The sequence below is a fragment of the Pipistrellus kuhlii genome, unplaced genomic scaffold (genome assembly GCF_014108245.1).
Source record: "Pipistrellus kuhlii isolate mPipKuh1 unplaced genomic scaffold, mPipKuh1.p scaffold_m20_p_15, whole genome shotgun sequence".
In the NCBI taxonomy this organism is placed as follows: domain Eukaryota; kingdom Metazoa; phylum Chordata; class Mammalia; order Chiroptera; family Vespertilionidae; genus Pipistrellus; species Pipistrellus kuhlii.
This window is the reverse complement of record NW_023425460.1, coordinates 30,126,210-30,270,388: the sequence shown is the minus strand read 5'-3', so window position 1 is coordinate 30,270,388 and position 144,179 is coordinate 30,126,210. Positions and strand designations below refer to the sequence as shown.

At 45.5% G+C, this 144,179-nt stretch overlaps 2 protein-coding genes across 6 annotated transcripts; one reads left to right on the top strand and one right to left on the bottom strand.

Moving 5' to 3' along the window:
* The first annotated feature begins 54,484 nt into the window (after positions 1-54,484).
* LOXL4 (lysyl oxidase like 4) lies at positions 54,485-74,897 on the top strand. 3 transcript variants are annotated; one of them, XM_045581972.1, is made up of 16 exons: positions 54,526-54,622; positions 56,969-57,035; positions 59,097-59,410; positions 59,961-60,139; positions 61,211-61,416; positions 62,701-62,739; positions 62,901-63,120; positions 63,869-64,055; positions 64,234-64,388; positions 65,084-65,251; positions 66,254-66,416; positions 68,853-69,096; positions 70,170-70,285; positions 70,965-71,101; positions 71,464-71,575; positions 73,619-74,897. In XM_045581972.1, exons 3-16 carry the CDS (start codon positions 59,128-59,130, stop codon positions 73,687-73,689), a joined length of 2,280 nt encoding a protein of 759 aa, XP_045437928.1. In that variant the 5' UTR covers positions 54,526-54,622; positions 56,969-57,035; positions 59,097-59,127; the 3' UTR covers positions 73,690-74,897. The 3 variants fall into 3 exon arrangements, with proteins under 3 accessions (XP_045437930.1, XP_045437928.1, XP_045437929.1); XM_045581973.1 differs by having other exon boundaries at positions 54,528-54,622; positions 63,872-64,055; XM_045581974.1 differs by lacking the exon at positions 56,969-57,035 and having other exon boundaries at positions 54,485-54,622.
* Positions 74,898-77,744: 2,847 nt separating this feature from the next.
* R3HCC1L (R3H domain and coiled-coil containing 1 like) lies at positions 77,745-142,972 on the bottom strand. 3 transcript variants are annotated; one of them, XM_045581971.1, is made up of 7 exons: positions 142,492-142,972; positions 98,697-100,501; positions 91,192-91,367; positions 86,183-86,253; positions 85,422-85,517; positions 84,778-84,918; positions 77,745-78,527 (listed from the first exon to the last, which is right to left on the bottom strand). In XM_045581971.1, exons 2-7 carry the CDS (start codon positions 100,485-100,487, stop codon positions 78,460-78,462), a joined length of 2,343 nt encoding a protein of 780 aa, XP_045437927.1. In that variant the 5' UTR covers positions 100,488-100,501; positions 142,492-142,972; the 3' UTR covers positions 77,745-78,459. The 3 variants fall into 3 exon arrangements, with proteins under 3 accessions (XP_045437927.1, XP_036294678.1, XP_036294679.1); XM_036438785.2 differs by lacking the exon at positions 142,492-142,972 and adding an exon at positions 128,538-130,965; XM_036438786.1 differs by lacking the exon at positions 142,492-142,972 and adding an exon at positions 129,679-129,795.
* Between the last annotated feature and the right edge of the window lie 1,207 nt (positions 142,973-144,179).

Genomic DNA, 144,179 nt, shown 5'->3' with positions numbered 1-144,179 from the left:
CAGCAATTGCGAGACTCTTGATAAACACCTGTTGCCCTGTGCTCAGTGAATCTTGGGAAACGTCCAAGGCCCTCCAGGGTCCGGGCCTGACTGTAAGAACCATCTCAACGGACCATGAGGCACTTGGCCAGCACGCCTGCAGCCTGTGACTTCTTGCCTTCACCTGAGTGACATTTTTTTCTGCCTGTCTTTATTTCAGCCAGACATCCCTTCAGCTCACAGCACCAAGTCCAGGCAACAGTCAGACACAGACAAATGTATTCCTTTCCCTTGAAGACATTCCCCTTCACCAGCATGGCTTGCCTATGTAAGAGGGAGAACATTCATCCGTCTTAGCCTGACGGCCAAGAGAAGCCACTCGTTGAGAAACTGGACTGAGATGGATTTCGAAGAGCGGAACTCAATAGCAAAAAGCCAGATAAACCTCAAGGTGTGTGTCCACAAGACCCGAGGGAACTGCTTTGGGTCCTTGTCTCTTAGAAGCTGGTTCATGCTGGGAAGCACGTGGCATCTTTTAAAAGCCAGTGTGGTGTCAGGGTCAGAATCCTGAGCTTGTTCTCGCCCACTGTGTTTCATGTCTATACTTTTTTTTTTTTTTTTTGGTCAAATCAGCAAAAAATATATTTTTTAGTTTGCTCAGAATTTTAATAATTAGTTTATGTGTGCGATGAGATGCAAAAGATTGAAAATACAGACCTAGAGGGTATTATACTAAGTGAAATAAGTCAGACAGAAAAACAAATATCATATGATTTCACTTATATGTGGAATCTAAAGAACAAAATAAACAAGCAAAACAGAAATAGATGCCTAAAGGGGCAGGGGGGTGTTTGAGGTGGGGGGGGGGGAGATAGGGGGCTGAGTGAGCATGGTGAAAGGATTATGTTCAAATAATCATGGGAATTGAAAGTACAGCTTAGGGAATATAGTCAATAATATTGTTTGGTACTGGGTGGGTACTAGGACTATCCGGGGGTCACTTCATAAATTATATGAATGTCTAACCACTTTGCTGTACACCTGAAACTAATATAAAAGAATATCGGATGTCAACTCTAATTGACAAAATAATAATAATAATAATAATAATAATAATAATAATTAATGTAAAAAAGAAAGGTAATAAAACAGAAGGGAAAAAAATCAGGATTTACAAAAGAAACCTTATTCATTCTTTCTTTTGTCCCTTTATAAAAGCTAGACAAGCTCAATCTGGAAGATTTGAAAATGAAAGAAAATTATCAAGGAAAGAATGCTCCAAATTCCCACAGCGCCAAGGTCAGCACGATGAACACTTCAGCGGATTTCCGTGAAGTCTGTGCCATGACTAACACATCCCGTGTTGTAGTCTGATTGCTGTGGTTTGTTCTCTGCCCAGGGGGTTTCCTAGCCTTCGCACTCAGGGTACTGCCTTGTTATCTCTCACTCGGGGGCAGGGGGTGTTGCTAGGGGTGCTTCCTCCGCCTGGCCTCCATCCCTCCCCAGCCTTTGACCTCTGGCTCCAGCCCTGGCCTGCTAACCACTCCTCACTGGACCTGCCTCGGCCACAATCTATAAGCCATTAGCTGGGGCAATGTTAAATCTAGAAGGGTTCATCCCTAAGACCTCGGCTTTTATCCGGGGTCAATATAATAAACGGCCATCGGAAGAACGTTCCTGCATCTTCCACGGGAGCCTCTGAAGTAAAGCGTCTGCTGTGTGTGCGCCTCCCTGTCCTCAGCTGAGATTCTCGTGATAAATTTGTGCTCACAATGAGTGTCACAGAAAAGTTTGCCTCCCCTGACAAATGGCTGTACTTCCTTTTATCCGATAACTCATCACATTTCCCCTTTCGCTTTAGCTCAATTTAATGTGCAATTGCGGTAACTATCTTCTGCTAGGGTTCTGGTTTAATCTTTTCCTCCCTTCATCCGTGTGACTTTGGATATTTCATCTTTAATCTCACTGGCCGGGGCCCCTATTTTTAATTGTCAGTCGCCTCAAAATTTGTTTGGAAGGCCAGTAGGAACACAAATCACAAGTAAATAAACAATAACGGGACCCCTAGGCCATCGTTTTAAAGTCCTATCTGCCTTTCGGCGGTAATTAATAATTCCCTTCGTCAATCCCAAACCCCTTTCTGGTATTTCCAGGCAACTGCGCCCATAGAGCTAGCATAAGAAGCAGATTGGGTACCTTATGCCTGGCTGGGAATAATGGGATTTTTTGGAAATGGAGTGTTACATATTGGTGCCACTCAGTCATTTTCCTATATAACAAAGCCCTGGTAAGCCTCTTTGATCCAATACAGCCTCTTACGAATGGAACAGCAGGCTATTTCCCTGCAAGGAGGACAGCTACTCCATTCTCATGCCAGCTCCCTTGGTGATCCACAAAGCAAAAACGGAGAGGGGCTCTGGGTGCCTGGACCCATGTGAGGGCACACTGTCATTTCTGCCTGGACCAATTCTGACACTTAACATTTCCCCCCTTAAGCCCCACCATGGTAAGGTGACCAGATGTCCCGCTTTTGACGGGACAGTCCCAATTTTTAACAATTTGTCCCGAGTCCCGCAGCATTTTAAAAAAGTCCCTATTTTTGGAATCTTTTTAAAAATGTCTACGGAGGCCTGGCGAGCTTCCACGTACTCCCTGTGCTCCTGTGATGGCCACAAGATCAGCTTCCGGCAGCCCGGAGCCTGTACAGAGCAGTTTCTCCAGATGAGCAAAATGAGTGCTCCCTGTGGCCTGCCACTGAAAGGCTGTGGCTGTTTGTTACACAGCAAAAACTGACAGGTACACTTTTGAATAGATCCTTCTGGGAAGATCTTGTTCTTGATCTTTTTTTTATTGGTCTTGATTCTTCAGACTATACCATTGATTCTCACGTTCCCTGGAAATTAGACTTCACTCCTGTGTGTATTCATTCTCACCTTGTTCCAAGCATCTCATATTGGTCAGGGTCCTGGGGCTTCGGCTTATCCCCAAGGGCTAGACTCTATAGGGCGGCCTAATAATGAGTAGGCATAGAATGTGCACCTTCATCCCTGGAATGTGGGTTCTAAAAATAGCTAATGCTTTCTGAGCATGTGCTAACAAGGTGCCAGGCCCAGCACTAAGGGCTGGCAGGCACTGGTATTATTTCAGACATCCCTCAGCATTACAGGGCAGGTATTATTGTTACTACTATCTTTGCTAAATTCAAAGCAAAACGACTTGTCCAAGCCTCAGAGCCATGTGGAGAGAATGCAAACTCATCCACGCCAAACTCCAGAGCCTGCATCACGCTGCCACCCTTGCACTCACCTAAATTGTGTCAATTCCTCTGTGCCCCCACCAGCTAGGTTGGCACACAAACAATCTGTGTCATAGTCAGGGCCAGAAGGCCAGAGGAGGGGCAGGCCCTGGGTTTGGGCCTGCCATCCTTATCATCACTCTCTTCCCCAACTCCAACCCCAACTGCAGGTGGTCCCCTCGCCGGGGAGCGTGGCAGAGGCCGGTGCCGGTCCCGGATAGGACCCTGTGCTGTCCTGCTGAGTGGCAGCGAGGCCTCGGGGAGCCATTCTGTAGCCAGGGAGGCTGGCAAACTCAGAGGCAAGAGAACAAGAGTAGTGGGGCGGGGGGGGGGGGGGGGGGGGGGGGAGAGAGCTTTCCAGAAGCTTCAGGGAGGAGCTCCACGGGGATTGTGGGAAATGTGGATCACACTTGCTCTCCTAGGGCCATGCCTGAACCCCCGCTACTGCTGACAGTCACCACAGCCAGGCAGGCAGAGCTGGATGCAGCCCTAGAAAACGTTGGTTCCAGATGGGGAAACTGAGGCCCGTTTCTCTGCAAGGCAGCCTCTCACTCACTCCTCACGTCCCAGCAGCACCAGGAAGAATTCCGCTGCGGAGGCAGCACACCGGTCCCCTCATTAAGACTTACAAGTCCTGGTGTTTAACGTGAGACTGCATCCCTCACTCCCGCTTCTGCCTCTTGTGCCTTCATTACTATCCGTGTGTGGTTCATTCACCTGGGGCTTGGATCTGCCAGGCTACCATCGAGCAGACCCCTCTGGCCTGCGTGATATCTGGGGGGTGTATTTACATCATGGAACCTGCCCTCTCCCCACCCCACAGGCTCTGGGGCAGGAATTTGCTCCTCCCGGGGGTCTCTCAGGAGGAGATGTATTGCTGAGCAGACATGTGCCAGTGCCAACCGGAAGGCAAGGGGCTCTTCCCCCATGTGCTTGTTTTCCGCGTCCTCACGAGTCTGCTTCCCACCTCACAAGGAGGTGTCTCCCCTGAGTGACGCCGCTCGCTTCCTAAGAGGCTTACTCCTTGGAACGGAGACCAAAGGTGGGCTCTGTGTCTGCCTGGGGACACTTCATCGATCTCTAATCGATTTCCTGGGAGCGAGGAAAAGAGAGGCTCACTTCATTCACACCTTTACCTCTTGCACCTGACATCCCTCCCTCCATGGCGGCGGACCGTTAATGCACCCCGGTCCCCGAAGCCCCCGCTCAGCTGTCCCCCCGCAGGACGGCGTGTCCTCACTGCCCTTCCACAGGTCTGCCTGAGTGACAGCCCGCAGCTCTCCGGCTGTGGCTTTCAGAGCCTCCCCCTGCCTCCCTCACCCCTCCTTTGACGGGTGTAAATTGGTTCACAAATCCTGCAATTCGTTTAGCTCATGCTCGGCTGGGTTTCCTCCGCGATTTTCTGGTTTATTGCCTGTTGCCTGGTTGCGAAGCTGCCTTGTAAATTGCGCTGCCCTCTGCTCTGCTCTGCCATTTGTCCCGGCTCAGCGTGGAAGCTGTTGTCCCGGCATTTGCCATGTGCTGGTCGTGAATCGCTCTGAGGAAACAGCTCTGCGGCAGGCAGGCGTGCCACCTGAATGGCAAGGAGGCGGCAAGGTGAGGCGAAACCACAAGGGCACAGAGCTAATTTATGCCACCAGCAGAACTCATCTTTCTCGCCTGTCTCGTTCCAGGGGAGGAATCAATATATTGAGATGGTGGGATCACTCAGAGCTCTTGAAATGTTTCTATGCGCCATCCCATCACACCCCAGGGACTGCAGACGATTGAAAGACAGACAGCCGGCCTTCCACGAGCACTGCCAACACAGACAACAAGATGTGACTGGGAAGAGGCTAAACGTATGAGCTGCAGTCAGATGATCTCCGTTTACGTGCAGGCTCGGTCACTTCCTGGCTGTGTGACCCTGGATAAGTTACTTAAGTTCTCTGTGCTTTCATTGCTCTCCTATAAAATAAAGAAAATGAGAGCACCACCACACTGGATTGTTGTGAGGTTTAAATGAGATCAAGCTTCTAAAGCACATTTAGAGCGAGGGCTCCATAAATGTGAACTATGATTACTATCATCAACCACATCGCTGTCCTGGAACAGCAAGCTCGAAGTCAGTGAACACTGCACCTTCGCACCCTTCACTCAGCTGGTTTGTCCGTATGCTGCAGCTCTGTTATTCTTTTTTGTCTTTTTAAAAAATTTTTAAATTATGGTTGACATATATTATCATGTGAGTTTCAGGTGTACGAAATAGTGGCTGGACAATTACATACCTTACACAGTGATCACCCCAGTAAGACTAGTACCCACCTGACCCTATGCAGAGTTATTACAATATTATTGAATCTATTCCCTATGCTGTACTTTATGTTCCATGATTATTATCATCATCTACCCCTAACCCCTTTCCATCTGGCAACCATCAATTTGTTCTCTATCTCTATGAGTTTGTTTCTGTTTTGTTTGGTTGATTATTATGTTTTTTAGATTCCAAATATAAGTGAAATCATACGGTATCTGTTTTTCTCTGTTTGACTTATTTCACTTAGCAGAATACCCTCTAGGTCCATTTATTTGTTGCTTGTGGCAAGATTTCATTCTTTTTTAAGGCCAACTAATATTCCATTGTATGTATGCATCACATATTCTTTATCTATTTGTCCATTGAAGGACACCTAGACTGCTTCCCTATCTTGGCTATTGTAAGTAATGCTGCAATTAATGGATTAAAGACTTAAATGTAAGACTTGAAGCCATAAAACTCCTAGAAAAGTGCTGAGGCAGCAAACTCTTTGATATCACTCTTAGCAACATAATTTTGGGGGTGTCTACTCAGGCAGGGAAACAAAAGACAAAAATTAACAAATGGGAGTGCATCAAACTGAAAAGTTTTACACAGTAAAGAAAATCATCAAAAAAATGAAAAGACAACCTACTGAATTGGAGAAGAAAATTGCCAATGGTACATTTGATAAGGGTTTAATGTCCAAAATATATAAGGAACTCATACAACTAAAAAAAAAATCCCAATCTGTTTAAAAAATGGGCAGAGCACCTGAATAGACACTTCTCCAAAGAGGACCTACAGATGGCCAACAAACATGAAAAGATGCTCAACATCATTAATCATCAGAGAAATGCACATTAAAACCACAAGGAGGTATCACCTTATACCTATCAGAATGGCTACTATCAATAAATCAACAAATAACAAGTGCTGGTGAGGATGTGGAGAAAACCTTCATGCATTGTTGGTGGGATTGTAAATTGGTGCAGCCACTGTGGAAAACAGTGTGGAGGATCCTCAAAAAATTAAAAATAGAACTACCATATGACCTAGCAACTCCATTTCTGGGTATTTATCTTAAGAAATCCAAAGCACTAGTTAAAAAAATATATATTCACCCCTATGTCCACTGCAGCCTTCTTATTCTGACCACTCCTTTGACTTGGTATTTCTTGTGAATTCCCTCCCATCTCTGCCCTCCTCTCCAGTTCCCTCTGGTTAGCACAGTGGCTTTATTTTTATTTTTTTCTTGCACCCTTTAATTGGGCGAGATGAGCCAGTCATCAGAGCAGAATTATAGTTTATACCTCACATTTTTATAGATGCCATACAGTTATATAAATTACTAGAGGCCTGGTGCACGAAATTCATGCACTGGGGAGGGTGTCCCTCAGCCCAGCCTACACCCTCTCCAATCTGGGACCCCTTGGGAGATGTCTGACTTCAGGTTTAGGCCCAATCCCACAGGGGTTGGGCCTAAACCTGAAGTCGGACATCCCTCTCACAATCTGGGACCACTGGCTTCTAACCACTCACCTGCCTGCCTGATTGCCCCCTAACTGCTCCTCTGTCGGCCTGATCGCCCCCATCTAGTCTCCCCTGCTGGCCTGATCACCCCCAAGGCTTTTATTAGCATAGATAGGCAATGTTTTCATAACATGTACATATGGACCTTTATGTAGATAAAATATTAATGTAGGTTCCCATAGAAAGGCTAATGTACATACATGCTCCTGGCATACTGTTTCTCAAATGTTCCTGGCAGTCACCAGAGTCCAGCGTGCTGAAGAAGCATTGTTCCATATTGACCTTCCTCTTAACGGTCTTTATACAAAGAGCATTGCTGAACCCTGGGCACGTTGAAGCCACTTTGTGGAGGCCTTCACAGGAACGCAGAGGTGGAAGGAACCGTAGAAGTCATTGAACCCAAACTCATACCACGCCCAGAAACCCCTTTTCCAGCAACCATCGGTCAAGCAATCCGCAGATCTCCACAGAGGAAGGGCTGGCCCTTTAATGGGCAGGCAGCTCAAAATGTTAGACAATGGTTTCTTCAGCGGAGCTGAGATCTGCCCCTTTACAATTCCTCATCTGTCACCCCCTTGAATAACATGGAAAAAGACCAGCCTTGACTGGGCTCTGTACTCAGGCCCCCTTCCTGGTTGGAGTCTCTTGAAATAAGTCTGGTTTGGGCTCTGGACAGCGGTTCATTGTGCAGCAAAGCAGACCTCTGCATTGACTTGCAAGATTTTGCATTTATTCAGGCAAAAACTGGTCAAAACAGTGACTGCATTATTTGTTCCCAGAGATTTGAAACATTCAGTGGAACTTAAAAGTTTGATTGCATGATCAAACATTGCAAAAGTTTGTTTTTAAAAGTTATTGTTTGAGAATTTTTTTTTTTAATACCAGGAAATAGTTATCTGGAATGATGTTGAAAACTTCCCCTCCCCTTTACCTTTTTTTTTTTCCCCCAAATCAATGCATGTTAAAGTAACAAACCCTAAAAGAAGGCTTATTCTTCTAGGACAGTGGTCGGCAAACTGCGGCTCACGAGCCACATGCTGCTCTTTGGCCCCTTGAGTGTTCTATCGCCACTTCTTCCAAATAGACTCGCCCGGGCCGAAAACCGACTTCTGTGCGTGAACCACGAAGTTTCAATCACATGTACATGCGTGCCTGCACATGGTATTTGTGGAAGAGCCACACTCAAGGGGTTTGCCGACCACTGTTCTAGCAGGAAAAGAGAGATGGAGGGAGGGAAGGAGCTGTCACAGTAGCTGGAAGGAAGGAAAGAAGGAAGAAGGGAGGGAGGGAAAGAGGGAGGAAGGGAGGGAGGGAGGGAAGGAGGGAGGGAAAATAAAATAAAACAGCTTTTTTAAGCACAAAATCTGCCCTCCATCTTTTCTTAGCTTTGTCTTCTTCCAGGCGAAATAGCCCAAATTCCCTCAGACATTCCAGTCCCATTTTCCAGACTCTTCATCCCAGTCATTTCCCTCTGCCCACAGCCTGGTCTACTCAGAAGCTGCTTATAGACCAGGGTGTGGCCAGAGGGAAATGCTTTCTCCTAGATGTGGCCTGAGCCACCCGTGGCTCTCGCGTCCTAGACCCTGATACCACAATGACCTGAGAGTTGTCCTGTAATGTAAAATCTGAATTGGCTTCTCAGTTGTAGTTTTGGCGACTAAAACCCCTTCAGATCCTCTTCACTGGGACTGATGGTAAGCCATGGCTCCCCTAACCTGCTCCTGCATAATTGGTGTTTTTTGTTTGTTTTTCATGTAAAAGTAGAACTTTACATTTGTTCCTTGCTGTCTTTGGTTCAGCGTCTCCATTCCCCTACAAGCAGAGGCATGTGAAAAGGGGAAAGGTGTGAGGGGGAGGGGCTCAACCATTTCAGGACTTAGAGAAGCCTGAACCTTTACTGTGACCAGCATCATGTATTTCTCTTTTACTTGCATCTATCCTGATGCAGAGTATGCAGTAGGCACTAACTACTAGTCGAACCTGCATCCAACCTGTTGTGTCACCCTGCAAACTGTAAACACAAATATGGGGCACAGGAGAAAGCTCTTTGAATATTGTCAGGTACTGTGCGGGCATCAGCTGTTGTGAGCGTTGCTGTTATTATGGTGGCTGAAAGCTCACGGGAGCAGGAGCCACAAGTTGCTTTTCCGCTGTTAGCAACATTTACACCCTCCAGCCATGAAATGAAGTGCCTTACACAGCCGGTGCTCCATCAAAGTTGTTGGCTGGATGGAATCGAAGGCGCTTGCCCGGCATCTCAGACACAGGCTGAGAAGAAGAATGCACCAATGTGGTAGGTTCCGCCTAGGGGGTGACGGGAGGGGAGGGCACAGCATAAAAAGGGAAAGGAAGGTGAGGACTTGGGGCTGTGTTGGCCCGAAAGACATCATTCCCCCAGGTCTCTCCACCAGATCTGCTATCACTGCGTGACTAGCCTCTCCATGGCTAAGCCACTTAAAGGCAACAAGCATTTATTTCTCTCTCATGAGACTATGGGTCAGCCAGGCAGATCTAAACCAGTCATGGCTGACCTTGAATGGGGACTCAGTCTTGCTTCTGTGATCAGCTGGAGGCCCCTCACACACACACACACATCCTGGAAGCTGACTGGCCATAGGCTGGGTGACAGGGTGACTGGCCCATGTGTCACTCGTCACCTAGCAAGCAGCTCACGTTTCTTCGCTTGGCAGCTCAACAGAATTCCCAGAGAAAAAGCAGACGTGCACAGACGCCTGAGGCCGTGACTAGCAACTGGCACACTGTCACATGAGCTGCAGTCCACTGGCCAGGGCATGTCACACTGCCAGCCCAGGTCTGAGCGGTGAGGAGGGAAAAACCCCCACCTCTTTATGTGAAGACTTGAAAAGCCACGTTGCAAAGGTGCGGCTATAGGAAGGTATAAAGAACTGGGAACATTTTCATAATCGGTTTACCCATCCTTCCTCCTTCACTCCCTCCTTTTCTTCCTTCCCTCCTGTCTTTACTTTCTCCCTTCTTTTCCTCCATCCTTCCATTCACCCATCCCTCTCTCCCTCCCTCCATCCAAAACATACAGCTGGACACGTACAATAGGACAGGATCATGCCAGGTGTCGGAGGCATGGCTGGAGGGTGCATATGTTGCTATCGTGAGTCTGAGACTTGGGAAGGGGATTCCAACCAGAAAGAAAGTACCACTGAGGCAGAGGAGAAGGGGGCTGCTGGTAGCCACAGCGGTGCTTCCACGGCATGAGCAGCTTCTGTCCTGCGAGATGGTCTCCTGTCCACGCTCATTTGCTTATGTGACCAGATTGGACCCTGATGCCCACGCAGCATTGCTGAATCCTGAGCCCTTTATGAATCCAGTCAGTCACTGAGCACACGCCGCCGCATGTCAATCTGGCCCTGGTCAGGACATAAACAACCTGACGGGCCTCTGGGGGCCGAGAGGGGCCTGGCAGCTCTAATCGGCTGCGGGCCTCTGCCGGGGTGACTCGGGACAAGACAGGGACCACCAGGCCAGGTGCATTCCGGGATAGAGAGCCCAGGCAGAGCTCGTGGCAGAGCACTATTATAGCTCAGCTTTATGAGCTCCTAAATCTTCGCATTTACTAAAATGAGGGAGCCCGGCAGGAAGATTAAGCGTGGCTGGGCCCTTTAAATCATCGGCACCAGCCATCCTGGGACTAGATTTGTTTTAGGCCCTGGCATGATTTCTGTTTCCAAGGCCCCAGGGAAATGAGCAGTGGCTAAGAGCTTGGTTTCATGCCAAGTTACACCACTTAACTAGCTGTGTGACCTTGAGCAGGGGACAGAACTGCTCTGTGCCTCAGTTTCCTCTCCTGTGAATGGGGTTGCAAGCACTTGAAGGAGCAAGCCTTGAGAAATTCAAGGACTTCAAGTGATGGGGGGCTGGTGGTGGCTTTCAGCTCCGGGAGGAACCCCTCCTCTCCACCTCTCTCCACCATGACTGCAGGAAGCCCAGGACTGATGTGTGTGTGTAGAGCTCTCGACTCTTCATCAGCCAGAGCCAGAGAGAGGTGCCTGACCCAGCCTAGAGGGCCCAGACCCTGGAATCCTCAGCCATCATTCAGAGTGACTCTGGGGCCGGAGTAGAGATGAGCCAAAGTTGGGATCATGTGCCTAACGTGCTGAGTAACTCCAGGCAAGCCGCTTAACCTCTCTGAGCCCCTGAGAAGCACCGTAATCCTCCCAGGGAGTCTGGTGGAGCAGGACACCAGATATTTACACAGGTCCATTCATTCCTTCAACATCCACTGAACAGGACGAAGCAAGCTGGGGAGAGATCGATGGGCTCTGGGGAGAGAGAGATGGGCATGCCTCCATCCTCAGCAGGTGCTCCCCACGGTGTGGAGAACAGGAAGTCAGCAGCTCCTCACGGGACAGGGCCCAGCGGGCCCTCAGAGAGTAGCAAGTGTGGCTGTCATGGAGGCTTCCCAGAGGAGGCAAGGTCGGTTACCATGACAACAAAAGGGGTTAGCCAGGCCAGAGAGGCCTGGAGGCGAGTGCTCCAGTGGAGAAAGCCTCCGGGGAAGGAGAAGGAGGACCAGGTGATGGTGTGAGAGTGATGGGCAGCTGCGAGCTGACTGGCCGAGGAGGTCAGGATGGGGAGAAGATAGGGTGAGCTCCGGAAGGACTCATGAGTCACGCTGAGGGGCTGGCTCCTCGCCAGAAGGCCATGGGTGTCAATGAGCAGCAGCAGCATGGGCTCCTGTAGGAGCTCGCGTGCTCACGGGAAGAGCAGCAGGCGAAGAGCCAGCATCTCCTGGGTGCTGGCTTTGTGCCCGGCACCAGGTTGCTATACCATCTCCCAAGCAGTCACCCTAGAGGGAAGGCAGGGCAGTGCTTAACTGCGTTTTGCAGATAAGGTGACCTTGTACCTCATCTGAGGCCACCGGCGAGTCAGAAGCAGAGCTGGCTCCAGGCCCATGCTCCTCGCCATGATGCTTTCCCGCCTCTCCGGGAGCAGGGGTGAAGTGTAGTCTCCCCCACTTTTCCCGGGGCCCCACAAGTCTGTCTCCTTGGGCCCTCAGCACCACCTTGACTCTCTGCACCTGCAGCGATTGCCACTCCATCCCTGCCCATCTCCTTGGCAGGCACCACCTCTGCCAACTGTAACCTCCCCCACCCACCTAGGGAACCTGCCAGTAAACCCCGTCCCAGGAGAGGCCCTTTGAAATCCTCTTCATTAGGCTCCTAATGTGGAAAATTAAAAGTAGGAGCTTGAAGCTTTTCAGGGCAGCACAAAATATTTACGGTAACATCGTTTTAGAAGATCAAATATTTATAATCGGGTAGACTCCACCAGGCTGCCATTGTCTGGGCTTGTGGGGTTGCAGCCGCTGCATTATGAATGGGTCCACTCATTAAAATGCTTTCAAAACCATTTGTGCTCCTTCTAGCTCCTCTCTGGGGGGGGCAAGGTAAGGCCCAGGGTGAGAACTGCCCCCGAGGGCTCAGTCAGGGAGGGCTGCGCCTCGGCCGGTGACCATGGCGGTCTACACCTGCCTCTCTTTTGTTCGGGTGCTGGGTCCTCCATCCGGACCTTCCCATCACACTCCTGAGGTTGTGATTACCACTTTCTTCCTGAATGCCCAGCAAGGAGCTCCTTCCTCACAGGGCAGGCAGTGTCTGTCTGTCTTGGGCCCAGCCATCTCCCCAGGGCCAGCCTGTGCGGGGACTGAATGCATGATCACTGAATGACTGCATGCCCCAAGCTCATGCAAATCCAGCAGAGAGGGATTGTGCTGTCATTTTTTTTTTTTTCTCTAGACTTTTTCTGTCTACACTTTCTTGTCATAGACTCCATTTTACAAAGGAATTTTCTTTGTTTGTTTGAAGACACCCTTTCCAGGTCTAAAATATGCCCCATGCTTGCTTGTGATATTATTATTAGAAGAATGTTAGTATTACTTGTGCAGTCTAATTATTTTTATTTCTCCAACTCCTTATTCCACATCAACACCTTATAGCCTTCTGGAAACCCCTCTGAACACCCTCAAATCAGAGGATTTGGGGGTGTCCAGTGGCCAAGATGGATGCCACACTGCACTGTGGTTCATCTGTCGCTGAGCTCAGAGGCAGAACAATGTTTTCTGGCGGGAGGCCAGCCATCGTCCCGGGGTTGTGTTGGATGGCTCGGTATGTCGTAATTCAGGGCAGGGGGACAATGGCCCTGACCCCAAGATATTCCCTCCTCCAGAGGGTGCTTTCCAAGGCATGGCCTCTGGTGCCTGGGACAGCCTCTGTGATGTGGCTTTAAGCATGCAGCGTGCATTGCCTGGACAGGCTGGGGCTGACAAATCCACGTGTGGCCAGAAGTAATGAGGCTGCTTGGCTCACGCAGTAATGAGGCTGATTTTCTGGTTTGGCTCCGAAGGCCAGAAGAGGTCGTCAGGAGGTCTCCCATCAATTCTACCAGCCGTGGAGTCTAATCAAAGAATTCTGAAAAATTCAAATAACTTACATTTATCAGTTTGCTTGCACCCAGATACAGTTTCCACCTCCCAGAATGCTGCTGGATTTGTGACAAATGGCTTGCTCAAACATCCTGCTTACTTATGTGTTCAATGATTTTTACCCTTTATTATAGATCAGTGGTTCTCAAACTTGTCCGTGTGGCTGAGCACCTGGAAGTTATGGGGCTTTTTTGCGGAACACCATGAAATACTGATACACTTAATCCCATTATATGTGCCAGCAACAATTTTACTGGCAGAAAATATGGCTATATTAATGCGTGCAATATAATATCGCAACCGCAGACACACATGTCCTCAAAGAAGAAGAAAAAAAATAGCTGCCAAGTTGAGATGGGCTGTGTGTGCAATTTCCCTCTCGTCTCCGTGTGCTGCTCGTTCATGCTGTGGTCTCTGGGGCCATCCCACAGCCAGGGAGCGGCAGGTACCAAAGCTTTAAGAAGAAAAAAGTCGAGGATCAGGGGAGTGAAAAGACTGAGTGAGTCTTGAGAGGGAATCTGGCCCAGGAGGGTCAGAAAGCCCCTTCCATGGGCCCAGACACAGGGCTCAGCTGTCAGACGTGGCTGGACCCGGCACAATCCTGAACCCCGAAGCGGCTGAGACCCTGCTTGAAGCGCGGGGCTCCCTTGTGAGTTGCTGCTGCTGAGGTGATGGCCCTGCCACCTCCTGTTCTCCTGCATCCTTGAGTCACCTCTTCCTGTGCCCAGGACAGGCCAGGGGGACATACCTGGGAGAACAGAGAAGCAGGACGCTAAGAGAAGGCGCTACCTGAGCCTCTATGTCACTCAGGAGAGTTTCCCCCGCAGGGAATTGGCCATGATTTCACCTCGAAGATCCTAATTTCAGTCACAGCTACAAAGAAGGTCACATTGGTAGGTTCTGGGGAGGTATCTTTGGGGGAGGAGGGCACCATTCAGCCCACGCCCAGCAAAACGAGATCACCCCTGTGGGAAATCTCCATGGCCAGGCAAGAGGCTAGTTCAGCCAGATGCCCCTCCTCTGTGCTTCCCTTCCCCCAGTCTGCTTCCTCCCATGCTTACCTACAGCCTCGACTCGCCATTATTGAGGGTCTGGGTCGAGCCAGGACCCTGTGGCAGCCACCCCGGGGAGGGATAGTCCTACCACGGCTGCCTGGCAGTGCATTCTGCGTCAGTCCCCTCGCACTGAAGACCAACACACCTGGCCTCCTAGAAGGGGGTAGATTTTCCAGATAGATTGTGCTTTATACCAAATTCACACTTTTTTTCTAATAATTGAATTTTTTTAAAGCTAGATCCTGGAGGTGAATCTTTTGGGTACAAAGTTGACAATAAATAAATAAAACATTAGACTTCTATGTCTCTGGCTTTATTTTTGTTCCAGAGACAGAAGCATCAGATAGACCATCAAACCTCAGAGGAAAGGCGGGGGCGAGGTGGGAGGGTAAGAGATCAATTGAAGGACTTGTATGCATGCGTATGAGCATAACCAATGGGCACAGACAGGAGGTGGGTGAGAGCCTGAGCTGGGGGGTGGGAGCAGGCGGGGAGAGGTCAATAGGGGGAAAGGAGACATATGTAATAGTTTTAACAATAAAGATATTAAATTAAAAAAAAAACTAAAAAAAATCCTTAGACTTGTCTATTGTCCACAGTTAGGATTGGAGAGTATGATGATCGCGGGCCTGATTAAAGCAGAGGATTTTTAGGGGAAATACTGTCCTCAAGGCTGTGAATATAATAGAGCAGGCGATACTTGAAAACAGAGTTTCACCTCTGGGTGATCTTCCAGGAGCAGCAAAACGGAGAAATGAAGTCTCTGCCAGTGTAGACAGCTGCCCGGACCCCACCCACAGAGGAACCCACTAGGCCGGGGAGCCAGGGTCCCAGGCTTCACCCCACTAAACCTCTCCTGCTTCACCGCCTCTGGAACGCTCTCCTCTCTCCTCGCCAGAAGATTATTGTCTGTGTGCTGCTTGTCCTCAGGCCGTGAAACCTGCTCTGATGTATTCCTCGTGGCCATTTGAATTTTCCATCTCATTGTCTTCTGTCTGCAGGCAACACTGTGAAGCTGCTAGCCCATTCCTACCCAGTTTTCCTCTAATTTCAGAAACTGAACAAGGTCCAAGCGGCGAGGTCCCGGGTCCCGGAACCCCTATGCCCCCCAGCTCAGTGTGGAGGGAGTGCTGCAGACACCCCGCTCTGGGGCAAAGCACGGGAGAGGGGCTCTGTGTTTCAGAGAGCAGAGAGAGGGCAGGAGGCAGGAAATTCCGGCACCACCGCTTGGCGCAACTCCGCATCGCTTCCTGGCCCGAGTCTTTAGGAAATAGTCTGTTTCCTTCAATGTCTGAGTCTCAGCAGACTGTGAGCTCCCAAGGACAGACGTGATCACACTCTAATAGCCGCCATCCATTCAGCACGTACTCTGCACCACGTGAGGTTCCAAGTATTTCACACTCAGCCTCATCTAATCCTCCCTCCGGCTGGCTGAGCTGGGCGGGGCGCGCTGCTGTCTTCATTCCGGAGACAGGACGCTGATGCACAGGGAGGATGAGTGGCCGGCCCAGAGACGGGGCTGGGATTTGAAGTCAGTCTCACTAGCTCCAACTACATGGCCTGCCACACAGTAGGCATTTCATAAAATGGGGAAAGGAACCAGCGGGTAAATGAATGCCTTCTCCCTGCGTCTCCCACTTCCCCTAGGCTCAGCCTGTGTGAGCACCCCCTCCATCCATCAGCTCTTCCCAGCAGAGTGGCTGCCGCCCGGCCCGCCCACCCAGGCCTCAGGTCTGTGCCCTGACCGCTGCCTGAGGACCTGGGTGCCTTCGGGGTGGCTGCGAGGACCCAGCCAAAGCAGGGGCTCTGCGGGAGGAGAGCTGGCCGTGCGGACCAGAGGAAGGAGGAACCGAAGCCCTCTGCTGAGACCCGTGGATGCAACCTTCACACGCGGCAGGCAGTTCACCCCATCGACACCTCTCCCTCTGCGCTACCCACTTCTTGCTACCACCTGCCCTTGGCGCCGGCTGCTGGGGAAAGAAGCCTGGAGTAGCTGTGAGGGAGGCCGGGTCCCCGAGGCCCCACGGAGAAGGGTGTTTCCAGGAGCCTGAGCCTCAGAGCGCAGAGGCCCCGCGGGTGACGGCCATGTGCAGGCACGGGTGGGCTGTGCGGCCAGGCAGGCCTGGCCCTGCCGTCCTCACCGGGGGGCCTCGGGCAGGGCCCTAATTTGCACTTCCTCGTCCGGAAGAGCAGGACAGTAAGACCCACCTTCATCGTGAGGATGACTAGAATGTGACCACGTAAAGGGCCCAGCTGGTTCTCCCCAGCCCTGGCCTGGAAGCAGGCCTATGCCACCCTCTTCGGCCCTGCCAGCGAGTCTGAAATACCAGCGCTAGGTAGAATGGCGGTTAAAGGCACAGGCCTAGAGGCAGGTTAGGTTGGTACCTCAGCTCTAAGAGTACTAGCTGTATGACTGCACACCTTTTCTGTGCCTCAGTTTCCTTAGTTGTAAAGGGAGGTATCCAGCTGCCCCTCCATCATAGTTGTGAGGATGAGATGAGGCAGAGGGCCCCAGACATGTTCCTGTGTCCAGCAATGTCACAGCAGCAGTGACAGCAGTGCCTTTATTATGAGCCCACCTCCTCACCAGGAGTCAGGGGGTGCTGTCACCGGCTTCTCCTTCTGCCCCACTCCCCCCGCGAGGAGCACCTGCCATATAAGAGCCCAGGAAAGGATTTGGAACCCTCAGAACCTGTGGGCTCCCTCAGAATGCTTAAATACCCCCCCCCCCCACACACACACACACCAGGAGAACATGCCTGCCCTAGTACAGACTCTGGAACCAAGGTGCAGCTCTGCAGAGACAGACGTGGGTGGGAATCCCAGGTCCTTGTCTTGTAACCTCAACCTCGTTACTTAACCTTTCTGGGCCTCAGTTTCCCCATCTGTAAAACAGGGAGAATCACAGTCTCCTATCTCATAGGGTTGTTGTGAGGTGTGGATGAAGGGATGCATATACCTAATTCAGAACAGACCCTGACAAGTAGTGAAATGTACCCTTTCCATTTGTTCAGCGCTTCTCAGTTTATAAACCATTTTCCTACACATTATCTCCTTTTGGGTAATCCAATCACAATGGCAGGCGCCAAGGGGCCTTCAAATTCTCCCAGCACCAGGCCTTCCGGGGGGTGGGAGGGTGAACAATCGCTTTTGGCAGAAGGATCCACGGCTCAGGGAGGCCCAGGGCCAGCCAAGCCTGTGTAACACTGGCGAGTGAGTATACTTTTCATCACGGGGCCAGGCTGTTTCCCAACCGAGGAAAAAAGCCACCACGCCCAGGCAGGCATTTCGCTTTGTTCGGCCCTGGGGAGCTCAGTCACTACTCCGCACGGGCTCTGCCAGGTAAACAGCTCTGCGCCGTGCCCCTCCCTGCAAAGGCCGCTGGTGTGAGGCCAAGGCCTGGATGTCAACCTGCTGGAGACGGCTGCCCGCCCGCTTTCATCCTGCACATCAACGCCGGGAGCCCGGCCAGGGGCAGGGTGACCTCCTGGTCCCTGGCTTCCGAGAAGGCCCCCTGGGGACCCTGACCCTCAGAGGCAGGAGCCAAGCAGTCAGCCACACAGCTTCAAACCCGGCGGGCAGCCGTGGGCAGGGCACAGACTCCTCACTCTGAAACATGAGCGTAATCACCTCGTAGGTTTACCCTGTGGACCAGGGCCCCCACGCTGCTGGCGGATGCCCCTCCTCTTGTTCTCCAGTGCGGTCTCCCTATTAGCATGCAGGCTGCGTCAGTACCCAGTCGCAAGCTGTGCTCTTGCATCTGTGATGAAAGCTGTGACCTTCCTCACGTTCCCCAAACACTTGTTTGCTGACCCAGGGGACCCCGTTGGCTAAAGGGATCAGAGGCCCCAGTAATCCCCCAATTTCAAAAGACAACCTTTTAAGAGAGCAGCCAACGCTAAACCCAGGCATCAGCAGGCACATCTTCGACTCAGGAGAGCAAGGGGTGAGGAAGGCAGGAAGCCCCAGAGAGCCTCCCGATTGATTCTAAAAGAATGCACGTGTCCCTTCACCTCCCAGCCCTGCCACGAAGCTGCCCCGGGCCACCCTGCCCCCAAAGGTGCTCCATGGAATATTCCAAAGACGTTAATCATTGCCCATCAGGGGCAGGAGGGCATCGTGAGAGGGGAAAGAGCTCCCCACACTTACTTGAAGTAAGTGTGGGGAGCTCTGGACTAAAGGAAGTTAAGCCGTAGTCCTTCCTCCTCAGGTCCCGGGCAATGCGGATGGGATGAACCCAGAGGGTCCGGAACACAAAGCTTCCCAACCATGTGTGAAGACTAGGACAGAGGGCCCTCCATTCTCCAGCCCTGAGGCATGGGGTCGTCTAGTGTGGAGAGGCCAGAAGCGTCCTATCCCCCTCCCATTCCCCTCCGTCCCCCTCCGGACAATTCCAGGACAGCAGGGAGCCGCCTCCATCCTCTTTGCTCTTACCCCACCCCCAGCACCTGGCACAACACCTGGCCTACACGAGGCAGTAATAAAAGTTCGCTGAGTTTAATTGAATTCCAAAGCCCCTGTCACTCTGAGGCGGTTTGTCAGCAGCTTTCCAAGGTCTTTGTCCTTGGAATTCTCCAAGCAGATGTGAATGCTCCCAAGTGTCCCCAATAACCTGGAGCAGTCTCTACGTTTGTCTCGTTAAGTTAAACGCAGCGAATACTGCTGCCCAGGTGGTCCTGGCTTCCCAGAACGCCCCCTGGGACCCCCTCCCCCCCCCCGCTGACCCTCAGAGGGAGGAGCAAAGCAGCCAGCCACACGGATACAAGGCCCTGCTCCTCCCTTCCCTGATGGCCTTGGGCAGGACACAGACTCCGTGCTCCGAAACATGAACTTAATCACCTCCTTCTAGTTTTACCCTGGACACTTTAACGCATGGACGGAAGTGAGGTACCCAGCACATAGTAGGCCCTTCCTCATACTGATTCCTTTCCTTGTCACACCTCCCAAAGCCCGCGTTACAGAGACAAGTTCGGCCTAAAAGGTTGGGAAGGACCCTGTGGAGGGGAAGAAGGCAAACCTTCCACTGACGATTATGGCAAATGCCAAGGAAGCGCTCCGAATGTTGACTCCGCAAACAGTGACGCTATATTAATACATGTCTCCCAACCCAGGAGTGAGTGCCCGCCAGGCCAGCCCTGCTGCCAGAGGCCCTCTTACTTGAGGGAAGGCACTGACACTTAGTCCAAACCGCAGAATGCCTGCTCCTTAGCCTGAGGTTTTAACAAATAATTCTTAACCCCCACCACCAAGCCCAGTTTCCCGTTCATAGCATGTAAGCTTCTGCTGTACAGGCTGCCGCTCCAGCCTGCCCCTGGTCCAGGGTCCCCCCTCAGCCACTGAGGAGCTGAGTGAGGTGGGCACCATAGTGGCTGTGAGCCTCAGTTTTCTCACCTAGAAACTGGGAATGATGCTGCCCACCTCCTACAAAGGTTACTGACAGGATGAAGTGGGCTAGAGCAAAACGAAAGGACTTGATAAACGACGGTGTCTGCCATTCAAAGGGGAGCTGCTCTTTCTTAGAAGAAGCCCAGCGACCTGCCCTGGGCATGTGATGAGTCACATGGACTGCCCAGCGAGAGGAGTCACCGCTCTGGATCCTGCCCCGAAGGTGGTGCCGGAAGTGGGAGCCTCGGGGCGCAGGCATGGTTCGGTTATTACTAACTCTGCCCCTGGGCCTGGGAGCAGCAGCCTACAGGCCGCCTGGGAGGTGAGCTTTGCCGTGCTTGTGGCTACACCCACACCCCCGTCTGTAGTCTCCATCTGCCACGTAGGGCTCAGTAACCTTAAGTGCAGCCCGGTTTTCCTGGTTTACGCCTGCTGTTCCCATGTATGTATACACAAATCTCCCTTTTACTCCCAAAAGTTCAATGCCAGCTCACTTGGTCCCCTGTCTTGGGATGTTTAAGAAAATAGAACGTCCTCTCAACCTCGCTCCTCATGGGAAAATGACAGCGTGTTGGCAAGAGAGATACCAAAGGAGAAGCTGCTCTAGCTATTGGCACTACGATGCTGAGGAAGGAGAACGGGACCCTAAGCCTGCCTTTCACCAGTCTGCTCCCCTGTTAAGTCATCAATAAAGGAGGGTATTGGCCAGACTGGGAAAGCCCCTTGATGTTGTGATTCATTGTGTCCCTTCTGGGGCTGGTCACTGCTCCCCTCTTGTGGGCATGACTTCAGAGCCACCACACAAGATGGGGCCAAGCGTGTCCCTCCCTCCCGAGCAGAGCTGATGGGTATGTCTCTTATGGCCAGCCGTGCCTCCCCAGCAGGACACACAGTGAGGGGCACAGATCCCGTGTCCTCGGTAGACTCAGGTGGACCTTTGCCAGGACGTGACAGGTGGAAGCTGGAACCAGGCAGTTCCCCGGTTACATGTGTGGAATCAAGGTCCTTTCTCTATTCCCTTTACCCCCATCTGGCCATCCTTCCAGGGGCAGCTCACCTGTGACCTCCTCCTTGGAGGCTCCAGCCCGGGTGCACTGCCTTCCCTGAACACGAGTGACCTGTATTGTGAACGTGTGACACTCCAAATGTAGCTACACATCATCCTGTCCTCACACAGCCCAGTGAGTTACAGAATTGTACCTCTGGTTTACAACCAGGAAGAAGAGGACTCTGCGACCACACTGGGGGAGGGGGAGGGGGGGGACAGAGGAAGAGAGGTGACCCGTTTCACCATGAGTGCGGAGGGCGGTCAATGACTGCTTGGTACGCGCAAGGAGATGAAGGTGAGATGGGAAATGGAAGGGGAAGAGAAAAGAAGAGGGTGGAACCATTGACGCTCCCCCATACCTGGCTCTGGGGCACTCCGGCTGCGATGTCACTGGCCTGGGGCGGGAGCTGTGGCGTCTCCATGTATCTGGGAGAAGGAGTGAGACAGAGGAATGAGGGGATGTGCCCAGAGTCACACAGCTCAGTCAGTAAGGTTGGAATTCAAACCCGAGCCCCCTGACTCCAAGCCCAGAGCACTTTTCATCATCATCATCTCTTAGAGGGGGCCTTCTCAGATGGGGTTGTGGGGACATGGGGAGGATAGGAGAAGGAAGACAGCCACCGACTCCACCAAGGCCAGAGAGCAGTCCGTGTGGCTGCTTCGCCTGGTGCTCATTGTAAAATCCCTCCAGGATACCACCCTTTGTGGCCTCCTGAGCCCAGGTTGGGGGGGCGGGGTACTCTTGGCCCTGCCCTGCCAATGAAGACTTCCTTAGAGACCCTCTGTTGATACTGAAACCAACCTGAAGCCCCACGGCTCACACCTGGTGTGCTGAGAAATTCTGACTTCGAACTTCTTATCCTTCAACCGAGACACACATCCCAGGTGCCCCACAGAGCAACCTTCCCCTTCACCTTCACGTCCACAAGAGCTGAGCAAGCACTGGCTGTGCACGGGGCCCCGGGCCAGGGTTGGGGTGACCGGAACCCAGCCCCTGACTCCGAGGAGCCCCGTTCTAAGGGAAGGGACAAGGCAACACACTTCTGGAGGACCGAGATGCCGAGCAGGAGGAGAAAAACACCAAGGAAATCGCTTTAAACAAAGGAAAGTCTACGTGCACGAAATCATTCTTTGAAACGACGCGCTGACCTGGGCACATATTTGTTCATCTGCCTCTGTGATGTTTAAGTGTTTTAAAGTGCTATTTTCTCTTTTCAAATAAAATCCTTCCGGGAGTCTAATGTATTACAACGACAAAAAGAGCAAAAATGGCTGAAACCGGTTTGGCTCAGTGGATAGAGCGTTGGCCTGAGGACTGAAAGGTCCCAGGTTCAATTCCGGTCAAGGGCATGTGCCTTGGTTGCGGGCACATCCTCAGTGGGGGGTGTGCATGAGGCAGCTGATCGATGTTTCTCTCTCATCGATGTTTCTAACTCTCTCTCTCCCTTCCCCTCTGTAAAAAATCAATAAAATATGTTTTTAAAAAAGAACAAAAACAAGGCTGCGGAAAAAGATGACAGCAGCTTTCCTGGGATTGAACCAGCAGTCGGATGTCACATCCCCTGGATAATCCTAAGCCCAGAGTGAGAACGGCCCATCCGTAGGATGGCAAATCAGGCACCCAGTGAGTTACCATTATAAGGATTAGGGAGCCACAGAGGAAATGATGATGACGGAAGACCAAGCACATGACACCAGCTGCACTGTGGCTCCTGCTGAGGAGAAACACATCCAGGTGTGAGCAGTGGGGCTTCAGGTTGGTTTCAGCATCCATTCACTGTGCCTCACACAGAGTCTGGGCGGGAAGTGCGGTGAACGCAGGATTGCTCAGGCGAGACGGGAGATGCTGGGGGCAGGAGCCAGCCTTTGCAAGTAAAGGGATGAACTGAGCAGAGATCTGGGACTGTCACGTCCAGAGGCTTACAGGGAGCACAGAGGGTGAGGAGGGAAGAGGGAGGAAGGGGACAGCGGGAAGAGCTCCCATCCCTGGCTGTTTTCTGAGATTTCCAGGCAGCAGGAAGCTGTTTCTGAGCAGGGGGTTGACACATGGAGCTGGTCCCTGGGGAAGGTGCTCCCCTCTCTGAGGTTGTATTTGAGCCTCCAAGTCAGGGGGGCCCTGAGCATCCTTGCCAGGGTCACAGAGGAGCCCAGGACTCACAGGCCCTGGAGGCTCCTGGGAGCTCTGCAGCCGAGGCTGGTTCAGGGGCGGCCATAAGAGGGCAGGAGAGGGCCGGTTATGGGCTGCATGGCAGTCTCAGAGGTGTGCTGGCCCGGCCTGCAGCAGGAGGCCTGGGAGCCCGTGTTGGCCTGGAGTCCAAGGGCTTGGGTGTGGAAAGGAGAGGGGGAAGGGGTGAGGAGCAAGGCTAACACTGCCCTCTGGGTAAAGGCCATGACAAGTACTGGACTCTGTCGGCCAGGCCTGAGCCCCCTCCTGGCTCTGCGGCCGGATGATAACTGACCTCTCTGTGCCAGGTGCCCTCCTTCGGTAAATGGGAGTTCAATAGCAAAGTTTACAGAAAAGGAGGCAGGGGACAGTCTGTATTAACCATCGTGTACCGGCTGAGGGTGTACCTATGTGCACGGACTGAAGTTGGACGGTGTCAGGGACGGGCTCTCTCGCCTTTCCTGGGACCACCTCCTGGGCCTGCAGCCTTCCCAGGCTGCCCCGTGCAGCCAGTGCATTCCCCTTGCCCTCCTCCTCTCCTTCCGCCCAGATGCCCTCTGTCCAGCTGCATCCCGCTTCCCTGTCTATTTGTCTCCCAGCTCCCCCTGCGGCACTCCCTCCCTGGCATGGGATGTCAGTAAGAGGGGTTTGAAAGCCCCTGCACTGCAGGTTTTCTTACGGTGCCCTGGGAGCCTAGGGAGGCGCCGGGGGGAGCACCCAGCACAGGGAGGGGGCGTACCTGGGCCCCCTCCTCCACTGCAACCAGAGAGGCTCAGCTGTGCGTCTGTCTCCTGCTTTTGTTTGAACCCAGAACCCCATGCTTTTGTTTGGACCAAGGGTTCTTTCTGAGGGTCAGAAAGCCATCCGGCCCCGAAGTGGGATGACACCCTCAGCAGGTTCGGCACCATCCAAGCGTCCAGTGTTAACACCGCCGTACCCAGTGAGCCGGACGCCCTGCTCTCCCTGTTGTCACCTTGCCGGTATTTACAGCGCGGCTTGTGTCCACCAGAGAGCGGAACGGGCCTTTTAGGATAACCCAATTAAACTTTCCCGCCGTAAGTCATGTCTCCCGGATGGCTTCTGCTGCCCTTCTCTGCACTTGTTTCATCTTCATTACCTCAGCCCTTCTCGGCAGCGGAGGGCACGGCCCGGGAGGTTGCGCGTTGGTCACTGGGATGCCTGCCCCTCGCTCCTGGCCCACCTGCTTCCGTCGGCCCCAGCGCACTCCTTCTCTGGCTGAGTGTTGGGCCGCCCCCCTGGGCAATGCCGTGGACCCCTTGTAAAGTGGGAGGTGGAATATCCTCGAGGAGGGGCCGTTGGTCTTTCTCTCCCTGACTTCTTGGCTCCCTCCAATACGACTATCAAGCACCCAAGCCCATGAGAAGCACCTGGGGCTGGCACCTCTGCCACACGCAGAGCTGACTGGCTTCCGTGATGTGCCCCAGGCCCTACCCTCTGGCGGAAGCTGGTGCAAAGCATTCCCAAGGGTTGGGTGTGATCTCGGGGTCTCGTGAAGGTAGGCTTAAAAGCAAAGATACTCTGTTCCCATTTCTTCTCTAAATCAACGATAACCTATTTCCTGTTAAAGGAGAAGGCACCAGGAGAAGGCACCCACCCGGAGTAAGTTGAAAGCAGATAACTCTGCCCATGACTCAGCCTCCAGGCCATTGGCTCATCACGCATATTTAATTCCTTTTACGTTTAGTCATACTCGATTTAATTTACACCCAGTATGGGCCATTGGTTTAAGACAAGAAGCATAAGGAACTCTGAGATGGAAATACAGTATCAAGTTAATGAGGAACGTTAAGAAATAGCAGAATCATTCTCAAAGTTTTCCTAGTTACTCCATAAGCCAGCGCTGAAGAGGGGAGCACACGGTGGCAACTACGGACAATTTGGCTTTCATATTTGCTAAGAATAGAGCTGATCCACTCCTGTCATGTATTTTTGAAAAGTGCTTGCAAATAGCAGTTTCAAACTTCCTCTTTAATCTCCATATCCAGAAAAAGAAAACCTTTTACATGAAAAAAGACTAGTTGACTTTTCAAAACACAAAAATGTTAATGGCTCCAAATAAAAGGACCTGAGAACAGGTTTTACACTACAACTTACAATTACAACCTGCATTTTTAAATATAGCTGGTCCCCAAATGAAACGTATCAAATTAATATTTGTTGTCAAATTATCTTTTGGCATAGTTAGTTTAAAGTAAATTAAGCAGCATTTATCACTTATTCAATAGGGGGTGGGAGGAGAGAGATGTCCACATTTTATCTTCAAACATTATGGAGATAATTATAGAGTGATTAAAATAAACTTCATAATATAATCTTTAATAATACCCTGGTCTAAAATTACATTATTACCTTTAAAAAAAAAAAAAACACACTCCCTTTCATATCACAGAAAATTACACACACAAAAAAAAAAATTTAATTCACTAGTGCTGTTCCCTAAATTTTTTTGGTTTTTCTCTTTCTGAGTCCATTGGATGAGGTTGTGTGCCTACTTTGGCCAATGAGTTGAGAGTGGAAGGTTCTAGACTCTCCAGAATTCCTTGTCTCCTGGCATGGTGACTTGCATTTGAGATGGTGGCTGTCCCTCAGCCTGGCTCCTGAGCAACTAAGGTGAGCACAACACTTCTGTGGACCCATAATGAACATTCTGGCTGAGCAAGGAAGAAAACTGTGTTGGGGGGGGGGGGAGGGAGTACGTAGGGTTGTTATCGTATTTTAATATATTTTATTGATTTTGTACAGAGAGGAAGGGAGAGAGATAGAGAGTTAGAAACATCGATGAGAGAGAGTAATCCATCAGCTGCCTCTTGCACACCCCCTATTGGGGATGTGCCCACAACCAAGGTACATGTCCTTGCCCGGAATCGAACCCGGGACCCTTCAGTGCCCAAGCCGATGCTCTATCCATTGAGCCAAACTGGTCTCGGCTGTTATCGTATTTTAACCAAGCCTTTCCTGACTGGTGCAATTTCTAAGTGGGAGCAGTTGAGATTATCTATCACTAGCACTAATAGAGCAGTGGGTCAAGCTTGAGGCTTGAGGACAAACGCACCTATGTTTGAATCCTGGACTAGACACTTACTAGCTATGTGGCTTGTGAAAATCACTTGATCTCTCTGAAAGTAGTTTCCTAAACTTTAAAAATAGGGTGCACAATACCTACCTTGGTTGGCTATTAAAAAATTTACAAATAGCACACAGAGAAGATCTTGCACCAAGTCTAACATATAGACACTTTAAAGCCATCATAAGATATTTTAGCAAATGTCCTTTAGGCTTATCTGCCCAGCACCCCTTCTCCATGTCCGCCCCCCCCCCTTTTTTTTTTTTTTTTTTTTTTTTGGCAAACTACTCCACCCCGCCTCTAATTGTGTGACTCTTCTAAGGCTGCCAATCATAGTGGCCTGAAAATAATCAGCATGTAGCCAAAGGCTCTTCAATCTCTCTCTCTACTCACAATGACTGGTCAAGAGTCTGAGCATGTGACCCAAGCAGGACCAATCAGGGTGCTTCCATGGGATTTGCTATAAGAACAATAGGAGAGAGGTTTTATCCTCCATGGATCTGACCAAAGATGGGATAAGCCTGGAGCTGACAGTAGTCATATTCCCTACCACATAGAAAAACTCTCCAACAGAAGAGAAGGAGGTCCACACATAGAGAAAAAAGCCAAGCGATGGGAGTGATCAAGATTCAGAAAGGAGGAAATGAAAGCGTTAGGAAAGGAGGGGGAGAGAGAGCTTGAGAGATGATAGAGATAGGGAGAGAAACAGACCATATGGTGTGCTGGTGCTCAAGTTCCAGCCTTGCCCACTTGCCCTGCAGCCCATTTTCTCTGAGATTGGGGCCTCCCTGCTCTCATTCCCTATCCTGTGCACATCCAACTCCCAAGAAAGGATGATTGGACAGGCCCAGGGTTCTAAGTGTGCAGAAGCTTCTGAAGGCTTCAGATTTACCCCTCCTCCCCAGTGTGAGGCTGGGGCCTCCTCTTCCTGGCCTCCCTCCCCAGGACTGACCCTTACTTGCTGGTTCACCTGCTTTGCTCTCCTGCCAAATGTCCAAACGTGGACCACCTGTCCAGGCTTCTCCAGCTCCCAGACTCCAGGGAGCTGAGGCACATCTGCCAGGTCCATGTTCCCAGTCATTTCTTATAGGACATGCTCCCAGTCTGATCATCTATCTGAGCCACCAACACTTGTCTGTCACTGTGTCCCCCTGCCCAGAGTCCTAGTTAGTCAACTTCTCACCACCCCAGTGTGGGAGGGATCTACAAGCCCAGCGGCAGGTCTAGTCCCACATGGCTGAGCACAGGGGCTTTACGGCGGGACAGGCCTGCATTGTTGCAGATCAGCTGTATGACTTCACGCACGTTTCTCAGTCTTTGTGAGCATCCACTTCTTCTCTGTGACATAGAGCTAATAATAACTATCTTACACGTTTGATATGAGGATTAAAAGAAATGATACATTTAACAGTACCCAGTCTATAGCCAACATTCAATAAATGTTAGCGACTATTGCTATTTTTACCATGATAACGGTTATTATTCCTGGCCCAGTGTGAATTGCTTGACAGCCAAGCTCCCATTCTTTTCCATGATGATAGGCCCTTCCCCTGACAAGAGCGGCTTCTCCCTTGCTGTTTCTCCCTGAGTGAGAACACTGGTGCAGAGGGAGATGGCAGGAAGTAATTGTCCCAAGAGCCATTGTCCCCTCCCCGAGGTGGAACACGTGGCCTGTGCTGGATTCTCAGAAAGGAGAGGGTCTGAACCCCCATCCCTTCCTCCCATATCTGCTGCTCTGGCTAAAAGCTATTTTTATCAGCTTTGTACTTCCTTGAGCTGAGCTATTTGGCTGCAGGGAATAGCTCCTCCAGTGGGAAAAAATAAAAAATAAAAAAAAAGACGTAACCTCCTTGCCTCTCTCAGAAATCAGCCGCATGAGTGGTTCCGCTTCTCCGGCACTTTTGTCTGCTCCAGCTGGGGGACCAGCTGTCCGGGAGCTGGGGCCACGGAGCTGGGCCAAGGCCTGCCAGGCACCGAGATGGGAGAGGAATGCGTTTTCTTCCAACCCACTGCGCGGGGGTGGCCAGAGAGCTCCAGGGACGGGGCCAAGATGGACACAAACCCACATGTGAACCCCTTACCTGGCACCTAGGAGATGTGTCAGGAAGAGCTGCCCAGAACCACACCTGTTGGGGTTGGCAAGGACCTCAGAGATCCTCTCTTCCAACCTCTCCATTGAATAGCTGGGAACTGAGGCTCAGCAGGGTGAGGCACTCCAAGTACGAAGTAGGCAAAGCCACAGCCTGGCCTCGCAGTGCCCTCCCTGGGGGACTTGCTGGTTGGGCTGCTCAGCCGGGTCATGTGTTGCCCAGAGTGACAGTTCCACACCTGGCTGGACCAGGGCCCCCTCCAGCCAGCTTGTTGACCACTGGTCCCACTCTGATAACTGCCAGCATTGCCTTCACGTTTGTTTTCCTACAGGAAGAGCCGGAGGGGCCAGGCAGGGCCACCGCCATTGAATGGCCCTTCTGAAGAGCAGACTGTTATTCCAGCAGCTCTGGAATGTCTAGAGGGATGAAATGAAACTGTTGTTTGCAAGGCGGGGAGTGATCTGGCCCTGGCTTCAGCTCTGTGTATATTATAGAGTCAGAGTTTTTAAACTACACCCGTCTAGGGCTCCCACTCTCCCTCCAATAAAGGTCCTCCTTCCACAACCCATATCACTCCCATTTGTTGAAAAAGGTTGTAATATGTTGATTTTGTTAATACAAGATACCAAATAATTCACTACAAATCTGCAATGTATGTGATACGAACAAGGCTCCCCAGTTGTGGGACACATCACCTGAGCAACAGTGTTTAACTGCCTGAGCTGATGGCACTGTTCTGCCTCTTGTCTCAGAAGCTTCCAAAATGAGACCTTTGATTCTCCCCTTCCGCTCTCTGAATAGTTGGCTCTGCCTGGGATGGACAGCCCTTGGTGACCCACAAACATGGAGATCAGATTGATGGGACCCTCTGCTAGGATCTAAGTGTATCCTTCACCCTCTTCAGCACAAGAAATGGCTAGAGACCACAAGGCAGAGATGGAGCCCACATCTGCTCAGAAGGGAAAGGGGTGGGGGAGGAGGCTGGGAGCTGGTGACGGAGGGGTGCAGAATGTAAGCTAGAGTCTATAGGGAGAGCACGAGATAGGGGTGCAAGGCCAAATGCACCCATAAAGCACTGAGACTCTCCCTCCAGGGGCTACTTCTGAGCTAGGAAAGGGAACCCCCTGCTGACTTCTCCAAGGGAGAGCGTGAGATGGGAGGGCTGGGCGCAAAGACTTCTGGGTCTCCTCCTCCCTCACAGGCTGCACACAGAACTAGTAAGCTCCCAGATAGTTCCCAACAAAATTTCTCAAACTGGGAGGAGAAAAGTCAGACCCTGGGGGTTTTGAACTCATTCTCACTTTCCTCTAGGAGCCAGAAAGACAGCTTAGCTCCCACCCTCCTCCCTCTCCCCCCACATCCCTCCATCTGGGCCCTCGCCTGGTCACTGCCCCTGGGCCCATTATCTGCCCACTGATATTCAGAACACTTTCATTAACATCATCGCAAATGCAGTCATGAAGAACTTATTAAGGAAGTTTGCACTGGCCAATGCTTCCCACAAAGAGCCAACTTAAATACCAAACAAAAGATCCATTTACAGTGTCAAAGAAAACCCCAAATGCATATGGGCAAAGAAATATCGTCGCTCTGGTGCTTCCAGAGAAGCGGCAGGAAAAATTATTAATATCTATTTTGGGGAAATGTGGATTAAAAATAAACAGCCACCGTGGAGGGCAGATACATGCCGATGGAGCAAATGTGAAAGGCAAGTGCAAAGATGTTGAGTCACAGATTTCGAGCCTGAATGATCAAGCTTTATTTGTTCCCTGTACGGTTCATAACTCCAACCTTTTATTATGCCAAGCTGCCAGTTTGGTTTTACATGGACGAAGGATGCTTGGCGTGATTAACAGATTGTATTTGCCAGTTGTTTCATCCATGGAAAGGTAGACGGGCTTAAAAGAAATTGTTTATGTTGTTTTCAACTCTTGGGGCATGGAGACAAGAGCACCCCACGTTAGCATTCGCTCCCAAAAGCCAATGCAGAGAAAAGCTGACGGCGGGCTGGGACAGCGCAGAGGATCACCCATGATGCCCCTTAGGCTCGCAGGGAAGAAGCCTTCCCTGTCTGTGCCAGTGAAAGCTTTCAGCATTCAGGGGTTCTAGATAGGGGCTGAGCTACCACTGGAGGAGGGTTTAGTCTTTGTGGCTCCTCGGGAGCTCTCCAGGGTCCTGACAGCTCTGCTTGAAATGCTTTTGTACCAAGTGGACCCTCAAGCCTTGATCTGGGTCTGCCAAGTCCGCCTTTCTGGATTTTGCCCTCCAGATACAACTCTACCTGACATGAACAGCCTGCCAGTATCTTACCCTACAGGAGAAGGCAGCATGGTATAGTTGCAAAAGGCTACATTTTCAGGGAACACAGGTTGAGTTCAAATGTCGGTTCTGACACTCATTGTGTGAGATAGGAAAGTTATCTCTTCTCCTGATCCTCAGCTCCCTTTTCTGTAAGATGAGATAATAACATCTGCCTTTTAGGGTTGAAAAGATCGTTCAAGTTGCTGAATATAACCACAACGTACTTTGTGTCTGGCATATAGTAGGTGTTCAATAACAAATGCCTACTTATCATCCATGTTAGCCTCAGTGCTGGGCTTAGGCTGCTTTATCAATCTGTCAGTCCCTGGCTGGTGACTCCTTTCCCTTTCATGAGTTAGAACTCAGTGGTGGCAAGTAACAGAAGAGGGCATGAGCTTATGCAAAAAAAGGGGAGAGGGTTGCATTGCAAGGACCTGTTGGTGTCTAATGGAAGCCAAAAGCCTGAGTACACTGCACCTCAGTAGGGTTGTAACCTGGGAGCAGTGAGCTCACCAGCACCCTTCACAATCTCCCACCTCCTCTCCTGTCTGGTGTCTCCTTATTCTATCTGGAGAACAGTGGTCTCTGTCCTTACACATACTTGGCAGAATACAGCCTCTGTAGTTTATGAGTGTTCACATTGTAGGTCTAAGATAGATACTGGACCAGACTGGTCCCATTTTCTCAGCCACAATTCCAAATTATTGGAGACAAAATATGGTGTACCCCTGACATAAACAAGCCAGACCAGGGCAGGTCTGGAAGAGCTATCCCCAGGGAAGACAAGGTGAACACACATCCTCTGTGCTTCCAGGACAAACCACTCTCAGATGCCAGTTGATGCATAAAGCTTAAATTATTGTTTCATAGATGATGATGATGATGATGATGATAGATAGATAGATAGATAAATGTGAGAGACAATGATACTTGAGTACATATTCTTAAAATGTATTTTTTTCATCATCAGATTCATGCAAAATAAAAAGCTAATGGTCCTTGTTAAAGTGAGACCTACCAATGCCATTTGACAATACCCACTGTGTGGAGTGCAATGGGAAACACTGCAGACACCCTGTCTTCACAGAAGCCCTCAGAGGTGTGTGGATCACAGAATCATCCTGCGTCCCTGTCAGGGAGATGTCAGAGAGACCGACCTGATGGTTCCCAGTATGTGGAGGTAGTGTGACCCTGAAGGAGTTACTCCTGGCCAAGAACTCACACACAGAGATGAGCCTAGGATCCATCCCCACCCAGGCTGTTCCAGAATAAATGCTCAGCCACAAGGGACTGAACTGCATAACCTCATTCACCGTGCTCTTTGGACCCTTCCCTGCATCCTTCTTCCCACCAATTTGTCCTAACAGCCTTACAGCAGCCTCTGCTGCCTGCCTAGGTGATGCTTTGCAACATGGCTGAACATCAGAGTCATTTAGAGAGTGTTTAAAATATTGAAAATCCTTAGATCGCCAGCCCCCCTTTTAGGGATTATTTTGAAAGCTCGGGGGTGGGAGCACAAAGTTACTTTTTAATAGTTTCTGTTGTGATTTGAATTTACATCAAACTGGAAAGCCTGAAATTAGGGTAAACAGCCTCACAGCACAAATGTAAGTTGAGGCTACTGGGCTGTGCCTGGGAGTACAGACTCCAGATGTGACTTCTAAGAACTGCCTCTGCTTCACTTCTCAAAGGGAAATGATGGCTTTCCCTTTTCCCCAGAACACAATGCTTCCCCAGGGAGCACTCCAGGCTGATCAGCAGAAGGATGTGTCTGCACTCTTAAGGGAGTTTCCCCATCTTCCCAGGAACCCGCAGAAGAATGGTAATCTCAGGCCTGCAATTTGAGGATAGCAGTGTTTTAGTGAAAGAGCTAAATCAATAGCTAAGAGGCAATGGGGCAGGGACATGCCTATGATTATAGGGTTCTACTCTGCATAAGCCACTGTTTATATAAGCCATCAGCCAGGACTAATTGCTAAGGGTTAATTGGTAATGAGAGAGTGAGAGCCCTAAGCCCCCCTAAGAGGGGCAGAGAGACTCTAGGACTTGGAGGTAGAGGGCAAGTTGGATGAGCAGAGAATTAGGGGAGTTGGACCAAAAACAGGGACTAAGAACTTTGTGGGACAGAGAAGCTCAGAGAAAACTCAGGATTAAGTCACAGGAAGCAGAGAATTAGGTATAAAAGGCTAAGGGTACCATGCTGAGTGACCTGCAGAGACTTGTAGGCTGAGTAACTTCAGTGTGGCTCATGGGAAGAGCTCAGAGCTCTCACGACAGAAAACTCAGCCTTAGCCAAGGACTTGCCTCGACAAGCTGGGTGACCTTGGACAAGTTGCCTAAACTCTCTGGGTCTTGGGTTTTCATCAGTAAAATGGTATCTTGGAGCAGTTGATCTCCAGGTTCTCTTCCAACTCCAAGACTGGGGACAACGTTGCCACAGCCTGGGGGAAGCTACACCCTAGCTGCCATGGGAGCTGGAATGTCCTCCTTGTTTCCTGTCTGCACGTTATGCTCAGATCCCCCCCACTGACTGGAGAAGAGAGTTGGACACCAAGGGAGGGTGGCAGATGACGCCATGGGGTGACGCCATGGAAGCTGGGAGCCTTCAGGATTGTCAAAGCCATCTGGGAGCAGAGGGGTCTGCAGGCTTAAGGAACCCCAAGTCCAGCCCCATGTTCCCATGCAGTCTTCTCCCTCAGCGATCTTACAGAATCCTGCAAAGAAGTCCCACTGCTTCTAGAGACAGGAAACCATGACTCTGGTCATGACCAGGTCACTCGGGCTAATCAAGATATCGGGTTTGTTTTGTTTTTTTGCTTGGGCTGGAATGGCCTCACTGCAGTGTGGTAACTGGGTAATCTGGCAGCCACCCTCGCCTTTGATGGATGAAAACCAGATGGTGAATTACAGCTTCCTCGTGCAGTCTGTTTGGCAGCCATGGGGTCTGTATCTGTCAGTGTCTGGTCAGGAAAACAAACCACAGCAGTTATTTCAACAGAGAGAATTTAATCTAGAGAACTGGTTGAAAGGACATTGGATGACTGAAAGGGTAAATGAAAAAAATGGAAGAGGGGGTGGGGAACGCATTGGAAAACCAGAGTGAATAATGCCAAAGCAGCTGGCACTCCGAGGGCAGGAACAAAGGGGAGTGGAGGTTGTTAGAATCCAGGAGCCAGAGGATGGGCTGCAGGTGGAGACGCTGGAACTGGGCTTCTGGGGAGGAGCTCTGCCCAGCAGGTGTCTGAGTGGGCATGGTGCACAGGGAAGCCGCTCCCAGAAGAGCTCAGGAAGAGCTAGAAACCAGAACTGACTTCTGCTGCAGCGACGAAACACCATCCTTGGAGTGAGCTTGACAGAACAAGGAGCAAACCCGGAAGGAGCGAGGCCCAGCTCCCGCCTCCTCCGGCCTTCTTGTCTCCTCCCAGCCTCCCCAAGGCAGAACCGGCGAGGGACCCATTGGCAGAGGAAGCATGTGGTTTGCAGACTCCCAGCCGGTCCCACAAAGCCTCACGGAAGAGTGGGGTCAGACAGGGACCGTACGTGGTAGTCTGTCCAGCAGCCACGAGGCCCATGGCAGGCGGGGGAGAATTAAGCAGGCCTGGGGGTACAGGGTAAAATCTAAGCTCGAGTTTGCTTTGAGGCGATGCGTTGAGACCCAGGGAAACGCAAGGGCTCCAAAACTGGTTTGGTGCCCAGTAATTCGGGGCTGAACAGCCCCACTCTGGTGACAGGAAACCAAGGAAAGGTTGACTTGCAGGCTCATTAGTCTCCGTCTCAGCATTTTCTCTCCTTTTCTTTCCCAGGACAAGGGGGACAAAGTGTGAGGAACTCACTCCTCCATGCAGATGTGGAGGGCAAAGACCTGTCCTCCCCATTCCAGAAAATTCTCCCAGAACCCACCCCCGGAGACACTGCTCCTCTGCCAGACACTGTCCTTGCTGGCGCAGACCCCCTCACTGGGTGGAAGGAGGAGGGCGGGGGCTCTTTCCTCATCCTAGAGATGCCTGGCATGTGTGGGGATTACAGGATGGGGGCGGTGGGTATTTCACCAGCTCCATCATTGCAGGAGTGTCCATTCTGGAGAGCACCTACCTGCCTGCATGGACCAGGAGCTGAAATGGACCCAATGGAGCAGCTGTGAGCCAGGCTTCTGTCCCTCAGCCTTTACCACCTCAGAGCTGGTGGCCCAACCTCCCATGGCCAGTCCCACAGCCTGCTCCGCCCCAGCGCACAAATGATGGACTTGGCAGCCCTCACCGGTGCCTGATGGGGTGTAAGTACCCCAATTCCCTTGCTCCCCGGTGGGCGAAGTCTGAGTTGCCCATGTACACTATTTCCCAGAAGAATTAAACTCCAGGTGCCCACAGGAGTAGCTCATGCGGTAATCCTCTCACCCACTCCCACGGCAGACTTTCGGGGTCAGCCCTGGGTGTCTGTGCCCATGCCTGGGAAACGAAGATACGCAGGGGGAAAGGGAGCGGAACCTCATGTCGAGGCAGAAGCAGGACCTCGTGTCCAGGCAGAAGCTGGCCCGAGAGGAGAACGCAGCCGGGGCCAAGGCGGTGGGCTCGGGCCTCGCCCTCTGCCGGCCTCTCCGGAGGCCCCACAGGAGGCGGCCACAGACAGGCCGCCCTGGAGTCTGGCCCGGCGCTCAGGCAGAGGTTTCTCAGAGCGAGGCTGCAGCTGGGCTTGGTGGGTTTCTCCCCTGCCTCTGTCACGCCCCTGTCTACACGACACCTGGGCCTTTGAGCTCTGAGCACACTTCTGAAAGGGAAAATCTGGGTCAGGCAGTCACCGGCCAAGTGAGGTTTCAAAGGACTTTCCACTCCCCAAAGCCCTTCACTTTGAACTTGGCCAAAACTTTCCTCCCAGGCTGATATTTCTTCCTTGGAATGATAGCCCAAAGGTGAAAAATGCAGGGCAGCTTCACCACAAGTGGGTGGGGTTGTTTTTGAGTCTGATGAGTAAGCGAGGAAAAGTACTGGCAGCTGAGGCCAGCAGCCCCAATCCCGTCTGGGATCGCCCGGCTCGGTGCCCAGGCCCGGCCAGCCACTCATGCCACAAGCTGCCACTCAAGAGAGCCCCCTCTTGGAACCACAACTGGTTAAAACCAACAACCTTTTCCTCCTCCTGCTGCCTCCTGATAGGGCCCGTGGTCCGGAGGTCACCCACGGAGCTCCAGCCTCAAAAATGTGCCCCAACCCAGACAGGGGTGGAGGGCAACTGTTCACCTTGGTGTCACCTTCCTGGAGCTCCTCCCTGTGCCCTTGGGTCACCCAGGTCTGCATGCCCAGGCTCTGGGCTCGGCTGGCCAATCGGGTTAATTCTATTCCATGGGACTTTTCCAGGAGCAGGTGGAATGGCTGGGGGTTGGTCTCTCTGACCTCCCAGTCAACACGGTAAAGGGGAGAGAGGAACTCAATGACCTGAAGTAAAAATGGAAGTCCACGAATGAATGACATGGTGGGCCAGAGTGACTGAGAGCCATCCAGGGCTTTCCCCAAAACACCAGGTGTGTTGGAGACGAAAACACCTCAAGTCGAGGCTTTAAGTGAATGCAGCAAGGGGAGAGAGATGAGTCTGGGCTCAGCAGAACTGTGGCTCAGCCTGGATTTCCCTGTGTGCCTCTGGGCAGGCATCTTGGCTTCTCTGAACCTCCGTTTGTCAGGGTTGGTTCTTGCAGGTTTGATCATGGTGTTTCGGCTGCAAAGGGGTCAGGCTCTGTGTGAGCATCAGGACGACATAGAGGCTCAGGTCCCATGTGTGACCGACCTCCAGGCCATGCTGGGGGAAAGAACTACTCCTGGAACTCCAAGGAAAAGATGCTTGGTAGCCAGGCAAGACCTGTGCTTCACCACCGAGAAGTCTCTGGTGGTTTGGGGACTGTTCTCAAACTTAGGGGCCAGGGAACAAATCTGGTCCAGCAGATAGAAATCCATTCTGGCAAAAGTGGTGGATAAATCTGTGGTGTGTCTCTTTCTCTCTGGATTGCTCCTTGCCCTGCCCTCCCTAGGTTTGGATTTCTAGAATCAAAGCTGCCACCCCCACCCCCACCCCCACTCTCCTTCAACAACCATGAGTGCCCCAAGCTAAAGGTTGAGAGCTTGAACTTGAACCAGGGAGACGACCTCGTTCAGAGCTGAGCCACTTTCCGGCTGGGTGACAGACCTGACTGGCCTCCTTTCCTTGTCTGTAAATGGGGTCATAAGAGTGTCTCCCTCCTGAGGCTGTTCTGGGGGTCAGACGAGGCAATACTCTTCAACCCTTCGTGTGGGCCTGGCACACAGTGAGCTGTCAGGAATGATGCATTTTGTTTGTTTCCTGGTTGTTATTGTTGCCTTTTAAATTTCAGAGAAGGATGTTGGACTTCAGCTCTCTACACGCTCGGCTCTTGTGTTCAGTAAAACACAGTGGGGCCTACGCAATCCATTGTAGAAAGTAAAAGTTGTGCAAAGCTGACTTACTGGAACCAAGGGCTGTTCTGGAAGAAGTTTCCCCACCGAACCCCCGCTGACTCCGTGTCACTGTTGTGGACGGTAGACGACCAGAAATTCTTGAGCTCTTTGTCGCTGGAGGACAAAGTCACCCCCGAGAGGGTAGAGGCTCAGGTCAAGGGCTTCTGGAAGCTGAACGAAAAGGCAAGAGGAACCCTAGGTATTCCTCCCTGATCCGCGTACATCCATCACCCACAACTCCCTGGGTTCCCCGGTGAAGCTCCAAACTCACTCACGTTTGGGTCACAGGAGTTTGCTTCTGGACTTGACCTTGGCCTCATATGGAGAGGTGCCATTCCACACACACCCCCATGTCCCCATCCCCCACATCATAAACACACAGACTTCATTTTGCCTCAACGGACACCTAAAAACTGCAGAATAAAATGGGCTGTTGGAAAGCAGCCCACACTTTCCCAGGGGCCCAAGATGGTACTTGACGGTCACGGGTCTATCAGTGGCGACTCAACAGCACATTCAGCCCTGATCCCACCAACGGCGCCATACATGCAGGACTGTGCCTCCACCACGACACTCCGGTATGCTCTGTCCTATAAAGCGAGCATGGATTTACTGAACTTTATTACACAATGTGAACCAATGGCCGAGATGCAATATATGTGCAGCTATAAAAAGAAATGCAACCAAGTCATACATTTGAGCTAAAACCAATATTCCAGCTGTAATGGACACCAATTAAATATTTAATTATGGCCAGTTTTTCCTGCTTGCTTTGAATTCAGCATTAATTTGGGAAGGGTACTTTGGGTAGCTTAGGTCTCTTAAAAAGTGCCCAGGGAATCCTGAGTGGTTACCTTGGGCCCTCAATAACGAGAGTCCCGGGGAGACGGCAACATCAGGTTCAAGCACAAATCTGAGCTGAGTGACAGGTGGTGGTGGATATGGATGGGGTGTCCCCACTGAAGGCTGCGCTCTCAAGGGAGGGCTGCCTCACATGGCACTCCCCCCTCCCCCCCGCCCTACTGTCCCCGCTCTGAGGGGGAGTTGCCCTGCTTGGCTATCCTCCCAGGCTGGTGCTGAGCATCTGTCTGCTGGGCTAAAGGAGGGAAGGCAATTTTTTTGGAGCTGCCACAGAAATGCTTCAAGGAACCACTGGTGTCATAATCATGGGAAGCTGGTTTGAATGCAGAAGTCTGGGCCTCACCCTGACATCTTACTTCAGTATGGCAGGACGGGCCTAGGAACCTGCATTTTAAACAGCTTCTTGTCCATTCTGCTGCACACGAGGTTTGAGAATCCATGCAATGGGGGTTATTCTCAACACACACACACACACACACACCCTGGCCATGCAAGATAGCCCACCTCTACACAAAACTGAGTGTAGGCACCCTTCACACACATTCTGTAACTACCTTCCTTCCCTGCAGGTAATCCCCATCAATCATTGGCTATGCCTCTTTCTAAACCCTTTAAAGACTGTGTTTGCACACTCATATGTAATTGGAGGTTCTTATTGTTTCTATAAATGACATCATTTTAATACATTGGGATGGAACTTGCTTTTTTCAGTTCACAAAATGCCAGGCAACCACAGCACGTCAGTGCGTGTAGTTCTGCCTCATGTTTTTCTCTCCCACATCCTGCTTCAGAACAGCATTCCGCTGCAGAGTCTTCATCTCCCCTCCTGAGGAGGGTTTAAATCCACCCCCACCCCCACTGTTTTCTCCGGGTTCATTCACAGTCTCCCTCTGGGCTCCTCCCAGTCCTCGGCCAGGAAGGCTGCTGCCGGCAGGCAGGCTGCACGCACCGACCCTCCACACTTCAACGAAAAACCTCAGACAATGACCCGGCCACTCCCCGGAACATACCCTTCTCTCACTAACCTGCCTCCACCTGAACTGAGGGTGCAAATCACCGCATCCCTGAGACAACCTCCCAGCTCCCCGGCCCCCGAGTCTCCGTTTGTGCTCCCAGACTGCTCTTTCTCAGCCGCTAGGGGAGGTCCCATAAACCCTCCCCCAACCTGAAACTCTCAGCGGGGCTGCTGGTGCCCCTCCCATCCAACACAGGGCCCCTCTCTGGGTGACCCCCCCATTGGGCCCATCCACTGACCTCATGCTCCAACGGGCTGCAGTCTCCGTCCTCTGACTCAGTCCCACGCCGGAGGCTGTTGGGGTGCCTTCCTTCCTAGTTTGTATCCCTGTGGGTAACTACCTGCTCCTCCAACCCTACACAGGGCTCACACCCCGTGAGACTCCCTCCAGCATCACCTCGGGAACAAGCCTTCTCTTCATCCTTTGTGCTTCCCAAACACTCAGCTATCCTGCTGAAACTCTTCACTCCAAGTAGCGTCACAATTCCCTCCTGTGTGCTGTGGACACCAGTGGCCCTGATTCTGCACTGTGACCCGGAAGAGGTTCGGAAAGACCCGGATCATATGCAGCTCCCATTGTCCCTTTAGCTTTCCCCACACATTAAACTACTTGCTGATGATTGCACCTCCAGCCCTTCTCCCAAAGTCAAGACCACACCTCCTAGCTGACTGCTAGAATACCTACACAGAGGTCCCGGCATGACTGAAGCAGCACAGAAAACCTGCCCCCTCCCCAGACTCTGTCTTCAAATGACCCTGGCAGCCTCGCCCTTCCTCTCACCCAGCTGCAAGCATCTGGAGCGTTTCAGCTCCGAGCCTTTGCTGAGCTTTCTCGGCTGCGGTACTGCCAGGGCCCTCAGCCCCTCCAATTGGCTATCTAGGCCTCACCCAGATGCTCAGCTACCCAGAACAGTCCATCAGCACAGGAGGGCGTGCTCACGTCCCACAGAAGCAGAGCACGGCTTCACGGGGCCGGAGAGTCCTGGTGGGGCTGTTCGGACACAGAGGCTGGGCCCCACCAGAGTTTCTGATTCAGAAGGTCTGGGTGGGCCTGACAGCTGGCAGTTCTAGTAAATTCCCAGTGACGTGGAGGCTGAGAGCCACTGCCCTATGGGGCTTGGAATGTGCTCCTGCTCCCTAATTGTAGGTGAGGGTGTGAATCCTCCTCCATGACTTCACATTCACCTGCACGTCTTGTCCTCTTTTCGCAGCTGGTTTCATGCAGCCAACGGGGGAGTCACCCGGCAGGGCTGGTGGCCAGGCCCCTGGCTGCTGCTGAGTAAGCGCAGGAGCGCGGTTTTGTGGGGCTGTGACAGGAGTGCCCCGAGAATCCCTCCTCCTCTGCCCTGGCTCCGGTGCCCTTATGACTCTGTCTCCGTGTTTCCTGTCCTTTGGAGGGTCACAGGCCACGCTGAGAACATGATGAAAGCAATGGGTTTGTGTCCCCAGAAAAGCAGAGACAGGTTTGTGTACAGTTTCAGGGCACATCACAGATCCCTACGAATTCCAGCATGGAGCTCAGGCGGAGGATCCTGCGCTAACTCAGTGATCCTCAGCCCTCCCTGTGCAATAAGATGTCATCGGGAGACAAAAAATACGGAAACATCCCACTATAACCACAACCGCCTGGGGTGGGACTGCGACCTGTGCCGCCAAGTTGAAAACCACTGCAGCCTGCCTCCTTGCCTTGACCTGTCCCTGCTCCCTTTCCACACCGCCCAGACCCTCCGTGTCTCAAGGTGCTTCTGATCATGGGGGCCCCTGGCCAGTCCTGAGCCCCTGTTATCTGCCTGCCAAGATGATTATGGGAGGAGGGGGTAGGGTGGCCTGCCTAAGGTCACCTCTCCTCAAATGTCATCCTCACAAGTTCACAGCCAATCTCTAGGTCGTACCCCTGTCTTCCCTGAGAGGGCACCTGGAGCAATCACCCCATCCTTCCCACCTGGGAACGGCCGTACGCCCCATTAACTGGGCCGCTCCTTCCCACTTAGATTCAGATCAGCAATGAAAGGAGCTGCTGTTCTGTCCTGTCTCCAGAAACAATTAAGATGAAAAAGTGTCTCAAGCAACCGCACGGAAAGACCGGCTTCTGCACAGGGTGTCCACGGGCCCAGGGGAACTGGAGTCGGTGGTGGCGTCCCCAGAGCATGCCTTAAGATTTCCAGAACTCGGGACTCTGCAATCAATACCGGGAGACAGCACAGGAGATTGTAATTGATTGAGTGGGGCTCTTAAATAGACCTATCACCGTCTAATTATCGCTCACCGCTGACTCAAGTCATAAAACCCATCTGTGGCTTCTCCTTCTGAGGAACTGGGCAGGGGAAGGAGAGGTCGGGGTGGGGGGTGAGGGCATGAGGAGGGACAGGCGAGGCTCGTGTCCCTTCCTGGGCAGCTGGGGTTTCTGTCTGCCCGGAGTCCTTCCACTTTCCCTCTGAGGAATTAACCCCCGTATTCTGCGATGTCTCGGTAGGACTGTCAAAGTGCACCCCCCACACCCCCACCCCATGCACTGCCTGGCACAGAACATCATCTGCCCCGAGCCAACCTTCTCTGGTTGAATTTAAATGTGAGTGAGATGGCCTGTGGCCATTCCCCGGGCAGCAACCTAAGCCAACGCCCACTAGTCCCAGCTAATCACCAGGTCCCCAGAGTGGTTAGGTGCCTTTTATTAGCCCAATTTTTTTCAGCTTTTCCTGTATCCTTCCAATAAAGTCTGTGTTTGCTTAAAGTAGCCAAAGTTGGTGTCTATTTTTTCCCCCTGCAACACAAACCAACTGGTCCACGTCACTCAAATTCCCTGCTAAGGAAGCTCCGAGGAATGGCAGACGAGAGGCGGTATCCCATGTTTCCTGTTAGCACAGGGCCCGGGCCACCAAGCCGCTTCAGGGCCGGCCTGAGCAGACACCTGCAGGTCAAGACCAGGCTGTGTGGGCGCCAAGACCTCGGACATGACCAAGTGCAGCCGTCGAGGTCTGAGGTCCATGAGGCCAGCAGACTACCGAGGGGCCACTTCCCAGCAACCTGAGGTGACACAGAAACGGGGCAGCTGCTCCCGCTCTCCGTCTGTGGCTGCTGTGCTGGCTCCCCACAGCTGAGGCAACCGATTCCTACAAACGAGGAGGCTCAAAACAACAGCGATGGACTCTCGCTATCTAGAGGCCAGAGGTCCAAAATCAAGGTGTCAGCAGGCCCGTGCTCCCTCTGCACGCCCCGGGGGAGAATCCTTCCGTGCCTCCGCCCGTTCCTGGTGGCCCCAGGAGTTGCTTGACTTGTGGCAGCGTAGCTCCAACCCCCTATTTCATTTTCACCTGGCCTCCTCCTTGGCGTGTGCACGCCTCAAATCTCCCTGTCTTTTCCGGTTTTGCATTGCATTTAGGGCCCAGGATGATTTCATCTCTAGATTTTTAGCTTAACTGCATCTGCCAAGATCCTTTTAATAAGGTCACTTCAACACATCCCGGGAGCTCACTACAGCTGGTGTCTGGGGCTGGAATCCAGCCTCTGCCTCTCCCTGCTCCTCTGCACCCTCCATCAGAGAGAGGCAGGACATCAGCACCCCAGAAAGCAGGCTGTCTCTCATGAAGCAGAGCCAGCACTGGAGGAAGGCTGGTGGACCAGGAGGCCAGCAGGGTTAGGATAAACCTTGGCACAGTGATCCGGGGCATGCCACAGATCAAAATATACCACAGGTCAGAGACTATAGGTCTGGCTGTCAACACTCCCAGTCCGTACACTCACTGCAGGACAGTAGAGCAGATGTTTCTCCTGCATCATTTCATATTCTCCTGGGGAGGTCAATGCCCCAAGCCAACCTCCATAATGGAGGACACGGCTGGAGACAGAGTTGGTAAATAAAAGCCTCAGCCTCCTCTCCCTTGGAGGCGGGATTCTGAGGTACCTCCCCCGAAGGAGGGTCCCAATAGGTAGAGCCCCAATTTCCGGCTGAGGTGACCAGTTAATAATCCACCTCCCCTGGGCTCTTTCCCTGGCCTGTATCACTCTTCTTGGCCCTTTACATCTGTTCTCTGGGGTCACCTCCCACTGAAACAATGTGCATCCTGGCTCCTGGTCCAGGAACGGCTTTCAGGTAAGGTGACCAGACGTCCCGCTTTTGGCGGGACAGTCCCGATTTTCAACAATTTGTCCCGCAGCGTTTTAAAAAAGTCCCGATTCTTTCAAAAAATAGGGACTTTTTTAAAACGCCGTGGGACGCGGACAAATTGTTGGAAATCAGGACAGTCCCGCCAAAAGCAGGACATCTGGTCACCTTACTTTCAGGGGCACCCACCCTAATTCCACTGGCACTAAGAGTGGTCCTAGAAAGCACCCCCTTACAATGGTTTTCCCGAACTAGACCTCTTCTCCATTCACACAGCAACAGGGCAGCACTGGCGGAGGTGAGCGGGGCAGGGAAAACCCTCGGCTATGGCTCACAGACTGGGAGACTCCTGCCGGTGCTGAGCTGGGACAGCACACAGATGGAAAGGAAAACATTGACCCGCGCAGTGACCCCCAGCACTTGAACGTGTGGGGGCAGTGATGATAATAAAGATTACGGAATTGGATGACTTTTTAAATATTGTCCTAGAAATCTCAAAGGAAGAGGACAATAGGCTCAGTCAACTAAGTCAACAACAGCAACGCAGAGCCGCTGTGGAAGCCAGAGGCCTCCCTGCAGCATCTAAAGAGGCCCCCTCTCCTGCTGAAGACAGGGCACAGGAGTTCATCAGAAGGGGAGCCAAGCTGCAAAGGGTATGGGCACACAGTTTCAATGGGTTTCTTATGCTAAACGGAGGACCCTGGTGAGGAAGGGATGGGCGCTGAGCTCTAGGATGGGACATACAGGGGGATGTGTGTTAGAACCATGAACCCTCAGATTCACCAGAACCCTCTGGGCTGGCAGAAGTACCCCATCCCTCTTACTAGGGAAGAGAGCCCCCACCCCATTGAGAAAGCCAGGCAAATGAGTGGGTAACACTCAAGTCCGCAGTTGAGGGAGATGCCTCATAGGTTATGCTGGTCCTCCTCAGGGTCTGACTGACCGAGAGGAAGAGAGAGAAGACACAAACTACCCAATATTAGGAACACAAACATGGAAATCGCTACAGATCCTAAGATGTTAGAAATAAAATGAGGAAATGTTTTTTTAAAAAACAAACATTTATGCATATAAATTCGACAATATAGATAAAATGGATCAAATTTCTTGAAAATCACAAACTGCCAAACACATTCAGTGAGAAGTAGGTAATCCAAATAGTCCTCGGTGTCTTGAAGACATTCACGGTTAAAAATCGTCCAACAGAGAAAACCTGAGGCTCACATGCTACCAAACATTTAAGGAAGATATAACACCAATTCTACACAAATTCTCCAGAAACAAAGAGAGAAAGGGGGAGGGGCCGCTGCTTTGGAGAAGATGAAATGGCAGCACTTTTCCCTATTTCACTAAGTGAGAGCGTAAGTACCACTCAAACCTGGGTCCTTGTATGTGAAATACACACGAGAAGACTCTGAAAGGTGGAGAAGAAGGCAGCCCCGCTAGGGAACACATGACGGTGAAGTCCCTGAATTTTCTTTTTGCCTCATATATCCCAGGGTTTTTGTTGAGGAAGCCAGCAAGCTGGCAGTGCCAATAGGCACAGACCACAAAAGCCTTCTTTCTCTCTCTCTAGCCAAAGGACCAGGAAAACGATCAAGATAGGAAACTTTAGGCAATAACTGCGCTACTCCAGCAAACGCAACAGAAAAAAACCGTGACACCATCCACTGAACCTAAAGAATATAAACGCGCGCACACACACACACACATACACACACACACAAACACACACATTCACACTCACACACCAGCAAAAGTCTAGTGGAAAGCCTGGGTTTCCAACCTTGTCCGCTGTAACAAGATACCTCAGTCCCACACCTTGCAGGGTAGCAGGGTGGTCACAGGAAAGAGGAGCTGGGACTTGCCTCCCTCCCACCAAGTGGTAATGAGCCTCTCCCATCCTCACCCCCATCCTTCCCACAGTGTCAGTGGAGCCTGCATCTCCATTCCTATCCAGCACGAAGGAGGAGCCTCTCCCCTCCCCATTGGGGTGGTATCAGAGGAGGCCTAGGGGAAAGTCAGGACGTTCACCACCACCCAGTGACAAAAGGTCCCCCCCACCTCTGATGTCAGAGCAGGCCACGTGAGAAGCAGCTATGAGACACTCCTCCTCTCAGCCAGAGAGGAATCATGGAGGCTTCTCAACAATCTTCCTGCCCCCGTATCCGCCACAGCTATAATGAGGAGCTCTCCCCTCAGGTGTCAAGGGAAACTGGGTGGGGAACCTGGACTTACACCTGACCAAGCAGTAACAGATGGTACTCTGTCCCCTGCTGAAGCACTGCCAGAAAAGCCAGTTTAACAAAAGATTTAAACAAGATCCATAGAGTCATAACATAATACCCAAAATGTCCATGTTTCAATAAAAGAATTACTCATCGTGCTGAGAACCAGGGAGTTCTAGAACTGAATGAAAAATACCATCAAGAGATATCAACATCAACCATGACAGCAATGTTAGAATTATCTAGCAAAGATTTTAAAGCAGCCATCATAAAAAATGCTTCAACAAACAAATACAAACACAATCGAAACAAATGGAAGAATAAAAAGTCTTAGCAAAGACTGGGAAGTCTAGGGGAAAAAAGAAGATATAAAGGAGAGCCAAAAGGAAAATTAGAACAGAAAAATACAATAGCCCAAAGTTTAGACCTCAGTGGATGAGCTCAAGAACAGGAGGGAAGAGGATAAAGGAAAGAACTCGTGAATTCAAAAATAGATATTACCTAATCTGAACAATATAGAGAAAACTAGAGACCCAGTACACAAAATTTGTGTCGAGGGGGGGTGTCCTTCAGCCCAGCCTGCACCCTCTCTGATCTGGGATCCCTCAAGGGATGACCGACTGCCCATTTAGACCCAATCCCGGTAGGATAGGTCCTAAACAGGCAGTCGAATATCTCTCTCACAATCCAGGACTGCTGGCTCTCAACTGCTCGCCTGCCTGCCTTCCTGATTGCCCCTAATTGCTTCTGCCTGCCAACTTGATCTCCCCCTAACTACACCCCTTCCAGCCTGATTGATGCCTAACAGCTTCTCTACCAGCCTGTTTGCTCCTAATTGCCCTTCCCTGCAGGCCTGGTCACCACTAACTGCCCTCCCTTGCAGGCCTGGTCATCCATAACTGCCCTCCCCTGCAGGCCTGTTCCCTCCCAACTGCTTTCCCCTGCAGGCCTGGCTCCCCCCCAAATGCCTTTCCCTGCAGGCCCAGTTGCCCCCAACTTCCTTCCTCTGCCAGCATGGTCACCCCTAACTGCCCTCCCCTGCAGGCCTGGTCCCTCCCAACTGCCCTCCCCTGCTATGTGGCGGCCATCTTGTGTCACATGGGGCACCCATCTTGTGTGTTGGAGTGATGGTCAATTTGCATATTATTCTTTTATTAGATAGGATAGACTTTAAAAAAGAAGAATGAACAAAGCCTCTGGGAATTGTGGGACTATAACAAAAGATCTGATGGTCATCATTCATGTCACTGGAGTCCTGGAAGCAGTGAGCACTAGCCTCACATACTGGGTAAAATTTTCAAGAAGCATCTCAGGAATAGACATCAGTGGTGAGGGAGGGGAGGGGGCAAAACTGGGGTGGAAGAATATGGAACATTCTTCAATGTAACCGCAGCTTACAGCCTCTTTTATGAGGACACGTTGGCCACCCCCTAAAACTAGATGCAAAGTGAGTGAGAATGTTGGTGGTGGTGCATGAAGTGCTGCCTGAACAATAGAGACGAGAGCCTGGAAAATATGGCCTTCACCATTGGTATGACCCAGTAGTACCCTAGAGCCTGGGAAATGTGGTTGTTGTTTACTTTTCTAGATTTCCAAAAGTGGCTACATAAATAATAGACGCTCATAAACATGTTGGACAAATAAGTAAACAAATGATCTCATCTACATAAACAGATTTCACTGGCTGATGTCATTCATCTAATGATATAAATATAATGGATGACTTCTGTGACTTACACTGAGGACAGGAGCTGGGCCTTCCCCTCTTTGTGTTTTCAACGTGCCAAGCAAAGCGTTCTCAGATGAATAGGATGGATCCATGCCCACTACTGAGCAGAGGATAACATCCCGACTTGAATGAAACACATTCACCTATTAGCTCTGGTTTACAAATCATTGCCAAAGGCATGAGGCAGAACACCAAGTTCCCAATCACACCACCTCACCACAGTGAAATCATCCAAAATGTGTTGGTGGGGAGAAGTGTATGCTCATTAATTGGTAAGTTTCTGCTGCTATCTTGGTGGAATTCCTTCTCTTTCACCTTGTTTACTAGCACTCGATGCTAAAAGGAGATGTCATTTAAGTATCTGCATTTTTTTCTAGACAATTCAGTCCAACATGTGAAAGGTCATTTCCTAAGAAAAGTCATTTCACTTCATGGCTAGGAAATTGGGCTTCTCATGTTCTTTCTGGGCAGTTTACTTTGTGAACAAATCAACAACCTTGTACTTATTTAACTCTTCTGTTGCCACTGGTGTATCCAGAATGGTCCAGGTCTAAGAATTATTCCTGCAATTCAGAATCCACCATGAATTATGAAAGCCAGGACCAGCTGCTGGGGAAGGAGAGGGCAGTTGGTGCAGGCTCCAGGTCTCTTCTGCCCAGAGCTGGAGGACATCAATAACACCTGGTGGCCAACTGGTCTCCCAGAAGATCTCAGACTTCAGCCTGGTGGTCACAGTGATGTAGCTTTTCATGGTGTTGAATAGATGATGAAATTTCCATCATGGAGAAAGATCCTGCCAGAGTCTACATATTGACCTGACCCCCTGCTCCTGGCCCAGCACAAGTAATGGCCCCCCTGAGGACAATAATGAGGACTTCCCCCATTACCGTCCCTGTGGCAAACTCCTCAGGGACATGAGGTCTTGTAGGAATCAACGTAGGACAGAAGACATGGCCCTTCCACCCCACCATGAAGGGATTGCAAATCCATTTGGCAGTGTCCAGGATATAGAAGACTATGATCCCCAAAGACTAGAGGGGTGTGGAGGAGAGCCCTCTAAATACAAGAGGGTCCCTGGGATCCCACCAGGGACCCCACCAGGCAGGACTGGGGCTCTGAGGAAGAAGGCATCTCTATGCAAACATTTTCCAAAGGTGTTGTCTAGAGAGACGGTTCTCCAGCATTAGCAGGAGTTAGAATTATCTGGAGGACTTGTTGAAACACAGACGCTGGCCCCATCCCGGAGGTTCTGATTGAGTGGGTCTGAGGCAGGGCCTGATAACTGGCATTTCCAACAGGTTCCCAGGCAATGCTGCTGCTGCTGGTCTGAGACCATAGTCCGAGAGAGAACCTCTGGGCTAGAGTGTGAGACTGCCTGGCTGCCTCTTGCCCTGCCTGGTATTGTCTGAACAGGCCCATCTGATTAGCCCTGCCTTCTGATGGGACTTGTCTCTCTCCCCTACACTGCCCATCCTCACTCCTGGTTTGGCCTTTGGTGCCAATGGATCCCCCATCTCGCCTCCAGCTCTCTGGCCCCCGTCTTGGCTCAGCCCCTGCTTTATCTATGGATTTCCCTTTTCCTCTATCCTGGCAGGTCTTACCCTCTCCCCCTGGCAGGCCAGGTCAAGGCAATTCCCCTACCCAGACAGCTCCTTGCTTCCCCCTCCTGGTTCCTGGAAGCTGACCATTGGCTGGTAACAGAAAAATTAACCCTTTGGAGTCTGTCAGTCCCAGCTTTGAATGTTCCTCTATTCCAGCTGAGGAAATAAAATCAGTTGCTCACTTAAAGAGCCTTTAGGATGTCTGCAAAGCCATCTAGCAACAAACTCAGATGCAAGAGAATACAAAACTCTGTTTAGGTTGCATGTACCTCTCTGCCCCCTCCTCACCCCTCTAATCCCCTATCCCCCCCCCCCCCCCCCCCCCCCCTCCCAGCCTCAATTAATTCCGGAGATGACTCACACACGTTAAAACCCGGCGTTAGGAGTGACTTCTACCACTTTGGCCTCCAGTTTGGTTCTGTCCCCAAATAGTCAACAGTTTTCCTAAAGGGGCTCCGAGGAGGCGAGGCCCTGGGCTGGGGGAGAAGACGTGGAGGCTGTGAGGTTCCCAGGGAGCCTCTAAGGCCTATGGACCTCATCCGCCCAAAGACACTGGGAGGAGCAATGCAGCCTACTGTGCTGGTCATTTTCAAAGATCTAGGGAAAGTGCGGAGTAAGAAATGTTTTTTAATTTAGCTTGTCTGGTGTTGCTTGAGGAAAAAGAGGTTCAATTACTGGCGGGTGAGAAGGTCAGCGTGGACTTGTGTGAGTGTCTGAGGGGACCTTGGGGGCTCTGGGCTGTGGTGTGGAGTCTTCGTTCCATTTCATTTCCCCCAGAACTGATGACTTTAATTTGCCCGGTCAGAAGCGTGCCCAGTAACTGTGTTTAGCTGCTGAGATAGGGCAACTGGAGGGTTTGCAGGTGGAATTGGGGGGCAAAGGGAGAATAGAAAAGGGAGATGTTCTCAAGGGAACTGAAGTAGAATTGGGGAGAACCTTAGAGAGGGGTGTGTGCAGCTGAGGTAAATAAGCAGGTAGAGACCCATAGAGCAGGGTTCGGGGCGGGGTCTAGAGAGGGAGTAGATGATGACGAAGACCTTCCTTGGGCAAGGACTTCAAGATGAGAAGCCCAGTGAGGAGGTGAGAGCCTGTATCCTCCCGTGGGGGTGGGCGGGAGGCTGTGGGGCAGAGATGGTCATTAAGCTACTGGTATCAAGTCAAACAGGAAAGCACAGGCATCTATGGGAACTTAGGGCCTTTCTGCTGGGGGTCCCGGGGCAGAGGCAAGACTGGGGGCGGGGAGGGGATCTAGGTCAGATTCTCTGCCTTTTAGTAGCTTACAAGTTATTAAGATCCTCCCTGTCCTCCCCACAAAGCATCCCCTTCCTAGGCCCACCCCCAATGAAAGACATGAACCTGTGAAGAGTTAAATACCAGCTCAAGACAACACCAAGGAAGACTGAGGGCCTACAGCCCAGCTCGAATCAAACCCAACCTCCACCTCAACCCTCCTCAGAAAGCTCCAGCACCTTCTCCCACCTCCCCACAGGTAAGGTGCAGTTCCCGCCTGGCTCTGGGGCTGAATGGCACACAGCACTCTAAACATAACTTGAGTGACTCGGCACCCCACATTCCCCCACCGGGGACCCTCTAGGCTACAGTCCTATCTTCTTGTTGCACGTCCTGCCTGAACCCCTACCACTGTCATTAGGCCTGGGGTCCCCGCCCGGTCCTCCATGCTTTAGAGCAGAGGTCATCAACTGGTGGTCTGTGAGGTTCGAAAGGTTGGCACCCGCTGCTTTAGAGGGCACCCCTATGGCCATGTCCAATCGTGTCTCTCCCCACAGGGCACAGAGTTCATGGGGCCAAGGGGATGTGCCTGCTGGAACCCCAGCCCATTTCCAAATCGGTGCTCCAGCAGCTCTGCCCAAGACGCCGAGCCTGTGTCCAGCCTTTCTCCTGAGCTGCAGACGCTGCCTTGGGCTGTGCGCCAGGCTTGCGGTGGCAAAGGGCAGCCCCTGGAAGGTCTGGACAGAGCCTGGTGGGTGGTGTTCCTGCCAGGTTCCCCGTGGGAAGATCTGGGGCCAGGGTAGACACTCAGTGTAATAACCTGCCCTGCACAGAACTCCGAGGAGTGGAATGCTCTGGATTCAAACCCATACTTCCAAGTCTTTCCAAAGGGTATTTGTCAAGGCAGGGGAGAGACCACGTTTGACTTGACAGCGAGTTCATTTGAAGTTTAACTCTTGGACACACGCTATGAGGGATCCTCTGACGCAGGCCCAGGCCCTGCAAATGTTGGGATAAGCCTATCCAATTGCAAACATGGTTGAGAGATGGAGATTTTTCTGAAACTTTCAGAGGAATGTGGGAAGGTGACATTGCATAAAACAAATCGAAACTTCATTCATTTCTATTTAACCAGCTCTGTTCTTCACCTCAACTTCCTCTCTGTCTACAGCCAGTCCAGCTCTCCTTTCTCCCCTTGGCTAGCCTCTCCAGCCCTGCTCGTCCACCGTTCATGCCCCCCTCTCGTAAGATTCTCAGATCCTCAGCTCCCATCACTGCTGTGCTTGGAGCCATCTTTCCCACCAGGTGGATCTCCCTGCACCTTACACTTGAGAGCATTCATGCAAAGTTTCGTGGACGAATTCACAGAGGAGTTGGAAGCTGAGTGAGTCCTGAAGGATAGGCGGAACATGGAGGAGGAAGTCAAAAGAGGGAAGGAGGAGAGGAAACAGGAGGAGCAACAGAGGAGTCTCCGTATCTGTGGGCAATGGTGAGCCATTGATTATTCTTGAACGAGGGCATGGCAACCCGGTGGGAAGCTCAATCTGTGCAGGAACTGACGGACAGCCAAGAGGCAGAGAGGAGAGGAGAGCAGTTTGGTCCTTGGGTGTCAGAGGGGCAGGGGTGCAAAGGCAAAGCAAATGGTGCAGGAGGCAGTGCCTTGGGCTTGGCAAAATGGCTTACCTGAGGCCATGCAGTTCAGAGCGCCGCAGTGGGACTCCAGGCCCCAGATTACCGAGCTGCGTCATTTCCTCCACTCGGAGTCGCAAAGCAGGTGGGCTGGGCGAGTCCTGAAGGCAGCCGAGGGGAAGTCCTGCCCGGCAGACATGGAACTGGGTTCTCCAGGGCCTCTGACAACATCCTAGGCCACAGCTGTCTGCGGGAGAGTCTCACCTTCCCATGTGGGAGGAAAGCACAGACCCTGATTGGGGTGAAGTGAGGAAACCCCATGCAAAAGAGATTCATATTAGCGACTGCTCAGCCTCCCAGCAACTCACCTGGGTGGGGCGGGGCGGGGCGGGGCAGTGCAGATGGTAATGCTTCAACCCTGGGTCCCTGGTGAGGGAAGATGGGATAAACTCCTGATTCTACACAGTGCTCCATGGCTTCCAGAGCGTTATTCCTTACCACCCCACCTCTCTTTCCCACCTCTCTGCCTGGTGAACCGTACTCATTCTTCCAGTTACTTCTCCCAGGAAGACTTCAATCCCCAGTCTTCCCTCCTCCGGAATCTCTCAGCCCTGTGCTTCCATTGCAGTCTACGACTTGCTACTCTCTGCCCTTAACAGCTGTGTGACTTTGGAAAAGCCACTTATCCTCTCTGTGCCCCCGTTTCATCACCTGTGAAAGCTGGGTGGTGAAAGAATTGTCCACAGTGATTTTAAGTGCATTAAATGAGATAATACATAGAACAACTGCTCCACCCCGCTAGCCATCATAACCACAACGCCTGGTCTGTTGGCTGCTTGGGGGTCTGCCTCCCACTGCGCTGCACGCCTGGAGGACGGGGATCGTGTCCGGCTTGTCGTCGTCTCTCCAGCTCTGACTGCAGGGCCAGCACAAAGCAGGCCCATGTATGCAGTCCACCAGCACATGGTATGTGCCAAGCACTGTGAGAGAACCGAGGTTTAGAAATAGCAAGAAGTTCAAGGGCTCCCAGAGTCAAGGTGGACAGGGGCCTGTGTATGTGGAAGGTCTCGATGCTGCTGAGGCCCTGGGCACAGCCAGGCACGAAGGAGTAAGCAGGCCGTCTCCATCCCTCAAAGCTTATTGAGATGAACGGAGCTGTCCCATTTGACCCTCACAGCAATAGCATTTAAGGATGAGGAGATGGCTGCTCAGCCGAGACAATCCCATCACTAGTAAGTCACAGGTCCGGGCCTGGGACCGGAGCCCCTCACTCCTCATGGAGGGGGGCTCTCTGCTCCCTGCCTCAGCCCCTGCCCTGAGTTTTGCAGTTAAAAGACTTCCGGGCAACATCCATTCGCTGCCTGGGCTCCGGTCTGGGCCAGCCCCGGCTTCCAGGGTATTTTTAGCTCCTGGCGGCCGGGCCAAGCTGGTGATTGGCAACGGGCGGGGCCCACCACGTTTCTGAGCCCTCCGTGTTGCTCCTGGCTGGGCATGAGAGGTGGCTGGGCTCGGGGAGGGAGCCAAGGCATACCTGGCATCGCAGCCCACAGCTGCCTCATTGTCCGTGGGGGCGGGGCAGGCTGCTGCTGCCGCTACTGACCCGGCGGGAGCATTCTTTCCTGTTGATTCATCCCAGGGAATGCTCTGGGCCCAGTTGGGGCAGGGCAGGGGCACTGGGGGGACATCTGGGACATGGTTGGCCAGGGGGGGATGGCAGCTCTCTGGCAGCTAAGTCAGTGTGTCACCCAGGGATCAAAGAAGGTCCACTTTGCCACCCTAGCTCTTATCACCCTCGGCCTGTGGTGGCGTTTGTTTACACATCTGCCTCCGGGCCAGACTGGGGAGGCCCCGCCCGCCTCCTCCCCACACCCCCCTGCAGTGTCTAGCACTCCAGCACCCTGTCTAGCACGTAGGAGAAAATCAATAAAGGTTTGCTGAATGAATGAGCCTTTGGAGGACACTCAGGCAAGGTGGGGGTGGGGGAGCAGGGGAGCCAAACTGCACTGACCTGAGCCCAGGGAGGAAGCTGGGAGCTGAGCACTCTGCCCCATTTTACAGATGGGGGCACTGAAGCCCTGGGAGGGGCCAGGACTGTGGAGGAGGTTTGGGGGAAAGGGACTGGCATCAGGGTGCTCAGCTACACAGATGGGGCTCGGCGCTTTCAGCCTTTTCTACTTTTGTTGCATTCCACAGCCTTCCCCCATCCCACCCTCCACACAACTCCCCGCCCCCCCCCCTTCCTTCCTGTGAGCTGGTCCAGGGGCCAGGACTGCTTCCTTCCAGGCTGCAAGGGGCTGCAGGAGAAGATTCAAGTTCCCCTGGTGACTTGGGGAGCAGGTGGTGTCTCTTGGGACTCAGTGTTCTCAGCTGTACAATGGGCAGACCAGAGACCTCAGTCCGTGCAGCAGTCGATAAACTCTGAGAGACCAATAATCCGAGAGGACTGCCCTTACTCCAGAGAGCGCACACCTGCACCACCATCTGGACCCTTTGAGCAAGCGCCCTGCCCACACCTCTAAATAGCTAAGCACCCCTAAATAGCCAAGCACCCCAGGACCGACTAGGAGGCACTGCCATGTGAAGTAACGCACTGACCCTGACGCACTGAATGTGATCCCCAGGTCACCTCTGGGGGTCTGTCCGTCACCCGCTTTGGCAGAGAACCCTGCCCCCCAGACAGGAACTTAGCACTAGCGCTCCTGGCAGATGAGCGCAGGCCTCGGGGACTCGGATCGTCCTGCGGCAGCGCCAGTTTCCTCCACGGAAAACAGGTCCCTCCACCCGACCCCCCGCAGCTTCCCGACCCAGGGATTTCCCCGGCCGGTGGGGCCAGGACACAACCGATGCGGGCTGGCACCTGGCCACTCTGGCCGGTCTCCCGGCTGGGGGGGGGGGGGGGAGCCGCGGGGGAACCGAGGGAGGGAGGGAGACCTGGGCGGGGCACCGCCTCCTCCGGGGCCGCTGGGCGGGGCCTCCTTGGAGCCCGCGGGGTGGGGGGCCCGCGGCCCAGCGGGATAAAAGGGCCCCGGAGCCCCGGGAGGCCCGTTGGCGCTGCTTCGCCGCGGCGCCCGCCCGCCCCGTCCCGGACCGTCTGCGCTCCAGCTGGTGAGCCCCTGCCCGGCCCGGCCCTGGGTCTGCCTAGCCGTCCTGTCTGTCTGTCCGCTTCCTTCTCTCTGTGGGTCTGCAAGCCTCTGAGGGTTCCCGAAGGCTGAGCGGGGAGGGTTGGCCGTCCCATGGATGGGGCAGCCTGGCTCCCAGGCGCTCCCAAAAGTTGCTTCCAAGTTCCGAAGCTTGGCCCCGGGCCCGCCCTGGCCTCGGGGTGCCTGCGTGTCTTGTCCGGGAGTGCGCTGAATGTAACCTTCTGTCTTCTCACCTGGGAGGAGGCAGGGGAAGGGGCGAGGAGGCAGGTTCAGCCGTCACTCCTGTGATTTGGGGGACTAAGAGGCAGGGCAGAGCCAGGCTCTCCAACAAACCAGGTGAGGACTGATGAGAGGGGGAGAGGGAAAGGGCACCGGCAGGCAGGGGATGCAGCCTGGGCTGAAGGCTCCAACTCCCAGGTGCTATGGCGGGACAGGTAGGGCTCCGAGACCATTGCTGGCTCTGCTTCGGGTCACCATAACCCATGATCCCAGGGAAGGGGTCAGGTCTGAGAGGGGAAGCCCCATCCCATTTGCAAAGAGGTCACATGATCCCAAGGCTGGTGCCCACCAGAACAACGTCCCCAGTGCTACCTCCTCAGCACCCTCGGGCATTCCCAGCCCTCCTTGGGGGGGCAGGTGCCGAGTCCCAAGCAGCACCTGGACCAGGTGCCTCTCTGCTTCATGCTGGCAGGGTCCTGGTCTGGCATTTATTTGCACTCAGTGCTGGCACCCACCCCAGTGCCTTCACACCTCAGCAGGTTGTAAATCAACCAGCAGCAGGGTGGAATTTCATTCATTTCCCTGCCACCCTTCCTTCTCCCCCCTCCTCCTCCCACCTCCCTCCCTCACGCTGAGAGCCTGGCTTCTGGAGGCAGGCTGCCTGGGTTTGAGACCTGGCTGGGCATGCTACCTGGCTTCTCTGGCCCTCATCTTCTCCGCTGTAGAGTGGAGATAAGTCTTCAATCAATATTTCTGTATTATTTAATAATAATAATTATTATTAATCCCCCTCCATCCTTCCTCTCACCCTGTCTCCTTCTCCTTCCCTGGGAAGAGTGCCAGTGAGTCTTTCCTTCTCTGAGGGAGGCTCCTCAGCCCGGTCCTCTTTTCTGTGCTCAGCCCCTGAGGACCAGCTTGGGGAGACACTGTGGATACTGGTTGTGGAGGCAGGAAGCAAACACACCAAGTGCTAGGAGGGTGGGACCTGGGAGGGCTGGATGGAGGGGGCAGCTTTCGAGCTGGGTGTTGTAGGAAACTAACAATCTGAAGGAGAGGGAAAGGCCACTCCAAGTAGAAGGAACCGGAAGAGCAAAGGCTGAGCGGCTGGGAATGAAGGTTGCAGTGGCAGGAGGGCTGGGAAGAGGGGTGCCCCCTGCCCCTGATTCTCCTGGGCAGCTTTCATGGAAGGGAGTGAGCTGCCCTGGCCTAGCACCCGGGGTCCTGCAGCAGAAGCTCACCCCTGCCTCCAGGGAGTCAGTCCCCTTGGAGGGAGGGAGCCTGTTGTTCCAGGACTGTCCACAGCTTCTAATAAGACCTCCATGACGCTGTGGGACATCAGCCACAGGCAGACCTGCCCACACTCCACAGCCCATCAGAGCATGTCTTACCGAGAGGGTCCCTCAAGTGCACCACCTCTCAGAGAGGAAGGCGCCAGACTCAAGTCACTTTGGTGGCAAAGTGAGGAGCATCCTGACTCCTGGGTCAGCGAGCAGGCTGCTTTCCCAGGCCAGACCCAATGTGACCACTGGGTCCTCACAGCTGGAGGAGCCGGTCCTTCCCATCCTCTCTGACCATCTGTGGCAGGACCTTACCCACAATGACTTCAGTTTGGCTCAGTCCCTGGCTGCCTACCTCCCCCTTAGGGGTGATGGAGGAGGGAAAGGGGACATCCCAGGCAGCTGGGAGCCCCCACAGGCTCCTGAGTGGGGAATGACGTGAAGAAAACAGTGTTTAGGTCTGGAAAGGAATTACGGGGGGGGGGGGGGGGGTATAACGGGGCAGGAGGAGACTTCAGCGGTGAGAAAGGGAAGGTTTGGGGAAGTGGAGAGAAGAGAACCTGGGCTCAGAGGGGAAAGAGACAAAGCTGGAGGATGTCGCAAAGCAGGGTCCCAGGGTCTTGCTGAGGAGTTAGGGTGTGGCCTCCATTCCTTCTTGATCCAAAGAGGAGCTGGGAGCAAACTATGGTGCTATAGCAGCTGTTACTAACTGAGAGCTTGTCAATTGAGAGCTTGCTCACCTAACGGTCAAGATGTATTCATTCATTTAACCTTGGCAATAATCCTGAAATGCTATTATTACTCCCATTTTACAGACAGGAAACTGTGGCACTGAGGAATTAAACCACTCGCCCAAGACCACCCAGAAGCCAAGTGACAGAGGTGGGTGGTGAGGCCAGGAGTCTGGCTCCATCTGTACACTTCCGTGCTGTGCCACCTCAATCCATGCAACCACGAATATTTCCCGGGTGCCACCTCCACACCTGCTCTACACTGGGCACGAGGGGCACAACACACAGTCCCTTTCCCTTTTAGTGGAGCTTCATTCTAGAGCCCACTCAGCCCAGTCCTGGGCTGGCCAACGCAGGCCAGGCAGCTGAAGGGGGAGGGACTGGGTGCAGCAAGGAAAGAGAGATTCTCCGCAAATACCAGCCTGTGGGGAACGGAGTGGCAGGGACCCCCGAGAATGTGCTCTCTCTGGTGCAAGTCTGAACAGGGAGCCACGAACCCAACCCTCTCCATCCACTGCTCCAGGCAGCCTCAGGCCCATCGGCAGCAGAGCCCCATCCGCACGGAGGAATCCGGCACTGATGGCTGCAGACACTGACACCTTCTCTCGATGCTCCTCCCCCAGCCTGGCCCCAGGCCCAAGGCTGCTAACACATGAGGGAGAGAGGATCCCCCAACCCCATCCCCTTTAAGGACCCAAAGACCATCTGCTTTCAGCCTCCTCAAGGCAGGAGCCCTCTCTCTGGTGTATGGCCACTGCCTAACCCTCCCAGAGCCCCTCACTTCCTACGGGATCAAGCGACCCTGCCCCTCTCCGCCCGCTGCTCTCGCACTTCTTCTCCTCTCCCCTTCTTTACCCATTCTGTCCTGTCTACCTGGAATGCAGAGTTTTCCCATCTGCGAGAACTCTCCTTCCTCTAACAAAGCCCCGGTGAGCTCCCCTTCTCCGAAAGCCTTCCCTAATCCCTCTTCTCTGGGCTTCATGAGAGCAGGGAGTAGTGTTGACATCCTCACGTCCCTGTCCCAGCACCTGACCCGATAGTTGGCCTGTAGCCAGTATCCCACAGATGTTGGTTGGATCCGTGTACAAATCACACACCTCGCTGGACCTAGAGCAAGGGCGGAAGGACACCACAGACTTCCAGCTCAAGGAGATACTACACAGTACAGGGTGGGGCAAAAGTAGATTCAGAATTGTGAATGAGGGAAACACAGTTTATTCTTGTATTATTATCAATATTATTTCTTAATTATTGTATATTTTCCATACAAACAACTGTAAGTCTATTTTTGCCCCGCTGTATTGGTTCAACCGCCTCACTTTCAAGATAAAGGCTCAGGGCCTAGAGAGTTTAAAAGACGCCCCCAAGCCACACAGTAAATGAGTGGTGGAGGCCTAGACTCCCCTCAAATGACCCCAGCATCCTGTGCGCCTTTTGTGGGGAGGGTGGCCAGGGTGCTGGGAACCTCAAAAGGCAGGTGAGGGCAGTTCCCCTGGGGTAAATATTTCTGGTCCTGAGGGCACCTTAAGGTCTCCCCCATTACTCCAAGGGTAGGTCACTATATATATATATATATATATATATATATATATATATATATATATGCCTAAGCAACCAAATGACCAGTTGACCGGTCACTAAAACTTGCACTGACCACCAGGGAGCAGACGCTCAACCCAGGAACTGACCCCTGGTGGTCAGTGTACTCCCACAGTCAACCTCCTCGGTCCCTCCCCCACAGCCAGCTGGCCCCAATTGCCCGCCAGGCCGAGGGACCCCACCTGTGCATGAATTCATGCACTGGGCCTCTAGTTTACATATAAAACTGTATCAAGAATAACTGTTTATGGAGCACTTACCATGTGGTAGGCTTGTGCTATGCACTTTACATCCAGTTTTATATTTAACACTCACGACAACAGTGCAAGATAGGAATTATTATCCCCACTGTGCAGGTGAGGAGGTTGAGACTCAGTAAACTAAACTTAAACTTCCTCAAGGTTACATGGCTCATGAATGGTAGGTTTGAGCCAAATTGACTAACCTCTGAGTCCAAACTCAATCAGTGCCAGCACACACGCGCACGCGCGCGCGCGCGCACACACACACACACACACACACACACACACACACTTGGAGGGGCCCTGCCATGTTTGGCTCTGCCTGAGGCCAGGGGTAGGTGGTGATTGTTGTCCTGTTCACTCATTCCCAGGTGCCTTGCCTCAGCTGTCCTTGGAGTCACCATGATGCGGTCCCCACCTGCTACCCTCTCCCTGCTCCTGCTGTGCCTGCTGCTGGGCCAGGCCCCTCTTGGCAGGCCGCAGTCGCCGGGCACCCCGAAGCTGCGGCTGGTGGGCCCAGGAAACAGGCCGGAGGAGGGCCGCCTGGAGGTGCTGTACCAGGGCCAGTGGGGCACTGTGTGCGATGACGACTTTGCTCTCCAGGAGGCCAACGTAGCCTGCCGCCAGCTGGGCTTTGAGGGGGCCCTGACCTGGGCCCACAGTGCCAAGTATGGCCCGGGGGAGGGTGAGTGACAAGCTGCCAAGCAGCAGGACGAGGAAATGGCAGCGGGCTTCTCTCAGGGGCTGGGCTCCCTGAGGCTCCTACAGAAAACATCCCACCCGTCCTTTAATTCCCAGCTCCGTGACCTCCCACGAGCCTGTGCTGAGTGTCTCAGCTGAAGAGCCTCCTGAGCCTCCCATTCTTGCTCGCAGTGAGGCCACCACGATTGCCATGATCACAGCCCAACTAACTTCCTTGAACAGAGTGATTGGCACACCGTGGGTGCCTAGCAAATGTTGAATGGCTGGATTCATGGATGAATGGGTGAATAGGTTAATCTAATTACTAGACCAATCTGGCATTTTCCAAAAAGATTCTACAGAACCTGATGCCAAGAGGAGGCAGGAAGCAGGGTTATAAATAAATTCCAGGAGAACCAAATCCTCTCCTTCCTCCATCCCACTTTCTGCTCAGGGTTTAAGAGGAAAGTTTATAGCTGTCCGGGAGGCACAACCCATGCCCTGTCTCTCTGTGCTTGTCCCTGAGCATCACCTGCCTGTCCCCTCCCCCTCAGGACCCATCTGGCTGGACAACGTGCGCTGTGCGGGCACAGAAAGCTCCCTGGGCCAGTGCGGGTCTAATGGCTGGGGTGTCAGCGACTGCAGCCACTCGGAGGACGTCGGGGTGGTGTGCCAGCCCCAGCGCCAGCGCGGCTACCTTTCTGAGAGAGTCTCCAATGCCCTCGGGCCCCAGGTGAGGAGGCTTTTCGGTCCCTGGCCTGAGCCAAGTACAGGGAGCCTCCTGGTAATGAACCTGGAGGAGGGATGGGGGGGTAAGGAGAGCAGAGCCTGGGCTGAGAAGCATCCTGGCCCGGACTCCTGTTGGTGCATGGACAGAGGGTCCCAGCTTGGGGGTGGGCAGGCCCGGGAACCAGAGGCTGGGCCTGCTGGGAATCACTGAAGCTGCTCCCCATAAGGGAGGCAGCAGGGGGGCCAGGGGCTGCCTCACCCACAAGGCCCGGCCACAATTGCTGCCTCTTCCCGGCACAAACAACCCCGAGCTAAAAACAGCCCAAGCCAAACAACAGGAGCAGGCAGGGCAGGTCCAGGCTCCTGCCATCCCCTGCCAGAGAGCCTCAGCCTGAGGACAGCAGGCGGTGGCCCACTACATGCCGTAGGCCAGGATGGGGGGCTCGCCGTGGTCTAAGTCAGCCTGGGGCTAAGGTGAGGGTCTCCTGGGCCAAAGGACCCTGTGGGCGGTCTCAAGGTCTGCCCGTCCTCACATCGCCCTGGGGCCGCAGGACGGCTCCTCTGTGCCTGGGGGAAGCCCCCCAATCCCAAGAGCTCCCATCCTGACCCCAGGAAGGGTGCAGACCTGCCTGCTTCCCTCTAGCATAGGGGTGTCGAACTCAATCAGAGAAGGGGCCAAAATCTAAAATCCAGCCTAAATTGCGGGCCGAATGGTTTACCGAACAGTCATAAACTGTCATTGTGATGGAAACGCAGCGGAGTGCAGTGATGACAGCGCGGTGCGGGCCACATTGCAAGGCCTGGCGGGACGGATTTGGCCCGCGGGCCTTGTGTTTGACACATGTGCTCTAGCATGAGGGAAGGACCCTAAACACACCGAGGTTCTGCCTCATGCTCACGCCATGGCCGTGGACGAATGCCTCCCCCTGCCTGGGCCTCAGTTTTCCGGCCTGTCCTGTGAGGGGGCTGTGTGGGGTGCTCTGTAAGCGCTCTGAGCCCCAGCTTCCCCAGCGAAGACCTGCAGTGGGCTCAGCGGGGCGGGAATCTCGGCCCACGGTGCCCATGCCCCCTGCAGGGCCGGCGGCTGGAGGAGGTGCGGCTCAAGCCCATCCTGGCCAGCGCCAAGCGGCGGAACCCGGTGACCGAGGGAGCCGTGGAGGTGAAGTACGAGGGCCACTGGAGGCAGGTGTGCGACCAGGGCTGGACCAGGAACAACAGCAAGGTGGTGTGCGGGATGCTGGGCTTCCCCAGCGAGGCGCCTGTCAACGGTCACTACTACAGGTAGGAGGTCACTGGCAGGGGGTGCGGGGGAGGCGGGGGGTGCTTGTGGGGCAGTGGCATGTGTGAGTGCATGCGTGTGACACACGTGGGACCTGGCAGAGGTCAGGGAGGTTGGCAGGGTTGGGTGTGTCTGTGGCAGGTCATTCAGTGGGTGAGGGGACTGGGAGGGAAACAGGCCCCAAAGAGGAATGTTCCTGGGTCTCCTGGGGGATGGATCCCACAGAATAATGAAGAGGAAGGTGAGGGTGAATGTTGGGAGGCGCCTAGAAACGGTCAGAAACCAATCGATACAAAGAATAGCACAGAGCACTCGCCCACTAAAAACAGCCGAATGTGAAATTGTGTCCCTGACTTAAAAAGTAGACTTTGCTGAAGAGCCTGACAATGCTGCCCAAGGACAGACACCTGGGTTCTGGCCTCAGCTCTCCCCTCTGCAAGGCACCGCCTCCACGTTGCCCCAGGGAATTTCCTCAGCTCTCAAGGCGTGGGGTGGGGCAGCATGTGGGAGCGCAGACATAGAATCCTCTGTCGGAAACGTGACGGGGCTGTCTCAGGATTGCATCAGCCTGTCTGAGGGCCAGGCAGGCTCCCCAGCTCTGCGGAGTGAAGACTGTTCTCCTCCAGGGAGGGATCTCCCACAGTCCCGCTGAGTCACCCCCCTGCCAACCCCAACCACGCTTAGTCACTCTGTCCTGTGTCTCCGACTTAGAGGACCCTGGTCCTGAAGACCCACTCGGTTCCAGCCTTGGGGGTGACTGACGTGGGGGCCCCCGACGCCCCACCACCCAGTAATTGCACATCTGGGCCTGGCTGACTCGCTTACCACCCATGGGGAGGGCAGCCCTGATTACAGCCTCCGGGTGGGCAGCCGCCATCAGCAAGGCCTTCACCCTCCACCTGTCCCCAGAGGACCTCTTCCCCTGCCTCCCTTTTTGCAGGGGGCCCCCTAAAGGCACCCCTCCATCTGGCATGGGGAGAGGGCGAGCTGGGAGCTGCCTGCCCCGGGGGCGCCAAGTGCAACAGAGACCCCGCGTTAGGGTTGATACGTCGAGAGAGAAGAGAGCGTGCGGGGCTCTGCGTTTCTTCCCCGTAAAATGGAGGACATTGATACCTGTGAGGTGGTCGCCTCTCAGGGCTGCTGCGAAGCTCAGCGCAGACATAGGATCTGTGGGCGAGTTTTCAAACTGCGGAGTCCAGTGCAGACTCAAGGACCACTGGGAGGAGCCAGGGTGACGGGTAAGACTTCGGCACCCACTCCACTCCCCACTGTTTCCTCTCCTCCAGGAAAGTCTGGAATTCGAAGATGAGGGATCCCAGGTTCAGGTGAGGAGTGTGCCCTTGGGGAAGGATGCAGAGGGGTGTGGCGTGAAGGACCTCCCTCCCACCCCTCCAACCCTCCACCCCTCCACCCCCCAAGGCCTTGCCTTCCTGAGCCCTGAGCTTCCATCAACCCCTCCCCCACCCTCAGTCTCCCTGTCTTCCAGGCTGAAGAGCTTGGCCCAGAAGAATTCCTTCTGGATCCACCGGGTCAGCTGCCTGGGGACGGAGCCCCACGTAGCCAGCTGCCAGGTGCAGGTGGCGCCAGCTCGGGGCAAGCTGCGGCCAGCCTGCCCGGGTGGCATGCACGCTGTGGTCAGCTGTGTGGCAGGGCCCCGCTTCCGCCCTCTGAAGGCCAAGTCTGGACGCAAGGAGCCCCGGGCAGAGGTGGGTCCCGTGGTGCCTGCACCCCGGCCTGGGAGCCGCAGGCCCCTCTCTCAGCAGCACCCTGCCTTTGGCAAGGACGGGTGGGCGGAGTCCAGGACAGGCAGGAGGGAGGGACAGCGGCCCTGTCCCCTATCAAGGAGGTATCGGTGCACAGAGTGGTGGCACCCTGGATGTATTTAAAAGGAACCGTTTATATCCCTGCCATAAACGGAAGGTTGACATCACCTGCTATGAATAGAAGGTAGCCATCAAAACAGTAATTACATTGCAGCTATATCCCGTATGGAACCTGAGCCTGGCCCTTTGTTATAAAAAGCAACCAGCCAGTGCTGGTGAGGTGGTACAGACAGGGCAGGGCAGCGCGCAGGAGGTGGTCTTCCTGGTGAAAGGAAGGAGGGGAGGAGGCTTACAACGGAAATAGCCTCCCGCTCTGTGAGTCAGTCTAATTAATGCCATGTCCCCGCACGTCCCTAAAATCACGCCACGGATCCCTTCAGCCCCAAAGGACACAGGCGCAGAGGCTGGCATGAGGCAGGGACTGGCCTGGTGACCGGGTGGCAGGGTTGACTTTGTTCTCACTGTCATATCGTGGTGGCTCTTAGGGAGGTTGAAAAAAACAGCTTATTTGAGGGAATAGCTATGGGCAGAGACACTGACTCTGCCCAGTTTATAGGGTCCAGCCCGGGCTCCCACAGTGGCTCAGCCCGTCCCTCCTCCTGCGCCCTCCCTGATGCTGGTGTTTGCCCAGCAGGAGCCGAGGGTGCGCCTCCGCTCCGGGGCCCAGGTGGGCGAGGGCCGGGTGGAAGTGCTCCAGAACCGCCAGTGGGGTACCGTCTGTGACCACGGGTGGAACCTCATCTCTGCCAGCGTCGTGTGCCGCCAGCTGGGCTTCGGCTCTGCTAAGGAGGCTCTCTTTGGGGCCCAGCTGGGCCAAGGTGAGCGAGGAGGCCTGGGGTGGAGGGTGGCGGCCTGGAAGTGCTACTGGTCCATCCCTTGGTGGTTCTGGGGTGCCCGGGCCCAGGACAGAAACTCTCCCCCTCTGTGGTGGGGAAGCCACAGCTGCGGGGCGACAGAGCTGGAGCCTCAGTGGCATTGCTCTCCCTCCCTCTGTAGGGCTGGGGCCCATCCACCTGAGTGAGGTGCGCTGCAAGGGATCCGAGCGGACCCTCGGTGAATGCCCCTCCCTGGACGGGGCCCATAATGGTTGTCAGCATGAGAACGATGCTGCTGTCAGGTGCAACGTCCCAAACATGGGCTTCCAGAATCAGGTGAGCCCAGGCCTGGGCATGGCCTCAGGCTGGGGACTGGGGAAGCCCTGAGGTAGCGCCAGGACACCGCATGGAGCCAGGGGGAGAGGTGAGCGAGAGACAACCAGCGCTTCTGCTTTGGGCCCAGCTGGCCTTGCCTAGAGACCCTCGCTGCCTGCGTCTGTCTGCCCTGGCCTGGCCCACAGCCCCTCAGGACAGCGGGAACTCTAGGTGGCTGCCCCTCCCCTTACACTCTCTCTGGATCCCTGTGAAGTTGAGAAAAAGGTGCAGAGGGAGGAGGGCTATGGCTGTCAGCTGGGGAGTGGCACCAGGAGGCTCACAGGATGATCAGCGTTCACTGCCATGCTGAGGTGGCCGGTGGGAAGTCTCTGGGTCTCTGACCTGGAGACCTCAGTTCTCTCTTCTGTAAAGTGAGTAACTGTCTCGCAGGGTCACTGAGAAGGGGACGGTCGGTATGAGATCCTCTGCAATTAGCGAGTCGCCTTTAATGGTAGGAGTTCAGATAGGAGGGGGGCAAGTCCTGGAAAAGGAGCCCGGGGAACAGGCATTTGAGTCATATTTCTTGAGCAGGCAGGGACCTTAGGGAGAGCCCAGAGGGAAGTGTCACGTCAGGGCAGCACGGTGAGCTGGCCTGCAAATCCCGAGCACCCCCTGCTGAGGCCACCCTGCTTCTCACACCCCTCTGACCATTGCAGGTGCGCTTGGCTGGCGGGCGCAGCCCCGAGGAGGGCGTGGTGGAGGTGCAGGTGGAGGTGAATGGGGTCCGACGCTGGGGGACCGTGTGCAGTGACCACTGGGGGCTCAACGAAGCCATGGTGACCTGCCGACAGCTCGGCCTGGGCTTTGCCAGCCACGCTATCAAGGTAAGTCTCTGTCTTGCTCCCAAACTCCCTGTGCTAAAGCTACTAACCATCCACCCATTCATTCAACAATTCATACTGAGTGAAACTAGGCCGATGTAATGCTGGGTGCTGGGGGTGCTGCGGTGAAGACAGATGCTGCCTCACAGAGCAGTCCGCCTAGGGAGGGAGACAGTCACTAATACAATGTTCACACAACAGGCACATGGTTGTGTCTGCAGAGATACTATTGGAAGTTAGGCCTGCGAGCTGGAGAGGAATAAAGAGCCCATGCCAAGTCCTGGGGCCAGAGGAAGCTCCACTCGGCAGAGGAAATCAGGGACCAGGGTGTGGCTAGTAAGGGCGAGTGATGTGAAGTGTGAGGGTGGAGGAGGCAGGGGCAAGACCACTCAAAGCCGGCAGTGCAGATTCTAAAAGATTTCTTCCTTGCTCTTGGGCAAACAGTTGGGGTGGGGACTAATGTGACTACAGGAAACATGCTCAGGAAACAGTGTGGCAGTACCCCAGGTGGAAATGATGCTGGCTGGGACCAGGCGAGTGGCAGTCCTGGTAGAAACAAGTGGATAGATATTAAGGCAACAAAGTCAAGAGGTTTTAACTGCGATGTGCTGGCTCCGGGGCATGCTGGGCACACCCACCTGGCAAACCAGGGCCACCCCTGAGTACAGCCGACCATCTGGGGCTGGGAACTGGGACAGGCCACCTGGGTGGGCAGGAAGGAAACAGGATCCTCCTCTTCAAACAGCTGAGGGCTGCCAGGTGGGAGAGGGATGGGAGCAGGGCCATGGGATGTGGAAGCCGCACGCAATGTATTTCTGCCTCACGACATGGAAGAAATGGCTGTTATCAGCGGGGTCCGAAGTGGCATGGACTGCGCCATCTTACTAAAGGTTTTGGGCTGAGGCTGGGCACAGCATGGTGGGGGTATTCTGACGGGTCCAAGCATAGATGAGAGTCCAAAGGTACCTCTCGACCCTGACTGGGTGATGCTGGCTATTTTTTTAGGACACCTGGTACTGGCAGGCGACAGCGGGGGCTGAAGAAGTGGTGATGAGCGGGGTGCGCTGCTCAGGCACAGAGCTGGCCCTGCAGCAGTGTCAAAGGCACGGGCCAGTGCACTGCTCCCACAGCACGGGGCGTGGCTCAGCGGGAGTCTCCTGCACAGACAGTGAGTAACGAGAGGGCCCGTGGGGTCATGGGGCAGGCAGGCTGGCTGGCTCCCCTCAAAGCAAGCCTACACCTCTCTCGCTTAGGGAGGGCTCTGAGGCTAGTCCCAGCTCCAGGTCAGCAGGGTGGGAGCAGAAGGAGGGCTGGCCTTGGAGTACCAGCTCTGCCAGTTAGCAGCTGTGTGTGGCCAAGTCAGTTCACACAGGGAGGCCATCTCTGCCCTGTCCGTTCTATGGAGTCATTGTGAGAATCAAAACAGAGAATGTGTGAAAACATAAGGATATACAACAGTGTTTTCCAATGTTCATATCATGACCAACACTTAAAAAAAAAAAAAGAAAGAAACAGAATAGAAAACAACAGAATGAGTTACATTTAGTAAGGGCAGTATTTTTTCCTGGAATTATGTATATGTGTACTAGGTCATGGCATGAAATATATTTCTCACTGCGGTTTGCAGTAAGGGAAAAGTTTGAAAGCTGTTGTGCAGGGTACATAGTAAATGTGAGGGTATGTGGGCCTCAGGCTCCCAGTGTATTCTCCTGAGCTCTGGGATTCATCCAAAAGGCTACAGGCCAAGCCCGTTCTCAGGCATCCGTCTGTCCCACGCACTGAATCCGGGGGCAGCAGCATCTGCTTGACATCTGCCAACCAGGTCTGTGCCAAGATAACTACGTATATCTCGCCCAAAGGCTAGAGGCTGGCACCAGCCCAAGTGGCCTCTTGACCTTCTTCCCAATGAGGCTTCAATGCCAAGACATCCTTCACCTTTGTCAGTGAGCTTTAGGGCTTTCTCTGCCCAGTGAACCTGGAGGAACACTGGGCCTAGCAGCACGCCCTGCCCTGCAGGGTGATGGGACACTGGGGTGAGCCCACACCAAGGCTCACGGCACAGTAGGGGCCTGCTCCCCACTAGCTCACTTCCTGGGAATGGCAGCTCTGCTCCTGAACACACTTGAAGCGTCACAACAGCTTAGCACAGCCTCCTGCTGTCTCGGTGGACACCTTATTAGTCCTCTGTGATTCTCCTCGTTTCATCCTTTCCTTTACTCTCTCTTGTCATTCTCTCTAAAAGCTCTCTCTCTTTCCTTTGGGAACTCTGGGGTTTGTCAGTGGATACACCCTGGGTCTCTCCAAAGCATACCCCAGGAACTTCCAGTGCATTTTTAGTGACAGCACAGGGGTCATATGGCCACCCAGCTGGTCCCCACACCCACCCTCAGAGCGTGTTTCCAGCGCAGGCCAGTCAGCTCACAGGCCCACCCACATGATGCCTCTGCCAAAAATCTGAACCGGAACCCTGTTTTGCACGACACACATTGAGAACAGGCAACTTTCCTCTCTTGATGCTCCATGGCAACAACTGTGGGTCTCCACATCTGTGTTGTCACACGCGAGGGGCAGCAATTAGAGGAGACATGTGGCTTCCCAGGAGGGTAAGAGCCACAGTGGCAGGAAGGGAGCGGGAGAGGCCCTGAGCAGTTTATCAAGACTCCAGCATGTCGAACTGCTATGCAGAGAAGCACCAGAAATGGCCATGGTGCCTCAGAGGGGAGCGCATAGGATGCCCTGGTACGAACACCCATGAGAGCAATCAGGTTAGAACAGAGATTGTGGAGAAGGCGCCGGCCTAGGAACTGCAGCGGCATGAACCAGAATGGTAGATCAGGAGCAGGCTTGGAGTTTACCCTCCCAACTGCTCCCCTTCCCCCTCTCCCAGCCCTTACACTGAAGGGACTGAGGCCCGGAGGTAACCAAGCAGCGCTTACTGAGGGGTTAGCGGAGCTCAGCGACACGAAGGCAGACAGGCTGAGAAGCATTTCACAAAAGAAATACTAGCTGACATCAATTACATGCCTACGCGGCCCAATGACTTAAGCGCCTTACAGGGATTATTGCATGAATATCACTATTATTGTCCTCATCTTCCAGATGAGGAAAATGAGAGACAAAAAGGTTAAGGAATTCACAGAGATTGTTAATGGTGTAGCCAGAAATTAAGCCAAGATAGGAACCTAGGCAGCCTGGTCCCAAAGCCACAAGCTTAACCTTGACACTGTAACATGCCTACTGGGTTAGGGCAATAGATCAGTGTTTCCCAAACTTCTCTCATGATGAGAATCACCTGGTGGAGTTGTTAAAATACAGATTCCTGAATCCCAACTAAGAAGTGCTAAACTAGAATTTTTGGGAACATGTAGGGAAAATTGTATACTATATTGTTAATGGTGTACAATTTTACCTGTATGTTCCCAAAAATTCTAGTTTGGGAAACACTGCAATAGATCGTTCCTTTGTGACTAGAACTCACATCTCCTGACTCCTAAACCACCCTGCCCTTCTGGGGTCCCCAAAAGAGCTTGAGGGCAAGCCTATCAAGGGAGCCCCAACAGCTGCCTTCCAACCTTTGCATCCCCTCATGCCCTCTGCGGCCCAGGTGCTCCGGACCTCGTGATGAACGCCCAGCTAGTGCAGGAGACGGCCTACTTGGAGGACCGCCCCCTCAGCCAGCTCTACTGCGCCCACGAAGAGAACTGCCTTTCCAAGTCCGCTGACCACATGGACTGGCCCTACGGACACCGGCGCCTGCTGCGCTTCTCCTCACAGATCTTCAACCTGGGCCGGGCTGACTTCCGTCCCAAGACAGGGCGCCACAGCTGGATTTGGCACCAGTGCCACATGTTAGTGACCGCCCGTGCCATGGCTCTCCAGGGACAAAGAGCAGGGGCCCGGGGCCAAACCCGCCTGGCCTCAGGCACACTTTCCCGGGAGGGGTGTGCACCCTGGGGTAAGAGCCTCCTTCCTAGAGGCCTTACTGACCGTGCCTCCAAGGAGGCGATGGGGAATCCCAGCAACGTCGGCCCTGGATGTGCCCATGTTGGTCGTGCTCATGGGGTCCATTTCCCACAGTAACATCCAACAGAGCCATTACTGCCACCGGGGCTGGTCTCTGTTAGGATGATATTGGACAATTTTTCTATGTTGGACCGTAGGCCTTGTCTTTAAAAGCTATGTCAAGTGGGGACTCCTAGAAACCTGCAGACCCAAAATAGACATCCCATTCAGGATGCTGGCTCTGCAGGAAACGCTTGCTGGTCTCTGCAGCAGCACAGCAAGGTCCCCAAAGAAGAGCTGGAACACTGGTACTGAAAGGAGACAATGAGCATTCTTTCCTATCAGGAGTCCCCAGCCCAGACAGGAGGAGAGACAATGCTGTGACAAAGCAGAATGGAAAGTGGTTTTTTCTTTAGGACTCGGCCTGGGTGGGGAAAGCTGAGAGGAATGGGCACCACTGGGACTTGGCCTTGCTGAGATAATAATAGTGTGAAGAGTTGTCATTAGAACTGGATTGGAAACAATGGTAGCAATTTCACAGGCTGACAGGGAGCAAAGTAAGCACCCTCTCAGCAGCTCAGTTCCCAGGCTGGTCCCCTAGAAGTGCCCCTTCCTTCCACTTCCCGATCAGGCCTTGAAGCCAGGCCCAGCCTGCTGGAGGCTACCAGGGCAGAGCCTTCACTTCTCACCTGGGTAAGACCCTAGGAAATGGGGCAGCTATGTCCTGCTGCTGGGCAGGGGAGCTGAGAAAGTAGGCCATATGTCACTAATCTTGGGTTTAGGAGAAGGGCACTGCCCTGCTATTATAACATTCTCCTCTGAGTAATGATGGGGCCTAGTCCTCAATCTTCCCTGCCAACTTCTCCAAAGAGGACCCTCTTCTGTTGCTGCTAGACTGACAGCTCTGCCCCTTCTGCAGGCATTACCACAGCATTGAGGTCTTCACCCACTATGACCTACTCACTCTCAATGGCTCCAAGGTGGCTGAGGGGCACAAGGCCAGCTTCTGTCTAGAGGACACAAATTGCCCTGCAGGTATGTGGCTTCCTGTCAGCATATCCACCCCGTTACGTTCATCACCTCTACTGGGGTCAGGTTCCCCTCTGCCCTGCTCAACAGCCCCTGGCACCTGGAGACTCTTGCTTGGCAACTGTCAGCACTCAAGGCAATTCAAAATGATCAATTCCTTACTTTTTGAAACCGTAGGTGGAAGGTCTCTACTTCCTCTGCATTCCTACCCAACACACTTTGTACCAGCTTTAAAATACTTGGCACTTTCCTGTTTTGGATAATAGTTGCAGACCTGTCTCATTTCTGCTAAATTGTTTGAGGGCATAGATTGTCTGATTCCTACTTATATACCCACAATTCCGAGCCCTTAGGAATAGGCATGGTAAACACTGGCTCCTGAGGGCTGGATGGATGGAGGGACAAATGTAGCTCAGCAGAGCTGGAATCTTCCAACCACATTTCCTAGGCCAACAAGGCTTTCGCTAGAGCATCCAAAGAAAGAACCTCTGTCACAGATGGGGTTTGTTGCAGTGCTGGATCCCTGGCTGATACTGAGGCAGGTTATTTAATCTGGCTGCATATAAAACCTGCTTGGGAAGACGAGTGTGAGGACTATAGGATAAAGTATGTGAAAGACCTAGCAGAAAGCTTGGTCCCAAATGCCTAAACCAGTACCTCAATAACTCAGTACCCTTCCTCACAGGACTGCAGCGGCGCTATGCATGTGCCAACTTTGGAGAACAGGGAGTGACCGTGGGCTGCTGGGACACCTACCGGCATGACATTGATTGCCAGTGGGTGGATATCACAGACGTGGGGCCCGGGGACTATATTTTTCAGGTAAGAGGGCTCATGGGACTCCCCACAGGAAGTTCATTTTCTCCACATGTTCCAAAAGCTTCCCTGAGGTAGAAAAGAGTATCATAAGGTCAGGTCTCCCACAGGTCTGGCCCTCGAAGGGACTGTGTGCTACAGGGGAAAGAACATTGACTCAGGATCTGGAGGGTTTGAGTCCTGACTTTGCGGTCCCCATCTATAAAACAGGGATATTAATGTCTACCTCCTGGGGTGACTGAGAATTAATTAAAGAATATAAACATGCTTTGTGGAACTACACACAATGTAAAGGATTATTCCAGTCACTATCAACTCACTCAGAAGTCAAATCACCTGTTTTCAGTTGTCCCCTCCTTTCGCTCCAGGTGGTTGTGAACCCCAAATACGAGGTGGCAGAGTCTGATTTCTCCAACAACATGATGCAATGCCGTTGCAAATATAACGGGCACCAGGTCTGGCTGCACAACTGCCACACAGGTAACTGTGAGCCACTAGGGGATCAGCCCTATGTGGGCTTGGGAGCTGGAAGACTCCAAATGTACCATGTGTGACTTGAAGGTGTGTGTAAAAGGCTAGGTGTGGTACAGAGTTGAGTTTGACGTCTTCACAGGAAGATTTGCAAAACAAACTGACCAGAATTATCAGCTTCACCCAATAGCTACTTCTTTCTACATCCCTTTGTCCTAAGGCCGTTTGGATTGTAAACTTTTCCAACTGTCCTGGAGTCTTTCCTATTACTCAAGCCATGTCAGGATTTCCCTATTCCAGTTCATTCTTTTTTCTCTCCCTTTCATATGGTCTTTATTAGTTGCCTCTATCTTAAGCTTCTCACAGACAGAAGTCCCCCAGATCTGCCTCCAACTGTGCTCATTGCTTGACAGAAGGGGACCATCACAACAGGGCGCAGGATAGGTGTGGGATTGGAAGTATCAGACAAAAGAGGAAGCAATGATCCAGTGGGGGCAGAGTAAGGAGGTGGTTGTTCTATGTGTTGATAAAGAAAGGTAGCAATTCCTCCATCTTAAAGTTTTTAAATGCTTGTATTTGCAATGGGCTGTGTGGGTTCACATCCACACTTGTAATAGGTGGGGTGGGGCAGATCTGTCCATTCATTTAACGAACATTTACTAAGACCTCATTCTATGCTGAACACTCAGCCAGGCACTAGGAACATATATAGGAGGTGCACAGTTCATTGTCAAGTAGGGCAAGCAGACATGCAAATGGTAACCCCAAACTGGTATGAACTAAACAAGCAGAGAGACAGAAAGCAACAACCCAAAGGAAGTGATGTTTGAGCTGGGTTTCAAAGGCGGGACAGAAGTCAAAGAAGGGAGGAGTAGGAGAAAGCATAGGATTTGGTTTATAAAAGGCTTCTCCGAGATCCAAATTCAACTCCAACCACTTTTTATCTGTAAGACAGTGAGGAACTCACCACCTCAGAACGTTTCTCTATTGTACTTCAAACCCACTAAGGTTGTCTGCAGAGGGTTGTGATGGTTCCTGCTAATACAATAGACTTTATCCAGTGGGCTTCTGGGAACCATTAATAAGTTATAGTCAAGGGGGCAAAAACATCAGATTTATGTTTCAAAGATAACTCTGGCAACAGATGGAAGACCACGAGAAGAGGAAGAAGAAATAGCTAAGGGTTGAACATGTGTGACTAAGTAAACTTCGCAGCCATTCAATCAGACAGGAGTGTTAGAGGAATCAGGAATTGGAGTCTGACGCCGTGCATATGGAGACAGTAGATCCTCCACAATGCTGGCAGCAGGCTGCAAGGCACAGGACGGCGAGGGAAAGAAAAACAATGCCGTTCTGGTCAGTCAGTGTCCTTGAAGAAAACAGGCAGCATGCTTGAATGAGAGTCGAAGTTATTTAATAAACAGACTATTTATAGAGGTGCGAGTAAGACTAAGGAAACAAGGGGCGTTGAGACATCCAGGGATAAGCAAGAGTGGAAAACCATCCACCTTTCGGCTTGAAGGGGCGAGGGTATCCTGGAACCAGATGAAAGCTAGAGCTGTGGATGAGGGAGAATCTGGCCGGGAGCTATAGTAGACATGACTGCCAGAACGAGGGAAGAAACACCCCACCTTCTCTCCTTCCACCCTCTCAATCTCTTGCTGTTGCTTTCCACTGACCTAAATCAACCAGAAACCAGAGGATGAGATCCAGGGTGAGGCAATCTAGGGGGTCAGTTCTCCAGGGCACAGAGAGGACAAACCTAGGGATCAGTTCTCCAGGGCACAGAGAGGACAAATCAGGGTAGAGATTGAATCTGGAGAGGGCAAAGGAGAGCAACCAGCACAACTGTTTTCCATCCAATAGCCTATTCTTCCCAATGTCCCTGAAACCACACACCTGTCGGGTCTGTTTCTGTAGAATGAGTTGGGGTCTGTGCCCGGGACCAACCAGATGTAGAGCATGACGTCAGCAGAATGTCTGTGTAAAGTTGTCAAGGAAAGGATGACTGTGGTGGGTTGGTCACTTAACCTGTTTTCCTTTGGCCCACAGGGGATTCATACCGAGCCAATGCAGAGCTCTCCCTGGAGCAGGAGCAGCGTCTGAGGAACAACCTCATCTGAAGCCGTCACTGCACATTCCCAGCTGCTGCCCACACATCAGATACCTCAGCTTATTGGAGCCATGCCCTTCACAGAACCCTGACTCAGAGGGAAATGGGCCAGTGCCAAGGGGCACCAAGAATTGCTCAGGAAGCCTTTTGATGGCAAGATCACCAAACCAGGATGGTACTGCTCCCTTGGAGTGGCTCTAGGCCTGTCCCTTAAGGGCCTTTGGTCTATGGACTATGATTTTTCCAGGCTTTGTGCAGCTAAACTCCTCTTGCATAAGGAGACACAATCTTTCTTGGATTTTGCCCCCGAGTTCCTGGGTCAGGAGCAATCAGTTCCTTGGGGATGGACTATGGTCCAGGCCCCCACCTAAAATAGTGCTTTGCACACGTCTTGGAGAAGACAGGGGCAATACACGGGAGGTGGGGTTAGCTCTCTGCATGCAGATCAAAGCAACACAATGTGTGTCAATGTCACAACTGGCAGCGAAGTTTGTGAATTCATTGCCTTGCTTGATCTGTCCTCATTTAGAACTCACCTGTCATACTGTCTGTTCTTTAGGGCCCTTACCTTTATCCTACTGTACATATGGGTGTTTCAAACATCCCTGAAAGCATGGGCCTCAGGCATCCCCTTATCTCCTGGTGGGCCACCACCACCAGTTGCTGAGTGCTTGAGAAGGGGCACGATTTGCAGAAGTGACCAGATAGGGTCTTCCTGCAGAGCAATAAGAGAAAAAAAGCAGAAAGTCTGCTGGATAATGTGGACCTCAGCCCCTGCCAAGGAAAAACTACGTGCCATATACCTGGCAGGCAACAAAATGTCCCCCTCAAGATCACGGTGCATCTCAGGACTGGCCTAAATTTCAGGTCTCAGCCAAGTTTCTGAAGTGAGCTTTGCATTGAATACATTTTTGCAATGGAAAGAGCATCAGTCAAATAAGCCACTCATCTCTGTAGGAATAAGAAGACAGGTCTGGTAGAGTGGGGGAGAGGAGACTATGAGGGGACATTTAATTTCATTAAAGACTATATCTAGGAAAGGCCACCATCCCTTCTTGATGTAGCTATAATATGCTCTTGCTCAGGTAGTACACAATCCCAGGGTCTTCTTGGACACGATTCTTCATCTTTTCTCCACTTAGACACACTTAAAAGATGATCCTTACCAGTCTGATACCCCAGAGCCAATAAAGGTTTTTCACTATTGACAGTTACAAAGACAAGACTGGCTGTGATTCTTTGCAGTTCCCAGTGCACCAACTTTACCACTTTCACTCCCACTAAGCTGGTGACCAGGCTGCACAGGACACACAACAGTCCCACTGCATTTCTCTGATCAGCTATCAGCCTACTGTCTGCTTCCCAATCCCCTCCCCAGGCTGTGCTGAAACAGGGGTTAGGAAGGTTAAGGGATGAAAGGTAGGTGGCAAGACGGTCAAGCATTGTAAACTTTTATAAATGAGGCTGCAAAGTCTACATGAATGATAACAGCTGGGGCAGATTTACAATAGTGTGTCCCACTCTCGCGCCTCCCCTCACTCCCCATTATCATGAGCGCCACCCCCTCCTTAGAGAGCGAAAAGGAACATGCTCTGGGTACACTCTATGAATACAAAGACATGCTTTCTTCCTTCTCCTCTACCTTCTCTTTTCAACTCCCTCATCTCCTTCATTAGGCAGAGGGAGCATTATATTTTGGCACAGCCATTTAGGTAAACAAGGGAAGGACTGATTTCCTGTTGGAGCCAGCAAACATCTCCCAAACAGTAACAACATTATACTCGCACATGCAGCTAATGGCCTGTGAAAGAATATGCAGCTAGTGGGGGAGCGTGTGGTGACGGATGGCTAGATTCAGGCAGGGAGGTTACCCACAGGTTCTTGCTGGATCCAGTTTCCAAGAGAGCCAGAAAAGCAGGCCAAGCAGTCAGCCACCGGCTCTGGTCTCAGCCTTGCTGCCCACATCACATGTCTGATAGGTGCAGCCAGTTTTAACTCTTGGAAAAAGCTATACAAGGGTTGTCCTGTTACACCTGAGTTGAAAGGGAAGGACATGGGAAGACTGGTGGCTGGCATGACTTATAACTAGATGAGGAATGTTAACAGAATACCAACCACCAAATTCCAGACAGAACCAAAAATGTCAGAAGACTTTCATCTCGGCATGCTTCAGTCTCTGACAAACTAAAGTGCTAGGAACCTCAGCTTACTCTTCAGAAGCCTACATTATTTCTGTTCTACAAAGACTTCTGCTATATACAGAGCATATACAAACTCAAGGGGAATGTACCTTTTTACTATAAATTCCAAGTGATCCTGGGTGCAGACATTCAACATACATGAAGCAACATATATGCATAGCAGAGTGCATTATGTCTTCTCAAACATCTAACAAGGAGTCAGTGGCAGCTATGGGATGCTTGTTAGCTCAGTTTGTGAAGGCCTGGTTCAGATATGGTCAAAGATTTTATTTCCATCTGGACAAGCTCAATGATGCAGTCCATGCTGGGCCACGGCGGGACCTCTTACCTCTAGCCAGTATACATCAACCCCAACTGCCAGAAAAAGATAATGAAGAACACATCCTCTACTAACAGTAGAAGCAGCAGCACTCCATAGTTTTCAATATTGGCTTTTAAAAAATCCTTTCTCTGGGTCTGATTATAAAGATAAATCTGAAAGTTAAAGGCGGATGATTGTTAGCTGGGAGAAAAAAAAAAAAAAGGGGGGGGGGAAGGAGGGAGAGAAGGAGGGAGGAAGGAAGGAAGAAAACATGCACAAGCTACTAGCCACCTAGTATAAAGCATTAGAGAGAAAACAAATGTAACTTATAGCAATTATAAGGACTACAAGAAAACTGGGCAATAAACATGGGGCAATGTTACTTTTAATAATGCCCTTTAAAGCTAAAATGCTTTAAGAAAGGGGAGGTCCCCTCAAAGTAGTAATCATCTTTTTACTGCCCTAGGTCACTCTCTGCCCTAGAGAATCAACACAGAGCAAAACTATACCTCAGAGGTATACCGTACAGTAGGCAGCCTGACTATAATTCCTTGCATTTCCTTTCAAATGCAACCACATTTCCCCATTACACAGGCCTATCTTAGAGAAGTCCGTTCTGTGATGACAGAGTACAAGTTGTGCAGCTTCAAGCCAGAGAGAGGGGCACTGGTCTAAGCACTGGGTCAGAGGGTCAAGAAAAAAGATTTAATCCTCCAAACTTGAACTGGAGGCATTGCACATAAACAAGGGACACTTTCAGAGTGGACCAAGACTGAAAAAAACAATGCCGAGAAATTGCGTGAGGGCAAGACCAGAATAGAAGCAGGGATAGTTGTGTCAGGTCTAAGACCCAAGGCCAGTGTCATTTGAGAAACTGTTTGAAAAAAGCCCTACTCCACCATGTTCTAGGCAGTGCTAATAATCCATCATTGTCACAGGCACTAAAACATATAAAAATGAGGCTAATGCCTTAGTTAAAAGCACAACTAAACACTATTTCTTGCTTCCTCGACATCTTAAGGCCTAGCACTACCATTCCTTTAGTGCAGAAGTACTTTACAAAAACACTGGGAATGCTAATATGAAATGGATAAAGCCTGAGGTGACAGCTCTGACCTGTCCATGTCCTTTAGGAGGAAATAGCTCACTGCCCAGAGGTGTTTGTTTTATTCTGGCTGCTTTTCATTGTAATGGACGGTCTGGAACTGCTTGCCAAGTGCCTCTGGCACAGGCTGAGAAGATCATACCAAGAACATGCTGCATGCCAGATATTTTCTGCAGAATGTCAGATTTGACAGAAATGGGGAAAAGCAAGAGGCTGGAGTCTGGGTGCACAAAGAGGGTAAGAAGGGAAGAGGAGCTGCTACATACCAATCCCAAGAGAGGCACGTTTGCAGTCTACTCTGGGGCAGAGAGATCATCACCTCTCTGCTCATGGGTACAATAAAATCAAGAGATCCACTGAACTCACACACAGCATTATAAGGGATAAAGATGAGGAGAGCTGCTTACCAATTTCGTTATGGGAATGACAAAACTGATAAATGACAAATACGAGAGTGATCTAGGTCATAAAATGGACTTTAATGTCTCCCAATTACAACATGATAGATGACTCAAGCTGGAACTAGAATACAGCTCCCAAGACTGGCTTCCTATGAGGAATGAAGCTGGCATGTCCCTGGCTGCTGTGCAGCTGGAGAAGCCCCAGGCACTCAGCTTCTCCGTACAACTCTGGAGTCCAAATACCCTCATCTGCTGCAGTTCGCCAATTTGGGAGTTCTGGAACTGGCAGTGTAGAGTCTGTAAATCCCAAGTATACCAGATACTGCTCCCTCCCTTCCCCTTCAATATTGCTGTTCTCAGCTTTGTGAGGTACTAAAGAACACCCTGGTTTCGCAGGGCCTAAATCTCCCATCATCACAGGTTTAAATCCTCTGTTTCGTATTTGCTTAAAACATCCTGGAAGTGTGACCCATGCTCACATGACTTTCCCTGTCCAGAGGACTCCTGGAAGTCATACTTTCCAAGTTTCTTACTAGCTGTTGGCTCCTTCTATGCCCAACACAATAAGGTGATTCCAAAGAACTGCATTTAGGAATGAAGACAGACAGTAGTCTATCTTCTTTCTACACCAGTCAGTCCTTGTCATGATCACTTTATCCCTTTCTTAACATGCACATTTGCATGTACACAGAGCTCTGGAAGGATCTTCTTATCTGAAGACTATGGAAATATTTTCTCAATTCATGGAATTATCTTTTCCATTGAGTGATGTTCAAACTGCAGATTGGTCTCTGCCTTCCCAGATGTCTTCTCGTTGCTTGGCTTCCAACCGTTTTCTTTCTGTAAATTAGGGCAGTGTTAAAAGTGGCAGTGTACGTCATATAACCGGCGACTTTCCCTTAATCCCAATTACAAGGTAAACTAATCAAGAGAGAGCTAGATTTCCTGATCTTCTCTAATTGGATCCCAAGAGTTAATATCTTTAACTTTCCAAGTACTTGGTTAAAAGGAAATGTTACTATTACTATTTAATAGAAAGAATAAGATCTGGAGCTAAAAAGAAGTAAAATGTAACTGGAATAAGTCAGAAATCTAGTAGGACCCAGATTCTAGTCTTGCTGATAATATATTTATTTTAATTCTACTTCTCAACTGTGTTAGTGCTTCCATATAATTGCCCATTATTCCCAGTTTACTGATCTTCCCATATATTTCAACAGCGATCAAGAATATATTTCAACATTCTTCTTCCAACTTCTTGTTCAAATGGAGGTAATAGCCCCTGGGCTTTAGTTAGATCTTATTACATACAATTTTACAGAAAAATATTTCAAAGGCAAACTAAATTTCAGTATTTTCAGAGCACTTTCAAGAACCAGAAATCTTCTGGAATATACCAATTCCAAAATGGAAAAATGGCCACACATAATGGAGGAAAACCAAGGACTATTTCTAAAAACAAAAAAATGCAGATATCTTTAATTTTTAACACAAAACCCTAGTTTCTATTTAACAATTTCACCAAAATGGGTAAAATACAGACCACACATGAATGACGTGGCCCAAGCACATCATTAGGTGATGTAATACCAGTTCTAATTTCATGGTTTGCCATTCATTTTGACACCATAAAATGTAGATAGATGACAAGTCTAAATTCTTCCTCCCAAGGGCTATTATTTCAGATAATGTCTGCAAAGATTTTACAAGTCATAAACCAGGGGGATTATGGAAAACAAGGTGAGTTTAGAGTTAACACTTGCTATTCATATCCTTTCCAAATCAGCAAAACCTCTTATAAAATTCCTGTACTAATATTTGATTTTACTTTAAGGGCAAAGAACTTTGTCAGGAAGTTGACAGGCACTTGTACATGTGAGAAAGAGAAATTCGCTGCTATTTGGGCACCATCTTGTGGCATGTTCAGAATATAGCAGCAAAGTTACAAGAGGCAAAAAATATGGGGGTCAGCAAATTCCAAGTGGAAGGCTAGTTAATTCAGTGCCCTGTGACTTAGCTTTATGAATCGGGTTGGGATTCTCTAGGAAACAGCACATTTCTTAGGAAGGCGCTGTTCTGATTCTTACAAACAGGAAAACTAAGAGCGTATCTAAAGGCAAAGGCAACTTATGTGAAAACAATCAAACACTGGTTCTGGATTCTAAGAAAAAGAACCCAGAATAGTAAATTACTAGAACTCAAAAGTTTGCAATAAGCTCAGGAACTTAAATCAGAAAGGCAATATGGGAAGAGTGGCTCAGAATCCACAATTCTAAAATCAAAGCAGTTCTGAAAACAAAGTTTTGTTTTTAAAGTCTGGGCCAAAACTCATTTGCTGATAAATCTGACCTGAAGGATATAGGGCTGTTTATAGCCTTTATATGTGCCATTTAGGGTGACTAGTCATGCACTATGCAGCAGAAATATCAGTGTTAATGTGTCTGATTTTCGTATTATGAAACAAAGATTAAGATAATCATAATATCTTTCTAAAATATGAATATCACAAAATTCTGAAACATTTCTTACCCTAATGCTTTCTGATAAAAGACTGTAGATCTCAATTAACAAATGTATATATAAGAAGAAAGTCTAGTTGTAAACCATATGAGATAACCAGTGAGATTAGGGAGACAAATTGAGAAGCACAAAGAAATAATGAAAATGTGAGACATACATTTAGAAGTATAGAACATGATTAGAATAGAGAAATATAGATTAGAATGAGACAAAAATATTTTATTCATTTAAAAAAAGTAAATGAAAGTTTGGAGGGGGGTTTAAGTGATTTGCCTATGGTTGCATAATTAGTAAAAAACTGACGCTGGAACCCAGATCCATACATAATTCTCAAACCAGCATATTTTCCACTATTCTGATATCTGAAAATACCTACAAAGAAAAGGGGAGAAATGTAAAAAAAAAAAAAAAAAAAAAAATCAACAGAAAGATCAAGAAACATGCTGTCCCTGTATTAAATGGAAAGGAAAGCAGCTAATAGCTGGCAGACTGCATGAGAAAAGCTCTTATTAACTTTACCTACAACCTTTAAAGAAAGTAAACTTAAGTAGAAAGAGCAACAGCAGCTTTAAGGGCAAGGAACTAAGCAAGAATAAAAAAATTAGTATGAAATAATTCACCTAAAGCACTCACATAACTGACCCAGAAAACTTTCATTTCCAATAAAATAAATAGGCAGCAATCTATATATAAAAGCCTAAGCGACCATTATAACTGAACAACCGGAACGATCTGTTGACCAGTTGCTTTCACACGCACTGGCCACCAAGAGGTGGGACACTCAACACAGGAGCTGCCTCCTGGTGGTCAGTGCACTACCACAGCCAAACTCCTGCGGCCCCTCACCCCGGCCAGCTAGCCCCCATCAGCCCCTGGTGCTAAAACCACTCATAGAGACCTGCTTCTGGGTTGGGGTTTCGTACATAGCAGAGCAGCTTCCTCGCTGTGATCTATTGAAAGTCAGCCCTTGATCCAAGGGTCTGTCTTGCTCCACCTGCTGCCACCGCAGCAGAGAGGGAAGGAAGAGGAGGGGAGGCGGGAAACTGCATGGTGGCGGGGCACCAATGGTGGCCAGCGTCCATTTCTTCTGAGCCCAGCCCGGCAACCATCACCTCTTCTCCCGACCATGCTGGGGCCTTCGGGAACAGGGGGTGGGTGGCGGCAGATGCAGCCCTTTTCCCGGGAAGCCAAGGATCGGCTCCCTCCTTGGGGCCAGTGGCTACCCTACTGTGATCCTTCTCCTGGCTGGCCGACCTCCCGCAGTCCCTTGCCCACAGCCGATCAACGGTTCTGTTTCCCTACAACCCTCCCCCTAACCCTGCACGAATTCATGCACCAGGCCTCTAATCCTACATAATAAAAGCGTAGTATGCAAATTTGTCCCCTCTGTGAGTTCGACCAGGGGGTGCAGCCTGCCAGGGGACGGGAGGGAGGCCCTGGCCAGTGGTGGCAGCACGTTACTGGGGAAAGGAGGGAGTTCCCAGCCGGCAGCCGCTAAGGACCCTACCAGTGCACAAATTTCATGCACTGGGCCTCTAGTATTGTTATAATGAATAATAATTTCCCAAGAACCACATAAATAACAGTATCCTGAATTTGTAAAGCACTTTTCTGAACAATTTTACACATATTAACTTATGTTGTACCAAAACATTCTTCATAGTTAGGTAAGTCGCTTTGGTGGAAACGGGGGTACACTGACATGCCCACGACCACATAACTAGTTAATGGCAAAAACTCTATTATACCATATTCCTAAATGATCTGCCCTTGATCATTGTAGTTAAAGTTTGTTAGAATAGAACGGTATCCAGACATTCTGTTTCTACTAAAAAAGAAAGAGGAATCTGGATTAAAGTATCATACAGATTTAAGGTAGACCAAAGGAAAAATTTTCTGACAGTGAAAACTGCTAACATCTACAACAGATAACTAAAAAGAAACCTGTCATATTTTATTTTCTGAAGACCTTAAAATTTTATAAGTATATTTTTTTCTGGGAAAAAAATTTTTAATTGCCCCCAAATTCTTTAAGTGGGATTGTAAGTATTATAGAAGGACATATATTTTAATTAGAGAGGGCTAGGCTAACATGTCTCCTCTCAATTTGCCAGCTGGGAGATCTTAGGCTGCTAGTTACTTCTCTGGGCCATCTCTAAACTGGATATAAAGCTATAAAATAACAGAGTTATTTTAATGTTACATTACCTGGAGTTTCCTTCCAATCCTCTTAATCAACTAAAACCTTGCCATGGCTTTTAATTTTAGAAACTTCAAAACTAAAGTGAGAGGAGAAACAATTGCTTAAAACACCAGGTTCATATTTTCTTCCTTACTCAAAGCAGGTAGTATCTTCACTAGATTGTTAGTCTAACTCTCCTAAATATGGATCATACCGCTCTGCACAGGCAGGTGTTCAGTAAATGGCAAATGTAACTGGTAGAGTATTATATAAAATTTAAAATAAAAAGAATAATGGTAAAAAATATGCCCTGGAATCTGCGCTGGACTCACCATATAATATTTACTAGTATTAATAAAAATAGGAGAAGCTAACATTTGTCACATACTAGTTATAGGCCTATACAAATAGAAAGGAGAGTATTCCCATGGTTTTTGAAGATGAATAAGTATCTTTCAGGTTTTATCTCACTTGATTTCCATTGTATGGATGACAAAACAGGGAGTAACTAATTGGCCCAAGATCACACAGCCAATAAGTAGAGAGCTAAGATGTAGACCCAGGTAATCTAATGCCAGAGTCTATGTTATTCACTATGCTGTACTGATTCCTCCTCCTCTAGTGGAAAAAGGTCTGGAACAAAAATATCTGTTCTTATCACCTAAACAGTACTTTTAATTTCCACAGAGAAATATTTGCTAAGTGAGAAGCCTTGGGTACATGTAGACAGGTAACAGAGAATCTGCTCAATACCAGGTACATAAAGAAGCCAGAAAGAGGTAAATGTGGAATTTTCCATCTATATTTTCTCAGATATGAAGAATGGGAAAACTCTGAAGCATAATAAAGGAAGTGTCCTCTATAATTTGTACAGCCTCAGCACCAACAGATAATAGGAACTTATCACAGTGGGTCTCTATTCACAACTCAAGGCCTTCATTTAAAAAGTAACAGGGTACCCACTTAACCAACAGTCTCATTTTAAGTACATCACTAAACTGTCCTTTATATAGCTGGGTACTTAAAACAAATACTTCAAGTGGAGCTGCATGCTGATGTGCCTACAGAGGAGAGGGACTACTCAGATGGCATCTATGCAAAACTGCTGCTGCAGTAGAGATACACTGAAAAGCATGATATACTGAAAAAATTAAGTCATATCTCTTTCTATAGATACTACTGTTATTACTCTCTATTGATCTTATGATAATTGTGGTTATCATAGAGAAATCACTTTCTTCAAAGATAACCAATTAATAAAGGGTTAAGGATACGGCACATTTTCCTTTAACCTAATTATGTTATTGCCATCTATAAAAAACAGTTGAATCCTACCCTATTTCTATCTTCTATGAGGCCTTTGAGTAAACAATACATTAGAAAAATCAAAACTGCCTCGTTATAATCATTAAAGTTTCAAAAATTAGTTGGGTTCTACTCTGAAACTCTAGCACCTGCCATGACACACTCTGTCACTGGTTATCTGGCCAGTGCAGCCGAGAGTCTGTAAGCTCCCTGCTATCACCACAGCAGAGTGGACAGGAAGTATTAATGGCCTTGTTAAACTGGCAATAAACAAAGAGTTTGAGACTTCAATTTGTTTAATGAAAAAATGAAGTTACTTTTCAGTAAGTGGAATTTTCAGAATAAATTGCCTTCAGAGATTCCACAGATCAGGGGCTAAGGCAATAAGAATGTCTAAAGCCTGAAGGTTGATAAAAAGTACTTAAGTACAAAGCCAGAATCCCAAACCTTTACAGACAAGTCAACAGCCTACAATGAGAAGAGAGAGATTTTAACCTCAACTTAAACCTTATAAGGAAAGAAAAATACTGCTTGTGAATCAGTTGAAATATTTCCTGAGAACTCTTAGGTACTGAAAAATAATCAAAAGCTAGGTTAATCTAGATGTACTCTAATGGAGTCACTCAGGACTGTCTTTACAAAAAAATAAATAAGTAACTCCTCAGTTATCATCATCAATGCCAGTGGCTGGCTTTTTCTTAATTTGTCTTCTACCTAAGATCTCAACCATTTGGTAATAGCATGACAGTCATGATCCAGTAAAACCACAGCAAATAATGTTTTCTACCTAGAAGACCATAGGTTTTCACACACAAAACTTTTCTCACCCCTTGGAGCAAGAACTATAGGAAAAGCCATGGGTGAGCTGAGGAGATAGGACCTATCTTAGAAAACAACAGTAAGTAAATGGATTAAGATGCTTTGGTGTGTGGAATAGGCACGCAATTTCAATATATGTAGGAGGCTTCTAGGAAACGAAATGACCAAAAAAATGAGCTGCTGCTGCTTCTTTTTTTTTTTTAAACGCATGCAATATAGTGATCTCTAAAGGGACTAGAGAAGAACACCATCTCTTCAACTCACCTCGGGCTTCTTGCAGTTTCTTGAGTTCTGCTTCCCGTTCAGTTCTGCTCTGCTTACTTCGAACCCCAAGGGCATTGATGACTAGCCTTCTAGCTAGGGCTGCAGAAGTCTCAGGCCGCTCCTTTGCTGGCTGGAGGAACTCTGAATGGGAGAAAGAGAGGGAGTAAGGAAGAGAAAGCACTCTAGCACCGAGTGATTAACTCAGTAATTAACAAACAAAAATGGACTAACAAGGGCTGCATCAGCAGTAATTAATACGAGCCTGATAGATGATCAGAGGAAATTAACATGGCAAAGCACAAACAACCCTGGCTTCTTTATCTGTATTAGCACAATTTCTTACAGTGACTCTATCAAACAGCTAAACACAGAGGTAAACTAGATAAGGATGTCATCAGAAAATGATTGCTGCATAGCTTGCAGTTAGCATCACCCATTCTCTCCAAGTGGCTGCTCAGATGGGCCACATTTCCTACACAGCCTTTTCTATATTACTCTTTCCTTTAAAAACATACTTCCTTTAACACTAAAAATAATAGTCATATGTCTTTACTACTCTGAATATTGTACAAGTGCTGAAAAACAAAACAAAACAGTAACACTACTATTAACAAGGAAGAAAGAAAAACTGACATTAGGCTCACCAGCATAAGCTCTAGCTTTGGCCTTGGCTGCTCTTGTGGCCTGTGACAAGGGCCGGATCTTCACCATGGTATGTTTACTACCCAGAGCATCACGAGCTGCAAAGAGGAATAAATATAAGGAGGCAGAAGACATGAAAAAGAGCAATGCAAATGAAAATTTAAGTCTACTAGTAGTTCTTAAAAATATTCCCTAGATGTTGGGTGCTTTTTACTTTTTCTTTCATGGCAAGCAAAGGAGATGATAAACTCTAGAAAGTCTATAAGGAACAACTTGGCAGTGGTTGTTTTAGATAAAAAATCAACTATGGCTCTATAATCAAGTTCAGCCAACCACCTAACTTTTGTAAATAAAGTTTTACTGAAATAGAGCCATGCCCATTGGTTTGCATATTGTCTGTAGCTGGTTAAAGGGCTACTGTAAATTCATTTGTCGGGTGGAAGAAATCTGACATATTACAAGATTTAGTCACTTACGCTTCTTAATATCTACCTATAATCTGTTTATGTACTATTGAAATGAACAATTATGCAGCAAATAACCTTGAAAGAAGGTGTCTATTTCTCTAAGTACCATTGGATTAAGGTGAAAAGGGAGAAGAGAAGCACATGGGAACCAAAATGCCATGCCTCAAAAACCTGTATCTGCCAAATACCTACACTGGCTGAATAAAATGCTGGGTGGCTGAAATAAAAGGGAACTAAAGACAAGTACACAAAATAAAATAGATAAAAATATAACATGAAATCCATTGAGTGAATACCTGTAATTGGACTGGAGAATACTCCTAGGGCATGTGTGTCATCTACCCATTTAATATCAAATCCTTTCTTCCTGCAAAACAAAACAAACAAAACAAAAAAACAATTTTTGTTTCATAAAATTTTCTTTATGAAACATCTTTCAAATAGAGTCTCATAAAGCATTTCAGGATGAGAGAGAAACATTCAACAGCACATTGGTGGAATGGGGATAATGAAACAAAAATGGCTTGGAGAATAGAAGAAGCTACTAAATTTTAAAAGCAATAATACCATTATAAAGAACTACCTGGGAGTATTTTACATTCTCAGTTATTTTATAGACATCAACTAATTAATCCTCACAAGTCCTTTAGGGAGGTAAAGTATTTAACACACTATTTTACAGGAGATATTCTTAAGGGCACAGAGTAAGAAGAGGTGGAAAGGGGAAGCAGAGGAGGGTTAGAAGAACATGAGAGGAGGTGGAAGGCAGGGAAGGTCACCTGGATTTAATGCATATGTAGGCTTCAGATAGAGACAGAGAGAGAAACAGAGAGAAAGACAAATCATTCAAATGAAAAAAAATCAAATAATGGAGAGAAAGTACAACTGTTATCAGAAAAGCCTGCCCTAGTCTAAAAAACTCCTTTATTTTGGAGCACAGCTATATAGTTAACACAAGGACTATCAGGATGATGGCATGACAACTATTTTTTTAGCAAGGAGCTTAAAACTGCTCATGGACTTAATACAGTACTGTGGAACGAGCACAGTGTTTAAGGATCAGATATAAATGGAATCAGGTTCTGCTATCCACTTTAACTTCTTTTGAAGCTATGTCTCATCTATAGAAATGGGCATGGTACTTCCTCACAGAGTTGTAAAAATGGAAATAAGATCATTCATAACAAGGCAAAGAGCACACGGTGTTGAGCACTCAGAGGGTATTTAGTAAATGAATGGCACTCATTTTTTATTATTAATAGCAATATTAATAAAAACGATTAATGAAGATGGTGATTAATGATTAAAACAAAGCTGCCTGTAGTATTTGACTCATAGGCATTATTATAGATCACATGACCTTTTCTATTTTTATAAAGTACTATAAAGAAAAAAAGTCAACTGCTAAAATATTTTCCCTCTTTAAAAACAAGTGAAGAAAAAAAATCCCTTTGAGGAAAAAAATTTGTTTGAGGGATATAGAATAAAGGAAGCTTTGATGGTTAGAAAATTTCCTAAATGTAAAAGTTTAACCATAGCATAAAGTAACCACAGGGGTTGGTCACTTTTTACTGTGAAAAAATTCAATAGTAAAAATATATATCATAAGATAGTTTACAAAATTATACAAAAAGATCTAGAGAATCTTTTAGACTTCAGAATTTATAATTCTTTAAAATGCCTCTCTTTCGAGGATGTTTTTAGATTTGATTTAAAAAAAGGTCTTATAGGTAAGATTAAAAAGAAACAAATCAAAGGGAAGTTAATAATTCATTAAAATTAACTAATCTTCAAAGTTTAGACATCAAACCTGATCCTTGGTTTTAAAAGTCATCATTATTAATGACAATCTAAGTCAGTTCTAATTTGTGATTTAATCTCAATTGCTTTTTAAAATCTATTAGGCATTTTATATGGAATAGGCTCTGGATGTTGGGTCTTAACTGTCTATAAAAACTTAGTTGAATGCATTGGAAGACCAGAGAAAGGTGAAGTCATTAAAAAGCCCCAAGAAACTACTAACAACTGTTTACGCAAAACAGCTATAAAAGACAGAGGAAACATTTAACCCTATAAGCATTATGCACTCAGATGATTCTGAAAGTATGTTAAAGTTCTTACTCCACTTATACGAAGTGAAACTGGAATAATATGATGTTAATATATAAAACATCTTCTACCAATAGACAAATAACTTAAAAAAAAAAAAAAAAGGCCTTGGCACTACATCGAAGACTGTCAAGTGAATGGACACTTTTAAGTGTTGTTAAACTAGTTGAAACATGTAACAATAATTTTTTATCATTCTCCACTTGACTAATTCTAACTGAGTGGTCAGAATAACCTCAAATCAATAATTTAATTTACAGTGCCCCTGAACTGTTAGTGCCCTTGGTGCTTGGTAGAAAAATCACAAATCCTTTCAGGAGAAATCCTCTTGTTTTATTGGAGACATTTATTCCCATAAATAAAATTCTAAAGAAAATGGAGAGCTCATGAAACTAAATCTGCAAAACAATAAGACACTATGAGCGAAAATTTGATGAAATAGAACTAAAAGAACTTCAGGTAAAGCAGTTACCAGATATAAACTATATACAGTCTATGTTTAATATACTTGAAGAAATTTTTTGAATTCTGAAAATACTTAGAGAAAATAACTAAAAACTGACTATGTATATTTGAAAAAGACATAGAACTTTGAAAAATTAGAAACATAAAATGAAATTTAAAAATTCAATGGACAGATTTAACAGCAAATTAAACAGCTGAAGAAAAAAATCAGTGAACTGGAAACTAGGCTCAAGAAATTACTCAAAATGCAATAGTCAAAATAAAAAATATGAAAGTTAACATGAGAATCAAGTGAGGGGTCTAATATACATTTGATTAGCATCTCAGAGAAGGTAGTAGAGAAAGAAACTGGCAGAGGCAATATTTGAAGAGATAATATGTGAGAGTACTCTCCAAAACCAATGAAAAACATTAATTCACTGTTTTAAGAAGCCCAAATAATCTCAGAATGAATAAATTTAAAAAAAAAAAGAAAGAAAAGAAAACATAAAGCCTCATGTTGAAAATGCAGAACACCAAAAACAAAGAGAAAGCCTTAACAGCATTCAAAGAGGGGGGGAAAAAAATTCCATTCATAAGCAACAGTTGCTAGACTTTGAGATGACTTCTTATACTCAACAAGGAATGCCAGGAAACAGTAAAATACTAACTTCAAGTTTCTGAGAGAAAAGTAACTACCAATCTATAATTCTATATCCTGCAAAAAACATCTTTCAAGAATGAAGTTGAGCGGAGACTAGTTTGGCTCAGTGGTGGAGCGTCAGTCTGCGGACTGAGGGGTACCAGGTTCGATTCTGGTCAGGGGCATGTGCGTTGGTTGTGGGCACATCCCCGGAGGGGAGTGTGCAGGAGGCAGCTGGTCTATGTTTCTCTCTCATTGATGTTTCTAGCTCTCTATCCCTCTCCTTTCCTCTCTGTGTAAAATCAATAAAGTAATAATAAAAAAAAAGAATGAAGTTGAAATAAAGCCATTAAAAAACAACAAAAAAATGACTTTCTTACCAACAGCCTATCATTAAAGTAAATGCTAAATAATGTCCCATACATACATAAAGAAAAAGATTTCAGATGGTAGGTATGAGATGCAAAAAAAAATAAATGAACAGAAAGTGGGTAAATCTGAATGCTGAATATATAAAACAGTAACATCAAATAGAGTTTATAAAAAAAAAAAAGAGGAAAAAAATTAAAAAGAATCACAATACTCAATCATAATCTATATATAAAAGCCTAAGCAACTGGTAGCTATGATGTGCACTGACCACCAGGGGGCATATGCTCAAAGTAGGAGCTGAAACCACAGGCATAGAAACTGATGAATCTCAGAGGGAAGGAGATAGGGGGGAGGGTGGGAAGAGATTAACCAAAGATCTTATATGCATACTAGAGGCCCAGTGCAAAGATTTGTGCACCGTTGGGTCCCTCAGCCTGGCCTGCACTTTCTCACAACTCAGGACCCTTCGAGGGGTCTCAGAGAGCTGGTTTGGGCTCGATCCCCACAGGCCAGGCAGAGGGATGCACTGGGCCTCTAGTAGCATATAAAATAGGGTGGGGATGAAGTGAAGAATGGAACTGGGAAATGTAGCTAAAAGCTCTTACAGTGTTTGGGAAGAGTGTGAAAATATTAACTTTAGACACTGATAAGCATGCATTTTGTAATTTCTAAAATAACCACCAAAGAATAAAAACAGCATTATTTCCCCCAAAAAATAGAATGAAAAAATACCTCATCCATCCAAAAGAAGGCAAGAAAGAGAAGAAAAAGATGGAACAAGTAAACATACAAAAAAGAATGCCAGGCATAACATCCAAATACAGTTAACTTTTGAACATGGATGGCTTTGAACTTGCATGTGAATTTATTAATATTTATGTGTGAATTCTTAAAATCTATAGTAACAATAGATATAGTACAGTTTTATAAATGTATTGTCTCTGTCTTATAATTTTCTTAGTAACATTTCTTTTCTCTAGCTTACTTTCTTGTGAAAATACTGTACCTAATACTTATAACATGCAAAATATGTGTTAATCAACTGCTTATGTTATCAGTAAGGCTTCCAGTCAACAGTAGGCTCTTAATAGTTTTTAGAATCAAAAGTTATATTTGGATTTTTGACTGTGTGGGTTAGTCTGCACTCCTAATCCCTACCTTATTTAAGGGTCAACAATATATCAATAATTACAAAAAATTTAAAATGAACTAAATACACTATGAAGACAGACTTAGAAGTCATCATTAATATTGGTCTTCCTAAATGCTAAAATGGTGTCTGGAAAGACTATTTGGCATTTCTAAGGATTTAGAAGAAGAGTGGTTTAATACAGAACATTTCTAATGGACTTGGAAAAGACAGTAAGTAAACTTGATGCTAAAGTTAACAACAGGGAATATGAAAACATAAGAGAGAATTTTTCAGAAGACATTTTATTTTATTTATTTATTTTAAATATATTTTATTGATATTTTACAGAGAGGAGGAAGGGAGAGAGATAAAGAGCTAGAAATGTCGATGAGAGAGAAATATCAACCAGCTGCCTCTTGCACACCCCCTACCAGGGATGTGCCCGCAACCAAGGTACATGCCCTTGACCAGAATCGAACCCAGGACCTTTCAGTCCACAGACATTGACGCTCTACCACTGAGCCAAACTGGTTTCGGCCAGAAGACATTTTAAAGAAAACTTCATCCCACTTTCCCTAACATCGCCAACCATTTGCAATACTTACTGATAACTGCAGAAAACCCGTAGGAGGTCTTCAGTACGAAATTCTCGAGGGAAGTCATAAATTTCAATGACATGTGGGAATTCACAATCACTGAGGTCAATATCAGGAACTTCATTATTATAATAATCAAATCTAGGTTCCTGGATCCTATTTGTATTCTTCATATTCCCTGACAACTAAGAAAGAAGCAGCATATTAGTGAGCCACATCAAGTCAGATCATTATATAATAGTAGAGGCCTGGTGCACAAAATTCATGCACTGGTGTGTGTGTGTGTGTGTGTGTGTGTGTGTGTGTGTGTGTGTGTGTCTCAGCCCAGTCTGCGACCTTTTGCAGCCCATGACCCCTTGGGGGATGTCCGCCTACCAGCATAGGCCCTGGGGCCTAAGCCGGCAGTTGGAGATCCCTCTCACAGTCCAGGAGCCCTTGCTCCTTACCACCTGCACACTCCCTTAGCGTTGCCGCAGAGGTGGGAGAGGCTCCCACCACTGCCACTGTGCTCACCAGCCATGAGCCTGGCTTCTGGCTGAGTGGTACTCCCCCTGTGGGACTGCACTGACCAGCAGGGGGCAGCTCCTGCATTGAGCATCTATCTGCCTCCTGATGGTCAATGCGCATCATAGTGACCGGTCATTCTGCCACCAGTCAATTTGCATATTAGGGTTTTATTACCGTATTTTTCGGACCATAAGACGCTCCGGACCATAAGACGCACCAGTTTTTAGAGAAGGGAAATGAAGAAAAAAAGATTCTGAAACAAATAGTGTCCTAAAATATTTTATGTGCATTAAAACCCAACATCACAGTCATAAACACATGTAATCAACCCTGTAAAGTAAACAGCAGCATTTAGAACCATTTTAGAGCCGGGCAAGCACACAGAGACCACACAGAGCCGGGCAAGTAAAAAAACTTTTTTTTTTAAGTATATGTGTAGGCTATATTTGGACCATAAGACGCAGGGACTTTTTCCCCCCACTTCTGGGGGGAAAAAAGTGCATCTTATGGTCCGAAAAATACGGTATATAGGATTCTCCCCAAGTAATCTTTCTCCTAGTCTCTGTGTTCCTAATACCTAACCTTTAACATTGTCTCTGTATTAATGCTGTTCATAAATACAATGACTAGGGTTCTATCACCGAGTTTATATTATACATAAGAAATACTTGAAAAGGTATTGAATTTCTAGCAAAGACAGGCAATGCATGAAACCTAACTTGCATCTATCAACTACTGTGTGAAAAAACGTGGAATGATTAATGTGGTGAGTTACCAATGGCACATCGTGGAAAATGAATTTCAGAAAATAGCTGAGGAGATCAATTAATAAAGTTTGCATTATTTGAGCTCACTGATCAGACTCATCTCATAGTGTTTCTTTTGGAAGCAAACAAAAACAAAAATTTAAGAATAAAAACACTTTGTTAGTCCACCTTTTGTTGAACTTAGCTTACAAAGGAATTTGTTAAGGCAAATTTAAGTGGTACAAGTAATTATAATTAAGGTCCCTAGCATGAGAACTACTTAAAATAATTGTCACATAGCAGGTTAGTAAAGAAATTAATAGTAAAAAAAAATAAAAAATTAAACATTCTAGGAACCTCTCATGCATTTGGGGTCTCTGACTCTCTCATATATGCAAAGTACCCATATATATATATATATATATATATATATATATATATATATATACACATACATATTAAATTTGGCTGTTTTCTAAACAAACAAACAAACAAACAAACCTTAAAATTCTACTATCCTATGAAAAAACTAAAGGCTATTAACTATTTTACACTAGAAACAGAAGGGAAAGGGAAAAATAGAAAGCCATTTTGTCATTCACTTGTTATAGTACCTAGATGCTGATACTGACCACCCAAAGCCTTTAGAGTGTCTTTTTGTTAATTAAAAGCCCAACTAGATCCCTTCAAGCTTTCCCTCTATTATACCATGCCCCTTTTCCCATCAAATGAGAAAATGAAAGCTCTCAATGCCAGGACTATACTTCCTTTCCTTAGACAAGTAAAAAATGGATTTAAGAATTTTATTGAGGAGGGAGGAAAGGGGAAAGGTGATTTAAGTAAAACAAACAAAATGTTTATTTATTGAAGTGCCTCTAGTTCCGTTTCTCCACTAGGCTTCAGTTTTACATCTTAAAAAATGGGAATAATAGTAATATTTATACCTCAGAGACAGCTGTGGGGATTAAATGAAATGATGCAGTAAAGTGCTTAGCATACTATATGGCACCTAAATATTCAATGAATTCAACCTTCTTTAAACAAAATGTAATTGAGTGCTGAATCTATTACAGGCCACGCTATTCCCACTTTTTTTTTTAATCCTCACCTGAGGATATTTTTTTCCATTGTATTTTAGAGAGAGTAGGAAGCAGGGAGGAAGGAATGAGAAAAAGAGGGAGGGAAGTAGGGAAGGGAAAACGGAGGGAGAAAGAACGAATCATGTGAGAGAGGCATATTGATTGGTTGCCTCCTGCACACGCCCTACCTGGGCAGGGATGAACCTGCAGCTGAAGTTGGTGCCCTAGACCGAGATTTAAACCCACGACCCTTGGTCCTCAGGCCAACACTCTAACCCCTGACCAAACCAGCCAGGGCTCTTTCTACTTTTAGGATGCAGAAAGTACAGAGAGAGTATTTTTCTCACCATAACAGAGCAGCTGATCTATAAAATCATAATTCACTCAACAGACAGTTGAGACTCCAAGACAACCAAGAAAACTGAAGTCCACAGAATGACTAATCCCTCCAAAGAGAAACAGAACATATAAACCGTTGGCCTTTGACATATCATGGGAAGAAGCAGCCACCACACAAGTGAGCAAGTAGATTATTAGCTAAACTTTAACAAAGTCTTAAAAGCCTAGAGTGGGCTGGTATATCAGTTTAATAACTCAGAGCCCCAGAAACAAAGGGAGTCTTAAGTCACTTGCAAGTCCACTCTTAAAACAGGTGCCACACTGTCTTGATTACTGTAGTTTTATTAAAATAGCTATGAAATCAGGAAGTTTGAGTCTTTCTACTTTGTTCTTCTGTTTCAAAATCACTTTGGTTATCCTGGGTCCATATGAATTTGGGAAATACCTTAATTTTATTAATCAGAGATGAACATGTGATGTCTTTCCATTATTTAGGTCTACTTTAATTTCTTCCAACATATTGCAATTTTCAAAGTACAAGTTTTATATGTCTTTTGTTAATTTTAATTCTAAATATTTTTATCCTATTATAATTAAAATTGTTTCTTTCATTTCATTTTTGGATTTCTGGCATTGACTTTCAGAGCTACTCTGCAAAATAAATAAATAAATAAATAAATAAATAAATAAATAAATAAATAAAGCACCCATGAATTTACAAACTGGGGCTAAATAATGCATTGAAGGTAAAGGTAAACAATGCATGACTATAAAAATACCTCTGAAATATAAATACTAAGAAGTGATTAGAAAGAGAAAGGAAAAGAGGGTAATCTGGCAAGAAAATATAATTAAGATCCTTTGCTATAACCTAGTCCGAAAAATTGATTTTGTATAATTATATTCCATTTCTAAGCTAACTATTAAGCATTTTGGCTTCTAGGACTGATTAAATAGCAGTGTTAATAATATCAAAACATACATTTCTTAGTCTATATTTCATGGAACAATAGATATAAAGCCTATAAGTTAAGTTCCCGGTCAAGGACACATACCTGGGTTGCAAATTCAATCCCCACTCCTCATCAAGGCATGTGCAGGAGGCAACCAATTGATTTGCCTTAGCATCGATGTTTTTCTCTCTCCTCTCTCTCTCGCCCCCTTCCACTCTCCCTAAACATGAACATAAATAGAGACTCCAGGACAATCAAGAAAACTGAAAGAAATATCTTCACTCCCCGGGTGAGGCTTAAAAAAAAAAAAAAAAATCAAATATATGTCTGTTAACATGAGCTAGAACTAATAACAAAAGATACTAACCCTCCTACCAATAAGTTTGCCGATCAGTAGAGAGAGGCACAGGAGCTAAGGAAGTTTTATTTAGACAATAATTCCTTTGTTCTTGTACCAACACTCAGAAGGTTAAAAGAGGTCATGCCAATATTCTTTTCAATATTCTTTTCTAGACTTATCAACTTAAGTCTCTGAGCTTTAGAAGATTTAGTGTGATCTACAGAGACTCATCAAGAGTTGCAATTCTGCCGAAACCGGTTTGGCTCGATGGATAGAGCATCGGCTTGGGGACTGAGGTCCCGGGTTCGATTCCGGTCAAGGGCATGTACCTTGGTTGCGGGCATATCCCCGGTAGGGGGTGTGCAAGAGGCAGCTGATCGATGACTCTCTCTCTCATCGATGTTTCTAGCTCTCTATCTTTTTCCCTTCCTCTCTGTACAAAGTCAATAAAAATATATTTAAAAAAAAAAAAAAGTTGCAATTCTGGGAGTTCAATAATGGCCTAGCTATGCTCTCTACCTTCCTCAGGCAATTTTATTTTATTTTATTTATTTATTATTTTTTTTTCTCCTTATAATTGTTATTCCTTTATTTCTTTTTTTTAAATATATTTTATTGATTTTTTTTGCCCCCCTCCCTCCCTTCCCTACATACCCTCCCTCCCCAGAGTTTTATGTCCATTGGTTGTACTTATATGCATGTATACAAGTCCTTCGGTTGATCTATTATCTCCCCCAGATCTCCCTCCCCTCCCCACTGTAAATTGACAGTCTGCTTGTTGCTTTACTGTCTCTATATCTATCTTTTGGTTCATCAGTTTATAATGTTCTTTATTATCCATAAATGAGTGAGGTCATGTGGTGTTTCTCTTTCATTGATATTTCACTCAGCATGATGCTCTCCAGTTCCATCCAGGTTGCTGCAAATGATGAGAATTCCTTCTTTTTTATGGCAGCATAGTATTCCATTGTGTAGATGTACCATGGTTTTTTGATCCAATCATCTGCTGATGGGCACCTAGGCTGTTTCCAAATTCTGGCTATTGTAGATTGTGCTGCTATGAACATAGGGGTGCATATATCCTTTCTGATTGGTGTTTCTAGTTTCTTGGGATATATTCCTAGGAGTGGGATTACTGGGTCAAATGGGAGTTCCATTTTCAGTTTTTTGAGGAAACTCCACACTGTTCTCCACAGTGGTTGCACCAGTCCCTCAGGCAATTTTAGAGTTTCAAACATCACAGGAAACTGCTTCACATGCCAATGGCTGCCACACCCTACACTATTGCATACTTTCCTGCCTATTAGATGTATTAGAAAAACCTCCATATGTTTAGCCATTGTCAACAAAGAAATAGGCCAGCTGGGAAAAGAGCCAAACATCTTTGGTTGGAAAGTTTTCAAGGTAGGGAAACATTCTGGTTTAATCTTTAATAAAGTATGTTTGGAGTAATACAAATAATAAATTAAGTATAATAGTAGCCAAAGGACTATTAATGTCACTGGATTTGTGACATGTTTTAATAACATTATTTTTATTACATCTTCTAAAACCCAAAGCACAGGAGACCAAAGTTTAAAGTTAGATCTGTTTTAACATTCTCAATCCATTTCTCCATCTCCTCCTTTTTTGTTCTCATCCATCCTCATCCCTCAGCATAGATCCACTTCCTACCAAGCACCTCAGAAGATACCCAAACACAACACCCATGCACTCACTGGCTGTCTTTGGCTTAAAACACTACATACTCCATTTTCCTGCCATTCCCAGCATTAGGACATACTAGTGTCCTCTCAGGTTATAGTACTATGCTCCTCAAAAATACTAAGTAGTTACCTACATTCTTTTGCGCCTATTCTAAACAGTGTTAAGACCTGAAAAACTGTTACCCCACCTGACTGCCCTGCCCCCTCGATACAAAACCATATCCATAAGCTACCACAGAGAATCCAAGTTCTAGCAGCAATTATGTTGTTTGTTTTTTAATTGAATTCAGAGAGGAAGAGAGGAGGAGAGACAGAAACATCAATGAGAGAGAATCGTTTTTTGGCTACCTCTAGCACCTCCCTGTCCCCCACTAGGGATGGAGCCCTCAATTCAGGCATGTGCCCTGACTAGGAATCAAACCCATGACCTCCTGGTTCATAGGCTGACGCTCAACCATTAGGCTATACCAGCCAGGCAACAATTATGTTTTAAAAGCACCTGGAGGCTACCTTAAAAAGGAAGAGATCTCTAATTCTCCCCTATAGCCTACATTCATTCAGTGACTATTTAATGAGTCCTACCATGTGTTAAAGGCTTTGTGTGCCATGCCCTTCTTTTGTAGGAAGCTGTCCTTTCTCTATGTGTACCTATGTTCTCTACCCACTCAGTTATTCCCTTCCCCAACTCCTATGAATGCTGCTTCCTTTCTCAGACTAAGATCATTTTCCAGTGTTTGGATCTTTAAAAACTTCTCTATATTCACTCAAACTCCCCCATTATTTGTATTTCTGAACCCAATTTGATTATAAAATCTCTGAATAGTGTTTTTCCTAATTATGGGCTAACAGTAATTTCTAGTTACCACACTCACTTTCTGAAATGCATTTAAGTTTCTGTATTACCTTTGAGCAGTGGTTCTCATTTTATGTGCAACAGAATCACTTGATGGGCTAAAGAGTTTACATTTCTAACCATTTTCCAAGTGATGCTCATGCTGCTGGTCCAGGGACCATATTATGGAGACCATTGTCTTTGAGAATCTGATGAAAACTAAGAAAAACTACACCTATAAAAATTTTCATGCAATTTCAAGGGGTTTATGAATGCCCATTCATAGATACTTTCTGCTCTATATTTCTAAGAAATGTTTAAATTATAATGTTTGCTGATTTGATCATAAGAAGTGCTAACAGAAGTGCATGCAGTAGGTGTGCATGCAAACACATTCTAAGAGAGTAGAAATTGCTTGGTATTGGAAAGTCAATTCTGTCCAATGGGCTGACCTTTTCAGTATCATGTGTCTCTTTCATGTGCGTGTGATTATTTTTCTGTACTTCTGGTTTAACTCTCAGAAACAAGACTCATCAGTATTTAAAAGGCTCTTTGGAATCACTCAAACAAAACTCCATTTATAGGTGAGAAAGTGGTCTGGTAAAAAGAATATAAACACTGGAGTAAAAACATCTGAACATCTACTGGAAAAATAAACATTAATAAACTAGCCTCCTCCCCTCAAATAGGCCTGTGTAAAATATTGTCAACACAGAAGAGCCCCTTTGAGAAGTTTCCCTTGTCCTCAATAGATAACCAGTATCCATTAAATTCATCTTTAGTCTATTCACTAAATCACTCAGGACTTGGCTATTTTAAGTATCACTCAATTCTGCATTTTTTTTCTTTTTAAGATCTACCATGTAGTCTTTTCTCAGTCTATAGTCCTATGTGTTTTGCAGGAACCCTTACATTGGAGATAAATCAATGAATGTGCACAAATGTCTCCAAAATCCCAAGTTTTATGAATCTACAAATTATGAAAGCATCAAGCAATTTCCAGTAAACATACCTCTTGTAGAAGACGTGGATCCAGGCAGTCACCATCATCATTAAACATGGACTCCCAGCTCTCCTCAGTAGCTGTACTTTCCTCCATGTGGGAAGTTTCTATCATTTTCGGTTCCATAGATGTCTCTACAGAAACTGATTCTACACCAGGAAAGGATATACCAAATTCTATATTCTCTGAGTCATCTTCCTCTTTTGTTTTAAACTCTTCAGTTTTCAGTTCATGCAATGCTTCTGTTATATCATTAATACAATCTAGATCATTGTCCAAGGCACTATCTGAAAGTAATTTTGTCCCATTTAACATACTGAGTTCAGAGTCCAAAGAGATGTTACAATTACCACCAGCAATCTTCTTTATAGGCAAGGATGAAGCACAATCTGATGAGCTTTCTGTCAACTTTCCTGTTGACTCTGTGAAACTACATGAAATACTCTCAGCGTAAATATCTGAGCAAGCAGTGAGGTTGCTGAAATTTTCAGTGTCATTCCCACCTCTAGCTACATGAAAAGGGGTTGTATCTGTACTCATTTCTAAATATTCTGAGAAACTACTTGTGTTGCTATAGGCTTCACCAGCTATTCTAACTGCAACGACACAAGGGCTGTCTACAGTTACTTGATCAGACATGGTATCTGTAATGTCCATCATACATGACTTATTTGTAATGTCACCTACACTCTTAAGTCCATTACCTGTATCTGTTTCATGAGCAAGAGCAGCTGTATCAGAAGGCTCACACTTTATGCATAACTCATCAGCAGTGTTGTCATTCTCCTCACACTCTCTAATCATCGTTGGATCAAAAATGCCATCTGTGCTCTCTAATGTGTTGACTGAAGTCATTTTATAAGAGATGTGACCCGTTGTCTCAGGAATGGAACTTATACCTTTCTGACCCAAGATGAAATCTACACTATTGGCTATGTCACCAACATTCTCAGCTTCAAAGTCTACACAAGGTTGGTCAGTGACACCATCTGGACTTCCAGGAATAGGAACGGTGGTGATGCCTCTACTGCTGAGCTTCAACATTCCACCTGATGTTTGCATGCCTTGTTGCACAATTTCAGAATCAGAGCTTAGTTTTACTGGTCCGATCATACTCTCTGGTCTCAAAACACAACTTAAAACTCCAGGAAACTGATATTGTATTTCTACGTTGGCATTTGTTTCATTTCTGCTTTCTAAATCTCTGTTTTCACATGTTTCCCCACTTAGTTCAAGCCTACTGAAATCACAGAATTCCACGTTTTGGAATGGTTTGTTTAAAATTGGAGCCTCACAGATTTCTGAACAAGACTGAGATAGAGGCAACCTCTCATGTCCTGTCACATCTGTGGTTTCAACCTCCGCCTTCTTTGGTTTAAAATGTCTTTGTAAAGGTACAGTAGGTACAGTGCCAGAATTGAGGACTCCTTGCTGATGTCCTTGGGATAGTATTTCTTTGGATTCTGTGGCTCCTCTCTTAGTACAAATCCTAACCTCATTGTTTTCTTGAAGGTACGTGTCTTTTCTTAATTTTGTTGAAGATTTCTTTCCTTCCTTTCGATTGTGCTCCTTTTTATCAGAATAAATATTTAATCTTTGAGTCTTAGGTTTTTCTCTAAAGATCTCCTTTTGGGAGGGACAATTTTTTTGTTCTTCTTCCACCACAGAATTAGGTGAATCACAGCTTTTTTCCTCATCCCCTGTCTTGAGGAGTTCTACACCCCTTCGAGCTTTAGGTACATAAAGTGCCATGTCAGGCCTTCTGGTTCGAACTCTGCATCTCACTGCTTCTTGCTGCATGGCACCACTTCAATCTGCAAGAAATAAAATGATTTAATTACAAAAAACAAATTATAATGTATTAAACCAAGAGATTTTTAAAAAGTCGAGGGCCTACTAATCCATCCTATAGAAACCCTCAAGTTAAAAGAAAACCTGCCATAAAATAATTAATACAATCACATAAGCAACTAATAAAATTCCAAAACTGCCCATAAATTTTATCCATATACCCTCTTTCTTCATATTCCCCAAATCTTTTACCTCTACCTTCCAAGTGCTATTTTTTAAACAAGTAGCCTTATCTTAGGCTGAATTAAAACAAATTATCTGAACAGTGATTTTCATTTATCAAGTACTCATAAAACACAACCATCTCCATATTCTAGGTGGTCATAATTTACATTGAAAAGTATACTCAAGGAGGAAACCTAAAAATATACTGGCTCAACATAAATATTACATATTTATGTAAGTATAATTTTTAAGAGTAATAACTGAATGTGAGTAATTTGAATGAGGGCTAGAAAAAAAGATGACTAATCAGGAACTGCTTTCGAACTATGATTTTTAGGAAGAAATAGGTAGTGGGAGAGAGAAAGCCATTATTCTATTAATACCATTTAATGTAGTGACTTATTATAAATTGCTCTTCTTTCCAGCAGCAATAAAACAGGTCTGGGTGGAATGAAGAAGGGTGGAGGCCAAGGAATGAGAGGAGACAACTCACACTAGTAACTTCCTGACAATCTCCACCATGGTTGCTCAATGGAATTTAAAAGGGGGAAATATTTAACAAAAGTTAAATAAACCTTCACCTACCAATAAAATATAAATAAATGTGCTTGACAATTTCATATTGAGTTATTCTTTTAATATTCAAAAAAGTGAAGTTTTAGGTTGTCCAGAAAAAAGTAAATAAGGAGGCGCTATCTGTAGCAAAAAAACAACCATACACACTCTGAGGCACCCATTGTTAGTATTTCACCACATACATTTCAAAGGAAAGAGATAAGATGAAAAGAAAGGCTAACAAATCCTGTCCACTCTATTCCAGATCCCTAAAACTTCATCTGATTCAGATAACTTCCTCAGTAAAGGAGCTCTGCTCTCATGGCACATGCTACGTATTTTCTTTTCACTCCAGGTATATACCATGACCCTGATTATAAAGTGTCCTGAGTGGTCTGCTTGTCCCTTTTCTCTTTTGATGTCTTAATTATGTAGCCCACCAATCTTCGTGGATTTTCTATTTTTGCATTTGTGGCCAGCAAACCACACAATCAGGCATATGCCCTGACTGGAATTGAACCCTGACCTCCTGGGTTCATAGGTCGACACTCAACCACTGAGCAATACCAGCCAGGCTCTTTCTCTCTTTTAAAAAAGTTTTAACTTTTTCCCAATGTTTTAAGTGGTTTTATCAGTTCCATTTGCTTCTTATCTGGAGAGGAGACTCAGTTATTTAAGGTGTATTTTGCAGCTAATTTATCCTGGATTAGTCATCAGCATGTAGTTCTTTTCAAAATTACATTTTCTAAAGGGGATAAAAATTCAGATTCCTTTATGATAGTGGGCAGTTAATTGCTAACATACACCTTAAAATGTTTCAGGGCAAATCATTTTTTTCTAACTATACTCTGAAACACTGAAATCATATATGAGCACCTGTCCAATTGTTTCTACAGTTTCAAATTCTTCTAGAGTAGCTTCCTTTAAGTATCTCTCTGATCCATCTCCCTGAGAAAGTGAATTAGTCAAATCCATAACAGAATGTCAACACTGTCCATATTTGGTATCTAAAACATAGAGATCCCTCTTCAATCAACAATAGGGAATACTGACACTTAAGGCACTCGATGAATAATTCAACCATGAATTGATTTGATCCAGTACTTATCAAAGTTCACTTGAGACATCTGATATTTGAGAGAAACTGCTGAATGGGTAGGTTAACTATTCATTCTTCCAGAACAAAATCTCTGAGCTCTATGACTTTGTTACTTCATTAGAATGCATCATAAAACTAAACCATATATTTGTCTTAACTCTTTATTTGGAAATAATTTCTAGTTTATAGATAAGTTATAAAAGTAAAAATGCCACAACGAGCACCTGTATACCTTTACCCATATTTATCTATTGTTAACATTTTATGCCCCACTTGTTTTACCATTTTTTGCAATCATACATGTTCCCTCCCCTTTTCTTGTCTCTTCCTTCCTACACACACACACACACACACACTCACACACACACACACTCACACATGCACGCACGCATGCACACATATTTACTTTTTTCCCTGAAACTTTTGAGGATAAATTGCAGACATCATGGCCCTCTACCCCTAAATATTTCACAGAGTATTTCCTATAAGTAAGCATATTCTTACATAATTACTCATTATAAATGTAAGCAAATCTAACATTGATACCTTTATCAAATCTAACATAAATATTCCAATCTTGTCAGTTGATTCTGTCATTTCCTTTATAGCATATTTCCCTCTCCAATACCAGACCCAGTATAAAATCAGGCAATACTTTTAGTTACCATGTCTATTTAGCCTCCTACATGCTAGAACGTTTCCATAGCTCTTCATTGTCTTTTATGACATTGACATTTTATAAGACTAGCTCCACCTTCCCCCTTTTAAATTAAACATCCCTCATTTAATGTCGGCTTGCCGTTTCCTAATGATTAGATTGACATTATACATTCTTAGCCAAATAGTACATAGGTGATCATGTGTCCTTCTCAAGGAATCTCATCTAGAGGCACATGATTTCCATCTCTCCTTCAGCGATGATATTAACTTAGATCACCTGGTTAAATACTGTCCAATTTCTCTACTATATGATTACTATGTATTTTTTCCCTTGCAATTAATAAGCAGTCTGTGGGGTAACACTTAAAAAGCATGTAAATATCCTGCTCCTCATCAAACTTTCCTAGATTTTACATCCACTAATGATTTTAATCTGATCCTAAACTTACTATGATAGTTGTACAATGATGATTTTCCAACTCTACAAGTCCCTTCGCATTTACTAGTCAACCTATTTTTTCAGAAAGCAAAAGTAAATCGTGTATCTTACTTCACCTCAGAAAACTAAGATCCCCTGAATTAAGACTCAATGTTAGAATCTTAACTTTCATAGTTGGTTAATATACCTGAATAATATTTTCTAACTTAGCAAATGGAAGATGAAAGTAATTATCACATTATCCAATGTCCCACTGTAAAAAGAAAAGAAAAAGCATGCATGTCTCTTAAGTTCTATGCTCCTATAATGTGTCTCTTTCTGCTATTTTCCAGAAAACACAAGATTTAAGTTTGGAATTCAAATACAATAATTAATCCATCCCAGATGGCTGGTAATATTTATTTCTCTGTCCCTTTTTAAAGCCATCTCAAGCCAAAACCGGTTTGGCTCAATGGATAGAGCGTCGGCTTGGGGACTGAAGGATCCCGGGTTCGATTCCGGTCAAGAGCATGTACCTTGATTGCAGGCATATCCCCAGTAGGGGGTGTGCAAGAGGCAGCTGATCGATGTCTCTCTCTCATTGATGTTTCTAACTCTCTCTCCCTTCCTCTCTGTACAAAATCAATAAAATATATTTAAAAAAATAAAATAAAATAATAAATGTGGAACTTCAAATCATTGGGAAAATGTGGAATATCCAATGTCAGAAAACCTGCCTGGCTCACTTGCCAATACTTTACTGAGGATTTTGTTTAAATATTCATGTAAAATCAGTCTATCGTTTTCTTTCTTAGTACTGGGAATTATGTGACTGGGTTATCAAGGTTACTCTAAGACACATTATATAAAGTTAAGAATTTATGTATAAGTCTGGGCTTACTTCTCCTTAAATGTCTGGTATAAGTCATTTGTAGCACTGCCAGCGAATAGTAATTTTTGTTGAAAATGTTTAATAATCATTTACTTTCTTTAATGTTAAGGTCCATTGAAATTTCTTCTTCTTGAGTCAGTTTCACAAATTGCTTTAGAAAATGTCTTTTGATGTGAGTTTTCAAATATATTGATATAGAAGCTGATCACAGTACTTTTTTAGCATTCTAATATAAGTACTTGTCTAAATATCTAAAGTTAATCATTATTTGTATCTGTCTCCTAGTACAATGCTTTTACTTCACAATCCCTCCCATATGTACTCTTAGTTTTCATCCAAAAATATCTTTTCACTGCTCCCATCTTTTAATACATTTTTTCTATTGTTACTGTTAAAAAAATCTGTTTTGTCAGATTGTCATTGCTTTTTGTAGATATCTCTCATTCTTCTCTGATGATTCTCAACATATTATCTTACAAATTTGGTGTTCTCAAATGTCTACTTTGTGTTTAAGTATGTGTTTAATATTATTAGTTTCCTACTAGGGCAACACTATTTGAATATTTTTGCTATTAGTCTTATACCATTTCTAGTCATTCAGGGTAATATCCTTAAATTCATCTTCAATATCACCAATTTTCTTTTCATATTTGCCTATTCTGCATTTTAGCTTATCCAATCAGTTTTTAAACTTTAATGACTAAGGTCCTATTTTGTCCCCTCCAGTGCCCCTGATCTCCTTGGTCTCATTAATTTTATAATTAATTTAATTTTTGTTATAAGTATTTACTATTTAATAGTTTTACTTTTTGAAATTCTTAAAAATTTAATTCTGCTGCCTCTTGTGTATCCAACTTTTGCTTAAGGCATTGTCAAATTTTTTTTTTAAATAACTTTGAGTAGTGTGCTCCACATTAGAGGGACTTGAGCAATATCAGTGGTTATTCCATACAGTCAGACTACAAGCTTTCCTCTATGTAGTGGCTCTGCCGTAATGTTAATTTTTAACTTTTGAGGTATTCTGGACCATGCAATAAGGATAAAATATGAAACTCAAACTCACATGAGAGTAAAACAATAGCTACAAAATCTCAGGAAACTTTCGCCTTCACTCAGAAGCCAGATAAAAACAGACAAACTTCCTTATATTTCTTCTGTAACTGAGTAATCTTTTTTTCTAGTCTACCCTTAGATTTAGAGTACAATGCTTTGAGATTTAAGGCGTTAGAAGGTAAACTCAGTTTCCAAGACATCTGTCCCAGGCCCAATACCTCTATTCCTATTTCACGCATGGTTATTAAATCTAAGCCTCTTATCAACAACAGCAACCTTAGTAAAGTAAAAAATAAACAAAAACTGTAAACGATCATCCTGGCTGGTGTGGCTCAGTTGGTTGAGTGTCCTCCAGTACACCAAAAGATTGCCAATTCAATTCCCAGTCAGGGCACATGCCCGTGTTGTAGTCTCGATCCCCAGTTGAAGGGAGTGGGAGTGCGTAGGAGGCAGCTTATCCTCACATCAATGTTTCTTTCTTAAAAACTGCAAACAATCTAAACAGGAGTAATTGTCTAAAGTTATGGCTCATTCATACAGTGGATGGATATCTAAAACATAATGCTAAGTGAAAAGAATTTACAATCCAATCTATATATTTTACACAAAAATATGCGTATGATCCTCACTGATGTGGTTCAGTTAGTTAGTGCATCATCCATATACTAAAGGTGGCAAGCTCAATTCCTGGTCAGGGCACATACACCCAGAGTACGGGTTCAATCCCCGGTTGGGACATGTGCTGTAGGCAACTGATCCATGTTTCCCTCTCACATCTATGTTTCTCTCTCTCCCCCATATTCTCTCTAAAAGCCAATAAAATAAAAAAGTATGAGCATGTACATGAGTATGCAGTCAAGTAAGGACTGTAATTCAGGGGTTAGAATCCTGGCCCCTTGACTAGCTCTGACCTCAAATAACTTTATTGTGGCAAAATTTACTGCTCTAAGCCTTAGTTTATTCAAAGAAAAAGATGAGGACAATAATAAATTTATTTCATAGGCACACTAAATAAATTAAAAATAATAATGCATGCATAGAAAATTTCCAGTCGTTGTAAAAGTGTCAATAAGACTGGATACTATTTAAATAGGCAGTTGAGTTCCTTAAGTTACAAATTTGCACAGGGAATCAAAATCCCTTATAATATAGTACTATTCAGAATGTGCCATGATTACCTACAGAATCCATTTCTACTTGACACTAACATCTACTTCAACTATGTACTGGCTTTGCCCATCAATTTCTAACACTCTAATGTTGTAAATATCCAATAATATGAAGTAAACACAATGCAATTCAATTGTGAAATGAAAATACAAAACTTGAAAAGAATGCAGGATTTCATGAAGCCTATGAAACTACTATTGAAGGAAGTGGTCATCTCATAGCAAAAGCCTTGGGGAATAAAGACCTGGCAGAATCAAACCAGTGAACAACTGAAGAAGGGAAAACCCAAGAAGGATGATGACAGAATAGAAATCAAGAAATAAAATGCCAAAAGTTAAGAAAAATCTCTTGAGAAACTAGGAATGCTCTCAATAGTTTTGGTAAAGTTGATGCACTAGGCTAGTCTACTAGTATATGCTAAACCCCAAAAGAAAAAAAAAATCAAAGTTAAGGATGCTATCAGACTGTCACATAATTTTAGTGGAATAATTATACCAAGAAGGTGCATCATTCTTTGTTAATTCTAAGGATTAGTGCAGCTGTAATTACAAACTAAGTTTTTCATGAATAACTATAAAATTTTAGTCTTCATTTTAAATAGGTCCACTCTAGTAAGTGTTTTCAAAGCACTAATTTTCTCAACAAGACTTTCTCATAAATATATATTCCTAAGGGAAGAAATGCTATTATCTAAACTCTCTGAGAGAGAGAAAAAATGAGGGAAAAGAATTAAGAATTATTAACTTTATAGCTATATCTCATTATTGCTTGAATTTGTTAACATAAATGTAGTATTTTTGTAATTAAATTTAAAAATCATTAAAATTTAAAGATCTGCTATTGTTTTAGATTAAGAGGCCATTACTATAAATTGATGTAGGAGAAAGCACAGGCAATGAAATTGATAAACAGATCTTTACTGGACAAAAATCACTATGAACAGGAAAATGATAAATGAAGAGTGAGGTCTTTAATATTCTTGACTGGACAATAAAACAAGCAGTACATAAATCACTTGATGTTGGAAAGACACCTTTAAATGTTGCAGAATGCTGAAACAATCTCTACTTTTTGGTCAAGAATGATCTAGAACTACATTGTCCAATAAACTAGCCACTAGCCACACATAGCAACCGAGCACTTGAAAAATGGCTGTCTAAATTGAGATGTGCTGTGCATGTAAAGTACTCCTAGATTTTAAAGACTTGGTATACCCCCCCAAAAAGTAAAATGCCCCATTTAATATTTTATATTAAATATATGTTGAAATTGTACTATTTTTAATATAATGGGATACATCAAACAGTAAAATTAATGTCATTTGTTTATTTTATAATTTTATGTGGCTAATAGAGAAATTAAAATTACATATGTGACCTACATATATGGTCCGTGTTATATTTCTAAGGAGATAGTGCTGGTCTAAGATCTTGCCATATCCTTAGTGCCACAAGAATAAACAGTCTGCTTTTTCTCTTGTGTCTTGCCTGTTGCAGATTTTTCCACTTTTATCAGATTTTTCCACTTTTAGCACAAGGGAATATGCCAAAGCAAGAAATCAACTAAAACTTGAAGGTATAGATAAGCTCATCTCTGCACAAACATTTTAATGTTCCATATGTTCAAAATGATCCAAAAATAAAAATAAAGCACCAAAAGAAGTCTGCTTATGTTTCACAAATCAGAAAACAAGGTATGTTAGACAACATTCCTATGTGGTAAAAGTTACCCTTAACAAATTTAGAACCATTTCTTCTAACAACTTTTTTTCCTGAAAAGAGGACTTTTTATATATGTTTAAAACTGTAGAAGGCCCCAGATTCAGATTTACTTCTATGCATATTAATAAAACAACTCCCTTTGTTTTAGTATACTATCAAAAGAATTCTTATTCTCATTAGTCTATTTACAAACTGGCAAAACTAAGAGATACCAACATCCCTCATCAGTTCAGCAGCCTAAATATCCACTGTAAAAATATCTGAAAAGTAAATTTAGTGTGTTTATAATTATCTGTAATATACAAAATATATTACATGACACAAGTAAACCAATAGATTTCTAGATTACATACTTTTAAATTCTAGCCATCCCCTCAGAAAAATTCACAGTTCTTTTTTCCTTAATTTCATAGTTTGGTGAATGGTATCGCGAACAGAAACCTGGAAGTCATTATCCCTGACATTTCAATCAATTACCAAGCCTTGTTCATTCTACTTCTACACTGCTTCCAGTGATTTTATAAAATACAAATCAGATTTGCTCGTTTCCTAGCTCAAAATTCTTCAGTGGCTCTTTATCATGTACAAACTTTAAAGAATCTTATATAGCATATTTGACCCCTATCACCTAGCTCCACTGCCATCTCTAGAACTGCCTATCTGCCCAGCCACTCCTAATTTCAGATTTTGTATTTCATCAATTCCAACTCCTGGCAGCATAAAAAAATGCCTTTTTATACCTCTGTGGTTGAAGGCATACAATTTCTCAGTGGGGTACCTGCCTGACAGTCTCTACATGTCCCTTCAAACTCTCACCTTAAAAGTTACTTCCTCGTAACTTTGTAACTGAAGCCCCCTGATATATTATGGTCCTACGGACCCACTATAGATCTTTACATAACTAATATACCTTTATTAAAGCAATTGTCATATTGCTTTGCAGTTATGTGTTTGCATGTCCAGCTCCCTTCTAAACAGTAAGTTCTTCAATTTAGGGTTATTTTCTGTCATTGTATTTACAATGCCATAGCACTGCATTTGGTACCAAATAAATGTTAAATCATGGCAACTTAGACTTCACAACAAGTGATACACCCAACCTCTAATTAAGATTTGGGACCCCATTCACTGATTCATTCCACAAACATTTATTATTATGTGCCAAGTGCCATTCAGGCATTGTGAACACAGCAATGAACAAAACAGTCTCTGGCATCAAGGAGCTTACATTGTAATGGCAGAGACTAAAAATAAACAAACATATATTTAAACACATAATGTTTGATAATGATAAAGGCAATGGAGTACAATGGAGCAGGGTAAGAGATCCAAATGCTGGGTTGTATGGCTATTTTAGAAGGAAGACCATATGGTAAAGTGGAGAAGAGCACTCTGAGTTAATACCTGAGCTGATACTTGAACTGAGTCAGTGAGTCACACAAATTATCTAGGGAAAAGAGAATTCTAGAAAAAAATAAGAGCAAGTGCAAAGTTCTGAGGCAGGACAAGCTTGAAATGTCTAACAAATAACAGGAAAACAGGTGTAGTGACAGAAGAGAAAGGGACACAAAGGTCAGTAAGATAACTAAGGGCCAGAATAAGTAGGGCTTGAAGGCCAACCCAAGAGCTTTTTTATTGTGAATGTGCTAAGAAATCACTGACAGGTTTCAGTAAGAGAATAACATGATCTGACTAACCTTTGCTGAAGATCATTCTAGCAAAAATGTGAGACACTGACTATAAGAGATAAGAATAGAAAGAGGAAAATTTATAAAGAAGTCTAAAAACTAAAAGATGCTGCATGTCTAGTGTAGTAGCAAAGGAGGTAACAAGCAGTGGTTGGATTAATGATATATTCTGAAAGCAAAGGTAGCAAAACCTTAGTGTACGGACTATATAGGACATGAAGAAGGAAAGAGACATGTCAGAGTTTTGGTCTGATCAACCTGAGTGATCACAGTTAGTTACATTTACCAAGATAGGGAAGACTAGAAAAGGAAATGGGAAAACAGCAATCAAAAATTGTGATTTGGACATCTTTAATTTAAATGCCTGCTAAACATCCTGTACAGTTAAGTAACAACTAGATAGACAAATTTAAAGCTAAGTGGCGGTGCAAAAATTGGAGATAAATATTCAAGCCAAGGAACAGGGCCATCCAGGGAGTAACAAAGATAAAGGGCCAAGAGGATTGAGCCTTGGTGGTTAAACTAAATCCTCAAGGTCACAAAGAGGAAATGTGGCCTGCAAGGGAAAATAAGAAAGGAAGCATAAATAGCATCCCAGAAGCCAAATGAAGAAAATATTGTTGAAAGGCAAAGTAATCATTTGCATTAAATGTTAAAAGAACAGAAATTTTTTTTACTAAATTTGATAGGACAGAGATTATTGGTAACATTGGAAGGCTTCAGCGTGATTGGGGAGACAAATATCTCACTGGAATTAGAGAGCAAGTTGAGATAAGAAAGAATGATATAATAGGGAGGGAGAAACTGATAATGCAAGCAGAGGATGGGGAGGTTAACTAAAATAAAGGCATATTTAGTACTGTTTTCAAATACTGGCACAAAAATTAGCAACTATAATACTAGAAATTCTACCAATTCCTGCTGTATACTATTTTATTAGAAATGCAAGGGGAGTAATAAGTAGAGTATGATATTCTGAATTGCTCAATTATTCTCCTCAGGACAGGTAAGGCATTTTGAGCCTCAGGATTTACACATATATCAAGCCCACGTATTCAACATTGTTTTTAAGAGTTATTTTTGCCTTAGTGGAGTTTAGGATTCATTAAAGCCCGTACAAAATTAGTTCTTCTGTCATTTGAATCCAATCAGTCTAAGGAACAAAAATTCTGCTTCTTTAATAATGCTAGCCTGTATCTTTGTGGAGTACTGTGCAATCTTGTAAATGTAGCAGTTAAAAACACTTTAAACTTTTATAAAATGCTCAGTATTCTGATGACAAAATAGATTACGAAGTTCCTTATCTTGGGTCACTATGGGATACTACCTGTGGAAGTCTCCAAAAAAAGAGATTTCTTTAAACAGGTTACCATTTTTAAAGATAATGGATGGCTCAAAGGTCTATAATAGAGGAAATCTAGTTTTAAGAAGAAAAAAAAACTTAATAAAATGCAAAACCCAAAAGAGTAAGATTTTTGGATTTTCCCTAACACAAAAGCATTATACAATAAACGTATTAATTAAATCTGTATTCTCACCTCACAGAGATAATTATTATTTACATTGTTTCATATGCATTTAGACCTTCTTTTTTAATAAAAAGCTTGTGAGATATATCTGCTATGAGCACAGAATCCTGTATAGAAAGACTTTCTAAGCCAGTTTTTTTGTCAAAAATTTTTGCACTCCAGTTAAAAATATTTCACATCATGACACAGAACATTCAGAATCATATCCATGTGAATGAAAAAAGTTCCAAAAAATACTTATTTATACTGCTCTTTTTTTAAAAAAAAATCTACTCTAGTTCATTTTTAATTTAAAAAATTTTTAGATTCTTATAATTTAAATGAATTTATTCAGTAAGTTGTTTCACTTGCTTGTTTAAAAAACATACTAAAACAGCATTATTTCAACATTTTCACAGCAGGAATAAAAAAAATTCTCTTTTAAATGACTTGGAATTTTGGTTATAGAACAAAATAAAAGAAATTTAAAAAAAAAATCAAAAGATTAAACCACCTAACCAAGAGTTTTTAACAAAATAATAAAATTAGAAATATACTCAATTTCCACACTTCCAAGGTCCTCCACTCCCAATGTCAAGTGCACTCTGCAAATAACCACGAAATGTCTTTCCACTGCAAAAGAGCTTCACTTTACATATACTTGATCTAGCACATCACAGAGGTACTTGTGTATAATGTAGTAACATGAAAAATTATACTTGAACAGCAGAGAAATGGCTTCATATTTTAAAATCTGCTAATGAACCACAACTGATTCGCCTATAGTTTTCTTAATGCATTCTTCCATAAATGAACTTGCATTAGTTAATACAATGACATATTTCATGCTTAAAAATGCTAAATAATTCCTACATCTACTTGGAGGTTTATTCTCATTTCTATTCAAACCAGGTTTATAAAATACTTGAGGCCCAGTGCACAAATTCGTGCACTAGTGAAGTCCTTCAACCTGGCCTGTGGGATTGGGCTGAAACCGGCTCTCTGACATCCCTTGAGGGGTCCCGGATTGTGAAATGGCACAGGCCGAGGGACCCCACTGGTGCATGATCGAGGCGGGGAGGGACATGGGTGCTTGGCCAGCCAGGGAGAGACCGAGGGAAGGCTCCAGGGCGTATCGGCCTGTCTCACTCAGTCCTGATCAGCCTGACCCCATCAGCAAGCTAACCCACCGGTTGGAGCATCTGCCCTATGGTAATCAGTACATGTCATAGCAACTGGTCAACCTGTCTACTGTCTGTCTCCTATATGCACTATATGTGGTCAGTGAATGTCATAGCAAGCAGTTGTGCGGCCTTAGAATATCATTAGCATATTACGCTTTGATTGGTTGAACAGACTGGACACTTAGCATACTAAACTTTTATTATATAGGATATGTTGTAGTTTAAAGTAACAGAATAAATACAATTTGTGATATTAGGCCTATAGCTGGAGTCTAGACTTCCTCTTTAAAATACCTGGACTGAAGAAAAAAGAGGTTTTAAGCTAGGTATTATTTAGAACAGCAGTCACCAACCTTTCGGGCCTCACAAACCACCAGTGGTCCACGAACCACTGGTTGTGACTGCTGATTTAAAGGACCTCATGTAGACCTTATTCAAAGGTATGAAGAAAACATTCATTAATGGGAAGCAGGATGAGCAAATGGCTCTATTCAAACTGCTAAACTGGCCATATATAAAGTGACACATCAAGGCATACTGTGACAGGTTGCTCTCACCAATACACAACTATATCACAACCTCCAAATTACTGTTTTTTCACACAGTACCTGCTTTTTACTGTTTCTGTTTCTTCATTACCTGTCACTTCTTACTGCTCTATCCATATCTCACACTAGATACAAAAACTAAATCAAAATGAATCACAGACTTACACTTAGGACCTAAAATTATAACACTACTAGAAGAAAATATAAGAGGAAATCTTTGTGACTTTGGGTTAGGTAAAGATTTCTTAGATACAACACCAAAAGCATTATCCATTAAAATTTTTTACAAATTTAAAGAATTAAGCAAATTTAAAAACTGCTCTTACAGCATGGATGGACCTGGAGAGTATTATGCTAAGTGAAATAAGCCAGCCAGACAAAGATAAGTATCACATGATCTCACTCATATGTGAAATCTAATGAATCAAATAAAATGATAAACAAAAATAGACCCAGAGGCACAGAAGCACAGACTGTTGAACCTCAGAGTGAAGACAGGGGAGGGTAGGTGGCAAGAGATCAACCAATGAACTTGAATGCATATACACATAACCTGTGCACACAGACAATGGGTTGTTGAGGGCCTGGGGGTGAGGGGAGGAACTGAGTGGGCTGGAAGAGGTTAATGGGAGAAAAAGGAAGACCTATGTAATACTTTCAACAATAAAGATTTTTTAAAGAACACAAAACTTCTGCTTAAGAGAATTTAAAAAAAAAAAGCTACAAATGGGAGATAATCTGCAAATTACTTAACTGATAAGACTTTTATCCAGAATCCTATATAATTAAAGTCTAATATGCAAATCGACCAAATGGCAGACCAACCAGTCGCTATGATGCACACTGACCTTCAGGGGGCAGACACTCAATGTTGGAGCTGCCCCTGGTGGTCAGTGTGCTCCCACAGGGGGAGTGCCGCTGAGCCAGAAGCCAGGCTCGCAACTGACCAGCACAGCAGCAGTGGCAGGAGCCTCTCCTGCCTCCTGGCAGCCCTAAGGATTTCCATCTGATGGTTTAGGCCCACTCCCCCAAGGGCTCCCAGATTGCAAGAGGGCACAGGCCGGGCTGAGGGACCCCCTCCTCCTGAGTGCATGAATTTCATGCACTGGGCCTCTAGTATATAATAAAACTCTCAAAACTCGATATCCAAAACAAACAATTTGAACAATACTTCATCAAAGAAGTTATAAAAATGGCAAAGCACATAAAAAACTGCTAACATAATTTATCACCAGAGAAATACAAATCCATTTACTTAACATTGTGGAAGAGGCAAAACTTTAAGGACAAGAATTATATCAATAATTGCCAGAAGCTTAGGTTTGGGTAAGGCATTGACAACAAAGGGGCACAGATGAATTTTTGGATTGATGGAACTGTACTATATTTTAATTATACAGTAGTTACATGACTATATGCTTTTGTGAACATTCAAATAATATATATCCTTAAAAATGTGAATCTTATAGTATGTAAATTATATCTTCAGTCTCTAATTGAAAAAATGAAAAAAAATCCACATTCCCTAGAAATTTCTACCAAAATAGAACTGACAGCATTGATTCTTTAATTTCTGATTACTGGCTTTAAAATATACCTATCCAAAGCCAGTGAGTAATTAGTGCAGCTTAATGAAGTTACATTAGTAAAACTAAAGATCAATTTCTTTCTTAAAATTTGGACTACAGTCTTCCCTAATTTAATTGTATAGTAATTACCTAAAACTTTCATGACTTATTCAACTTTGTATGAGTACTGATTGTAAAACTTAAGTCTCCTTTAATTATCAACTCTATTTCTACTTCCTATATAAGTAAACCACACAATTCTTTGCAATATACTCAGATATATAAAACTATATTTTTAATCTGGATAATTTTTGTTAGCTGATTTTATATGATTCAAATCACTGAATCATACCTTTTCCTGGGAAAATGACCTCCAGGCCGCTTCACAACGGATATTCCCTTTCATTTAGACCACATTCCACTTGCTAAGTCCATTATCTCTCCCCAGACCAGCACAGAGAATACTCTGCCCAGAAAAAGCCCACCATAAGTGCTTTAAAAACCTGACTCCTACCTCTGGGTGCTGGCGCTATTTGGGGGTTCAGCCCATCTGGTTTGCGGATGATGGAATAAATTTGTAATCCCTCACCATTTTGGCCCCGTGCATTCCTCTTCGGTGACCCTAACAGTTTTATTCTGAATAGTCTAAAATACTCTGGCAAGTCCAAATGATATTACCGTATTTTTCGGACCATAAGACGCACCGGACCATAAGACGCACCAGTTTTTAGAGAAGGGAAATGAAGAAAAAAAGATTCTGAAACAAATAGTGTCCTAAAATATTTTATGTGCATTAAAACCCAACATCACAGTCATAAACACATGTAATCAACCCTGTAAATTAAACAGCAGCATTTAGAACCATTTTAGAGCCGGGCAAGCACACAGAGACCACACAGAGCCGGGCAAGTAAAAAGAACTTTTTTTTAAAAGTATATGTGTAGGCTTTATTTGGACCATAAGACGCAGGGACTTTTTCCCCCCACTTCCGGGGGGAAAAAGTGCGTCTTATGGTCCGAAAAATACGGTAAATATGTCTACATATAATATTTTTTCTAAAACACACCTTTTTTCCTAATTCCTTGCACATAGACCCTAGTGACTTACCAGGATCTATAAGATATAAACTAAGCTTATCTGGCATTCAAGGTTCTTCACAATTTGTTGTCAATCTACTGTTTCAGTCATATTTTTAACACTCTCAGATACAAATTCGCCATTCTGCACCGGATGGCCTCTCAGTCTGTTCATGCCAACTTCTGAAATGCCCTCTTTGAATTATCTGTTTATACAATCGTAGTCACTACAAAAGGCTTCTCAAATCCAGCTTTTTCCTTTAACTATTTGAAGGCATTGATTTCACCCTTCTGTGATTTCTTTTGCATTCATTATCTCTTGGTATTCATTTGTCATTATATACTATTTTATATTCCTGTTTAAGTGTTTCATTTATAAATGTCATCTCATAGTCTATAACATAGTTTCTTAACAGCAGACACTGTTCTCAAATGCTATTTGTATCCCCAGAAACACAACAGTACTCAATTCAGAGAAAAAAATTAATGTGAAATTTTATTTAAAGTTAATTTTAAACCACTTTAAATTTTAAAATAATTTTAAATTCATTTAAGATAACTTCTTGGAAAAGCTTACTTTATAGCTTGGGGAAAAATCCAGGAGCACTACACTTTTACTCCCTGAGATTTACCACTGAATCACATTCATCTTTATATTTCCAGAGTTGAATACAGTGCCTGATACATGCAAAACACTCAAATATTTAAATTTCATTTTATAAAGTCTCAAATTAAGAAATGGAAGCCCGGCGTTCTATCACAATCCTTCCATGATTATATTAGTGCTGTGAAATATTTTCTCATGTCTCCTATTTGTTCACAGATTCTCCCTAAATAAACTATAAATATCACAAAGATAAAAACTGTGCTTTCTCCTCTCTTTCAAGCTTGCAGAGCAACTATCACGGTACTGAGTTCATGCATAGAGGTAGGCAATACTTCTATCAGATTTCTTTAAAGTAACAGAAAGGCAGCTTTATATTGATATATATATATATATATATATATATATATATATATATATATATATATATATATATATATTTCTTTGCCCCCATGTAAAAGCAAATTAGTTATTCTTGCTACTGGGAAGATTTATTTTTCATCATCTTTGGCACAAATTCTAGAATGCTATCTGCCAGGTCCCATGCCCCAATGAATATGCATCCACAAACAATTATGAAGATAGATAGCTTTGGGGAGGGGTACTCTTTCATCAGGTCCCAAAGCTGGCCTGTGGTTAGGGTGAAGGGTAAGTGGGGGAAGGGTGTGGCCCTATGATTAATCACTGCCCACTCTGCTTAGGGGTATTTATCACAGCCCACTGTCAGGTAAATCACTGGAAAAACACCTCTCCAGTAATTAATGTGAAGTGACGGATGGACAGCCCCTGGACCCATTAATCAGGAACATCAGCAGCCTACTGAGATTATGAATGTCAGGATGCATAAACCGCAGGTGGATCAATAGGCCCAGGAATTCATCCAAGGCACTAATTTCCGAGGCATCTCCGGTACATTAGGCTCCCTGGACCCCTCCCCCAATCTGAAATGAAAAGCAAGGCTTCAGAACAAAGAGCAGGAGCTGAGTGAGGTCTGAAGTGGCCACTGTAAAAAACAAAACAAAAACAACAAGAAAGCTGCCCATTATTAGGAAAAGCACCAGGACAGTAACATAAGCATAGAACTATACTGACCAGGAGGCTCTCAGAAGGCTCAGTACCCTGGAAAAGCAGGGGAACCAGGAAGACAACAGTTAGCATCAGTGCTTAGAGCCTGATTATCCATTTTAGGGGTAATCCAGCTTCTTGCTTCTAATCTATTACCAATTTTCCTGTCCACATTTTCTTCCTTTCATATTGGCACCACTAATATAGAGAGAAGAGAAAAAAAAATTCAATTTCTGCTCCCTAACAACCTAGGTAAAAATTTCTATTTAAGAAGAAAAAAGAATTTTGAATTATCCTTGAATTTAATTTAGTTTCATCCCTCATTACCATGACAAACTGGGAAATGCCAGCAGAAGTACCCACAGTGTCTTCAATTAAAGAAAAGGTGGTCTTCCTGAAACATTTACAAAGCATTCTTCCAATATACTATTCAGGTTAAAGGTTAAACTGTGTGATGGGATTCTAGCAAAATGAAATCACATCTTAATTCTATTTCTTCTCCAAGTCAAACCAAAAAAAATTTCTCCATCAAAGGGTCTGTTCAAATTGTAAAACAGTATGGAGCTGAAAGAATTACTGTTTGGTTATCACCCCAAGTTTAGTCAATTTTGTAGGGGAAATAAAGCTGTGCTTTGGCCTCAGACTGAACACCCTCTAGGCTGCAGTGACGGGAATGAGACTCCACTTGCTGCCACATCCCGCCAAACCCCAGCGCTGTGCTTTGTGGTCACACTCAGGCCAGGACTGCAATCCTTGGTTAGAAAGTGTCTCAGAGTTACAGCTGCCTGTTCCGCTAAATCTCATTTCATCCTACTGATGGATAGATGGACAGATGGCTGCTTGGTGAAAGCAGCACTATCAGATGAAGCCTCTGAATGATGGATAGCCCTCTTTCTACTTTCTCCAAACCACCATCGATCCAAGCCATATTTCGGTGGTCAGAAGCCCAGTAATATTAAGACACACAATCAGGTTAAGTTGCTTGCAGTGTAAACCTCTAAAACAGAAATTCTAACACCTCTGCTTTGCTGTCAAGAACTAGTCTGAAAATGTTAGTTCCATTCTTTCTAGTTTCTAACCCAATGAATCCCAACAGCTCAACACCCAAAGGGAACAGCTGGGCTCCATTCCTAGGAGCACTTGAAAAGCTAGCTTGCCTGCCAATTTTCTACTAGCCAGTTCTGTGAAATGAACTCTGCAGTAGTAGTGAGCAGACCTGTGAATATGTGTATCCAGTGAAGTTATTAGAACCATATAAACCACAAAGAGTTTCTCAGTGATATAATCATTAACCTCAAACATGTAGAGCCTTGGATATACCAAGCGGACCTACCAACATCAAGGAGGGCAATTAAAACCAGAAAAGATTAAAATTTCGTCTTTTGCACATAATCCTAGTCTGCCTGGCTGGCTTCTATTCTCTTGTATACATATCAAATCCTCAATACTAATCCTTCCCTGTTTTCACAAGCACACTTCTGCATCCATTTGCTCTGCCACCTTCTAGATACTTATTGCAGCTTGTCTATTTGTAATCCATACCTTCTTCGTTGCGTCCACATTATCCTGTGCTCTCAGCAATTCAGAATCATATAACTGGACTCTGTATCAAAGTTACTTCCACTCAAATGATTGGAAGAAATGGATTCTGATTACAGCTTTGTAATATAGGGTCCCAGAACCCACATGCCCTATTTTTCTAAGCTCACGTATCCCCAATTGACTTCTCCTCTAAATGCTTCACAGTCAGCTCTAACCCAAATCAGGTTGGCTTGGCTCCTAATCCTCCTCCTCTTGACTGACTTGCTGTGACCCTGAGCCTAACACTCACAGAGAATTTGTTTGTACTTGTTTGTGGGGCCAGAAAAATAGAGTGGCAACAGTCAAGTGGAGTGGCCACTGTCATTCTTATTGCTGTAATGGCAGTGTACTTTAATACTTTAATACTTATGTCTTAATGACGCCTATAGCCTTGTAACTAGCACAAAAAACAGAACAAAACATGTGCTATTTATACAATATACTACTCAATTATATATAATAAATCAAGAACAGTACTACCCTTCATGTAAACATTAAAGAATTTTTACAGACTCTTAGACATTTCTCAAGTCAGAATTCAATTTTTGAATAAGAAAACTGAGGATCTGAGGTTGTAGCATCCATGGTTAGATGGATATTAAGTAGCAAAGCAAGACTGGAAATCAATTACAAATGCTGTGCTCATTCTATTCTATTTCTCAGACATGTCATTTTCATCCATGGGATTTCAGAGGGAATGGGGAGGGTAATGACAGAAGAGTGCCATTTGTGTGTGTGCCTGTGTGTTTTCGGGGAGGAAGGTGGTCACAAATAATTAAATTTGGTCATACATACTATTGTGCTTGCCATCAAAGTTGCCCATGGGATCATCCGAGAGCCAATAACTATCCTAGAGAACAAAATTAGATGAAACCCTGACAACTAGAAACCTCTATTCTTCTTCTTCTGTCTTTATGAATTTGTCCCAGTTCTATCTAGACAGCCGTAAAGAAAAAGAGCAGAAAAAAGTCTGATACAAGTAGAATCATAAAGCAAAATTCTCCACACCTTAAACTAAATGGGGAAAAGAGTAATGTGTCCTCTTTATTCCCAAGGACGCCACATTCTGGTCAAATGAAGAGCACAATTGACTGATTAGACTTCACCCTCTGGTGGCCAAAATGTGTCACTGCTCCATTTCCTAATTGCCAATTATCTCTACACTAATCTTTAAGTTTATAACTGAAAAAGACCTTTGAAAATCATGTTGTGCCCTGGCTGATGTGACTCAGTTGTTGGGCATCGTCCTGTGCACTGAAGGGTTGCCAGTTTGATTCTGGGTCAGGGCACATGCCTGGGTTGTATGCTCAATCCCCAGTAGGGGAAGTGGGGGTTGTGCTTGCCATCAGGAGGCAGCTAATCAATGTTCTGCACTCGCATCAATGTTTCTCTCTCTCTCTCTCTCTCTCTCTCTCTCTCTCTCTCTCAAAATCAAATTTTAAAAAAGGGAAAAAATCATGTTATATAGCCTCATTTTGATTGAGAAATTTAAGTCAGCTATTTAAGTGGTAACTTGGTAGTTTTGTCTCCATCATAGCTGTTTAACCAGTTTTCCAGCCACTATGTCTCAGGATATATTAGCTGAGCAGAGTTTAATCAGGAAGTTAATTGTGCTGCAAAAATCATCACATAATACACATCAAAAACAAATGTGTTATCCACACCAATGCTCATCGTCATTAGTATAAATGGTCAGGATGACTTTTCCATCCCATTCCCACAGCAATGTGCCTCATACACTGGACAAGAATTCTATGACTATTCTTAGTACCAGATAAAACATTTCTCCTAAGAATTAAAACAACCACCACCACCCAGCACTTCCCCAAAACAAAATAACTCTTGTTAGGTGAATAATAAGGATGGGCAATTCTTTAAACTCTTATTTCTATATACTCCTTAAATTCATAGAAAGGTTTTTTATTTGCATTAGCCAAATACATTTTAGAATAATCAATTTTTTATACTCATTTGCAAGGCTATCTAAAGCCAACACAAAGATCCTTTCATTAAAAATGGTCTTTTTATAGAGTTTCTATTTAGTTAAGAAAAATCTATTAAGCAATGCCTAAGAGAACAATAACATATTTTTTCCAAATCTACTGCTGTGAACCATGTCTAATTATGTTTTCTGTTTCATTAAGATTTAGGCCCTGTAAGCAAAAGTGAATTAGTGGCAGAGTAGTAGTAATATTAGTAGCAGAGGAAGAGAAAGAGGAAAAAAATAACCAGCTACCATTTAATGAGTACTTACGATGTGACAGGCACTGCGCTAAATGTTTTACATATATTATCTCATTTGATTACATTATAAGACTATGAGGTAGCTATTATTATCCCAATTTTACAGATGAGAAATCTGAACCTTAAATAACTCAAGATCACACAGCTTTTAAGTGTTGGTTAGGATTTCAAAGACCCTGCATTTAACTCCTAGACTGCCTGATAGCAGAATGGTCTCACAATAATATACTAATTTCATAAGTATTCACAGTTTGCTTGCAATCTGTATAAATGTAAAGCAACTAAAGAGAACTCAAAACTGCTGCAATAAAACAAGAAAACTAACAAGAATGAAAGAACTTTCATGCTTTCACAGCATGCTTAATGCCAATAACCTTCCAGACTTAAAAGTGCTGACAATAATAATTCACTATTGTCTCTGGAACTTCCTCATTCACCTTGCCTCACCCTCAAAGCCATATGGCAAAGAACCTCACCAGGTGTCAGGAGAGGACTCCATCTCTTCTATTCCCCATATAATCTCTATATTCTTAGTAGAACTCCCCCAACCATTTCAAAACATTATCCTTTTCTATGTCTTCCCTTTCTCCAGAGGCATGTGTGAACATGGGAATAACGACCCGTGAAATATACAACTGAGTTTTAGACTGGAATAAGCTTCAAAACAGAATGTAGAGTATACTTTCAAATCTGAATGTAAAAAAACAAGAAACTTGAACATCAAATATATACTGCAGACTTTTTTTCAAATGTAATCAGATGGGGCCTGAGCAAAATAATAGTTATATTACCTTATTATTAATCTGCTTTGGACATTACAGCCTTTGTCTCTCTCATGCAGTTGGACAAAGAATACAGCTTACATAACTGGGAAGAAACATTTCATGAAAAAAACTGAGTATTAAAACAATGAAATATATCAATGAAATATATAGGATACATGATTCCAATAGGATAATGGCGGCACCAAAGTAGATAAACAAATTTTAGCATAAAAAGGTTTTTCTTTAAACACAGTTCAAGCCCCCAACTTATTTTACACTCCACTGGCAATAGTTGTCATGCATCAGCACCAACTGATTTCATGCCTTATAAGCTGAGAAACAGTTTGCAGCTCAGTCTCTTTCACACTCCATTGATAAGGTATCCCCATGGTTCACCAAGTTTAATGTTAACACCTATTACCCTGAGCCACCTCAAAAGGCAGATCGTAGCTTTAATATAACTGACCAATCATATTAAAGAGCTAATATGCTAATTGTTAGGATGCTGTAATGCGTAACAACCAATCACAGGAAGCTGCCTGCGTGTGCGGCCTAAGCAGGGAGGAGCCCAGAGGAGACGGGACCATCCCGTGCCAGGAAGGGCAGGGGTGAGAGCCCATAGCGCCCCCTCACCAGTCCTTCACCACCCACCGCTCACACTCAGAGCACCCTGTCGCCCACTTGCCAGGGGAAGGAGCACAGCGCAGCAGGTGGGAGGCTTCCACGCTCTCCTCCAGCACCATGACAGGGCAGAGCTGTTGCTTTGCTCTGAAGACTGAGAAGGAGCACAAGGGGAGAAGGTGGGACCACCCCTGAGGTGACTCGAGAAACTGAGGGCAGGGCTTGAAGCAGCCAGAGAAGGCCAGAGGAGTCAGGAGCTGGGCCAGGCTCACTGGAACTCTGCATGGAACCATTCAGGTGTCAAGGCAGGGTGGTGGGTGGGCAGGGCCGCTCAATTTCGTGCTCTGGGCTCCTAGTAGCAATATAATATGCAATAGAAAGATAGAAAAGTTTGCTTCCTACTCTGTTTATCTACCTTGGGCAGGCAGGTGTTGGGGAATAGAGGGCTGGAGAGAGAAGAAAAATAATTCCCTCCTAAAACTTCTTTCTCACACTACACACCTAAAAGTTGGTCTGTGTTTCTAGACTTGCTTGAAATTAGTTCCTCTCCCAGATACATCCTGGTTTATACTGATATTCTATAGTAACAATAAAAGAGTTGAAATGGATAAGGCTTTGGGAGCTGAGCCTCAAACTTGACATGCATTAAACTTGATCTTTTCCCCCTTTTGAATATACAAACTACTGCTAATAAATCATTGAGTAAATTTTGAAAACACAGGCTTAACCTGTGTTAAGTAGTGTGTGTGTGTGTTAGTCAGAAGGACATCCACACAAAACCACCCACTCAACCAGGACTGACCAGAGCCTGTCACCGGAGAGGCTGTCTAGGTCTAAAATGAGTGTATATACTCATTTTATTCCAACTACATACTAAAGATAGCCATTATTATCTCAATTTTATAGATAAGATACCTGAAACTTAACTTACAGTTTAAGTCCGTTAGGACAGTGGTCAGCAAACTGTGGCTTGAGAGCCACATGTGGCTCTTTGGCTCCTTAAGTGTTCTAACGGCACTTCTTCAAAATAGACTCGCCCAGGCCGAAAACTGACTTCTGCGCATGGTCCACAAAGTTTCAATCGCACTGTATGCCTGCACCCACACATGGTATTTTGTGCAAGAGCCACACTCAAGGGGCCAAAGAGCCGCATGTGGCTCGTGAGCCACAGTTTGCTGACCACTGGGTTAGGATTTCAAAGTCTCTGTGCTTAACTACTACAAATTACAATACATGCTTTCTAAAACATGGGTTAAAGCAAAGCATAGCGTAGTTAAAAACAAAAACATCAAATACAATGGCAACAAGAGAACAGCTGTAAAGAAAATGGAGTCCCTATGTTAGAAATATAGTTAGAACTTGGTATCTATCTCCTCCCTCCCTGCAGCCATGCTAACAAGTGTAAAAGCCAAATGTGGCTGTTAAGAAACTAAAAAACCAAAAGACTTTAAAGCAAATTTCACTTGAAAGCAGGAAAATAAAAATTAAATAAATAATAGATAAGATACTAATTAGTGTTTCAAGAACAAATAATTACCTTAGAACATAATATCTTGCCGAGACCAGTTTGGCGCAGTGGATAAAGCGTCAGCCTGTGGACTGAAAGGTCCCGGGTTCAATTCTGGTCAAGGGCATGTACCTGGGTTGTGGGCACATCCCCAGTAGGGGGTGTGCAAGAGGCAGCTGATCGATGATTCTCTCATTGATGTTTCTAACTCTCTATCCCTCTCTCTTCCTCCCTGTAAAAAATCAATCATATATATATATATATATATATATATATATATACACACACACACACACACACACACACACACACACATAATATCTTCAGAACAATGCTCCTTTTAGTATCAGGAAGCCTGTACAGAGTGCTACAGACAGCTTTCAAAGAAGAATAATCTACTGAACAAACAAACTGCATTCTAATCTATCATTCTTATGACATAAAAAGAAAGAAAAATGTTAAAGGCTGGCAAAAGCTAACAACAGGTAATTGCATTTTCTCACAAATATCAAGTGCACATACTGTACTAAGTTCTTGTTAGGGATAGTGGAGACTGTCAAGTAGGACTACAAGTAATGACATGGTTTGAACCACATGAGTAATTAGCCCCTCCCCACCCCTCACCTCTCTTTAAGTTGTCTCTACCTAACTGTGAGGGTAAAAAATTTGTTTAAGTTGTTTTAAGGTAATATATAATTGCCAAATAAAGAGAAAGCAGTAAATGATAAAAACTCAGAGGAGAGAAATCACTAAGAGACTAGAATGGTCAAAGATTTCATAGAGTAGGTGGAATTGGAACAGACCTTCATTTTTTAAATTTTTTTAAAGTATAGTTGGCATACAATATTATATTAGTTGAAGGTACATAACATAGTGATTCAACATTTATATACCTTATGATGTCTTCCTTACAATCACATCATTAGGAAGCAGGCCATTGGAAGACAGAGACTGGAAAGGAAGCATTCCAAGTAGAAGGAATAGCCTAAACAATACGAAGAGGTGGTAAGTCAAAAAGTGCTGCTTTGAAGACAGTTATAGAAACTAGTCTAGATAGAGTCAAAGGTTCAGTGTTGGGAAGTAGTGAAAGATTCTGCTAGAAAGATGGTTTTCAGCCTGGAGAGCCTTCAACACTAGGTTTAGGCATTCAATCTCCTAGGATCTAGACAATGGAGAATCGAACCTAAATCCTACAGACAAATCCTAAGAAATGACGCTAGTACAGTGTCTCTAGATCTCCTCCATACCATCCCTTACTCCATTTGCCCTTTTATTTACCCTGGCATCTTTTTTAATATGGATCATTGGTATAGAGCTGATAAGATAAACATAATCTTCACACTGACATCTCTCTTATGCTTACTTAATCCAATGATATCAATGGCCATGCAGTAACATATTTAACTCAGAAACAGAAACAGATCAACAGGAAAGATGGGCTCCAAAACAATGTGATCCAAGTCTAATCCAATACTCAGAATTAGACATGATACCTAGGGGAACCATCAAACACATTTTCTCTGTATAACCATTCTAATAATAGAAAAAGAACTGAACCAAAATCTGCCCCACATTAAATTCTACTCTGCAATACAAATAATATCCAGAAACTCTTGCCTTGGTGTGTGATGAAGATAGCTATAGTTGGTTAACTGTCTCTGAAACAATAAGTTGATGGATTGTGTATATACACACACATGTTAAATAAATATTTAAATAAATAAAAGGATATACATTTGTCTGGGATAAAGACCCAATCATTTTAGCTTTAGATATGGTAATTGGCCTTACTATCATTGCAATAATGTCTTGAAAAGATAAGCCCTATCCCTAGCATTCTGATTTTTATAGTCTCATTTCCTGGCATGAAGTGGTATTTCTAGTGTCTTCAAAATTTTTAAACTTATCCATTCTATATTCTCAACAAAAGAATACCTAATCTCACAGTTTGATGACAGAATGAAACAAATAATACCTTGAAAGGAAAAGTGAAACACTATTTCCCCCCTACCAAAACCCCCACACACACTCTAGCTGTTGATTTCATCCTATTATCAGAGCTAAAAAGAATAGGTTCCATTCAAATTGTCTACAGAACCTCACTGAGCTGCTTCGCTCTTCTCTCATTTCTTCCCCTCTCCATCTCCTCTGTACTTACACACAATCACCTCACTCTGCTGTCCATCTTCCCCCAACTGCTATACAACAATTCACAGGCTGTCACAGATTGTCCGCACCGTGTTTGGAGACTTCAGAAGTACTCTTGTGGGACAGTGCAGTGTGTTAGTACATCATTTCCCTGAACACAATGTCACTCTTTATAGCCAGTTGCAAATTAGTCTCCTCTTAAAAAAATGAAACTCCTAATAAGACAGGTACAAGGAGATTTTAAATAACCAAAATTAAAACTCACTCTGGTTTACTCTGATATCTGGGACATTTCAGAGTCATGCACAATGAGATCCCATGCCTCTACTGATATGAGCCATACAAACCATCTAAGAATATCTGAAGTCAGCTTTCTAATACTAACAAAAGCAGAGACTACCAAAACCCTACAAAGGAGAATTTCTTTCCCTTTATCTATACTTATGGCTCCTTATTCTTAGATTCTATCTGAGAAGACTTTAAGGTCAGCTCTCAGCATCAACATTTACTTCTTAATTGCTGTGCAAAACCTTATTTAAAATAAAATTCTGCAAATCACCAGTATCATTTCATTATAGTTTCTATCCTTTTTTTTTTTTTTTTTTTTGCCACGTGCCTCAGCAGCACACAAGACAATTATCTTCTGAAAGATGCTGCAACTGACCCTCTTATTACCAGGAAAGCCTTCACCCTACACATCAGCTTCCCAGTTGCTACTTGTCTACATGTGAGAATCAGAAGCTGAAATAGACTGAAAAGATCACCAGAGGATGTAGGTTAGAAAAACATCTCACAAAATAACAGGTCCTACCAATTCCTACCAATTTACTAAATTTCTTTAAAAATTTTTTAATTGAAAATAACACCTACAGAGTAATATTCAAAAACTGCAATCACTTTCACTAAATATCTATTTTTCATTTCCAAGTTCTTAGAGAGATTCATTCTGGTTTTTTGTTTTTTACTTTTTATTTATTGACTTTTGGGGAGGGGGAGGAGGAGGAGTGAAAGGGAGAAAGAGAAACATCGATTTGTGGTTCCACCCATCCATGCATCCGTCAGTTGATTCCTGCACGCACCCTAACCAGAAATCAAACCTGCAACCCCAGCACATTGGGATAACACTACAATCAACTGAGCTACTCAGCCAGGGCTTCATTACACTTTACTAAAAACTTAATTATCTATTCTTTAACCCAGGGGTGGGGAATGTCCACTGTATAAGGCCTGTGGAATCATTTCATCTGGCCCTGCCAAGGCATTAGAGATGAGTTAATTAAATGTTTGACCAAATACAGCAGGCTAATTTTTAAATTGATAATTTTGTATGGCCCGAGAATGATCTTATAAATATCCAAAGGCCCTTGGCAGAAAACAAGTTCCCCACTCCTGCTTTAACCCTTACAGTAACATTGCACCTTTGCTGATCCCTTCATGAACTATAGGAAAGCTAGAGCTTTAAAGAATAGATATTAATTTTCTGTCTTTTCAGTGGAGACTGAAGAAAGCAAAGCTAGTAATCCAACTTTGAGAACTAATTCCAGTATTTAAACAATCCCTGTTCTCTTTACAACAAACACCAAAATTAAGATAGAGAACAGAAGCAAGAAAATCTTCCAAAGAGCCTATATTTTAGGAAATTGCCACCTTCAAACTGTTTTACATGAGTTACAACATAAAATGACAGTGAAGAAACAAAATATAAGTAAACTAATATTTATAGAGTAAATGAACAGTCTTTCTATAAAATATGCATAAGCCCTGGCTGGTGTAGCTCAGTTGGTTGGGTGTTGTCCTGAGCACAGAAAGGTTGCTGGTTCAATTCCTGGTCATTGCAGCCTTGATCCCTGGAAGGGGGCATGCAGGAGGCAGCCTATCTATAACATGTTTCACTTCACATTGATGATTCTCTCTTCCTCTCTCTTTTCTTCTCTCTCTAAAAATCAATATTTTTTTCTAAAAATAAATGCATAAGTATACCTAATTGTCTTTCCAAATAAGTGACATTAATTTTTTGAGTAATGAAACTCTATAACAGGGTTAGGGAACCTTTTTTCTGCCAAGAGCCATTTACATATTTATAACATCATTCGTGGCCATACACAATTATCAACCTAAAAATTAGCCTGCTATATTTGGTCAAACATTTCATTAACTCACCCCTAATGTGATGGCTGAAACTGCTTCTCCTGGGTGAGGCGTGTGATGTTAGCTGGTATTGATGAAGTTGCTACTCGCAACTGCTTTTCCAGGTTTGTGTAGATCAGTCTGGAGCGCAATCGACTCTTTGTTATGGTAAGTTTTGAAAAGAACTGCTCGCAGCAGTAAGTTGTTCCAAACACAGATGCATATTTCAAAGCATGTCTCCTCAAAGCGGGAAATTCGTTGTTATTTATGTAACGTTTGTAGAACTCAAGCAGTGGGACGTTGTTGTACCTAGTTTTCAGCTCATCACTGCTTTGCAGCTGAAAGATTTCCTGTTGTAGGTTACCGGGCACATCAGCTGGTTTTACATTGAATGGTGCAGCAAAGATGTCCAATTCCATTTGTTTACTTTTCACGTCCTTGAATCTTTCATTAAATGCCTCAATTAGTTTTGCACATTCACTAGCATATTCAAGTGTTGTAGAAGGCTTTTGTCCTTCCAGAGTTGGGAAATGCATTGTGTTATTCCTTTCCAGTTGCACTTTCCACAGCCTTAATTTAGCTTCAAATGATATCACCTTTGAAAGCAGTGTGCTGAGAAGCTGGTTGGGGCCCTGTAACTTGACGTTCAACTCTGAGAGGTAGTTGGTAATATCCACCATGAATGCTAGATCACACAGCCACTTGCTGTCCATGAGTTCCCTGACGGGTTTTCCCTTCATCTCCATGAACTGCCTGACTTCATCCCGCAGTTCATAAAACCTCAGGAGCATGTTCCTGTGACTCAGCCACCGCACTTCACAGTTATAAACAAGATCTCCGTACTCAGAGTGAAGATCATTCAGTAACTCCTTAAACTGGCGGCTGGTAAGCCCTCTGCTTTTGACAAAATTTATGCATGACACTACTGTCGACATTACACTGTTAAGCCGCAATGATTGTGCACAGAGACTTTCTTGGTGTATGATGCAGTGGCATATAATTAAATTACTTGGGTCGAGACTAAGACGATTCAGTTCTTTCTTGACCAATGAAATTAACCCTTTTTGCGAGTCAACCATTGCTGGAGCTCCATCAGTAATAAGACCACTTAACTTTTCAAATGTTAGCTCAAATTTTTTCATTGATAAAACAAGTCTCTCAAACAAATCCTCACCTCTTGTAGTGCCATGCATGGCTTCCAGTGACAGCAGTTCCTCTCGAGTGTCAAACTCTGCAGTTATCCCACGAACAAAAATAGCCAGTTGGGAAGTATTTGTTATGTCCGTTGTCTCATCACAAGCCAGAGAGAAAAATTGGAAATCTCCTGCAGAATTCTTCAATGTCATTTCAATATCTTGTGCTAAATCAGTAATCCGATCTGAGACAGTTCTCCGAGACAAACTAACACTTTGAAATAATTTTACCTTGTCTGGTGCTAACAACTCTGCAGCAGCCACCATGCACTCTTTCACAAACTCTCCCTCTACATGAGGCCTCAGCTTCTTTGCTATTAGCTCACTCACCACATAACTAGTCTGAATAACATTGTCTCTGTCACAACCAGGCTTAGAGAAAGCAGCTTGTTGTAATTCCAAACTCCGCTGAAGAGCATTGATTTTATCCAGACGCATTTGGCCTCCCAATTCACTAAGTTTAGCATGTTTTGAGCTGTAATGACGCTCCAGACTGGCTTGTTCCATTACTGCTAACATATCGCCACAAACTAGGCACACAGGTTTGCCTCTGACTTCAACAAAAAAATAATCATTTGTCCATTTTTCTTGGAAAGTTCGACGCTCTGCATCAACTTTTCTCTTCTTTGTAGTTGCCATTTGTAGGATGTCACACCACTTAAGTTTTAATAACTATCCAGTGTGTGTGTTTGTTGCCATGGACACTATTATTTTGCTTTAACTGCTGTTCTAATCCTGCATTTTGGATTTAGAACATATGCAATGTTCGTATCATCGTATCATCAACACCTGAGGTCTTCTCTGTGTGCTGCTGTAATTTCATCAATCTTCATATGAGACTGTTTTGGGGAGGATTGTTGATTGTGGATAAAGGTTGGATTGGAGTTATTGTCAGTGTCAACAAAAAAGTCGACAACATCGTCTTCAATCATTAGAGGCAAGATCCTCAACATTGTGAGGAATCATCTCATAGCATCTCATCTCATCATGACTGATCGCCATAGTTTCGTGTTAACACTGTCCCAATGTGTACACTCCCAGTCTGCCTGGCACTGACTGTTCTGAGTCACAACAGGCAGACAGGCTTAGGTCAGCAGATGAGAAGCTTTCATGTACTCCTCTGTGTCTTGTCTATCCCGTAATGGATGCTCTTCGTTCCTTGCTTGTCCCTAAAAATTTACATTATTGCCCTATCTGCTCATTGGTTAGAGCACTGGCCTATGGACTGAAGGGTCCAGGTTTGATTCCCAGTTAAGGACACTACCTGGGTTGCAGGCCCAATCTTGGCCCCATCTGGGGGTGTGTATACAGGCAGCAACATATCAATGTCTCTCTCACAACAATGTTTCTTTCTCTCTATTCCCCTTCCACTCTAACAAAACAAACAAAAAAATCAATGGGGAAAAAAATATATCCTCAGGTGAGAATAAAATTTTTTAAAACTATTATGCTTCACTTAATATAAACATATGTTGCTATGAAAAAAGCTTCTAGATCTATTGAATTTCAAGTCCTGCCTGCAGTTTGCCTTGGCAGGGCCAAACCAAATGACTTCAAGGACCTTATACGGCCCATGAGCTGGATGTTCCCCACCTCTGCTCTACAACAAACAGACTCTGTCTGAAGAAAAATGGTACAAAAATTCTTTCCTGATAGACGCAGCAGCCTCACCTGGAAAATAATAATAATAAAAGTCACTTTTATTAAAATGTGTAATCACTTCTTTGACACTTGTCTGTGTACTTAACTTACATTATCTCATTTCGTGAATACTAAGAGTTTAACCCAGAGATTTACCACAGATTGTGAAAAAAAAAAAAAAATACACATACAAAGTACTTTTTAGAAACTCATCAACAAAACAGAATAAAGAAATGTTATCTTTCATTCTCAGTCTTTTGAGAACTGGTCTAAGGGGGCAGAAACACCAATTAACTGACATTTTAAAAAAAGAAGTGTATAAAACAAAATAATACAAATGATCAAAAACACAGGAAGTCTTTCAACTTCCAGGAATTACTATAGTTCTTATAGGATGGCACATAGTGGATGCTCAGTAAGAATATGCTGAATGGAAGTTTTAATATATGGATAAAAAATAAGCATCATCAGTTAGCAAAGAAATAATAAATATGTCTTTAAGGGTTTTTTAAAAAAGCGTAAGATCCTGTTTTGGTGAATATAGACTGAAAAATTACACAGAAGAAAAATTATATACAACTTTAATGTCCATCTATATGGGCCAGAATAAATAAATTATGGTACATCTATATCATGGAAAACAATACAAACATTAAACAGAATAAAGTAGCTCTAGAAATACTGACATAAAGATCTATAAAACATGTTAATAAGTTTTTTAAATGGCAAATTTAACGGGAAGTGTACAAAATCAATATAAAACTTTAGAACATTCCTGTGACACAAATATAGATTTGAAATAGAAAGATATTCCTTATTCTTAGATAGAAAACTCAACACAACTCAACATCATCCAGATGTCAGTTCTCTCTTCATTAATTTATGAATTTAACATTATCCCAATAACAACACTAATACATGCAAGCTTTTTTATGGCAGCAGCTGCTATTAAAGTTCAACAAAAAAACAAACATGAAAGAATAGCCAATAGAAATTTTAGAAGCTGGCCTTGATATACTATAATTAAAAATGTGATAATGGTGCAGGAATACAGACTGGTGCAAAAGAACAGAAAGTCCAGAAATAAATTCAATGAAAACTTAACATATGATAAAGGTGGTATCTCAAAACACAAGGGCAAAATTGTACTTTTAAAAGAAAACATGCTGGGACAACAAATTAACATTTGTAAAACATTCTAAGTCCACACAATATTCATTTAAAAAAAAAAAAAAACTTTAAATGAATCGGAGATCCAAACAATTAAAATCATACAAGTAACTAGAGGAAAATGTGTAAATTCCTTTTTACCCTGGGTAAAGGAGGTTTTCTAAATATTATCCAAAATTCTGATGCTATGAAAAATTGGACTACATAAAAGTCTAAACAAATACACATATACACCCTAACAAACAAAAGACAACTGGCAAACTGTAGCATATATCATTGATAAAGAGCTAATTTCCCTAATGTATTTTTTTTATTCTTAAAAATTGAGGGAGGAAAACAAAAGAAGCCTGATAGAAAAGTGAATAGAAAGACATAAGAGCCCTGGCAGTGCGCCTCAGTGGCTAGAGCATCGGCCCACACACCAAAGGGTCTCGAGTTCCATTCCCAGTCCAGGGCACATACCTGGGTTGTAGGTTTAATCCCAAGCCCCCAAGGGAGGCAGTCAATTGATAATTGATGTGTCTCTCTCAAATCAATGTCTCTCTACCCCCCAAAGACCAATGGGAAAAATATCCTTGGGTGTGGATTAACCAAAAAAGACACAAGACAATTCACACAAAAAGAGATAATAAGATGACCTTTATGCATATGGAAAGACGTTCAAACTCACTAAATAGAGAAATGAATATTAAAACTATATGGAGCCGAAGCCGGTTTGGCTCAGTGGTAGAGCGTCGGTCTGCGGACTGAGGAGTCCCAGGTTCGATTCCGGTCAAGGGCATGTACCTTGGTTGTGGGCACATCTCCAGTGGGGGGTGTGCAAGAGGCAGCTGGTCGATGTTTCTCTCTCATCGACATTTCTAGCTCTCTATCTCTCTCCCTTCCTCTCTGTGAAAAATCAATAAAATATATTTTTTAAAAAAACTATTTGGAGATACCATTTTGTTAACCTAAAGGTTAACAAAAATTAAAAGGTATAAAATAACACATTCTGATTGATGGTAATGTTTTGGGGAAACTAACACTCTCATACATTACTGATGGGAACTCAAATTTGTACAGCCCCCACAGCAAGAGATTTGGCAATATTTTAAAACTACATATGCTTTTAAACTTTTGACCCAAACATCCCATTTTAGGAATTTACCCAAACATACACTTCCAACATATGAAAAGATATAAGTATATGGACAAGGTTAGTCACTGCAGCACTGTGTATAAATGCAAAATATTGAAAAAAGTATAAGAGAATGGTTAGCACCCTCACAATAGAGTACTATGCAACTGTAGGAGGAAGGAAAAGACAAGGGAGAAAAGGGAGGAGAGCGACTCTATAAATTGATGTTGAATAGATTTCAAAATACATTAGGTGAAAAATGCAAAGTACAAGAGTATCTATCTACAGTAGTACTATGGTTCCTTTTGTGTAAAAAAGAAGAGAAAATAAGAAAATATACCTATATCTCCTCATTCATGGGGGGAAAACAAATAGGAAGGATAATTCAGAGAATGATGATATTGGTTACCTATATAGAAGGTAGGCAGAAACAGGGTAGAAAAGAAAGGATTAAAAAAATAATGGGTGACACTGCTCTAAGTATATATTTTTTATATAATTCTGACTTTTGGAAGAATATTAATGTTTCACATACTCAAAAATAAATAAGATCAATTAGGATGAAGAGAAAAACTTAAAATGCAAATTCAAATGACTAAGATAACCGTGCAAGAGAAGAAATAATATTGGGGAAAGAAAATTAATCCAAGTAACTTTTGAACATGGTTTTTATATCAATAGTGTCCAAAAGTAACATAATAGGAGCCACATAAATAATTTAATATTTTCTAGTGGCTGCATTAAAGTAAAAATAGGTAAAACTTTATTAATGTATTTTATTTTTTCTGATATAGCTTAAACATATCGATATATAAACAATATAAAGACATTGTTAAAATGTTAATTCCTTATTTCATACTAAGTTTTCAAAATCCAGTATATATTTTACACTACTACACATTTCAATTTATGTGTTAGTGGCTACCCTATTGGGCAGTGGAGATTTACTGGTAGACTAAATAATTATGCTTTAGATTTATGCTAAAGAAAAAAATTATCAACAAATACTGAACTCTACTTACTAGGTGTCTTTCATACCTTTATTGACTTCAGAGAGGAGGGAGAAGAGAGAGATGGAACATCAATGATGAGAGTCATTGATCAATTGCCTTCTGCATAGCCCACACCAGAGACCCAACCCACAGCCTGGGCATGTGCCCTGACGGGGAATCTAAACGTAACCTCCTGGTTCACAGGTTGATGCTCAAACACTGAGCCACACCAGCCAGGCTACTAGGTGTCTTTTAAATAGTGGTATAAACTAGCAATTCTTAACCTATTTTCTGACATTCTAGAATTGAGCCAATAAGTAAAAACATGAATGGGGCTAGGTTTCTGTTAAGAGGAAGAGTTATAAAGATAAAAAGGCTAGAATAAATTCTGTAGTGTTGAATTAGAATCAGTGGTGTAGACACAAACACACATATTCATATATCATATGTATATATTTCCCAGATGCCTGCTAAGAGGGCCTAGAAGTAATGACACACAGCAGCAATGAGGACATCCAGAATCTAGGTCCCGGCTTAAATGTCATTCTCTAGTCAAAGCAACCAGAGATCCTTGAAAAAATAACTCATTCTAAGGCTCGGGCTGGGAAAGTCTGAGATGGGCCTAGAACATCTTGTTGTGGTAGAAAGTAAAAAATTGTTAAAATAACAAGAGCAATCCAAAAGGTGACAGATCAACTTAGGGGTTCCCACTGGCCGCCAAATCAGGGACAGCATCAAAATAATGAAATAAAGTAGTATTATAAATAAGCATTAAAAAACGATGGAATTAAAAAATCATCATTTAGAAACCATCATGAAAATTATTCAGACAGAAATTACTAATAGATATTAAAATGAGTGAGTAAAAGTTTAAGAAGCAACAGAATATAGTTATAGTCTCAAGTATTTTGTCAAAGATACTTCAAAATTACAAAATGTGAATGTAGTTAATTCCACTAAAAATGACTAGATGGTATATTTTATGTTACATATATTTTATCACAAAAAAAAAAAACTATGAAAGAAAAAACAGTAACTTCACACTAGAAAACCTAGCAGACATTACCTTAATGAAGTCATAACATTACTTCTGTGGTACTCCTGCCAGAAATGGATAACCTGAATCCAATCATGAGGAAATATCAGATAAACCCAAACTAGAGGCATTCTACAAAATAACTGGTCTGTGGTCTTCAACAGAGTCAATGTCATGAAAAGAACAAAGAAAGACTGAAGAAATGTTAAAGATTAAAGAAAACTAAAGAGCTATGACAACTGAATGCTCTTCATAATCTAAAGTTTTCTTTTGCTATAAAAATACATTATTGGAACAATGGGTGAAATTTGAACAAGTCTATAAATTACACAGGAATATTAAATCTGTTAATTTTGTGGTTTTAACAACTGCACTGTGGTTACATAAAAGAATGTCCTTGTTTTTAGAAAATGCACTCTCAAGTATTTAGGTATACAAGGGAATAGGTCTTTACCTTAGCCTCAAACAGTTCAAAATACACACACATACACACGCACACACACAAAAGAGACAGAAAGTGTTAAAATCTGAGGTACTTGGGTAAATTTTTTGCACATTTTGTAATCTGCAATAATGTCAACATAAATTAAATAGGAAAAAAGAGATGTTAAGCACTGTACTTGGCATGTAATCTGCATAAATGTTAGATGTTGTTAACGAGAATATTATCTCTGGATTCTGCCCCTCAAAATTTTCAACTCAAGACATACACTTTAATGGTGGGAAATAACTTGAAACAGCACAACTACAAGCAAATTATTAACATTACATATATTCTTTTCTAAAAGGCAAATTACATATTAAAGAGTGCAACAAATCTTTTGCCCATATTTTTGCCCCTAATACCAAATATCGGTAAAATGGTTATGAGTTATCAGCCACTTGACTATTCCAGAAAACCATACGCATCATATTCACAGGTTAACCTGTTACTTGGGAACCTTACTAGATAGTAAAAGCTGCTGCTTCCAACAGTGCATCTCCTCTTCCATATTTTTAGCCCTCATCAGAAACTGTCTTTGACATTAAAAAAAAAAAAAGATACAGAAAGGACAACAAATATTTATAAAACTGAAGAGTGAATTTGAAGAATGGAAAACTATACAGAAGGCTAGCAAAAGCCAGTGAAAAATGTACACCATGAAGTGGGAGCAACTGGCCCATGTTTTATTGAGGAGAAAATCCTCTTGAAATTCAGTCTTACTGCTGCTGAGCAACACTCTATAACTTCTCTTCTATCTAAAGCTCTGACAACTGGAATTTCTCTGTAATTCAATAAGCTCTTTGGAGTTACCCAGGCTTCATCCATCGTGCCGGGCACATCAGTGGAGAACTCTGTTTTCCCCACCAAGAGCACGTTTTGTGGTTGGTGGCATAGGAGTAGGGTTCTCTTTCAAGACATGAATAGTCTAGTTCCATTTCTTCTCACTTTTCCTGAGTGGGAAGTCTGCAACAAATACATTTCAACAGCTAAAAGTAATGTATAGTTCAGGCTAGTGGTTTTCAATGTCACCCTGCAAGTCAACAGTCTTATACATAATGTGAGGGCTAGTTCTGTATTTCTACAGTTTTGTAATTAAAAATACATACTTTTACTTTCAGTATTCGCTCATTTACTTCTATTATGTCTAATGAGCGCATGAATGCCAAATCAACAATATAGCAGTCTTATTCATCCTGGTTAGATATTCTGTGAATGGTCAGTTAACAGGAGCTAATGAGGACAGGGTCACAGTTTCAAACATGTTGGCCAATTAGCTTTGCTATGTTTCAGAGTTCCATGGTCACGATCAACAACCTTAACCTTGGCTGAGGGAAGAAAAATACACTGATCAAGTAAAGCACTGAGGAAATGAATACAGATGTATCACCAAAATTCATAACTATCCGAAAAATACAATAAAAACTGTAAATAGTACCACCATCTAAGCCTGGCTAGATCTAGAGTCCAAACAATGTCTAAATTTTTCAGACTTGCAAAATTTTATTTATTATTATTATTTGTTTTACAGATCATGAAAAAATGAACTCAGAATGATTATAGGAACCAAAGTCACAAAATAGTAAACAGCAGAGCCTAGCTTCAAACCCTGATCAGTCTGACTCCAAAGCTTATGTTATTTCCACAATACCATACTGTCTCTCCAGAGCATGCCTTAGGGACATAGGACAATCCACAAAATGTTCTTAGTCAGAATTATTCAGCACAGTCATCACTAACTGAGCTTCACTATGTACACTTAGATACTTTAGCTGAGAAAATTCTTTTAAGTAAAAAAAAGAGTAAAAAAAATATTTAAAACGCAAAAGAAAAAACACATTACAACATACAAAGTAGATTTTAATGAAAGTGATCACTTACATTTTTGTATACAAATCTGGAATGAAAAAATATCTTGCTGATTCATGAATAAAATAAAACTGATAAAGCAGAGCCAGGGAATATCACATTAAACAAGAGAGTAAGAAAACATTTCCTAAACATCTTGAGTCTACTAACATCTTGCAATCAACAGGTTGAAAAAAGAATTTAAAATAAACATTTCTTTCTTAACCAGAAGACTCTGCTTTGACCAACAAGTCAGTTTTCCCTAATAGGTTTTTCTCCTAGTATCTCTAAACTCTCACTCCTTGCAAATACACACAAACCAATGCCACCATCAGTCACCAAGAATTTCTGCCTTCAAAAAATGAAGTCACCCCTGAATGGATTTAAAAAAAAACAAAAAACACCAAGACCTCATTTTAAGTTGAAAGATACAAACAGACTGAAAGTATTGGGTCTAGTAATAATTAATGTCGTTTTTAACATTCGTTTAAAATCTTGCTTGGCGTTGACTTGTATTGACATAACCTTCAAACACGTGGTATCTACAGAACGTGTGAAGTGCAATTAACAAGTTTTGCTTGAAAAAGTTTGTGTTTGGTTTGGTTTTTGTTGCAAAACTAGGGCTAAGAAGATGGTGGATGAAGAGCATATTCGGCACTGCATGCTTTACGAGTTCCAATTAGGAAGAAAAGCAAGTGAGGCTGCAAAAAACATCTGTAGTGCTCTTGGGTCAAGATGCAGTTAGCGCCAGAAAATGCCAGCGTTGGTTTGAAAAATTTCGCGAGGGAAATTTTTCGTTAGATGACAAGAGTGGTCGAGGCCGTGTGTCCAATTTTGATCAAGAAGCTCTTCAAGCTCTTTTGGTGCAAAATCCTCAAATTACCCAACAAGAGCTTGCGACGACTTTAAATTGTTCACAAAAAACAATTTCCAATCAATTGCGTGCACTTGGCAAAGTCCAAAAGTTTGGAAAATGGGTTCCTCATGAGTTGACCGACAACAACCATAATCAAAGAGTCACAATTTGCAGTTCGCTCCTCTCTCATCAAAACTGTTTGCCGTTTTTAGAGCAAATTGTTACCGGAGATGAAGAATGGGTGCTGTATGTTAATTTGAAAAGGCGGCCTCAATGGTTGGACAAAAATGAGGCTCTGCAGCCCACGCCAAAACCTGACTTGCATGCGAAAGAAGTGATGTTGTGTGTTTGGTGGAATTTTAAAGGAATTCTTCATTATGAACTTTTACCATCTAACCAAACCATTACAAGTGCAGTGTATAGTGCCCAATTGGAAAGGTTAGCCCAAGCTTTAAGAGAAAAAGAACCCGCGCTGATTAATCGGAAGGGCGTAATTCTTCACCATGATAACGCACGACCGCATACTGCAAGAATCACTGCTGAAAAATTGCGCCAGTTGGAATGGGAAGTTCTCCCTCAACCTGCATATTCTCCTGATATTGCCCCTTCCGATTACCATTTGTTTCGTTCTTTGCAAAACTTTCTTCTTGGAAAAAAATTTAATAATGAAGAATGCCTCAAAAATGCATTGACTGAATTTTTTGCATCAAAATCACAAGAATTTTACAACAGAGGGATTAAAATGCTTCCTGAGCGTTGGGCACAAGTAGTAGAAAACAACGGCAACTACATTGTTGATTAAATTTTGTTGAATTGTTTAAATAATTTCGATTTTAAAAAGTATTAGAAAACGACATTAATTATTACTAGACCTAATAAAAGGATGTAAAAAATAATTCAATAAAATGGAAACAAACAAAAGCTGGGAAGAAATAATTATATCAGACAAAACAGACTTTTAAACAAGGGTGAAGAACATCCAGTCCACGAGCCTTATTATAAGGCCCATAAAATCATTTGGTCTGGCTCTGCCAAGGCATCAGGGATGAGTTAATTAAGTGACCAAATACAGCAGGCTAATTTTTAAGTTGATAATTCTGTATGGCCCCAGAATGATGTCATAAATATCCAGATGGCCCTTGGCAGAAAAACGGTTTCCCACCCTACTTTGAAACAAAGGCTATAATAAGAGACAAATGAGGACCCAGCAATTCTACTTCTGGGCACTTATCTGAAAACAAAATTCTAACTCAAAAAGATATATGCACCTCAAGGTTCACTACAGCATTACTTACAATAACCATGATATGGAAGCAACCTAGGTGTTCATCAATAGATAAATGGATAAAGAAGTAGACACACTCAGACACAGGAATATTATTCAGCCATGAAAAAAAGAATGAAATCTTGCCATTTGTTTTGGCAAATGGCAAATCTAGAGGGTGTTATGCTAAGTGAAATAAGTCAGAGAAAGACAAATACTGTATCATTTCACTTACCAGTATATGTAAAATCTAAAAAACTAAACAAATGAACAAACTCATAGGTAGAGAAAAACTGACAGTTGTCAGAGGGATGAGGAGATGGGCAAAAAAATATAGGAGATTAAGAGATACAAACTTGTAGTTATAACATAAATAAGTCACGAGGGGAAAAAGTTGTCAATAACATCACAAAACTTTGTATGATGACAGATGGTTACTGGACTTTTCGTGGTGATCACTTTGTAAGGTATATAAATGTCAAATCATTATGTTGTATGTCAACTAATATAAAAAGATTTACTTTTTTTTAAAATGATGTTACCAGTCTTCAGGACCCCACCCACTAAGATGAACTTTTAAAGTCCATTAGTCTGGCTTAAAAAAAAAAAAAAAAAAAAAAAGTTGGGGAGGAAGGCAAGACAAAAAATAAAATGCTCTTATACTAGTAAAAGTCTGTCCTAGTCAATTAATGGTGAACATCTTAAGTCATACACAGATCATTGTTCTGCTAAAATCTACTAGGTGCAGACAGAAAACTAGTCTTACTACAGGTTATCAATGAAATATCACATCCCAAAAATCCTTTCACAACAGCATTTTAGAAACCTCCAAAAGTGAAAAGCAGCACAATATAATCTATACTAATAAAAGGGAAATATGCTAATTAGACCAGACAGACTGGACATCTACTGGACAAAGCCACAGTGGCTGCTAGGCCGAGGAGGATTGGCAGCCACAGTGGCCAGCAGTGGCAGCAGCAGCGGGGGTGATAGGAGTGGTCCTTCCCCTGATAGGCCTAGTCGCCTCCACAGAGGGAGGCAAGACTGTGGCTTAGAACTGTTCCCCGAGGGCCTAAGCAGTCAATAGGACATCCCCTGAGGGCTCCCGGGCTGTGAAAGGGGGCAGGCCAGGCTGAGGTACCACCACCACCACCACCACCACCACCAGTGCACAAATTTTTGTGCATCAGGCCTCTAGTCTTTACATAAAATGCAACTGCTTAAAAACAACAACAACAACAAAAAAAAAAAAACCATACCTGCAATCTGAGAACTTGGTTACAGCATTTTAAGTTTATGGGTTAAGGATAGCTATCCTCACTTTACAAATAAAAAAAGGAATCTCAAGAAAATACTAAAATTATGTTTAACATCATCATTGTTATCAGTTACAATAGCAAAAGAATGAGCACTTACTCCAGGCACTACTAAGCTCTTTATAATCATATCTCATTTAACCTTTATGGACACCTTTCCAGGTAAATGCTATTACTAGTATCTCCATTTTAGAGATTGTTAAACAATCTTAGAGATCAATTTGCCAAAAGTCATAAATATAAGTCACAACACCAGGACTTAAACTCAAATTGGTTCAACTGTGTACATTCAACTAATTCCCTGCACTTCCCCCTCTTTGTTTTTCTGAACCACACTCAAATAGTTTTCAACCAATTATTTCCGAATAAATACAAGTTAAGGTTACCTAACTACTCCTGCTCCAAGCCCATAAAATTTTTACTGTAAAATCCCCATTCTCTAAAAGGGGAAGAAAACTGAGACCAACAGCCACCTGCTTGGAGTCTCAGAGCTTAACTGCCAGGAAAAAAGAGAAACAAATTAGAATACTGGCAGTTTATATTCTGAATTCTAACTCTGAGGGGAAAAAACAGATGCCTGGCACAAGAACCTAGGATAGGTGAACATAACCCTCTCCTTTGAGCTAGTATGCACACAAGGCTATGGGGCTTGTGTAAGAACCAGAGCGGGTTTGGCACCGGTAAGTCTCTCAAAGAGGAGAGAGAGACACAAGACCTGCTTAAGACAGGCATTAGCTTAGCACCGCATCTGAGATACCTGCACCTGAAATACAAGGGGGGCAGACAGGTGTGTCTGTGTTGCGGGGGAGGGAAGTGTCCAAACTCTGATGAACCTTAAAATTCCAGACGAAGTTTCAAACTGACTCCACAGGTGACAGACAGAACCCTGACACCGCCTCTTCCCCAGGAGCATGGCATAAGCACATCTCTGTACAGCTCGTCTTCATTTCCAAAGGCTCTTGCCACCTGTTTCTTAACTCATCTTCATCAACAGCATGACCATGGTCAAGTTTGGGGGGGGGGGGGGGGGGGAGCCACACACACAACGAATGTGACTATAAAATGCAACTGACCTGGACTTACACGTCGGAAGGCTGCGGCCCTGTGTGGAACGGGGTTTCTCAGCCTGGCAGGTGGGCAGGCCGAAGAAGACTACCGTCCCCGTTTTCCATAGGGGGGAGCCGAGCCGAGGCTGCGGGGAGCGGGCTGCACAAGACCACAGGCCCAGCGAGAGGAAGGAAGACCTGGACACCGCCCCGGGGCCTCGGACCCCACGTCCTGGGGTTCCTCCCTCACGCCACTCCGAGGGAGAGGCGGCTTCCCGCCGAAGGAAAACTTAATGATCGGACGCGGGGTGTCCCGGGAGCCTCCCCAGAGAACCAGGAAGTGCCTCCGCCCGCCGACTGCGCACTCCCAGCCCGTAGCCCAGGGCTCCGGGCGGCGCAGGCAGTGGACTCCCGCCAGAGGCTCGCGCCCCGGAAACCGCTCCCGGCCCGGGGTTGTCTCCGGACGGCCTCTGCGGCCCTCGGCCCCGGACTCACCCCGAGTCGCCACGGACCCGCTCAGTACCTGTTGAAACCCAGAAAAGAACGCCCCCTCTCTACAGGGAGTTTTGGGGCGAAGGCCCTCAGCGGGCACACAGCCCCAGGCAGAGCCAAAGGGCCTCGGGGGCGGTAGGATTCCCCAAGTCCCTCAGGGGTCGGAGGGCGGGAGCTGCCCAGGAACCTCCGCCCCAGGCGGGGGCCCGCCCCGCGTGTCACGTGAGAAGAAATACCGGTAGCAAACTAAAGAGAAAGGAACTCCCTCCGGTCCGAGGGGTGAGGGGGGGAGAGAAGGCCAGAATCCCCAGCTCAGGGAGCAGAGGGAAGGCGGGACGGGGGGCAGGGAGGCAGAGGGACTCGGAGCAGCTGGTTACCGGGCGCGCCGTCGTTCTCTGCTTCCGCCGCCGCCGCCTCCTCCTTCTCCTCCTCCTGGAAGCTCTGGCTCTTTCGTCGGCGCCCCGGGGGCGAGCGCCAGGCCTCGACTCCGCCCCGCGGCGCCGCAGGGCCTTCTGGGGGCTGTAGTCTCGGGCCGTCGACTGCTACGGGTCACGTGGGGGGCGGGGCTAGCAAGAGGAAGAGGTGGGGAAGGTGCTTGGGCTCAATTCTGTCCCCTGCCCCTCAGCTACAAAGGTACTCGGATCTCTTCACATCCCACTCAATCATATCATCCCTCCTCTTCACAGCCAAGTTTCTTGGAAAAATATAGTCTAAATTCGCTGTCTCCACTTCCTCCTCCGTCCTCTGCCTCCACAGAAAATGTCCTTGTTGCCCAATTCATCAGAGATAGTTTCAGGTCCTCTAACCTAAGTGTTAGGTTTAGGCACTATTTGATGCTGTTGGACATTATTTTTTCACTTATTTTCTGGCCCTAGTCAGGTTTTCCTTCTTCCTCTCAGGCTCCAAGAACTGTTTTTTTCTAACCCACCTCATATATTAGTGTTCTCCAGCGTTCTTGGTATTGCTCTGGGGGAGGGACTCCCCCTCCTCTCTTGAGTTGTTTGTATTCCCAACTTCATAGACTGAGGCCCTCCTCATCCACATCTCACAGACGTTTCAAAAGTGAAACTCCAACCTTCAACCTAGATTCCTCCCTCTCTCTCTCACTTCCTCCATCACTTATGCCCGAATAGTCTCCAAATCTATCGCCCAAGTATCTCTTGAACCTCTTCCCTCTTCACACCCACTGCCCATGATTTGACTCAGACCTGCATTATTTCTTA

Bases quoted from the DNA above. Each gene is read 5' to 3' on its own strand.
- LOXL4 (XM_045581974.1), top strand. From the start codon at position 59,128: ATGATGCGGTCCCCACCTGCTACCCTCTCCCTGCTCCTGCTGTGCCTG. The intron at 59,411-59,960 runs GTGAGTGACAAG...CCTCCCCCTCAG, and splicing joins CAAGTATGGCCCGGGGGAGG to GACCCATCTGGCTGGACAAC. The intron at 65,252-66,253 runs GTAAGTCTCTGT...CTATTTTTTTAG, and splicing joins TTGCCAGCCACGCTATCAAG to GACACCTGGTACTGGCAGGC.
- R3HCC1L (XM_045581971.1), bottom strand. From the start codon at position 100,487: ATGCAGCAAGAAGCAGTGAGATGCAGAGTTCGAACCAGAAGGCCTGAC. The intron at 85,518-86,182 runs GTATTCACTCAA...TCCTCTTTGCAG, and splicing joins ATTCTCCAGTCCAATTACAG to CTCGTGATGCTCTGGGTAGT. The intron at 84,919-85,421 runs GTGAGCCTAATG...TCTCCCATTCAG, and splicing joins CAAAGCTAGAGCTTATGCTG to AGTTCCTCCAGCCAGCAAAG.